At 36.7% G+C, this 122,453-nt stretch overlaps 1 protein-coding gene across 50 annotated transcripts; it reads right to left on the bottom strand.

The window, feature by feature from the left end:
- Positions 1 to 20,135: 20,135 nt before the first annotated feature.
- On the bottom strand, positions 20,136 to 121,754 carry PCM1 (pericentriolar material 1). Of its 50 annotated transcripts, none has more exons than XM_054561237.2 (44): positions 121,572 to 121,754; positions 119,987 to 120,053; positions 109,902 to 110,050; positions 109,055 to 109,172; positions 107,380 to 107,625; positions 105,748 to 106,017; positions 104,883 to 105,053; positions 104,581 to 104,697; positions 102,916 to 103,104; positions 97,402 to 97,579; positions 97,150 to 97,239; positions 94,063 to 94,172; positions 91,616 to 91,832; positions 89,158 to 89,341; positions 88,034 to 88,207; positions 87,382 to 87,539; positions 87,025 to 87,266; positions 84,626 to 84,777; positions 84,347 to 84,476; positions 82,920 to 83,060; positions 81,795 to 81,985; positions 80,320 to 80,520; positions 78,873 to 79,092; positions 78,618 to 78,763; positions 77,926 to 78,116; positions 75,332 to 75,503; positions 72,369 to 72,727; positions 64,300 to 64,464; positions 61,782 to 61,838; positions 59,446 to 59,618; positions 58,979 to 59,107; positions 55,103 to 55,223; positions 53,391 to 53,549; positions 51,477 to 51,613; positions 39,695 to 39,841; positions 38,096 to 38,293; positions 37,168 to 37,227; positions 36,465 to 36,594; positions 36,003 to 36,163; positions 33,868 to 33,940; positions 33,081 to 33,337; positions 22,424 to 22,516; positions 22,219 to 22,333; positions 20,136 to 20,257 (listed from the first exon to the last, which is right to left on the bottom strand). In XM_054561237.2, exons 4-44 carry the CDS (start codon positions 109,148 to 109,150, stop codon positions 20,232 to 20,234), a joined length of 6,546 nt encoding a protein of 2,181 aa, XP_054417212.2. In that variant the 5' UTR covers positions 109,151 to 109,172; positions 109,902 to 110,050; positions 119,987 to 120,053; positions 121,572 to 121,754; the 3' UTR covers positions 20,136 to 20,231. The 50 variants fall into 50 exon arrangements, with proteins under 50 accessions (XP_054417212.2, XP_054417216.2, XP_054417215.2 ...); XM_054561241.2 differs by having other exon boundaries at positions 39,695 to 39,829; XM_054561240.2 differs by having other exon boundaries at positions 87,025 to 87,263.
- Positions 121,755 to 122,453: the final 699 nt, after the last annotated feature.

Here is a 122,453-nt window from a genome sequence, read left to right as displayed (position 1 = left end):
GTAGGTGCACATTTATTTTGTAAGATACTACTGAAGTGCTTTCCAAAGTGTCTGAATCACTGCACACTCCCAGCAGTGGGGAGAATGCCTTTTTCCCCAGACACTCAGAAACAGTAATTACCATAGCTAATGAATCCATGACATCAGTGCACACACTTGGAAGAGTGAGAGGATTACTCTATTCCCATCACCGCGTTCATTTTCACAGATTCCTAGGGCACCCTGCAAAGATATTCCTGGGGAGATGGGGCCGACAGGGCTCCAACCCTAATCTGACAAAGGGTCCATTGTGACTACTGATGCACAGGTGCCTGTGTCAGGGCACGTGAAAGGAGAAAGGACATCAGAACAGAGAACCCTCTAACCTGGGAAATCTGATCTGAAAGAGTAGCGAAAAAGAATGTGATTGTGACTCCCACATTAAATACAAAAGACTCTTAGCAGTTGCCCTATGTTCCAAGCCACTATTTTTGACCAAGATCAAATCAATAGCCTGTAACCCATATACTTCATGTTGAGTTCAACCAGCTCACCACTGAGTGAAAACCATGGCAGGCACTCTACTGGGCTGGCTAAGAAACAGCCCCTTCCCTGAAGGCTCATACAGCCCAAGACGGTAGTTAGGAGAGTAAATCACTCAGTGGGATTGGCCATGATGGGAGTTGGCACAGGGTAAACACAGAAATGAGAAACTGCAGCCCAAAAGGGAGGGCTGGAGAAGAACAAGGCCTTGAAGAATGAGCAGGAGTTCAATGGATAAAGAAGGAAAAAAGTGGTTTGACAGAGAAAAAGAGTGTATATGAAGCATGGAAGCATGAAACAGTACGACCAGTTTGGAGAACTACAAGTTGTCAAGTGCTTGCAGCAACACAAGGTTAGAGAGGTCAACAGATGGGTCCAGGGATCTATAATTGCCATTTTGTAAATCAAATCATGTTGGAAAAATAAATTTACTTAACATTCACACTACCCTCTTGGTTGCTGAGTCACTGAATTCCAGAAGCCTCTGGGGACAACAACTCATTGTAGCAGAGGAACAGGAAAAAGATGCTACTCTGTCCTCATAGTTACTGGTTAGAGACAGAACCAGGCTGAAGCTACCCACTGGTCTTATTCATAAGAGCAAGATGAGGTTCTGTGAACAGTTCTCCATGTAGTGGTCTTTGAATGCCATCCTAACTGCGTATCCAGGGGACTGCTTTTAACATGATTGCAATCTTATAAGTACAAATGGGCCAGCACCCTTCTCCATATCCTTTCTAACCACCTGCAACTCAGTAAAGAAACGAACTCTGCAACTCCCATTTATTCATTCAACAAAGTATATAGGCAGAAAAATGTCATCACAACGTATGCTTCCAGGCAGGATGAAGTAACAGGAGTCAAATTCACCTTCTACCTGATACCACAGAAAAACCAGACAAAATATATGAAATGAAGGTTTTTAAGACATTGGACATGAGATATCTGAAAGGTGGGAAATGAGGAGAGCCCTGCTTGCCCCAGCCTACTGCCTGGAGAGTTTGCATGCCATGGAGCAGAAAGAGGGAGCAACGGCAGAGCCTGGGGTATCTCTGAAGTGTGATGGAGCTGGGTGGTAAGTAGCAAAGGCAGCTAAAGATTACAGGGCAGGGGCTGAGAGTGGAGAATAGCTATAGGAATACAAAAATATCCACACCCAATAATGTAAAATATACAATATCTGGCATCCAATCAAAAGTTGCCAGGCATACAAAGAAGCAGAAAAAGATGGTTCCTGATGAGGGAAAAAATAAATTCATGAAAATCAGCCAGAAATAACACAGATGATAGAATTAGCAGACAAAGATGTTATAACATTTACTCTAATTGTACTCCAGTGCTCAAGAAGCTAGAGGAAAGATTAAGTTATAGAAACATGGTAGATATGGAAAATACTCAAACCTGATAAGGGACAAATATGAAAGCCATACAGCTAATATCATACTTAATGGTGAAATACATTTCTCCTAAGATTGAGAACAAGGGATTGTTGCCCACTCTTACTACTTCTATCAACATTGTACTGGTTGTTTCAGCCAGTGCAACCAGGCAAGATAAAGAAGTAAAAGGCATCCAGATTGAAAAGGAAGATGTAAAATTGTTTTTTTTTTTTTTTTTTTTTGAAGATGACATGATCATCTATGTAGGAAACCTTTGGAATCTACAAAAAATTTTCAAAATTACTAGAATCAGTAAGTGAGTTTAACAAGGTTGCATGATGCAAGATCTCTGTATAAAATCAATTATATTTCTATCTTCTAGCAATGAATAACCAGAAATTGAAATTCAAAACAATACCATCAGCGATGCAGGAAACTCTTGTGAGTTTGCAATAGGCAGAATAATGACCCCCAAATATGTCCATGTCCTAATCCCAAGAACTTGAGCATATGTTACCCTACATGGCAAATGGAACTTTGCAGATGTGATTAAGGACCTGCAATGAAGGAGATTTATCCAAGTGGACCTAATCTAATCACATGGATAGCAGATAATTTTTTTCTGCTCTGTCAGAGGTGTGACTACTGAAGAAGGGTTGCAGTGAGACGCAATTCTGCTGACTTTGAAGATGGAAAAAGGAAGCCATGAGCCCAGGAATGTGTGTGGCCTCCAGAAGCTGGAATGTGCAAGGAAATGAGTTGTCTCCTTGGGTCCCTAGAAAGGAAGGCAGACCTGCTAACACCTTGATGTCAGCCCATGTGAGCCATGCTGTAATTCTAATCTGTAGAGAACTGTAGGATAATACATTTGCTGTTTTAAACCACTAAGCCTGTGGTGATTTTTTATGGCAGCAATAGCAATCCGTATAGGATAAATCTGCAAATTATCTGTAAATCCTACACACTGAATACTATAAAACATAGCTGAGAGGAATTAGACAAAACTTAGAGCTATCATGTTCATGGAAGACTTGATGTTGTTAAGATGAAAATTCTCAAATTGACCTATAGACTCAAACCAATCCCAAACAAAATTCCAGCAGATTTTCTAGTAGAAATTGCTGGTTCTAAGGTTCATACAGAAATGCAAAGGACCTAGAATAGTTGAAGAAATCTTGAAAGTTGAAAAGTTGGAGGACTTATACTACCTGATTTATTATAATAAAGTTATAGTGAGGAAAACAGTGTGCTAATGGTATAAAGACAGACAAATGTATCAGAATTGAAAAGAGTCCAAAAGTAGATCTGCATACATAATATAGTCAATTGATTTTCAACAAAGGTGCAAATGCAATTCAGTAGAGAAAGGATAAGCGTTTTCAACCGTGATGCTGGGGCAACTGGATATTCAAATGCAAATAAATGAACATTAATGAAAACCTCACACATATACAAAAACTAATTCATAATTGATCAGGCTGGGCACTGTGGCCCACACTTGTAATCCCAGCACTTTGGGAAGCCAAGGCAGGCAGCTTGCTTGAGCCCAGGAGTTCAAGACCAGCCTGGGCAACATGGCAAGACCCTGCCCTACAAAAAATTAGCCAGGCATGGTGGTGGCATGCTTATGGTCCCAACTACTTGGGAAGCTGAGGTGGGAGGATCACTTGAGTCCAGGGAGGTTGATATGGTTTTGCTCTGTGTCCCTACCCAAATCTCATCTTGAATTGTACTCTTATAATTCCCACATGTTGTGGGAGGGATCCAGTAGGAGATAATTGGAATCATCGGGGCGGTTTCCCCCATACTGTTCTCATGGTAGTGAATAAGTCTCATGAAATCTGATTATTTTATCGGGGGTTTCCGCTTTTGCATCTTCCTCATTTTCTCTTGATGCCGCTATGTAAGAAGTGCCTTTTGCCTTCCGCCATGATTCTGAGGCCTCCCCAGCCATGTGGAACTGTAAGTCCAATTAAACCTCTTTGTCTTCCCAGTCTCAGGTATGTCTTTATCAGCAGCGTGAAAATGGAGTAATACAGAGGTCGAGACTTCAGTGAGCCATGATCGTGCCAGTGCACTCCAGCCTGGGTGACACAGCAAGACCCTGCTACAAAAATTAAAAACTTTTTTTAATTGATCAATGAACTATAAAGCCTCTAGAAGAACACAGGGGAACATCTTTGTGACCCTGGGTTAAGGAAAATTTTCTTAGATATAATGCTAAAAGCATGATGCTTAAGAGGAAAAAATTAATACATTGGACTTCATCAAAATCAAGAGCTTAAGCTCTTCAACAGGCACCAAAAAGAAAATGAAAAAACAAGCCTCAGAGAGAAAATATCTGCAAAACACTTTATCAGATAAAGAACTTGTATCTATAATACATATAAAACTCACAACTCAAAAATAAGAAACTCAACAACCATGTTTTTAAAATGGACAAAGTATTTGGACACTTCACCAAAAAGATATATGGGTACCAAAAAATAAGAAAACAACTGGCAGGGTGAGATGGCTCATGACTGTAATCCCAGCACTTTGGGATACAAGGCGGGTGGATCATGAAGTCAAGACCATCCTGAGTAACATGGTGAAATCCCATTTCTACTAAAAATACAAAAAATTAGCTGAGCATAGTGGCATGCCCCTGTAGTCCCCGCTACTCGGGAGGCTGAGGCAGAAGAATCGCTTGGACCCTGGAGGCAGATGTTGCAGTGAGTCCAGATTGTGCCACTGCACTCCAGCCTGGGTGACTGAGTGAGACTCCGTCTCAATTAAAAAAAAAAAAAAAACTATTTTTTTAATGCGCAAAATATTTGACTACTTCAAAGACAATATATAGTTGGTAAATAAGCACATGAAAAGAAGTTCAATATCATTAGTTATTAGGGAAACACAAGTCAAAACCATAATGGGATACCACTACACATGTACTAGAATGTCTAAAAATTGCAAAGACTGATAATACAAAGCACTGGCAGGGATGTGGAGCACTGGGATTTTCCAAGTGTAAAGGTGGAATAATGTAAAATGGTACTTTGGAAACAGATTAAGCAGTTTCTTTTAAAGTTAAATACACACACTTAGCATATGATAAAGCCATTCCAATCCTGGGTGTCTACTCACGGGAAATGAAAGTATGTCTATTCAAAAAAGTGTACAAAATTTTTCAATAACAGCTTTACTTGTAGTAGCCCCAAACCAGAAACAACCTAAATATGCATCAAGCGATTAAAGAATAAACAAATTAGTATATCCATACTATGGAATATTATTCAGCAATACAAGGTAATGAAGTATCAGTACTTGCTACAACATGAGTGAATGTCAAAATATAAGGCTGAGTGAAGAAAGCAAGACCAAAAAACATGTATACTGTATGGTTACATTTAGATAAATTTCTAGCAAATGCGAACTAATCTGTGGTGACAGTCAGGGGTTGTCTGGAGATGGGGTTAGGTGGGGGAAAGGTGAGAGGGAGGGATTACAAAAGGGCATCAGGAAACTTTTGGGGACGATAGGTATGTTTATTATCTTGATTGTAGTGACAGTGTTACATGTGTCAAACAGCAAATTGTACATTTTAAAGTATATTTGATTATATGTCAATTATCCCTCAATAAAAGTGTGAAAAACGTATTGAGAATACATTCAACAATACAGATGTTTGGCTAGGTATTGGAGATACCACGTTGAACAAAAAAGACAAGGCAAGGTCTCTGTCTTCATGAATTTTAAGATATTAAGCAAAGAATCTTCCCTTCCATTTCTTTCATCAGTTTCCACTTCTGCCCACATACTTGTTTTCTCTGGTGATTTTTTATTGTGTGACAGAAGCAAACTTTTATCACCAACAGGATTTCTTAAATCATCGCCTCAGGTAAGGGTTGCTAGAGTTGGTTGATCTAACAGTGTGAAACTAGAGTTTGCAGCTATTTGGAATAGGATGTAATTTTCCTATTTCTGTTTACAGAGAAAGTTATAATCATTTTTGTGCTTAGAAAAAGCCCATTCATTTTCCTCAGAAGAGCCAGCACTGGGTTATAACAAAGGCTCAATTCAGAGACATCTAAGAAGACATTAAGAAGAGTATAAATGTGTTCTTTGGCTACAGGTGAAGAGGCTGGATATTCTATTTCTAGTTGTGGTTTCCTCTTTTCCCTGTGAACCTTGGGGTTGGGTGTGAGGGGATGTGAGTGGTAACTAATGGCAGGTCTGGGGCAAGAGTAATGAGTATCTATAGGATTGACTCAGGTGCTAAGGCAAATTCCTTAAACATACTGGGGTGCAGAATGATTTGTATCAGTATGGATATGCACACAATCCACCAAAAAGTGGCTGATTACAAGATCGCTGAGGCATTCATAGGCTTTATGTTTTTCTTTTCTTTTTGAGACGGCGTCTCCTTCTCTCGCCCAGGCTGGAGTGCAGTGGCATCATCTCAGCTCACTGCAACCGCCGCCTCCCAGGTTCAAGCGATTCTCCTGCCTCAGCCTCCCCAGTAGCTGGGATTACAGGTGCCTGCTACCACACCCGGCTAATTTTTGAATTTTTAGTAGAGATGGGGTTTCACCATGCTGGCCAGGCTGGTCCTGAACTCCTGGACTTCAGGTGATCCACCCACCTCAGCCTCCCAAAGTGCTGGGTTTACAGGCATGTGCCACCATGCCCAGCCCACAGGCTTTGAGTCCTGGCAACAGCTACTCTGGACTTGTTGGCAGCATCACCGTGAGCACTATGAGCAGGTAGGCAACCCACTGACTGGAGTGGAAGAGTTGGCGGACTGTGCCAATACTTATTCCTTTTCTTAAAATTTTTGTGTAGTATTTGACACATCCAAAAGCATATAAGTAAGTTATAGCTAAACCATGAAGCACAATAATGAAACAACAGTATCAAACCCACTATCAACTCACTCACACTGAAATTACCATGTTTCTTCTCATGCCTTTCTCATTATTCTCAGAGGGAATCACTGTCTTAAATTTCATCTTTAGCCCTTCCATGCTTAAAAAAAAATCAGTGCATATGTATATATTCCTTATCCATGTATTAGTTTTTTTTTTAGCAATATGAAGATAGAATCATACATACATAATCTTCTGTGACTGCTCCTTTCTTCAACATTGTTTTTAAGATCTGTCCATATTCTTACTATAGCAAAATTTATCAATCTTTCATGGATTGTTTTTGTGTCTAAGAAATCTTTTCTTACCTCAAAAGTAAAAAATCTTCTCATGTATTTTCTTAATCAAGTTTTCTCTTTCACATTTGTCTTTAATTCACATGGAGTTGGGTTTTTATGTATGATGAGAGACAAGGGAGATAATTTTATTCTTTTCTACATGGATCATCACTGAACGGCATGTAGTGATTAGTTCCTCCTTTACTGCTCTGTAACATCCTCTGTCAAGTATAAGACCTTATATATGCTTGAGTTCCTTCCATTATTCAGTTTTTCCATCCCTGGACCTAGGTATACTCTCTTTAAGCACTATAGGTTTATGATAAGATTTTATATTTAGTACGGCAACCACTGCCCCTTCGTTGAGTTCTTTTGCTTCCAAAGTATCTTGGCTATTTGGGGGCATTTGATACTCCCTATTACTTTTAAAATTAATCAGTTCCTTGAAAAACTATGTTGGAATTTTGATTTTTTTCCCCCAAGCTTTATTTTAGAATTGGAGGGTACATGTGCAGATTTGTTAAAAAGGTATACTGTGTGGTGCTGAGGTCTGGGGTATGAAGGAATCCATCACCCACATTGGGTGAGCCGAGAACCCAATAGGTAGATTTATAGCCCTTGATTCCTCCTGCTCTGTCCCTTCTAGTAGTCCCCAGTGTCTTTTTTTCCCATCTTTATGTCCATGTGTGCCCAGTGTTTGGCTCCCACTTAGAAGTGAGAACATAAAGTATTTGATTTTGTTTCTGCATTAGTTCACTTAGGATAACAGCCTCCAGCTGCATCCATGTTGCTGTACAGGACATGATTTTTGTTCTTTTTTTTATGGCTTCATAGTATTCCCTGTTGTATATATACCATATTTTCTTTGTCCAATCCACTGTTAATGGTCATTTGGGTTGATTTCATGTCTTTGCTATTGTGAATAGTGCTGCAATGAACATACAGGCACATGGGCCTTTTTGGTAGAATATTTTATTTTCCTTTGGGTATGTATCCCATAATGGGATTGCTGGGTTGAATGGCAGTTCAACTGTCAGTTCTTTGAGAAATCTCCAAAATGTTCTCTACCATAGCTGGACTAATTTACATGGACTTTTGATTTTGATTGCATTCAATCTTTAGGTCAATTTGGGGAAAACTGAAATCTACACATTATTGAGTTGTATTCTCAAAATATATTGTACATCTCTCCATTTATTGAGATCTTCCTTAATGACTCAGAAAACTTTATTTGTCCATCTTTTGTGACATTTATTTTTATCTTGTATTTGTAAGTTTCAATTTTAAATAACTTTCAAAACATTGCTTATTAATTGCTGATGTATAAAAATGATTTTTAAATTATCACCTTATATAACACAATTTTGCTAAACACACTTTTTCAAATGATTTGTCTGTAGATTTGGATTTTCTTTGTTGACAACAAATCATCTGTGAATAATGGCAGTTTTTTTCTTTCCAAATTCTTACACATTTTTTCTGCCTGACAATGTTGGGTAAAACCTGTAGTACAGTGTGGAACGTAAGTTATACTTAGGGGCATTCATTTCTTTTTCATGGTTTTAAAAGAGATTGTGTCTAATTTTTTAAACTGCAGTTAAAGAAGTTCTCAAATCAATGAGGGGCATAGAGTCTAGCAACGGAATAGAGTTCCACATATATGCTCTTTCCTTCATCCTTTCTCTTTTAATTAAAGTGCCAGGGAAGAATGATGGTAAGGGTGGGGAAGTAGACTAGTGTGTGAGTTGATATACTATTGACCACTTTCATTGCATTTCTTCTCAATAGTGGCCTGATTACTTTTTTCTCTGTTACCACCCTTTTGAACTTACCCTTATTTTACAATTAAACTAGTTGCCATGACATTTCCCAGTGGAAGTAGAATGTAGAATTTTTTTAATTCCATTGAAGAGCCACTATCAGAGTTATTGCCAGCTATTATAATATTAAAGACCTTCAGTAATTATAATGTAAGTTCAGAAAGATTTCAAATTAACCTTTTCCTCTACCCGAACTTCTTTGTATAATTTTTCCTTGATAAGTCTGCTGCTTTGCTGATTTGATACTGCATTCCACATAAAAAGGATCTTCTTACTTGGCATACAGACAGCCTTCAAAGGGCTTGACCAATCACTGATGTCCTACTTAAACCTTGTTGGAAATAGTGTCATTGGAAAGTTTACAAAAATTTATATGCCCCCCACCCCTACCCCAGCCTATCTATCTATCTGTCTATCTATCTATCTATATATATACACACACACACACACACACACACACACACACACACACACACATATATATGAAGAAACTAACCCTCTAAAAAATAGCAAATAGGAAACAGCACTGTTTTAGGTGGAAATGTAGGCAGACGATGGTGGCTGAACATTTTGATAATATTGTAGGCTATTCTCTGAGCTCCCATTTGATCAGCAAATTGTATACGGTCAAAAATTACAGACACTTATACTGTTCTTTCTCCTCTGCCCTACTCAACCAAACTCTGCAGTTACAGAGAAATACTGAGGGCAAGGTTCCATTCATCTTTGAGGCCAAAGTGTTGATAAGGTTGGCTCTGCCCTATACCCCTCTCACATCTAGGATCCTCAATAACAATAAATATTTTGTGAACACTTGGGATATGTGGCTATTTGGAGAGGTAGACAGAGTAGAAACCATTTGCTTTGAAGAGTTGACATCAAGTTGTTTTTGTTTCCCTTAAGCTAGAGGTTCATTGAACCACCAGGCAGTAATAATGGTGGTGATTTAATAACAGTTACCCTTTTCTAGAACAACAGTGTATTTGGAAAAATCTACCTAATCCTTTCCCTTTTAACATATCAGTATCTGACACTGAAATAAGCAATGCTAGAATACTGTGGATAGCTAATGTACAGCAAATATTAGGACGACTGAGTTATTATCCTAGTGGTAAATGTTGTAGGCAATAATACACAAAGCTAACAAATACTGACCACCAACTCTGTACCAGGCCCTGTTTCGTTGCTGGGGATACAGTGTTGAACAAGTTTGACTCCTTAACAAGGAGAGACAGATGTGAATATACTAATCATGATAGTTTCAGATGGTGACAAGTATAGGAAGAAAAAAAAAAGACAATGATGGGATAGAGAATAACTGGAGGGTGTGAGGCAAATTTGATGGAAACTACAAACTCACATAGGCTCAATGAACCCCAAGCATGACACACACATCCACATATACACAGGCATATCATATTCAAATTGCTGAAAAGTACACATTACACAGAGAAGAAAAATAACAGCAGACTTCTTTCCAAAAAACTATATAATGTTCATGGATTGGAAAACTCAATATTGTTTACATTTCCATTTCCTCCAAATTAATCTATAAGATCAATGTAATTCTAATAAAACTCCCAGCAGGTTTTTGGTTTGTGAAAACTGAAATTGAAAATGCAAAACATGAAAATGAAAAGAACATAGCCAAAAATGTCTGTGAAAGAACAAAGTTAGAGGACTTATGTTTCTTTCTCTTTCTTTTCTTTTCTTTTTTTTTTTTTTTTTTTGGTGAGCAAGATGAAGACAAACTTTATTGAGTGTTAGAACAGCTCAGAGGAGATTTTTTTTTCTGTATCCCAAGTCATCAAGCAAGGACTTACGTTTCTTAATTTCAAGACTTACTATAAAGCTATAGTAGTCAAGACAGTGTAATACTGATGTAAGAATAGACATATAAATCAACAGAACATCACAGAAATTCCAGACATAGAGCCACACATATATGGTCAATTGATTTCCACAAAGGTAACAAGACAATAGGAAAAGTCCTTTGAACAAATGAAGGCACTGGATTTCTATATAGGAGAAAAATAAAACCTGATCCTTACCTCACACCATACCAAAAAAAATTACTTAAAATAGATGATAGAGCTTAAATATGTAGGACAAAGAATTATTATCCATATATTTTATATATATAAAGATTCTTAGAGCTTAAGATATTTATTGTTAGGATTTCTAGCAATTAAATTGCTATGCCAAAGACTGTATCTTGAACTTTTTAGTGCACGTTGCCAAACTATACAGGTGGCATCAATTTTTCTGGATCTTTTAGTGGGAAATTAGGGCACGGGTCTCTTTCCAGAAACCCTTAGGAGATATTCTTAAATTTGACTAACAGCCCAGTTTTTCTGAAGGTTTTCCAATGATTACTTTAAAATCTATTGTTGTATGTTATCATTAGATTCACTGCATTTTAAACTTAAATTTCATGTTAATTTCAAATTATATCAATCAACTAATATGACTTACCTATTAGCAGACTTGGAATAGATAAGCATATATTTGCATTTTCTTCAGCTGAAACTTTTCTCTCGGAAAAGTACTATTACAGGAATATTCCACTGTTTTTGTTAAAACTGTTGAAGCAGAGAAGAATCCATTTGCCATAGTTAAATAAGATGTCCAATCCTTCTAGTAAAACATACTGATGACCTTGAATCTCTCTTCGAAATACTCAAATTTACTTGTTTATGTAACAGATATTGAAAAATTTCTACATTCCAGGATCTGCTTAAAGACAAGAAATATTGCAGTGAACAAAGCAGAGAAAAATTCCTACCCTTAAAGAGCTTACATTCTAACTGAGGGGGTGGAGAAAGACATAAAATGAGTAAAATATTGTTAACTGTGGATAAGTAATATGGAGAAAAATAAGCCGAAGGCAAGAAGATAAAAATAAATTGTGGGGAGATGCAATTTTAGGTTGGATACATAAAGAAGATTCACTAAATGTCTGCCATAAAAATATCTGAGGAAAGAACATTCTAAGTAGAGGTAACAGTAAATGCAAAATGCCCTGCATGCGTTGATGCCTGGCAGGTCTGAACAACAAAGAGGTCAGTGTGACTGAAGCACAGGGAAAATAAGAAAGGAAGAGGTAGAGAATTGTCCTGTAGGGCCTTCTGAAGTAATTTTTGCTTTTACTTGGAATAAAATAGGAAGCTACTGGTATCATCTGAACAGTATCACTTTGGTTGCTGTGCTGAGACTAGATTATAGAAAGTCTGGGAGGTGAGGGGTCTGGCCATTAGGAGGCTATTACAGGAGTCGAGGCAAGAGGTAAGAGTGACTTGAATAAAGATGGCAGTGGAAGAGGTAGTGAAAACCAGTTGGATTCTACTTACTTTTTAAAGGTGTAGCTGACCATATTTACTGAAGGGTTGGATGAACGGTTTGGGAGAAAGAGTTAAGCCGCAGACAACGCCAAGGGGTTTGTCCTAAGACAGTAGAAGGATGGAATTGGCACTTACTAAGATGAGAAGACTAGAACAATCAGATGTGGGGCAACCAACAACTCCGTTTTAACACGTCAATATCTAATATCTATGTGAACCTTAACATAAACCTTAACATACTTCCATATGAATTTTTTGAATCTTACCATACAGAAATACTCTAATGCCAAGGGTGGCAAACTAACTTAAAATATCATTTAGTTGCTTATTTTAAGGTTGGAGAATGGACTACAATAACTGACTAGTTTTTCAAAGCCTAGGAGTGGGAAGAAAAACAGTTTATAGTATCCTTCTTCTGTGTTGTCGACTAAGTAACATGCCCCAAGAAGACTTGAGGAACAACAAGAAGTCCCTGGTTTTTTTTTTTTTTTTTTCAGGCAGTGCCACCATGCCAAGAGAAGTCCAGAAACCTCCCAAGTCATAGAAAATGGACAAAAGTTGGGGTCACCTGAATCCTTGTAATTTAATCCCAATTTTGTTACAAAATAAAGAGTTACTATGGTTTTTCACTTTCTTATTCGCTGGGACTTCAGTAGACACCAATAATTATTTGTAGAATTGCTCATTCACTACTTTCCATTTTTAATTCTTTTCATAAGTCTTCCTTTGAAAATGCTAAAAGCATCCTTGGATCTAGGATAATTCTTCCTGCATTTCACAGATAGGAAAATGAAGAACAGCAGGGTTTTTGGTTTTTTGCATTGTGCATTTCCAAATGTCATAGAAACCCTATCTCTATGTTGCTTTATTATAATACTGTCCAAATATTGCCTGGTAAGGAATTGTAGGTTAAAACCAAAAGCATTCTAACATATATCTAATGTATATATGACTGCTAATATTGATAGAAGAAAAAAAATGAACTATATAATGTTACATAAATTGAACTTTTGAATCCTGATAAGCCCTGGAATAGTATAGAACTTTTCTACATAAAAATTGAGACTGACCACTGAAACTACCAGATAACAGGTTTCAGAATTACATGAAATACAAAATACATATATTCATTTGGCTAGAAAACACCACCTGAAATATGCCTTTTTTTTTTTTTTTTTTAGCTATTATATACTCAAATTCAATGGAATTCGATGGGCCACAAAAATAAGTTATTAGTGATTTCTCTATTGAATACTTGTGTAATATAAATTTGACAACTGGTGGTGGGGGAATATAGAGAAAGGTAAGGAAGGGCAGAAAAAAAAGGCATAATTACATAATCCAAGGTAAATTTGAAAATCACAATACAAAAAGCTATTTGAAATACTGATTTTATAACTTAAAATTCATTATCTGTGTCTTAAATATTTTGGGGGGTAGAGGGAAGAGTGAGGGAATAGAAAGATTGGAAATGGCAAAGCTGACACTGGGGGGAAGCTGCACATCTAAGATCCATTATAATGAAGGCCCTTTAGTCTCTGTCACCTAAGAAAAGGAAAATCTACAAAAAAAAGTATATAGCCAGAACATGTTCACAAAGGACACATAGAAGCAACTGTGTGTTCTGGTGGTCAATCAGTGTTTAAAACTCTGCCCTGGAAATTGATTTACTGATATGTTGGTTAGAACATTGAAAAGAAAGCAAAACCACTCCACGTTGAGCGTCCCAAACCCAAAGATCTGAAATGGTCCAAAATGCAAAACCTTTTCAGTGCTGACCTGATGCTCAAAGGAAATGCTTACTGAAGTATTTCGAACTTTAGATTTGAGATGCTCAACCAGTATAATGTAAATATTCCAAAATCTGAAAGAAAAAAAAAATCCCAAATCCAGAACCTAATCCATACTGAGTTGTCTTTTTTCTCCAACATAGGTAATTTGTATAGCACTTATACTCAAAACATTCTTATAAGCATTATTTCATTGAATAGAATAACCTATACCTATTCCCAGTCTAGGGCAATTCTGAATAGAACTGTGAGACAATAGCTGATGGTCACACTAGTAAGTGAAATTTTTATAAATAGCAATGGAGATGGGATAACTCTAAATTTGTATCCATAGTCTCACTAAAAGTGAGGTTTAACACAAATGTTAACAACTGCTAGTGTGAAATGACATAGCTCTTTGCATCTTTCAAAGTATTTTGTGATCTGATCCACAGAAAAGCTCTAGGCAGGAAGCTATTTATTAAAGGTGAGGATTCCTAGCAAAATATTGTTTGCAACTATATGATTCGTTTTAAAATTAATCATGTGATTTGTTACACCTACATATGGGGGACAGACAACTGACTACACTTTGGAAAAGTCTTAAGGCAAGAAATACATTTAATATGTAAAAGAGATATAATAGAACTCTGTGGCATAGAAACTTTATACTGTGATTAGTTTTTAAAACAAGGACATCAAGAGCTCTTTAAATTGCTGCTCCAAAATTTATTTTGTAACAGATTTTTCTAAGCCTATAAAGGAGAAATGAACTGGTAAAATACTTAGAAGTGTACATATATATATGTATATACACACACATACACATACACAGGCTGAATATTGTTCATCCGAAATGCTTGGAAATAAGTCTTTTGGATTTTGGATTTTTTGAATTTTTGACTATTTATATTTACTGGTTGAGCATCCCAGATATGAAAATCCAAAATCCCAAATGACCCAACAAACATTTCTTTTGAGGGTCATGTCAGCACTTAAAGTTGTGGATTTTGGAGCATTTCCAACTATGGATACTGAATCTGTTTGTGTATACGTGTGTGTGTGCGTGCTTGCGTGCATCAAAGTCTTTTGTAGGCACAGAGCTCCCTTCTGTTTCTTAATTTTCAGAAAATGATACCAGTGAATCTGAGGAAGAAACCAGACATGTAAAGACAGGGACTGGAAGAGTAACAATTAGAGTTGTGCAACAGGAAATGCTGGCTCTTCCAGTCAAGGTGACTTGGAAACTTTGTTTGTATAGTGAAATAAGGGAAATCTAGAGTCAATCTCTTTTTGACAAACAAGGACTTCATGTCTAAAACACCAAAAGCAATGGCAACAAAAGCCAAAATTGACAAATGGGATCTAATTAAACTAAACAGCTTCTGCACAGCAAAGGAAACTACCATCAGAGTGAACAGGCAACCTACAAAATGGGAGAAAATTTTCGCAACCTACTCATCTGACAAAGGGCTAATATCCAGAATCTACAATGAACTCAAACAAATTTACAAGAAAAAAACAACCCCATCATAAAGTGGGCGAAGGACATGAACAGACACTTCTCAAAAGAAGACATTTATGCAGCCAAAAAACACATGAAAAAATGCTCACCATCACTGGCCATCAGAGAAATGCAAATCAAAACCGCAATGAGATACCATCTCACACCAGTTAGAATGGCAATCATTAAAAAGTCAGGAAACAACAGGTGCTGGAGAGGATGTGGAGAAATAGGAACACTTTTACACTGTTGGTGGGACTGTAAACTAGTTCAACCCTTGTGGAAGTCAGTGTGGCGATTCCTCAGGGATCTAGAACTAGAAATTCCATTTGACCCAGCCATCCCATTACTGGGTATATACCCAAAGGACTATAAATCATGCTGCTATAAAGACACATGCACACGTATGTTTATTGCGGCATTATTCACAATAGCAAAGACTTGGAACCAACCCAAATGTCCAACAATGATAGACTGGATTAAGAAAATGTGGCACATATACACCATGGAATACTATGCAGCCATAAAAAATGATGAGTTCACGTCCTTTGTAGGGACATGGATGAAATTGGAAATCATCATTCTCAGTAAACTATCGCAAGAACAAAAAACCAAACACCGCATATTCTCACTCATAGGTGGGAATTGAACAATGAGAACACATGGACACAGGAAGGGGAACATCACACTTCAGGGACTGTTGTGGGGTGGGGGGGAGGGGGGAGGGATAGCATTGGGAGATATACCTAATGCTAGATGACGAGTTGGTGGGTGCAGCGCACCAGCATGGCACATGTATACATATGTAACTTACCTGCACGTTGCGCACATGTACCATAGAGCCTAAAGTATAATAATAATAATAATAATAATAAAAGAAAGTTGGACAGGCCTGGTGCGGTGGCTCACACCTGTAATCCCAGCACTTTGGGAGGCAGAGGCGGGTGGCTCATGAGGTCAGGAGTTTGAGACCAGCCTGGCCAACATGGTGAAACCCAATCTCTACTAAAAATACAAAAAAAATTAGCCAGGCACGGTGGCAGGCATCTGTAGTCCCAGCTACTTGGGAGGCTGAGGCAGGAGAATAGCTTGAACCTGGGAGGTGGAAGTTACTGTGAGCCGAGATTGCACCACTGCACTCACGCCTTGGCAATGCAGCAAGACTGTCTTTTAAAAAAAAGAAAAAAAGAAAAAAGTCAGACAAGAAACGAATCAGTCTATTTTTGAGTAAATGTAAGAATGTTCTCTCTAGAGTATACATGTTATTCATGCCTTTTATTTGCTGTATTTTATGATGCTTTGACATCTTTAAATGCTTGCTGATCAAAGAGGAACCACCCCATTCAGGGTCTCTCAGCGATAGCAAAGGGCTCAGCCAGGAGCAGGTCTTTCATACACATACCTATCAATCCCAAGTCTACAGCCCCAACCACACTCCTTATCTAATACTTGCACACCAAGCCACTATTTATCCATCCTAAATCATCCTAGGACAAGGTCCCAGAGAATCAGACACCATCCCTATGGCCCACCGGTATTACTCAAACTAGCCAATCTTAAACCATTTACGCTACCCCGCCTGGCATTTCCTAAGGAAATCTCAATAAAGCATCTAGCTAGTCTTCCCCCTTGCTCCTGTCTTATGCCACGTGACCGAAACTTGGTGCTTTGCCGATGACCCTATATAGCATGTGGTAACCCAAGCTCTTTTTTCCTTTGAGACAGAGTGTCGCTGTATCACTGAGGCTGGAGTGCAGTGGCATGATCTTGGCTCACTGCAACCTCCACCTCCCGGGTTCAAGCGATTTTCCTGCCTCATCCTCCTCAGTAGCTGGGATTACAGGCATGTGCCACTACACCTGGCTAATTTTTGTATTTTTTCGTAGAGACAGGGGTTTGCCATGTTGGCCACACTAGTCTTGAACTCCTGACCTCAGGTGATCCACCTGCCTTGGCCTCACAAAGTACTGGGATTACAGGTGTGAGCCATGGCACCGGCGGTAACCCACTCTGAAGCCTTTGAGTATAATAAACTTACTTCTTTCAAGCTTATTCTTCCTGTGGCCAGTGACTTCTATCATACCATTATTCAACATATACTTTTTTTTTTTTTTTTTTTTTTGAGACGGAGTCTCGCTCTGTCACCTAGGCTGGAGTGCAGTAGCACCATCTCGGCCCACTGCAAGCTCCGCCTCCCAGGTTCACGCCATTCTCCTGCCTCATCCTCCCGAGTAGCTGGGACTACAGACACCCACCACCACGCCCGGCTAATTTTTTGTAATTTTAGTAGAGACGGGGTTTCACCGTGTTAGCCAGGATAGTCTCGATCTCCTGACCTTGTGATCCACCCGCCTCGGCCTCCCAAAGTGACATTTAAAGCTGTCAAGCCACCATTGTGGAATAAATTCTAAAACATAAATGAGTATGTGAATTTAAAAGAAAATACAATTCAGGGTTGTATACAGGATATATATTTATTAACAGTGAAAAAGCATTTACCCAAAGTCAACGTTACAAAATACAAAGAGTACCTCCACACTCTGGCCAGCTCATTATTTTAGGCATTATCTCAACCTGCATAAAGTTCTCTCTCACTCATTTTGACCTTTTCTCCCTCTCTCTGTAACCAAAATTTTTAACTTCAAAATTAGGACAAATAGGAATACTGAATGCCTAACCCTTCAGCAACAGTTACTAGAGAAAACAGATTAAATAAATATATCTGCTCTCAAACTCTAGATATTTTAAAACTAAATTATCTACTAAAATAGAAAAACAATAGACTTAGATTAATAGCAGCTGTAACACAAGTCAAATAAGCAATTTTGATAAGGTTCGTAGGTACTATGGTAATAACTAAGATATAAATACAATTTTTCCACTTTAATATGCATGCAGAGAGAGAGAGACAGTATGTAAGGCTTGGCTTGAGTACCAAAACAGTTTTTACCCTTTCCTGCTTAAAGTCGAGAAAATAAAGAATTTGAGTGTGCATGTAACATAACTTATTGTTCCAATTTCCCTGAAGTTAGAGCACCTGGATAAGAACTCCGAATTCTGAATTGGTAGTTTTCTGAATAGGTTTTATTAAAGTTGAAGATACACTGTCTTCCATAATTTAAGTAGCAATACAGTAAATGTCCTCGTAGGGAAATCCTCATTTAATACTCCTTGAATGGACATTACACTGAGGTATACAGCAAGTTAACATTTTTTTTTTTTTTGAGACAGAGTCTCACTCTGTAGCCAGGCTGGAGTGCAGTGGCATGATCTCGGCTCACTGCAACCTGCAACCTCCACCTCCCGGGTTCAGGCTATTCTCCTGCCTCAGCCTCCCAAGTAGCTAGGACTAGAGGCACGTGCCGCCTCTCCCAGCTAATTTTTTATTTTTAGTAGAGACGGGGTTTCACCATGTTGGGCAGGATAGTCTCGATCTTTTGACCTCATGATCTGCCCGCCTCGGCCTCCCAAGATGCTGGGATTACAGGAGTGAGCCATGGCACCTGGGCAGCAAGTAACAATTTTAAAGGAATACTCTCAACAAGTTCTTTTTTTATGGGGTATTTCAGTTGTTAACAAAGTTAAAATACTTATTGGAACTAATTCTTCGTATTTTATTTGAGGAAGAATCTATAAGGTTGACTTACTCATTGTTGACTGGTTTTCTGAAGGCTTACTGGGTATATGGACAGTTTGGGATAAAAAGTAAATCACTTTTCAAAAGCTGACTTAAAGTCACATAAACTTTCAATACTTCACCTGCAAATCTGCTTCAACCTCACTACACACAAAAGAAACTGCTATGCTTTGGCTTTAAATTACCATCTCAATAGGCAGGTTTTATCTGAAGGCATATAGAATCTTACTATTTTATTACAGAAATTTAGTTGTATTTATCCCCACTTGAAAAAGTTAAGTTTTTCATTTAAAATTAACCACAATGTTACTTCTCTGTGCAGAAATCTCCCTAATTATATAAAGCTTCTTTTTTTTACTTTTAGTCTGAGGCGATGTAGATAAATATTTTCCAGAATTTCAAATCCTAACAGATAATGATGTAAGTTAAGTTCTAGATACTGAGAACCTATGTTCTAAACTTATTATCCAATTTCAATGGATTAATAAATATTCTATAATAACTTCATAGGTATCCTGGATACCTTGATAATCTGCCCTATTCTTGCACAGGAATAGGACCTGCAGGTATCTAAAAGAACATCAGACCCAACAGCAGCAACACTGGCATTATTTGGAAGACTGGCCTAATGGATGGGCTTTATAACAAATAATATATTTCTCTAACTCTTAACCATTGCTCTTCTCTGAGCAGCCTAAAGTTACACAAAACATTGACTTGCTGTATAGAATTCAACATAATTTCCAAAAAAGATACTTTATAGATAAGTCCAAACTTTATTTAAAACTACATTTTAAATTCGTTACCAAACATCACAATGGGGAAAAAAATCAAGACCCAAAAAAAGAAGGGGAAAAAAAAAACCCAAAAAAAACACAGTGTGTCAAGGCTTAAATCTGTCCAGAATTCAGTTTCTGATGTTTTAAACTACCATGGGGAGAAATGACCACACCTATCAATAAAGCAGTGTCAAACTAATTTACATTTTTATACAGATCAGATGTTTATTTAGTATTGTTTTCATATATGCATTGAGTATGTAAGGACAGAGTTAGATGAGCCTCTGAAGACATCTCATACACTCTGGGCTCCCACCGTTTCTGAAAAACAGAATAATAATGCTTTATAAATTACTTATCGAATTACTAGAATTTAACATTGTTCTCTGTCATTAAAGCTTTTACTTTTAATAGAAGGTTATTATAAAAGAAATCCTAAGTTAGCTTGCTAATACAATTCCCTAATAGCACACAGTAAAAAAAGAATAGGTGAGGTTTCTGATTCAACAAGGCAGACTGAGCAGATACTTCGTGTCTCTCTAAAAACACTCCACTAGGAGAAGAAAACAACTATAGAAAAGAATAAATCTAGACCAACAAAAGAAGACTGGTTGTGAGAAAACAGAACAGGGGATATCCACAAATTACCAGAATGCTCAATGCATATGGAAGCATACGCAATGACAGTGGAGGAAGCTGCAGCTCAAACACTTGCAAGAGGCTGCAGCTGAGAAGGGTACCATATTCTAACAGGTAGAAGTGGGCTGAAAACTGAGAAATTAACTGAAGGTCTGATATCTGAAGGGTCTTTCCTTCTCCTCACTCCATTTCCAGGAAAAACAAAAACAACGAGATATCATGTGATTTTCATCAACTGATGAACTGATGGAGAACAACAAAAAGAAAACCCTTTGATCCCGATGCAAGAAATATTGAGTGGCTCCAGAGTTGTGTTATCAGACTCATACAGAAAATCTGAGACTATTGCTTGGCTCTACAATGAATGATATTTATATAGAAGCATCCTCAGAGAAAGTATAGAACCATTTAATTATATTACAAAAACAAAATATAAGTGTATATAATAGCCTTAGTAACGTAAGAATATGGGTAAAACTGAACAGAGAACCAGGAAGAAAGCAGAGGAGCAGCAGCAAGGGATAATGACCAAAGTTGATGAACAAAATGCACATATACTTAACCAAAATAGAAAGTAAAAAATAGAACAAAGAAAAATAATATGAACACTGAGAGGAGGAGGAGAGAGAGGTAGGGCTAGATACACACTTGTCATCGGGTAGAAAAGAGGTATTATCTGCATCTTAAAAACTAAGAATCATAATATTTATAGTCTCCTAAAGAACTAAAAATCAATAATAAAAAGTAGGTTTTTGGGTTGGGCACAGTGGCTCACGCCTGTAATCCCAGCACTCTGGGAGGCCGAGGCAGGCGGATCACGAAGTCAGGAGATAGAGACCATCTGGCTAACTTGGTGAAACCCCGTCTCTACTTAAAAAATACAAAAAAATTATCCAGGGGTGGTGGTGGGTGCCTGTAGTCCCAGCTACTTGGGAGGGTGAGGCAGAAGAATGGCGTGAACCCAGGAGGCGGAGGAGCTTGCAGTGAGCCGAGATCACACCACTGCACTCCAGCCTCGGTGGCAGAGTGAGACTCTGTCTCAAAAAAAAAAAAAGGTGGGTTTTTGCTATTTATAATATTTTTGTACCTTTCTTAAACCATGGGCATGTCCACATTTTTTTTTTTTTTTTTTTTTTTGAGACGGAGTCTTGCTCTTTCACCCAGGTCGGAGTGCAGTGGTGCTATCTCAGCTCACTGCAAGCTCCACCTCCTGGGTTCACGCCATTCTCCTGCCTCAGCCTCCCGAGTAGCTGGGACTACAGGCACCCGCCACCGCGCCCGGCTACTTTTTTGTATTTTTAGTAGAGATGGGGTTTCACCGTGTTAGCTAGGATGGTCTTGATCTCCTGACCTCGTGATCTGCCCGCCTCGGCCTCCCAAAGTGCTGGGATTACAGGTGTGAGCCACCGTGCCTGGCCAGCATGTCTACATTTTTTAAAACTAAAGATTTTAATAGAAAAAAAATTATCTGACACTGTTTTATAAACAGTTGAACTAAAATTCTTACAGAATTATACTTTCTTTCCAGTATTTGGCTTAAATCTCCCAGGTTACTAGTAGCATATTTAAAAAATAAAACACAACAGTAGTATGAAGATTCAATGATTTTTCAATATGGTAAGATTTAAATTGATAACTCTTACCAGGTTCTTTTAGTATCTCAGAATTTCCAGCTAATTCTTCAGTCTGCATTTCACATATTTCACCAGATAAATGGTTTTTCTGTTCTTCTTCTACCATTTTCTTCCTTAGATCTGCCTTTGGAATGAAAATTAAAAATACAAATCATTTTTCATTTTAACAATATTTGTTATGTAAAGACAAGTTTAATTAAAGACAGCCAAATACCTCTGAATATATTGTCAGTTTCAGTGGTAAATCTTCAACTTTTACAAAATCTTCTTCATCAGACTTTTGACTTATATTACCAGATTCTGCTTCCTGTAATGTAATGGAAAAAAAAAACACATACTCTAGATCCAAACCACAGTCATCCATGTGAAGAAATAGTGAATTATTTTCTCAGTAATTCTATCATATTTCGTTTTCTTCTACATTCAGCTCTATGAATAATTTAGAAATATGCAGTTCATAGGACAAGCTACATATCACAGCTGTGAAACATACTGTCAAGCTGTTACCATTTTGTCAAAAAAAAAAAAAAAAAAAAAGGCGGGGCAGCAGTTCATACATGCTGAAGAAATAGTTACAACCAAGACTGAAAACAGAAAGACAACTCTTGTTTTTTCATATGTTTACTGAACACATGAGAGCTGTACCCAGCAGAATGTAGGTAACCACTTACAAACTTTTCAATATATCAACTCTGATGGGGCTCAGTTAGAAAGCTGACGTATGAATTTAGTAACTATCTTTTGTGATCACCTCAAACTGTTTTTCCTAAACTTGAATTCTTTTTTTTTTTCCCCTCCTAGTTCTCCCTTCTGATTTTTAATAGTATCACAATTCTACCAATTATCCAAGTAGAAATCTTAGGTTTTTCTTCTTCTTGCAGTATTTCTCACCCTGCTCCTGTTCAGCTCATATTTCATACTTATATAATAGTAGATCCCCCAATCTAGCTTGATAGTATATGCTATAGTCATCAGATTAATCTTCACAGCCCATAAATTTGACCATTTCACTTCCTTGCACAAAAACATTCAGTAGGATCCCTGACTAAAATTCAAATTCAAGAGCTTTTATAATCTACCTTTGACTTAATTTCAATTAAATGTCTTCTATGGCAACTCTAGACAATGATCAGGTAAGAATAAATCTAACCGGTAATTTTCGGAGTTTTAAATGTATAATTGTACTCGTAGTGAGGCAAACAAAAGAGTTAAAAGAGTTACTGTTTGTACTAATGTTTTTCAAAGATTATAAGCCCCCTTTCTAAGAAATTATGGAATCGTAACTGTAAATGTATATTTAAGAAGAATTTTTTTTTTTTTTTTTTTTTTTTTTAAGACACAGGGCGGGCCTCACTCTGTTGCCCAGACTGGAATGCAGTGGGGGCAATCATAGTTCGCCATAGTCTAGAACTCCTGGGCTCAAGTGATCCTCCCACCTCAGCCTCCTGAGTAGCTAGGACCACAGGCATGCACTATCACGCCTGGCTAATTTTTAATTTTTTGTAGAGACAGGGTAATCTTACTATGTTGCCCAGGTTGGTCTCAAACTCCTTTTAGTTCTTTCCAACAAAAGCATTGACTGGAAATGACCCAAGTTAACTTTCACTTATGTTTGCAATTCAAGGAAGATTAAGGCTGTTTTAAAGGCCTTTGTTTTATGGGGGTTTTGGTCAGGTATTTTCAGGCCTGATCTCCATTTTAATTTTGCTTTAACAATTCCCTTCTTTTGGCTGCCCTCTCAGCTTGAGGGTGGCCAAATGGAGTAGCATTATCCTGTTAACCACTACTGACGCAGAAGTTGGGATGAAAAGTCAGGTAAAGTTGTTATCATCAAAAGTTATGTTGGGATTTAGTCATGCAGCCTCCATCAAGTTTACACAGTGTTAGCTTCCCTGATGGCAGTCATCTGACATGTGAGTGGCTGCTGGAAAGCATTTAAACCCCTTGTGGGGATATAAAGCACAAGGGAAGAAAACACAGTAACTGTAGCAAGAACTTAAAGATCCCTCTAAGCAAAGATTCCCAGGGGCCTAAAATTTAACCAACTGAATAAATAAATGGAGGAGGCCTTGCTTATCTGATAAAAAAAATTCTGATTTATTAAGATCTTTTGAATTTGGGGCAACAATATCTAACTAACATAAAAACAATACGTTTCACCCAAAGCTCATCCCTGTGAGCAGCTAAACTTCTACTGGAGTTCCAGTGAGGCCAAATGACTCATCTCAGATTGTATTGCTTGAAGAGTATCGAAAGTATCATTAAAACTTTTTTTCAAGGGTTGCTGAAATATCCATAAGTGATTTTTCCAATTCAGAGACTGCCAGCTAAAGAAAAAGCGATCTTACGCCGAGAACAAAATCTAGAACCCCTTCATATATTCGAGTTTGGGAGATCACAGGGAGTTCTTTTTTAAGGGGTCACTTCATGTACAAACAACCCCAGATTAAGAATTTCACTACCATTTAAAGAGTCCTATCTGGTCATTTTAGGTAGGAAATAGCCCAAACCACAGTGTCCAGACCGTGTAGGTGAAAACATCTATATATTTTGTTGCCATACAAGATGAATAATCCAGTATTACTGAGAGAAAGGGGCAAAGGAGATCCTTTTACCCACCAACTGGGAATGATGTGATTGTCACGGTTATTCTCTGTCATATCTGCATCTGCATACTGCCAGGTAGAATGGTTATGATTTAAATAGAAAGAGGAATAAAAAACACTTCTATGTATTACATATGGTACCATCGCCAAGTAAGGATGACATGTTTCCTTTTCAAATATGCCCTGAATATTGACCTTAAAAATACTATTGTATATAGTGAAACTACAGGGGTATTCCATTTGCCTCTAGAGTTTCCTTTGAACCAATGTCACTTTCAGTCAGTTCTCTACTAATAATAGTCAAGGGTATTATGGTGAAGTTCTGATTTTAAATATGTGTCATTATATAGGACAGCAGTCTCCCTAATTTGTGTTAAACCAAAAAGTCTGACTGCATATAGGGAGACTGGAACCCTGGCTAGATTAGGCCCAGTTCCATTAAGGTTTTCTGTCCATTGTGATAAAATTACCAGCAATAAAATCAATAGTAGTTACAGGACATACCTTTGCTTCTATAACTTCTTCCCAGTGCCAAGTCAGTCAACTATAAATATCAACCAACCTGCTCGGGGAAGGATACCAAACCTTTTCATAAAACCAACTGCTCACCCAAGTGTGTGTGGGAGTAGATTTCGGTATTAATTGTGATTCCATTCATCTATGAGTACATGGCCAGCAATTGCTTTGGTTGAGTGAGAGTGGCTATTCTTTGAACATCAGACCTTAGAGGATATTCTGTTTGAGTAGGAAAAGTTTCTAATAAAAGTTTGAACATTTTGTGTTAATGCAAAACCAAATGAAATCTTTATGAGAAAAGTTAAATGTAGTCTTGTTTCGTTGTGGTGGGAAGTTGTTTACTTCGTGATGCCACCTGCTCCTAGGGAAGGCTTTCCCTTATATATCTTTAAGTCACCTATAGGTTGTCAAGTCCAAGAGTCTAAGGAAGCTCTCTCTACTTGAGAGAGATGGACCCAAGGCTCAAAACCCTGAAGCTTTGCTGCATTGTAAGCAGTAAGAGCTGTCTGCTATAGTCCTTTCCAATGAGGCTCAAGGGCAATTTTTCTCTGCTGTTGTTTCCAAAAGATCCAATCTCCACGTTCTAAGTTATGGAAGCCAGTCATAGATCAACATTGGTAGGCAGTTCACAAAAAGCCTTCTTCAGCTGGTAGAAATAGACTTTTGCATAATCCATTAAGGTCTTAGAGTATAGAGTCATTTCAGAGCTAACAAATACCGGTGATACATGGGGTTCTAGTATTAAAGGCATAGGTCTTACAGTTATTTCATAAGGGGTCAAATTTGTGTTCTTCTGTAGGGGTTGATGTAATTGCCATTAGGGCCAGTGGTAAAATTTTTGGCCAAGGTAATCCAGCTGACAATTTAGCTAACTTTAGTTTCAATATACCATTTGTCCATTCAAGCTTTCCAGAAGACCGAGGATGACAAGGCCAATGGTAGTGCCACCGAGTTTGAAAATCCTGTTTATTTGATAACCTGTTCAGGAAAATGAGTTCCCTTATTACTGGAGATCTCTCCAGAAAAGCCCCATAAAGGAAATACATTTCCTAAGAATTTTTTGCTACTGTTGTGGCATCAGCCTTTCTATAAGGGTAAGTCCCAGTCTATCCTGTAAACAGGTACACTACCACACGAATGTACTGATACCTCAATGAGTGTGGCAACTGAATGAAATCCATCTGCAGACCTACATATGGTCTAGCAGGTGGTAGAAATCTTAAGGGTCTTTCTGGCTTTATGAGTTTGACAAGCCACACTGTTGTAAGCCATTTCTGCTTTCATAATCTGAAACGTTTTTCTTCACCATGATGGTTTGTAGAGTGCAGGGCCTTTAATAATAATGGCAGTTTGAAGGACTCAGAAAGGACCAGCTGGCTGTCTGGGCCTTCAGTGAGTCCTTGTTGAGCATGAAATTTGCAACCTTTAAGATTTCATTTTCGTTGTTTCAACTCAAGTGCACAGCATTGTTTAATGAACAAATTATCCTGAGTGATTTGATCTTGGTCAATTCTGTGGAGTTCATTCAGAATGCATATTTTGTCAATTTCAGACTTGGCCATAAAAGTCCACACATGCATTTCCTTGATACTCGGGTTCAGTCCTATGAGCATGAGCATCATTTTTATTAAGAGCTACTTGTGAGGGCAGCAGAATAGCTGAAAGAAGCTCATCTGGCAGAGGTCCAGTACTGATGGGGGTTCCACTACAAGTGAGAAACCCTTTGTTTCCACAACATTCCAAAATCATCACTCACTCCAAAGGCATACCTATTATCTGTATAAATGGAAACTGACTGGCATTTTGCTATATGGTAAGTCTTAGATCACGTAATTCTTCGGGTTGTCCTGACTTAAATTGAGGAAGAGTTCCCTTTTCTATTAGTTCATACTGAGTTGTTACAGCATGTCCTGCTCAGTACTTCTCCTCTACAATTTTTTCATAGGATCCATCGATAAAATGTATTTATTCAGAATTATTTAATGAAGTTTTCCATATTTCAATGTGAGGAGTCAATAGTTATGATACCACACACACACAGTTTTGGTCTTCCTATTGTTTGGACAGAGGGAGCAAAGTGGTAGGGTTAAGCAGACTGACATCTGAGATAGAGATTAGAAGGTGACAGGAGAAGGATTATCACAAAATGTTAGTCTACTTATTAAGACATGTTGGATCTGGAAGGTAATGAGTGGAAGGTAACGAGCTTTCAACTCATTTCAACTCATGACTGGAAGGTAATGAGCTTTCAACTGCATGTGAAACTTGTAGGTAACATTTAATTCCCTAATACTAGGTCAGATAAAGTTTCTACCAATTTAGCTGCTGCTGTCACTGCTTTTAGATGGTTTGGATATGCTCTGACAACTTGATTAACTGTAACCTATAATAAGCAATGGGTCAGTAGCTTCCTCCACGTTTCTGAGTAAGGACTCCTAAGGATGGATTATCACATTTGATAATCACAAAGTGAAAGGTTTTAAATAATTTGGGTATCCTGAACCTGGAGGGGGTTATAAGGCCAGTTTTATTTTATTGAAAGCTTGTTCATAATTATCTTCCCATGGCAAAGCTCTGGGACAGAGATTTTTCTAAGTTCAGGCAAGGGGGAAGCCAGCAGAGAAATCTGGGATTCAAGATCTACAGTATCCCATAAGACCAATCAACTCCCTTAACTGCCTTAGTTGTGGGCCTAGGGAACCCTTGGATTGTTTTTATTATTTCAGTTAAGAGGAAAATTCCCTCTGCAGTCAGATCATGTCCTATGTAATGGACCTTTACTCTACAGCAGGGATCTACAACCCCCAATACCAGTCCAGGGCCTGTTAAGAACCAGGCTAAACAGCAGGAGGTGAGTGGTGGTGGGAGCCAGCGAGCCAAGCTTCACCTTTATTTAAACCTACTCCCATCACTCACATTGTCACCTGAGTTCTGCCTCCTGTCAGATCACTGGCGGCAACAGATTCTCGTAGGAGCCTGAACCCTATGGTGAACTGCTCATGCCAGAGATCTAGGTCGTGTGCTCCTCATGAGACTCTAATGCCTGATGCTGTGTCATTATCTCCCATCATCCCCAGATGTGACCATCTAGTTTCAGGAAAGACAAGCTCAGGGCTCCCACTGATTCTACATTGTGGGGAGTTGTATACCAATTTCATTATATAACGTAATAATAATAGAAATAAAATGTACAAAAATGTAATGCATTTCAATTATCCTGAAACCATCCCCCTTACCCCAGTCCATGGAAAAATTGTCTTCCATGAAACCAGTCCCTGGTGCCAAAAAGGCTGAGGACAGCAGCTCTACAGAACTAAAGTTTTGCCATTGAGGCCTTATGTCCCTTGTAAGCTAAAAGTATAAGATTATCTACATATAGACAGAATACAATTTCTACGGAATTGTAAGGTTGACAGGTCTTGGTATAATGTCTGAGAAAAACAAGATAGAGCTTCAGCGAACCCCTGTGGCACTGCAGTCCAAGTATATTGCTGGTTCTTCCAGGTACAAGCAGAGAACTACTGGCTTACTAGAATAATGAAAAAGGCAGAGCAAAGATCGATCACACTGTGAACCATTTAGAATCTGTAGGCACATTAGATAACAAAGGGTTAGGATTTGGAATAGCAGGAAATCTTGGATTGACAATTTTATTTATTGCACGTAAGTCTTGAACAAATCTCCAACTTTGTCATATATATATACATTTTTTTTTTTTTCTTTTTTTTTTTTTTTTTTTTTGAGATGGAATTTGGCTCTGTGGCCAGGCTGGAGTGCAGTGGCGCGATCTCAGCTCAATGCAACCTCCACCTCCTGAGTTCAAGCGATTCTCCTGCCTCAGTCTCCTGAGTAGCTGGGACTACAGGTGTGCATCAGCACGCCCAGCTAATTTTTATATTTTTAGTAGAGATGGGGTTTCACCATATTGGCCAGGATGGTCTCAATCTCTTGACCTCATGATCCGCCCACCCCGGCCTCCCAAAGTGCTGGGATTAAAGGTGTGATGGATTTTTTAACTGTAGGATTAGAGTATTATAGAGACAAGTACAAGGAATTGTTTTATTAAATCCTCTATAATTGGGTAAAGCCCTTGGATTGCCTCTGACTCTAGGGGGCATTAGGGCAATTTAGGCAATGGCTTGGAATAATATATTTGGATTTTTATAGGCTTACCACTTTTAATCTTCCCTTTGTCAGTTGAGAAGCCCACAAACATGTGGGTACTTCAGAAAGGTCTAGGTTGGTATGAGTGAGTTTCAGTATCATCAATTCCTGCTTGTAGGAAACAGAGCAGTTCAGGTTTAGAAGGGTCAGGAAGCTCTAAAATTAACTTTCCTTCCAGAGAGAACTTTATGTGCCCTCTCAATTTAGTGTCATATTGTAGGAAGGTATGCTTTTCTGAGACTAGTCCAAGTGTCATTTGGACTGGTTCACAGAGGATTCTCTGAACTTGATTGGAAACGTGAAATATTTTCTTTCCTCCAAGGGACTGGCTGATTTATTAGGATGGGGTTGAAAGCGGATAAGGTATCCACCAACACTGTACATGACTCCCACTGATGCTGATCTTAGTTTCCCCATGTTTATTTAAGGGCCTTATGGAGAGTAACATACCAGAGAATCCCTTGATGTCCCATTGGTGTTGATTATTGTCTTCAGAGTCAAACCCTTGGGAACTTTTTTTTTTTTTTTTTGAGATGGAGTTTTGCTCTTGTTGTCCAGGCTGGAGTGCAATGGCACCATCTTGGCTCACGACAACCTCTGCCCACGGGGTTCAAGCGATTCTCCTGCCTCAGCCTCCTGTGTAGCTGGGATTATAGGCATGTGCCACCACGCCTGGCTTATTCTGTATTTTTAATAGAGACAGGGTTTCTTCATGCTGGTCTTGAACTCCCGACCTCAGGTGATCCACCGGCCTTGGCCTCCCAAAGGGCTGGGATTACAGACGTGAACCACTGTGCCCGGCCCAGCCTCGGGAACTTCATCTAATGAGGAAATAGTCTGGCCCAACACGGGTAGGTCCATTAGAGGACTGGTCAAGCATGGACAATCTTTTCTTCAATGGCCTGTTTACAGACACTGGTTTTTTTTTTAGTTCTAACGTTCTCTCAAAATGTCCAGCTATGGTGACTAATTTAGCCGTATCAGTGACTTGCCATCCAATCTTGTGTTTTTTAATCAAGTCACCAGACTCTAGTCAAGAGACTATTAATGAATAAAACCATAAAAACCATTTCAGTTCCCGCAGGAAATACTCCCTGCTGTATTTTAAGACCAGAATGTTTAACGAATGAGATTTCCAATCTAGCCGTGTGATCAGAAATAGATTCAACTTTTTGGACTAGTCAATCTTGTGGAAAGACCATGGGATAGCTTCTAGATGTTTTCCAGTTGTTTTTGTAGCATCTTTTGGGCTATCCACAGAAGTAGCTCTTAAAGGGATGGCAATACTCTTCTGAGGCTTATGCCATCCTGCCGTAGTCATCCATTAACATGCTTCCCCAGTGGCTAATATCATGCGTAGAAACTGACAAAAATCAGGAAGCCCGGGATCATTCTAAATCTAAATTCCTCAGCAAACTGTTTGTTTTGGATTTTCCTTGGGATTTGGAAAATCTTTTGGTATGGCTCTGAGTTCAGCTTTTGACCCAAAAGTAATAGTAGTTACAGTAGCCAGACCTCGGTGTCCTGGCTGAGAGTCTAACTAAGCAAAGCATTAGCCTAACTTCCTTTCTGTCACGTCATCCACAGTGAAAGGGTAATTGTGCAAAAGGATTAAGATGACTGAACAAATGGGTTAGTGGACTCAGAATAATTAGAGGAGGATAAGCAGAGTAAGAGGTCAGAGTGAAATCACTCCCTACATATAATTCATTTTATTTTTGTTATCAATTCATTGCTTAAGCTTTTCATCTGTCTTATTTGCCTTTAGCAAGGAATCTTTTAGAGAGGCAATTTTGGAATTATGTCTTTTAGAAGCCTGTATACAACAATCAAAAACTGCTTCCCATTGTTTCTGAGGCGTTTAGGATCCCTTCTTTTCTAATGTCCCCATAAACAATTTTATCTAGATTAAAACTTCTCCACTGTAACTTTAACTCTTCTCTGGTAAAGTGTAACCATTTCTCTAGAAAGGCATAGTTTCATGTTCATAATTTCTAAACATAAGATTTGCTAGAGTTCTAGAAATGTTCATAATTTCTAAACATAAGATTTGCTAGAGTTCTAGAAAGGGGGGTCCCAGAGTCTTTAGGTGTTAATGAACCCATAATACCCTATCTTTCTAAACTTCACCTACCTGAGGCTGCCAACTGGACCCAGTCTAGTTACTGTCAAACATCTAGTTCGACCTCTGGATCCAGTAAAAAATAAACTTACTCGGCTGGGCGTGGTGGCTCACGCCTGTAATCCCAGCACTTTGGGAGGCCAAGGCAGGCGGATCACAAGGTCAGGAGATCGAGACCATTCTGGCTAACACGGTGAAACCCTGTCTCTGCTAAAAATACAAAAAATTAGCTGGGCGTGGTGACAAGCGTCTGTAATCCCAGCTACTCGGGAGGCTGAGGCAGAGGAATCACTTGAACCCAGGAGGCAGAGGTTGCAGTGAGCCGAGATCGCACCACTGCACTACAGCCTGGACGACAGAGCGAGACTCCGTCTCAAAAAAAAATAAAATAAAATTACTCAAATAAACTCAGAGAGCTCAGGACACAAACTGTGGAGCCTGAAATCCGAGAGGGACTTACCCAGGACCTCCAGATGCAGCGAGAAAGCAGTGAGCACAATGGACACCTTTTGCCTGGTTCCTCGATGCTTCCAGAGGCCACAGGGGGTCTCTTTCAAATCCTACTCTGACACCAAACTGTAAAAGACAAATCTGAGGCACAATAAAATTTTAGAGTTTATTTGAGTAAGAAGCAATTCAGGAACTGGGAACACCAGACCAAAAGAGATTTAGTGTTCCACTGACAAAATATCAGAGGCAAGTATTTATTTGGAAAAATGTGGAAGTAAAATAAATTATTTGCTTGGTTTGCAATTACAAAATTGTCTTTTGTCAGGTACCTTCTCAGAAAGTCCCTAGTCACATATCCATATGTTAGGGGGCTACTTATGACAGGCTGGGGTTAAGCTTTGGTTCTAACATAAGCATTTATCAGAAACGACCCAAGTGAAGTTTCATTTATGTTTGCAGCTTAAGCAAGATTAATTACTTTAAAGGTTTTTGCTTTCCTCTGCTCAAGTATTTTTCAGACCTGGGCTTCACTTGAATTTTCATTTAGTACTATCATGAGTACAGATTTCCTAGTTTTTTCTTAATTTTTTATTTATCATTCACTGTATAAAGATTCTGTTGTCAAACTGTTTTTATTTCCTATCCCAAGTGTAAACCTTTAAGTTTATTGAAAATTTGCAATATATTCTAAACAGATGAGAAGAATAGGTAGTGTAAAGGATAAACGACGATTCATGTATCATTACCACTTCAGATCCGAATTTAAGATGAACTCTTTTTATCTCTTTGGTTCTCAAAATTATAAAACATAAAACAGCATGTGGGTTTTGAGATGGTCATCTTAATTCACTATTACCCTTCTGCTAAAGTTTAAGTGTGAATTAGAAAAATGTTCCAACATGTTCTAAACCTAAACACGAAATGCTTTACATGTCGAGAATGTTAATCTGAAAATGAAGAAATATGTACAGAAATGAAAAGTAAACATATTTGGAAATGTAAATGATACATACATAGTCATTCACTAACACTGGAGATTCAGTATCAGGACTTCCAGCCAGAGAGCTTTCAGGAGTTTCCTGAGCAGATTTAACTTCTTTGACTCTAGGCACTAACGGTTCCATTTCAGGTAAACGTAACGGCAAAGGGTTAGGCTGTTGAGTTGAATCAACAGTAGCAGGTGAGTCCTTATGGGCAGCACTATTTAAAGGTTGCTCATCTTCCAAGATATTGAGGTAACAGGGTTTCACAGGAGAGTTATCTTGGTCATCTGTCATCAAAAGAAAGTCTTAACATTAGTGTAATGCAAAAAATGTTAAATTTTACTCTCTATTATACTAATGAAGACAATATGCCTGAATAAGAGCAATCAAGATATTTAAGACCAAAAAGAAAAGGCAACTACAAATTTTCCTTATCAATGGTTCCCAAATTTAGTTGATGAAAATCACCTGGGAGCATTTTAAGACTCAATTTCTAACAAATTAGGACTTTCAGGAGTAAGGCCTACAAATGAGTATTTTTTTTAAATCTCCCATATTTGTATCTAAAGATGCTCTTGACAGAATTTTTGTCTGTGCAGGTAAATATTTGTCACCTTTTCTTTATTGTTTATAGAAACAGATTCTTATGTTTTCTACAAAGGATTTATAGGGAGAAGAAAAATATACATCAGGTCCAAAGTACTTTCAAACTAAGAATTTTAGTGTTTTCTGTGTGTGTGTGTGTTTTTTTTTTTTTTAGCTTTTAAGCAAACAAAGGAAATTATCTTAAAATCAAAGACTTATTTAGATTTCTTACTTTTACTAGTGGCTTCTTGTTCCAATGGGACATTTTTGCTTTCTGCTGTCTTTTTAAAGTCACGTTGTAGGACCTAGAAGGGAAAATGTTTTAATAGCAGGGCCTGAAATATATGGTCACTATAAAAGAGATGATTACTAGTGTGTAGTTTTTGTTCAACCCAAGACCTTCACACAAAGAAATTTAAAAGTATCTTCTAAAACTATTTCAAGGAGGCAGCTTTGGTTGTGAATTCCAGATGGCTAAGTTAAAGGATTTCCTTGTTGCCTTAAAAACACACAAAATAATACAACTGGAATACACAGACTGCACTGTTCATTTTTTTTCAGACTCTAAAAGACACTTAATGCAGACAAGAAGGGAATGAAGGAAGAAGTGACGGGAGGAAGATGAACAAAGCTAAATGCCTTCAGCAGGGAGAGGGAACAAAACCTGAGATTCACCTCATAAACTGTAAGTAACAGATCTGGAAAGGAAGACATATGATGTTGAGGCAGGAGCTGAAGATGAAACGGTGGTGGTAGTGTTTAAGGAAAATGTGCCTACGTAGGTTCTCTCCTCCAACCTCAACAGAAAATGGCAGATTATATTTTAGAGAAATTAAACTAGTGAGCCCCAGACCTGGGGCCACTGGGAGTAGAGGTGGAGACACAAATGACACAGTAAAGTATCAGATTGGTGTAGAAGTAATTGTGGGTTTTGCTATTGAAAAATTACTTTTGCACCAACCTAAACAGAATACTGAAAACAGAATAATCTAGTGCATGCCTGTATAACGGTGGGACCTCAGCCCCATTCCCAATCTAGCTTCAGAATACCAGCAGCCAAGCTCCTATACTCCAGGCAGGAGGACACTGAAGGACCCTAATTTGAAGAATCTAAACCATCTCAAAGAAAAGACCAATAGATACTGACATTGAGAAGTTTCTAGGAACATGCTGGCTGTCTCCCCAAATGCCCTACCTGCAGTGAAGCCCAAAAGAACCTTAACTTGCTTTTTGATGTATCATTGTTCAATATAAACAACCAAGGTTCAGCAGACATTTGAAAACAGAAGATAATGCTTCTGTGAAATAACAGGGCACTATAAAAAAGTAACAATCAGAAAAAAAGAAAAAGTGTTCACAAGTTAAAAATATGACAGCTGAAATAAAAATAATTTCATACAAGTGTTAAAGTCAAAGCAAACCAAAAGATAAGGAAAAGAGGAGAAAATCAGAAGATCAATTCATGAGTACTAATAATATCTGATAATATTAATTACAGAAGGAGAGAAAAGAGAAAATGGTGTGGCAGTAATAAAGAGAATTTAAAAATTTACCAACTTGAAAACAATCACTGAGTATCCACTGCAGATAATGAAAAAAGACCCCAACAAGGCACATCACAGTAAAATATCAAACTCCAGAGGAAAAGATCTAGACTAGGTAGGAAAATAACATATAAAAAAGTACCCCCTCATCCATAGAGTGTATGTTCCACAACTGTGGATAGCACCAAACCCCATTTATACTGTTTTTCCCCATACATACTTATCTATGATAAAGTTTAATTTATAAATTGAGCACAGTGAGAGATTAACAATAACTAATAATAGAACAATTCTTTTGTGCTTTGGGACCATTAAATCAAATAAGGGTTGTTTGAACACTGTGATACTGCAAGTCTATCTGCTACCCCAGATGGCTATCAAGTGATTAACAAGCAGGTAGTGTATACAGTGTAGACATGCAGGACAATGGAATGATTCACAACCCAAATAGGAAGGAGCGGGCCGGTGTGAAATTTAATCACATCACTAAAATCAGTGTATAATTTAAAACGTATAAATTATTGGATGGGTGTGGTGGCTCATGTCTGTAATCCCAGAACTTTGGGGGGCTGAGGTGGGAGGATCGCTTGAGCTCAGGAGTTTGAGGCTACGAGCAGTGAGCTACAATTACACCACTGCACTCCAGCCCAGAAGACTGAGCAAGACCCTGTCTCTAAAACAATCATAAAAAATAAACTGGTATTTCAGATTTTAATAAGCGTATTAATGAGGCTTGCATTCATGAAAGCTGAAAATTTAGAAGGATCTACTTTGATTAGTTAAAATAAGGCTGATAGAAGTGTGTCAATCAATACGGAAATACCTGTTCATCATGTTCATTTTCTTCGGTAGCTTCAGTGTTAGCCTGGAGGGAAGTCTGGACATCCACAGGGCCTTCTTCAAATTCTTCCATTTCTTCATCCTCATTTTCATCTTCTCCACTTCCATAATTAGTTAAAGCCTGAGTTTCAGCTTTAGACAAATCTAAGTTGATTAATACACAATTTTTAGTAAATTTCAGCACATAATCTTAACAATAGCTACCACTTATTGCATTCCCGCATGGCACAGATGTTTTATATACAATATCTGAAATCCTCAAACAGTATGTATTAAAAACTTACAGTGCAGAAAGTCCAGATAATTTAGTAAGGGTCACAGTGAAATTCAAAATCAGAGTTATTTGACACTTAATTCTACACTTGTTACACTCCACCGAACTGTTCCAATAAATGACCTACAAAAAAACTAAAGTATAAAGATAGTACAGAGCCTTTAAACTTACTAATAGACACTGGACATCCTTCACTTTCTTCATCTTCCTCTTGATCAGAAATATCAGATCTTACATTTTTGGGACCATCATACACCTCAGATGTTTGAGTCTGCTTAACTGTTTCAGTTTCATCCTTGTCCTAGACACAAAAATATTTGAGTAATTAATTCCTTAAAGTACATGTGTAAAGGTATATAGTAAGTCTATCTTATTAATAATGATCATTATCTAATAAAAAATACAAAGAACCATTTTTGATAATCTAGTTTTATTTTTAAAAGAAAAAAGTCTCAGAAAAAAGGTCATTTTGATGATACAGTCTGCTTTCAAACATTAAGGTAAAAGCTGTTAAAATGATTTTTTATTGTTTCAAAAGCATTATTTTTAGGCTTTTTTTTTTTTTTTTTTGAGGCAGAGTCTTGCTCTGTTGCCCAGGCTGGAATGCAGTGGCATGATCTTGGCTCAATACCACCTCTGCCTCCCAGGTTCAAGCAATTCTCCCGCCTCAGCCTCCTGAATAGCTGGGACTACAGGCACACGCCTGGCTAATTTTTGTATTTTTAGTAGGGACGGGGTTTCACCATGTTGGCCAGGCTGGTCTGGAACTCCTGACCTCGTGATCCACCCGCCTTGGCCTCCCAAAGTGCTGCGATTACAGGCGTGAGCTACCGCGCCCGGCCATATTTTTAGGCAAAAATTAATTAGCACATACTTTGTCTTCATCATCAATTTCTCCAGCAGGTGAGCCATGATCTTCAAGAATCCTTTTAGCCTTTAAAACAAATCAATTACACAGAATTTAGCAATATACTTAGATACATAATTTAGCAATTCTCACGTCTCAGCCTCCCGAAGTACTGGGATTATAGACCTGAGCCTGGCCTGTATTACTTTCTAATCATTTATTATAGTATCATGCTGTTTTATTTTCATCAAGCTCTTAGCAATGTCTGAAATTTATTTATATCCAGAAAATAAATATCATGAAAAGTGTGAAATGGACAGCCTGACTTCGTCTACTTTAGATTCTAAGAAAGAAGAGCCATCTTTTTCTGTTTGGGTCTTGGCTTGTTTCCTTCTCATAAAAGAGGGTCAGGAAAAGGGTACACATCTAGGGAAAAGGCTTCCTAGTATGCCTCAACTTGAGGCAGAACAGTCATCCAATCTCACATGTGATCAAAATTAATTTGACAAGGTAGAACAAACTACAGGGATGTAAAACCAAAGCCCTAACTAATAAGCATTTGTGTTGACTGGGAGTGACCTCTGGGTAATGCATATTCTCGAAGAATCTATAGGGATCCATAATAGACATGGCAGGCAGCTGGCACTGGCCCAGGACCAGATCCCAAGTCCTTCTCTCATCTTTCAACACCTGAATACAGGACAATAATGTGAACTGGTTATCTGACAATGTACATTTAACATCAATTCCTGTCTGCATTCCTGATCTTTAGCAACTGCTGTTAGTCCTCAAATTCCACAAGTGACTAGCATATGTAATGACTTATAACGTGATTAACCGGTATTACTAAAAACAACGACTTTTGCTGAGGTAAAATGTGATTTCAGTTAATAATAATGATCAAGAACTGTATTTATGTGCCAATTATCCTAAAATCAAAATGAACGTTATTTACCTCTTTGGCATAAGACTGTATCACTCCAGCTGCTTCTATTTTCCTTTTGCATCTCTGTTTAACAGTTATACTATTATTATCCAAATCTTGCATAAGCTTAAAGAAAGCCAATTCATTGAACAACACTTCAGATATCTCTACAAGAAGATCTTCTCCACAGTCTTTCAGTTTTCTGCCAGCAAATTTTGCCAGTGAATCCTTTTCAAAGATAAACCAAATAATTTTTAAAGATAGTAAACTTCAATTATAGAATACTATTACTTTTAAGTACTGAAAAACTTAAAACTAATGTTTATGATTACTAAGGAAAGACAGGTTAGTGTTATTAAAGAATACTGCTATATTACTAAGTAGGAATGTTGCTAGTCCTGCTTAAAGAGTATATAGAAGGGAAGGACATATATGGTCATCTATATTTAGTCCCTATTTGATGTAACTGCTGGGCACGAATGAATTCAGACAGGGATTTCTAATACCAGAAAGTTCCCTGACAGTACAGGAGATACAATATATACTACAGTAATAAATAGTAAGTGCTATGAAAGGAAAAGACAAAATCTTCCACCTCTAAATGTACCATTAGAATACTTTTAAAGCTTCCTCCTTTACTTAAGACAACCATACTAATTTAAATTTTTCTTCAAAAGTAAACTTTAGCTCTAGTCAAGTTGATATATAGGATCATGTAAAAGAAAATAGGATTTCAAGACCCTCTACATTTATTATGTCAAGGAGGAAGTTAAGCCCTGGCAACTTGAACGTTGGTGATTTCTCCTTCTTAGACAATACATTAACTCTCTTCCTCATTGTTCTTGTTCTGTAAATGACTAGGAAAGATCAGAGACCAGACCTCCTGCCTTCCAACCACTGATGTTTGTTACAGATTAACTGCCTCCTTTACTGTCCTGTACCTAAGTCAATCAGGGGGCAGAAAAGACTCATCTTCTACCTTTTCTGAAACAAAAACATCACCTCAACTAATCAGACTGTTGTAACTATGCATTAAAGCCTTATATAGAAAGATGCTGAAATTCTGTTAAGCTTCCCTAAACTCTGTCCACATAAATTAGCAGTCCCCAACCTTTCTGGCACCAGGACCTGGTTTCACAGAAGACAACCTATGGTTGGGGGAAGGTTTCGGAATGATTCAAGCACGTTACATTGACTGACTGTGCCCTTTATTACATTGTAACATATAGTGAAATAATTATACAACTCACCATAATGTAGAATCAATGGGAGCCCTGAGCTTATTTTCCTGCAACTAGATGGTCTCATCTGGGGGTGATGGGAGACAGTGACAGGTCAGGAATTAGATTCTCATAAGGAGCATGTAACCTAGATCCCTCACACATGCAGTTCACAGTAGGGTTCACACTCCTACGAGAATCTAATGCTGCTGCTGATCTGACAGGAGGTGGAGCTCAGGTGGTAATGAGAGCCATGGGGAGGGACTGTAAATACAGATGAAGCTTTGCTCACTCTCCTGCTGCTCACCAGCCTGGGGGTTGGGGACCCCTGATATAAATGATCCCAAACTTCTGATGTCTATTCTTTGGAATCTGTAAACTTGTAAATCATACAAGTATAAACTCTTACCTGTAATATACTTCCAAGTTGTTTATGAAAGAACTTTACAAACTCTTTGCTCTCATCATTTTGCTGGGTAAGGGTCAAAACCATGCGCCTTACTGACGTCAGAAGCTGCGAGGAGCATACTTCATCCATGTGCTCCTGAGAAAAATCCTAGTTGGTTAGAATATAAACTTACCTATTGTTTAAAAAAAGAAAATCAATCCATATAATATAAAATGTTAATTTTTAATTTTCTTGCATAGATGCTCCTCAATTTTCAGATGTTTGTTTAGAAATATCCATTCATAAGAAAAGCCAAACTCCTACTTTATTCACACATATTGAGAGGTTTGGCAATTTTGACCCACGAAAGCAGATGATGGCCAGTAAAAGAACTGGCTGATCCAGTACTTTTCAGCACTTTCTTTCTGTACCTTTCTGTACCTTAAGGAGAACTATTCATACTAGTTTCCATTTTGCCAATCTTTCTGTTTTCAGTTCAGTTAATTTCAAATACTCTTACAAGCATACTCACCTTGTACCCAATTCCCTATTATTTTCTAACTCAGGGTTTCTCAACCTTCGCATTATTGACATCCTGTGCATTGTAGGATATTTAGCGTCATCCTGGCCTCTACCCACTAGATGCCAGTAACACCTCCTCCCTACACCACCTCGACAACTAAAAATATCTTTAGACACTTTGAAATGTCTTGAGGGTTAACATCACCCCCAACTTTCTTAACAAATCACTTCAGTCAAGTGTCTCTTCTTAAACTTCCTTAAGAAGCATGTGTGAGCTACAAAATAATATGAATCATGGTTAACTTTCTGAGGTTGAGTCCATAAATCATCGATATCAAGTAATCTCAAGGTTCTAATCCTTCTTATTCTACTAAATCCATTTAAGCAAATCCTATAACCTTTTCTCAGTTCAGTTTTCTCCCCCACCATACATATCTATAAAATGAGGGCGCCAAACTAGATGTTCAAGGTCCCATCTCAGTCTTAAGCTCATTTAAAATAACGTATGTGTCAAGACAGGTGATTTAAAAAAACAAACAAAAAAAACTGTCCCTGTCTGCAGAGAGTCAAATACTAGTGCAGGAGTCAGATATGTATATAAATAATCACTATAAGCTCCGTGCTGTCTGGTAGATAACACTTTTTTAACTGTAGGTATTCTTATTTATCACAAAATACAGTGGCTCACAGGAGACATTACTTACTGAATAAATAAATATTTTTAAAAAGCACCCACTAGGTGCTCTAAGGAGCTGTAGGAGCATACTGGAGGCAACAACAAATATTTCTGAACAAATATTTCTGAAGAAATATTTCAGCCAGGCAGAAAAGAGTGAAAGTATTTTACATCTTGGATAGACAAGACAACTTGTACAAACAGCTAATATGTGAAAAAGTAACAATAGATACAGAAAATGTTGAATAATGTGAAGTGAATGTACCTAGATGGAGAGCAGCTAGAGTGGGAAAGCACAACAGACCCAGCAGTGAAGTCGCTTGAAGACTAAGGAGTTTGGGTAGGATACGGCTTAGTAAAAATGCACTTCATGCCTATTACGACAGGTAGTCTAAGCAAAAGGTAAGAATATGAATTAAGGTTATGCTACCAGAAAGAAGAAAGTGAAGTGAAATTGATGACTCTGAGGAGGAGAATACATTTTTGACTCACTAGTGATGCCATAAAGAGAGTCAAGAAGTCTAACTCAGGTGACTGGGTGTAATGCTGCCTGGGTATAATTAACAAAGAAGTTCTACAGTCCTACAAAAAAAGTCAAGATCTGAAGTGAAATGAGACATCATAAATAATTAAAATCAGATTATTAGTTCTACTCTGTTTACTGTCCTCAGACACTTTTTGAAATGCTAAATTAGTATTTATTATTTCATTTCCTCATGAAATGAAATCACTTAAATCAGGGCTATACAGGTAAAGTGAGGAGGAACAATTTAGATTTTACACAAGGTGACAAGATAAGTGTTGTGATTTAGGTAACTCTAGATATGCTAGTAGTGCTTAAAAGGTCAAATGGAAAACCTATTAAATGAGTGTCACTAGCCACTTTAGCCAACTAAAATACCATTAATATTTCCTAATATCTTAGACATTTAAGAAAAATCACTTTTAAAAAATGTAATTCTTTTAAATTCAAGACTTTTTAAACATATCACAAACTCAAGATGATTTCTATTTCGCTCAAGTATTAAATATTTTATTGTATAACGGTTTCTGAGCAGATAGCATGTAACTTACGTAACTCTTCCATCAAATCAGACACAAAAAAGTAAAAACAATCAATTTCCTAACTGAAGGCTGCACTCCCTAAGCATAAAGATAAATCATTTAGGCTTTTTTTTTTTTTTAACCCTTATAAAGTAACTGTACATATCAAATAAATATTACTACAAGTATACCTATTCGTTTTTAAAAGACATGTTTACAAGTATTTATTGTACTATTAATGCTAAAATAAAAGTATAAAAGCAAAAAGGTAACACTTTAGGCCTAAGATGAAAGCAAGCAGTAACTAAGAAAATTTAAACCAATTCACTTGAGGCAATGGTTTCAAACTCTGAGATAAATATCTATATAAAAAATCTATATTCTTAAAATTTATAAGTATATTCTTTTATGGAAGGTAAATATATACATATATTTATAAGTAACAGGAAATAAATTCACAGAACACTTGGTAAAACTGATGTGTTTATGCCTTATCCCTCAAATTCTTTTTATCCAGTATCTTAAGTACTTCTTGGCTGTAGGTACTATGAGATACTACTCTAGGGGGGAGATACAAATAATTATGATCCTTTGTCATAAGTCTATAATGAAGGCATGAATCCAGTATCTCAGGAACAGTGAAGAGAGGAAGGAATTCTGCCTGTAAACACATGCAATAACACTTGGGCTGGCTCCTGAAAAACAGGAGAAACTGACAGAGAAAGAGGAGAAGGTCATTCTAGGTAAAGGACATAATGTGGGCGATGTGCCTTTTTCAATAATGTCAAGTAGGACACAAGGCTTAAGAAGCCAGACCAAGCTGTAAAAGGTTTTGTGAGTGATATTGAACCTGGTCTTTATCCTATGGGCCAGTTGTTTTCACACTTATAGCGTCTAAAGAGCTCAACTACAGTTGAGGGTTGAAGAGTCCAGTCATTTATTAATTCATTAATGTTTACTGAGTGTCTACAATATGCAAGTACTATTTTTGGACAGTGACCAAAAGAGATTAACATCTCAGACATCATGGATCTTGTATTTTAGCATGGAGAGGCAGACAAATATTACATAGGTTAAAGGTGGCATGCAAGCACTAAGCAGGTAAAGGATAAGGCAGAGGTTTACTCAGCAAAAGTTAACATTTGACCAAACAGCTGAGTTCAAGAAAACAAGCCACGCAGGTAGGTATCTGAAGGAAGAGCATTCTAGGCAGAAGTATTAGCAAGTGCCAAGGCCTGAGAAGTGCTAACAACTCTAGTAGGAGAGTTGAAAATTTAGAAGCAGCAGCAAAAGGACAGTAAGGCCATTTAGGAACTGTTGCAATTGCCCAGAACAAGGCTAAGTGTTTCTGTTTTTACATGGAATAATCTGGACACTATCAGCTGACTTTTTCCTCTCAGCTGCAAAGTCAGATACAGAGAAAGCAGTTTCTACAGGTACTTTCTCAAAGATCTCTCTTCTCTCAAAACATTCCTAAAAAAAGCAATTACTTCTGCTGAGGGAAGAAATATATTGGAAGCAATTCTCTGTGGTACATGTCTTACAAAGAAAAGTATGAGTACATTATAAGAAACTAGCCCAGTGACAACGTATTTTGTAGTTTACCATATCTGGATGAAAAGAAAACGATTACTTTCCACTTCTAATTGTTGAAATTTCCATTTTAAATTAGAATGTAATGAGTGCCATCTCAGAAAGAAGTCCTGTCTTCCTATTCCATTTGTTGTACATGTCTCCATCTGCCCTGATCAATGTTATTAAATAAAATTAATAGTACTGCTTACCAGTCTGATACTATCAATGTTGATGGGAATATAAACTGGTTAGTTTCTCTGAAGAAAAATTAGCTTGTCTCAAAAGCTTTAAAAATGTTTATGACCTTTGAACTAAAAATTTTATGTCTAAAAATTGTTTCTAGAGAAACAGATTATCTTCAATCACTGAAGAAGTGTTTGTAATAGTGGAAAAGAAACCAGAATAAACACAAATATTTAACAACAGGCACTGAAAAAATAATTAATAGAAAATTGTATTTTATGACTACTTGACCTCATAGCAGCCATCAACATAACTAACTCCTTGCAGTCCTTCTTGGTCAACTCTGGCTCTGCTTTTGTACAACTTACAAATGCTGAATCACCTGGTCCCACATCCCAGTTGAAGGCCCCTTTCTATTCTCAAATCAAATGCCCTGGCTTCAGGCAGCAGCTATATGCTATAATCTACCTTATGTCTATCTCCAGCTGTGCCTGGAATTAGCTGAGTAACCAAATGACTACTTGACCTCTCTACGATTGTCTAAAAGACAGTTCAATTTTAAAGTCCAAAATAAAACTCTTGGCTGGCACGGTGGCTCGAGCCTACAATCCCAGCACTTTGGGAGGCCCAGGTGGGTGCATCACTTGAGGCCAGTGTGGTCAACATAGGGAAACACCATCTCTACTAAAAATACAAAAAACAAGCCGGGCATGGTGACAGGCACCTGTAGTCCCAGATACTTGGGAGGCTGAGGTGGGAGAATCGCTTGAACCCAGAAGGCAGAGGTTGCAGTGAGCTGAGATCGCGCCACTGCATTCCCGCCAGGGTGATAAGAGTGAGCCTCTGTCTCAAAAAAAAAAAAAAACCCCCAAAAAACAGAGCTCTTCACCTCCTTCTCCCAAGCCTTCTTCATTTCAGTAAATCGTATTTCCTCCCAGCCAGTTTTCTCTTTCCCTCGACACTCTAACCATTAGTAGGACCTACTGATTTCCTAACTATATCCCAATTATGTATTTCTTTATCACCACCCTTATCTAAGCCGCTATCATTTCTCTTCTGGTCTCACTGCACTCCTGATCCCCTTATAATCAATTTTCTAAAAACAAGCCAGACTTTGTTTCTCTGCTTAAAACCTTCTAGGAGTTTCCCTTCAAACTCTGAGCAAAGTCCAAACTTCTAATCATGGCCTGTAATATTTTATACAATTAGCCCTTGCCTCCCTTTCAACTTAGTCTCATACAAATATCCTCCAACCATATAGGCTTTCCCTCTAGTTCCTTCAACATGCAAAGCTAATTCCTACCTTAAGGCCAGTGCACTGTCTGGAATGATCCTGGTTTACACTGGCTCCTTAGTCACGTCTCTACTTAAATGTTCCCTCATTAGAAGCTTTCCCTGATCATCCAATATAAAACAGACACCACCATATGGCCAAATTTTAATTCTGTGCATGGCCTGTATCATTAACTGATAAACAGTTACTTATATGTCTTTTATTTACTTATGTTATTTCAGAGTGTATTCCCACTCTAGCATGCAAGCTCCATGAGAGCAAAGGCCTTGTTCACTGCTAGGTCTGCCAAACCTGGCATTAAGTAGGCATTTTATAAATATTTTGGAATGAATGTTGTGGATCCATTACAAAAAAAGGCAGGGGTGGAGCAAGATGGCAGAACAGAAGCCTCCACCAATCATCTTCCCCTTCTGGAACACCAAATTTTAACAACTACACACAAAAAAAGCACCATTATAAGAATAAAAACCAGGTGAGCAATCATGGTACCTGCTTTTAACTTTGTATTGCTGAAAGGGACACTGAAGAGGGTAGGAAAGACCTTCTTGAATTGCTGACGCCACCCCTCCCCCAACCCCAGGCAGCAGGGACTGCAGCAATGCAAGTGACTCCTTCTGCTTGAGGAGACGAGAGCAAGGAGTAAAAAGGACTTTGTGTTGCATCTTGGATACCAGCTCAGCCACAGCTACAACAGGGCACAGGCAGAGTCGTGAGGTCCCCATTCCAGGCCCCAGCTCCAAGATGACATTTTTAGACACACTCTGGCCCAGAAGGAAACCCACTGCCTTAAATGGAAGGACCCAGTCCTGGAAGGATTAATCTTGGCTTAATCTTAACCTGCTGACTAAAGAGCCCTTGAACCTTGAATAACTGACAGTGATACCCATGTAGTATGCCATGGGCCTTGGGTGAGACTCAGAGATGTTCTGGCTTCAGGTGAGATCCAATGTATACTGAGCTGTGATGGCTATGGTGAAAGATTCCTTCTCCGTGAGAAAAGGAGAGGAAAAAGGGGACTTTGTCTTGCGCCTTAAGTACCAGTGCGATCACAGTGGGGTAGAGCACCAAGCAGGCTCCTGGGATCCGCAATTCAAGAACTTGGCTCCTGGACAGCATTTCTGGACCTGCCCTGGGCCAGAGGAGAGCCCACTACCCTGAAGGGTGAGTCCCAGGTCTGGCAGCATTCACCATAAGCTGACTAAAAAGCCCTTGGGCTTTAAATGAATATTAGCAGAACTCATGGGCCAGTGGTCGTGGTGGTAGCCACCAGGAGAGACTCCTCTGCCTATGGAAAGCAGAGGTAAGAGTGGGAAGGACTTTGTCTTGTGGTTTAAAGGCCAGCTTAGCCACAGTAGGACAGAATACCAGGTAGTTTTCTAAGCTCAAGGACAGTATCTGTGGACCCATTAGGGACCTGGGGGAACTCACTGCCCTGAAGGGAAAGACACAAACCTGGCTGGCTTCCCCACCTGCTAATGGTAGGAGCCCTAGGGCCTTGAGTGAATTTAGGCAAATTTAGGTGGTAGCCAGGTAGTGGTTACAGAGGGTCTTGGGCAAGCCCCAGTGCTGTGCTGTGCTGGCTTTAGGTATGACCCAGCACAGTCACAGTGGTAGTCACCAAAGCGGTGCCTCCATCACCCCATCTCCATCCAGCTCCAGGCATTTCAACACAGAGATTCCATTTATTTGAGAGAAAGTAAAGGAAGAGAACAGAAGTCTCCGCCTGGTAATTCAGAGAATTCTTCTGGCTCTTATCCAAAATCACCAAAGTGGTATACCTCTATGAGTCTGCAAAAAGCACAGTGTTTTTGGGCTTGGGACCCAAGTCCCTTTGAATACCTGAAAAGCTTTCCCAAGAAGAATGGGCACAAACAAGCCCAGACTGTGAGGCCTACAAGAAATATGTAACTCTTCAATGCCCAGACACCGACAAACATCCACAAGCATGAAGACCATACAGAAAATCACCACCTCAACAAAGGGACCAAATAAGACACCAGTGGGCCAATCCTGGAGAAAGAGAGATATGTGACCTTTCAGACAGAGAATTCAAAATAGCTGTCTTGAGGAAACTCAAAGAAATTCAAGATAACACAGGAAGGGAATTCAGAATTTTTTTTTTTTTTTTCAGACAGAGTCTTGGTCTGTCACCCAGGCTAGAGTGCGGTGACACAATCTCGGCTCACTGCAACCTCCACCTCCCGGGTTCAAGCGATTCACCTGCCTCGGCCTCCCAAGCAGCTGTCATTATAGGTGCGTACCACCATGTCCAGCTATTTTTTTTTTTTTGTATGTTGTAGTAGAGGCGGGGTTTCACCGTGTTGGCCAGGCTGGTCTCAAACTCCTGACCTCAAGTGATCACCCCCCTCAGCCTCCCAAAGTGCTGGGATCACAGGTATGAGCCATAGCGCCTGGCTGAGAATTCAGAATTCTATATTCATAGATAAATTTAATAAACAGATTGAAATAATTTAAAAGAATCAAGCAGAAATTCTAGAGCTGAAAAACACAACTGACATACTAAAGAATGCATCAATCTCTTAATAGAATTGATCAAGCTAAAGAATTAGCTTGAAGACAGGCTCTTTGAAAACACACAACTTGAGGAGACAAAAGAAAAAAAAGTAAAACACAATAAAGCGCACCTACAGGATCTGGAAAATAACCTCAACAGGACAAATCTAAGTTATTGACCTTAAAGAGGGGGTAGACAGAGACAGAGGTAGAAAGCTTAACAACATTCAAGTACAAGAAGGTTACAGAAAACCAGGATAGTTTAATCCAAATAAGACTATCTCAAGGCATTTAATAATCAAACTCCGAAACATCAAGGATAAAGAAAGGACCCTAAAAGCAGCAAGAGAAAAGAAACAAATAACATACAATGGGGTTCCAATATATCTGGCAGTAGACTTGTCACTAGAATCCTTACAGGTCAGGAGAGAGTGTCATGACATGTTTCAAGTGCTGAAGGAAGAAAACTTTTACCCTAGAATAGTATATCCAGCAAAAATATCCTTCAAACATGAAGGAGAAATACCTTCCCAGACAAAAGCTGAGGGATTTCATCAACACCAGACCTGTCTGACAAGAAATACTAAATACTTTATTTCCATCTAAAAGAAGACATTAATGAGCAGTAAGCTATCGTCTGAAGGTACAAAATTCACCAGTAATAGAAAGTACACAGAATATTATAACACTGTAATTGTGGTGTGTAAACTACTCTTAAGTGGAAAGACAAAATGATAAACCAATCAAAAATAGTAACTACAACAACTTTTCAAGACATGGTACAATAAGATATAAAGAGAAACAACAAAAAGTTAAAAAGCAGGGGAACAAAGTTAACATTTACATAAGTTTTCATTTTGTTTGTTTGTTTATGCAATCAGTGTTATCAGTTTAAAATACTGAGTTATAAGACAGCATTTACAATCCTCATGGTAACCTGAAATCCAAAAACATACACATAACAGATACGAAAACAGTGCATGTTAAAAAACAAGAAAAGCATGAGCAAACCAAACCCAAAATAGAAGAAATAATAAAGATCAAAGCAGAAATACATGAAAGTGAAATAAAATACAAAAGAGCAACGAAACAAAAAGTTGCTATTTTAAAAGATATATAAAATTGGCAAACCATTAACCAGACTAAGAAAAAAAGATAAAAAACCCAAATAATATCAGAGATGAAAAAGGAGACATTACAACCAATACCTCCGAATTCAACAATACATTAAAAAGATGATCCATCATGACCAAGTGGGATTTATCCCAGGGATGCAAGGATGGTTCAACATAGGTAAATCAATCAATGTAATACATCATATCAACAGAATGAAGGACAAAACCCATAGGATCATTTTAACTGATGCTGAAAAACCATTTGATAAAATTCAACATCCTTTCGTGATAAAAGCCCTCAAAAAACTGGGTATAGAAGAAACATACCTCAACATACTAGAAGCCATATACAACAGACCCATAGCTAGCATCATACTAAATGGGGAAACACTGAAAGCCATTCCTTTATGATCTGAAACACAACAAGGATGTCCACTTTCACCACTGTTATTCAACATAGTACTGGAAGTCCTAGCTAGAGTAATCAGACAAGAGAAAGAAATAAAGGGAATCCAAATTGGAAAGGAAGAATCAAATTATCCTTGTTTGTATATGATATATATATAATCTTATACTTGGAAAAGCCTAAAGACTCCACAAGAATACTATGAGAACTGATCAACAAATTCAGTAAAGTTGCAGGATACAAAGTCAACACACAAAAATCAGTAGCATTTCTATATGCCACCAGTAATCTCATTTACAACAGACACAAGTAAAATTAAATACCTAAGAATTAACCAAATAAGTGAAAGATCTCTACAATGAAAACTATAAAACACTGATTAAAGAAATTTAAAAAGACACAAAAATGGAAAGATATTCCATGTTCATGGATTGGAAAAATCAATATTGTTAAAATGTCTGTACCCCCCAAAGCAATCTACAGATTCAATGCAATTGTGATCAAAATACCAATGACATTCTTCACAGAGAAAAAAGAATCCTAAAATTTATATGGAACCACAAAAAAAGCTCAGAATAGCCAATGCTATCTTGAGCAAAAAGAACAAAGCTGGAAGAATCACATTAACCTGCCTTCAAATTATACCACAGAGCTATAGTAACCAAAACAGCGTGGTACTGGCATACAAACAACAGAAACACAGACTGATAGAACAGAACAGAGAACCCAGAAACAAATCCACATAGCTACAATAAACTCATTTTCAACAAAGGTGCCAAGAACATACATTGGGGAAAAGACAGTCTCTTCACAATAAATGGTGCTGGGATAACTGGATATACATATGCAGAAGAATGAAACTAGACCTCTATCTCTCACCATATACAAAAGTCAAATCAAAATGGATTAAAGACATAAATCTAAGACCTCATACTATGAAACTATTACATGAAAACAGTGGGGAAACTCTGCAGGACATTGGTCTGGGCAAAAATTTCTTAGTAATACCCCACAAGCGCTGGCAACCAAAGCAAAAGTAGACAAATGGGATCACATCAAGTTAAAAAGCTTCTGCATAAGAAAAGAAACAAACAACAAAGTGAAGAGACAACCCACAGAATGAGAGAAAATATGTGCAAACCATCCATCTAACAAGGGATTAATAACCAGCATATATAAAGAGTTCAAACAACTCTATAGGAAAAAAATCTAATAATCTAATTTAAAAATGTGCAGAAGATCTGAATACACATTTCTCAAAATATGACATACAAATGGCAAACAGGCATATAAAAGGTGCTCAACATGATCACAGAAATGAAAATCAAAACTACAACAAGAAATCATCTCACCTCTGTTAAAATGGCACTTATCCCAAAGACAGGCAATAATAAATGCTGGCAAGGATGTGGAGAAAAGGGAACTCTCATACACTGCTGGTGGGAATGTAAATTAGTACAACCCCTCTGGAGAACAGTTTGGAAGTTGCTCAAAAAATCGAAAATACAGCAAGAGCTACCATATGATCCAGCAATCCCACTGCTGGGTATATACAGAAAAGAAAGGACATCAGTGTATTAAAGGGGTATCTGCACACTCATGTTTGTTGCAGTACTGTTCACAACAACCAAGATTTGGAAGCAACCTAAGTGTCCATCAACAGATGAACAGATAAAGAAAATGTGGTACAGACACACAATGGAGTACTATTTAGCCATAAAAAATAATGAGACCTTGTCATCTGCAACAACGTGGATGGAACTGGAGGTCATTATGTTAAGTGAAGTTAGCCAGGCACAGAAAGACAAACTTCATATGTTCTCACTTACTTGTGGGAGCTAAAAATTAAAACAATTTAACTCATGGAGATAAAGTGTACAAGGAAGGTTACCAGAGGCTATGAAAGGTAGTAGGGAATAGGGAAGATAGTTAATGGATACAAAAAGTAGTTGGAACGAATGAATAAGATCTATTATTTAACAGCACAACAGGGTGACTACAGTCAATAATTTAATTATATATTTTAAAATAACTAAAAGAGTATAACTGGATTGTTTGTAACACAAAGGTTAAATGCTTGAGGGGACGGATACCCCATTTACCATGATGTGATTATTACATATTGCATGCCTATATCAAACTATTTCATGTACCCCATAAATATACACACCTACTATATACTCACAAAAACTAAAAATAAAATAAAGGTGATAAATCCTGAAAAAATGCAGTAGAAAAATAATGATCTAGAAAGAAGTTTATGATATAGTAAATGAAAAAGGCGGAATATGCACATGTGTACAAAATATTACTGAAAGGTTCACAGAATGTTGGTAGGGTGAAAAAATTATGGGTGACAGCTTTTTTTGTTGTTGTTTACCTATACCATTGAACTTTATCACAATAAGGTCTTTTGTATGAATTAAAAAACAAAACACAGAAAGTTTTGTTTATTTTTTAAAATAATTGCTTACCTTCAAAAAAGGAATGACTTCTTTCATAATTGCTTTAATTTGCCGGTCCAGCTGCTGAGTATCAATTCTAGGACATGGGATGGTAGAAACTTCACTTACAGGTTGTTGTGAACTATGATTTTCAATAACGGGAGTTTCTAATTTTTAAAAAGAAAATACATTAGCATAACAAAGCCTATTATATATACATATACGCCTTTATGTTGAAATTTGAAAAATATTAAGTTTGATGATTTTATGCTAACATAAATAATAAAAAGAAACATGTTTGTAGTTTTAGCACCCCATCAATTAAAATAAAGTAGTAATAAAACCACTATTAGATATCACATATTTAAATTTTTTGCATAGAATTATTATTACTTCTAATCAATAAAAAATATACCTTCAAAATCTAATACCTGAAACCAAAAAATTCTAGAAGATAACACTGGAAAAACCCTTACAGACACTGGCTTAGGCAAAGACTTCATGACCAAGAACCCAAAAGCAAATGCAACAAAAACAAAGATAAACAGATGGAACTTAAACTAAAAAGTTTCTGCACAGCAAAAGAAATAATCATCTGAGTAAACAGACAACCCACAGAGTGTGAGAAAGTCTTTGTAAACTATGCATCTGACAAAGGACTAATACCCAGAATCTGCAAAGAACTCAAACAAATCAGAAAAAAAAAAAAAAAATCCCATCAAAAAGTGGGCTAAGGCCAGGTGTGATGTCTCACAGTTGTAATCCCAGCACACTGGGAGGCTGAGGTGGGCAGATCACTTGAGACCAGGAGTTCAAGACCAGCCTGGACAATATGCTGAAATCCCATCTCTACTAAAAATACAAAACTTAGCTGGGCATGGTGGCACATGCCTATAATCCCTGCTACTCGGGAGGCTGAGGCATGAGAATCACTTGAGCCTGGTAGGCAGAGGATGCAGTGAGCTGAGATTGTGCCACTGCATTGCAGCCTGGGCAACAGAGCAAGACTGTGCTCAAATTAAAAAAAAAAAAAAAAAAAAAAAAAAAAAGTAGTCGTAGTAGGCTAAGGAATATAGACAATTCTCAAAAGAAGATACACAAATGGCCAAAAAACTTTTTGGTGATGTTGAGTGAAAAAATGCTCAACATCACTAATTATCAGGAAAATGCAAATCAAAGCACAAACTACAATGTGATACCATACTACTCCTGCAAGAATAGCCGTAATTTAAAAATAAAAAAATAATAGATGTTAGTGTGGATGTGGTAAAAAGGGAACACTTTCACACTGCTGGTGGGCATGTAAACCAGTACAACCACTATGGAAAACAGTATGAAGATTCCTTAAACAACTGAAAGTAGATCTACCATTTGATCCAGCAATCTCACTACTAGGTATCTGCCCAGAAGAAAAGAAGTCATTATATGAAAAAGATACTTGCACGTGCATGTTTATAGGAGCACAATCTGTAGTTGCAAAATATGGAACCAGTCCAAATGTCCATCAATCAACGAGTAGACAAAGAAAATGTGGTATATGTATATTTGTGTAGATAGACAGATATATTTATTTATACACCACAGCATACTACTTAGCCATAAAAAGGAACAAAGTAATGGCATTTGCAGCCATCTGGGTAGAGTTGGAGACCATTAATCTAAGTGATGTAACTCAGGAATGGAAAACCAAACATTGCATGTTCTCACTCATAAGTGGTAGCTAAGCTATGAGTATGCAAAGGCATAAGCAGGATACAGTGGACTTTGGGGTTTCAGGGGAAAGGGTGGGAAGGGGATGAGGGATAAAACAATACACACTGGGTACAATGTATACTTCTCAGGTGATGGGTGCACCAAAATCTCAGAAATTACCACTAAAGAACTTATTCATGTAACCAAACACCACCTATTCTCCAAAAACCTACTGAAAACAAAAATATATACCTTCTAAATCATTAACTGTAGTACTTGCACCAGCACCATCTCCAGCCTCAATAATCCTGCAGGTGCATCTCATATTTGAGTTACTTTCAGCCTCAGTCTTCATACGCTCATATTCCCTCATTCTGGCTAATGCTTGATCTAAGTGAATCACAGTGTTACCTACATTTGGAACAAAAATATTTTTTGAGTATGTAAAAGTGAACTTTTTCATATATTCCTCAAATGCACTAATAAAATGTCCAAACAAAAGGAAGGAAAATTAGCTTTAACAAGTTCTACACACTATACTACTTGAGCACTTTATTTACATTATCACACTTATTTAATCCTTAAAATAATCCTGTATAGTAGATGACATTACTTTCATTTGCAGAAAACTTAAGTAACTTGCTCAAGGCTTCACAGACAGTTCAATGTAGGAACAAGGATTTAAACTTAGTTATCAAACTCCGAAGCCCATATTTATTTCATTACATTTTGTTGTTTCATTTAAACAATACAAGTAAATTCCAAAATGTCATGCAAATTCCGATGAAAACAATGCAACCTAAAACAAGCAAATTAGGTAAGAAAAAGGCCTATCAATGAAATTTCCCAATTCTATGTCTACTTCAGACACAGCTACTGGTGCAGGGTTGTAAGAAAAAAAAAATACCAGTAAATGAGAGAAAATACGAAGGAGTCAAAGTATTCTGGCAACTCAGAAAGGGAGGGACAACCTAAGGGGAGAGGGTTAGCAGGCCACACGGTAATTTTTCTCTGTAATGGGATGAACTCAATGTAGACCCAAATAAGCATTTACTTAGAGGTCAGCTAAGGCTCAGAGTCCTCAATAATTACAATAAGCAAAAGGAAGACTTTTGTTCTGGCGAACAGTAGAAATGTAATGATAGGGCAGGGCTAAGTCCTTTTCTTTATAGTGGAAAAATACCTTTGAAATAATCTAAGTCTTCTCTTCATCACGTGAACAAACACTAGAGTAACAGGACATTACATTATTTTATCAACTAAGCACCTTGGATGGCAGAATGACTGAATTCTCAAGTTATCTCTGATTGGCCACAGTCTAGAAACGTATAAAGTATCTATATATTTTTCTTTTCCTTAAATTTCCTTTCCAAGTCTAGGACTCGAGTTTTTTCTCCATTGCAGCCAGGCAACCCTCTAAACCTTTGTTTTACAGCTGATGGGAGAGGGGGAAAAAAAAAAACCCAAACAAAAAAAAAAAAACCAACCAAAACCATGTGCTATGCCTGAGAATTACTTGAGGTTTTCACTACAGGTTATTTAAGAAATCTGACTGCTTAACTCAAATTACAAAGTTAACATTTTTATTAAAAATATGATTAGATGAGGCCTGAATTGTTCCCATGAATTAACTAAATGACCTTAAAAGGTGACCTTTCCTTTAAGGAAAAGGAAATTAACATTTTCTGAACTCAAGCAAGTAAGTTACATTATATTTTCACAAGAACATAGCAAGATAGGTTAAGATTCCCATTTCCTTAGTATATGCAGAGTCAAAAATGTTGGATGATTTGCCCACAGGGTTAAGAGTCAGAAGATCCTTGATTTTAGACTGATAGATAATTAAGTCCACATTCTTTCAACCACACACACTTCGCTAGGCTTGTTTCCTTATCAACGCCAGTTCAAAGACTGGACCAGATCAACTTAAAGTTGTTTCTAAGATTATAAAAAATTCTGCTTACCTAGATCATCTGTTGCAAAAGGCTCAAAATTTGATGATACAGACAGGACACTAACATTATCAGCATCATTTTGCTCACTTATTTTATGTGTTTCTCTTTCAAAGTTCTTCTCAAAAGTTTCCTAAGTTACAGTAAAACAAACAAAAATCACTAATACTTCTTTTAAGAATTTCATATTAATAATCTAACAGAGATAACTATTTACATAAAACTGTACACTTAAAAGATATTCGTAAGTTTCCTCAGTATTCTGTCCAAACAAGATAATATAACCAAAGTTATTAAACGCTGAATACAGAGTCACAGAGAACAGTAATATAAGTAGCCTTGCAGAATACTTATTATGTAGATAAACATACACAAAGACAGCTACTGATTAAATTCTAATTTGGCAAAGTTAACATTTTAAATTATTTCTATACTCTCAGGGACATTCTCCTATCTCCAAATGCTAACAATGTCTAGTAGCTTACTCTACCTGGTTGTCTCACATCAGAAAAAAAAAAAAATCACAACATAATTTGCATTTTTTAAAAATAAACTTTATTGAACTATAATTTATATACAATGCACTCAACTTTAAATGTACAGTTTGATGAGTTTTGACAAATGTATACACTCATGTAACCAGATTCCCTAAAGATAAAGACCATTTCCACTGCCCCAGGACGCTTCTTCACAACCCTCTACAGTCATTCTCCACCACACCCTACTCCTGATTTCTATCACTGTAGATCAGTTCTGCTGGTTGTAGAACTTCATACAAATGGAACTAGCCAATATACACTCTTCATTGTCTGACTTCTTTCACTTAGTATGTTTCTGAAATGAATCCATGTTGTGTGTTTCAGAAGTTCATTATTTTTTAATGGCTGCATAGTATTCCACTGTATAGATATACCACAGTTTGTTTATCCATTTATCTCTTGATGCTTCAGTTTGAGGCTATCATGACTAAAGATGCTATGAACATTAATGTGCAAGTGTTTTTGTGATGCATATTTTCATTTCTCTTGGATGAATACCTAGAAGAGAAATTGCTGGGTCACATGCCACATTTATGTTTATAAGCAACTGCCAAACTGCTTTCCAAGTGGTTGTGCAATTTTACATTCTCATAAGGACTGTGAGAGTTCCAACTGTTCCACATTCTCACCAACACTTCTTATTGTCAATCTTTTCATTTTAGCCATTCTTGATGTGAAGTGGTATTTTCTGTGGCTTTAATTTGCATATTAGCCATTCATGTATCTTCTTTCATTAAGTGCCTGTTCAAATCTCTTGCCCAGTTTTTACTGAGTTGTCCTACAACTGAGTTGTAAGCTTTACACAGTCTATATATCAGACAGTTGTCAGATATATATACTGGGATTATTTTCCCATAACAGTATCTTTTGAAAAGCAGAAAATTCCTATTTTTGTCAAGTCTAATTTATTAATTTTTTCTTTTATAGTTAGTGCTTTCTCTGTCCTAAGGAAACTTGGCCTATGTCAAGGTCATAATTTTCTCCCATTTTCTTTTAAAAGTTTTAATAGTGTTGGCTTTTACAAGACTTTAGGTCATTTCAAATTAATTTTGTGTATAGTGTGATGGTGGTAGGGTGTCTCACTTATATTTTGATTATGACATTTTACAGTTGTGTTCTTTCCCTTAACTATTGATCTTTTTAAAGTTTCCTATCTTCAATTATGAAATCAAAGATTTGTCCCTGATTAAAGGAAATTTAGATATTAAGGAACATATTTTAGATATAGGAAAACCATTTTTTTCCTCTTTCAAGTAAGACTTGATGTGCTTCAAGTCTTTAAGACAGATGTGCTTTTACCATTTTATTATCATCAGGAGCAGGAGACACAAAGTGTGTTTTCTCCTTCCTAAACCTCAATGTCTCCACTCCATCCTCCTTGACTTACAACTCCCAGATACCCAGTTTCACTTTCATTTGTCTCTTCCCTGGGCAAGAGAGGTATCTCTTACACATCTTAATATACGTTTGTAAAACCTCCAAAAATGAAGCTCAAGAAGCATAGAAGCATCTAGAGAATGAGGCTCTAAATCTGTCCAATACAAAAAACACCACATGGCTATTTAAATAAAATTTAAAATTTAGTTCCTCAGTCACAACAGCTATACTTCAAGTACTTGCTAGCCACATGTAGCTAATGGCTACAGCATTAGACAATGCAGACATAAAACAATTCCATCACTATAGAAAGTTCTACTGGACACTGCTGCTTCAGATCTGTGAGTATCAACACTGGATATTGTGGTTGATATCTGCTGACTAAATGGCATTAGTAAAGGGAAGATGTTGACCTTAATGCTGAATTTAAGTTTTGGAAGAAATATCAAAGAACTGATTTAGTTACTTAATTAAAAGTAATACTAAATACAATTACTATCCCAAGTCCTTACTTATCAAGTAGTACAGCACCTTTAAATTTCATTTAACTTTAAAACCTTCTTAGGTTAACTTTATCCTAAACTGTAGCTCAACTTTCAAAATGTGCTATCGATGGTGCAAACCAATGTGCTCCAATCTCTTAAAATAAATGGAAGTAATGCTGCCTGTATGAAACTTGGATAAAAGTGAAAGCACTGGAATTAAGGATATAAAATTATTGAAAAATACGTCTAGGAATGGAGACTGTTCATTCTCTCTCAAGCGATTTCAATGCCCAATAAACGTTAATATAATTTAACATCTATTTTTAATGTATTCAAGCAGATCGCATTTCATTTCCCACAAAAAGGAATACACAATTTTCAATTAGTTATAACAATCCAAAGGAGCAAACACTGACACTAATTTACATTTCACATTGCAAAGTTAATGTAGTTTTTAGACACAGGTTTATGTTATAGTACTAAAGGAGTCAGAGTCCAGTGGGAAAACATTTTAAACAGAAAAGATGAGCTGGGGAAGTATTATTTTAAACACGAGTAGAAGTCAAAGAGCAAAAATTCAGAAATTACTGTATCTGAAGAGGCAAGACAATCCTTTGAGAAAACACTGGCTTCAGAAAAAACTTAGTATTAACACTTCAACAAAAGGCAGAAACAGTAACTTCCAACTCTCTACCTATAGCTGATATTTGCTAAATCAACTATGGAACTCTCACCCACGTATCTCTAGGTGCTAGAGCTGTCATAAAAAAGGAATGTATTTGCTATCCCATGACCACATGTAATATTTTACAATAAAATCAAGGCCTGAACCTTGAAATAGGTGATTCCGAAACACCTAGCACATTATCTCCTCAGTATACTAGCAGTTTTATCACTGTTATTCAATCAACGATGTGCTAAGTGCTATTTGGAGGACACAGCTTACTGAATTTATACCATTCTCCTTAGCACTCTTCTCCATTTCCAGGTCCTTTTTACTCTATTCAAAATTTTCTCCATCAATTAGAATACATTAAATTACAATTTTTTTCCTAGAAGACTTTCTTTTGTCTAGGCTTTTTTTTTTTTTTTAACCCAAAGACCTGATTTATCCTGTATTTATTCATTCAAGCGTTTTTACTATAATCTGATTGCTGTCTGTTTTACTGAATGTCTTAAATAAATACAACATACATTTGCAAATGTCTTTTAAGAGTCAGCCCCTATATTGGGTAATAACAACATAAATATGGCTATCTCAGACCTCATAATCTATCATACATACATAATTTTTGGTGTTTGCTACCATATTTTGATTGCATATTATATCTCGCCCTCAAAATAAAATAACACATTATACCCAAGTTTTAAAAAAAGCTGAAAATCAAATATATTAGGTCTACCTACAATTTGACAATGACCTATTTAACTTTTATTTACTGCATACTAAAATTATATCTACAATTCACTAATCATTATCAGCTTACATCATCAGTAGTAGCAAGGCTTTCACTAGGAGTAAGTTCTGAGTTTGATGCTATCCAAGTACCAGAGTTTACTGACTTTACATTTTCTCCTTTTTCATGGCTCTCAGAAATATGTCTGGATACTATGTCCTAAATAAGAAAATAAGATCATCATTTATATAAAACATACATGCTTAATCATTCATTTATATTACAGATTCAAAAATAAAAGCAGATGGAAGGAAAAATGTACTCTTTCTACCCTCACAGGTTAAGTGTGAGGAAGTAGACAAAACACTGAAAAAGTACTCAAAAAAATACTTTAATGCTACTTAAGCTATACAAAAATTTTAAATAAAATGTCAAGAAAGCACATAGAGAACAGATGAAAATTCACATGGTACATGCTTCAGTCTAAGACAGCAACCAGAGATAATCATGAAGAAGGTGTTAATAGGGTAGGAAAAATTATGTTAGGTACCAGATACCTGCAATGCATATAAAGCCCTCTGTCTCAAGTAGTCTGTGTTTAGTAGCTGAAGCTCATGGAAGAGTTCAATAAGAAAATGTGGACGAGATTCATTTTGAGAAATTAATGTAGCTACTTCAGAATAAATAGTATCTCGCAAAGCTTCAAACATGGAAAAATCACTCCCAGTTTCTGGAATACATAAAAGACCAGAAAGTTAATATTGATGAAGTACCTTCATGACAACTTTTATTAGCTAGTATCATTACTCTCAGCTTTAAATTATCTAAAAATTTTATTTTAGACAATTCTATTTCAGAGCTTTTAAAGTAGAAAAGACGTTTAATATTACCAAGATAAATAAAATCTTCAGATATCAAGATATGCATTTTATACTAAAAATAAAATTTTAATGAATAACACTACCTAGCGTTACTAAGAACCATGTTTATTTCTGATCATATAAAATATACAGAAAATATTATACATTTTATGGGAAAAATCAGTGAAAATCTTTCAACACTTAGAAATAAGCTAAGTGCTAATTTCTTTTTTTGCTTTTGCTAATATGAACTTCATTACAGAAAAGGAAGTTTGTATATTCTGTTAATGTTAAAAAGAATAAACTGAATGCTGCCAATGAAAGCTACTAGATTAAGGTCTATCCAGTATAGTCTACTAATTATCAAATCTCATACATCACACAGAAAAGTGCTGTGATGATGAGTAACCAAATCTGTAACCTAACATAATAGGTCAATTTCACCACTGTGTCTTATCTACATACTCAGTGTATATTGGAGCAGGCAAGTGACCCGACTGAAGTTTTCAGTTTCACAGAATCTAGGCATCACTCTATTATTTAGCTACAATTCGGCTATATTTACTTGTTGATAACACAAAATTATTATACTCAAAGGTATCCATTTAAAATGTTGAGTATCTTAATATATTGCGCTTTCAAATAATTACACAAGATCATAAAAACTCATTTTTGTGAGAGGGATAAGAAAATGCAAAAAGAATGTGCTCTAATAGAAAAATTTTCCACTACTTGGCTAATAATTTAGTATCTTCAGGTCTCAATTTCCACAAGCATGAAATAATAACATTACTAATATAAGATATTAATAGAAAAATATATTAATTATATATAACAATAAATATGCAACTTCCCTATTTTGCCTCAGTTACAGGTATAAAATCAAGTGATACACTAAAGTTCTAGTAGTTTTAAAGTATGAACTATTACAAAAATGACACTTATTATAACAAGCAGGAACCAAAACTATCTCTGTAAGCAATCTCTTCTAATGGGAAAAATCCAGGTAAAAAGAATTTTGATATGCAAACTTTCATCTTATATACTATATTGCAGTTTAATCATACTTAATTTAAAAAATTCATTTCAAAGCTATAACTGTTTAATGACATATTTAATACCTCTGTATGTGATAAAATTATCAATCTAAATTGCGTATCATTAAAAATTGAATTATTCTCAAATAATGAATATGCCGTTTAAACACAAGCTTCATTCCCCCACCACTTCTGCAGTCAAGAGGTGGAAAGTTTATGCCAGTTTCTCCTCCTGAACTGAAATTGATTAGCTTTGGCTGGAAAAATCCCTAATCTTAATCAAGTTTCTCTAATTCCATCTTGTTTTTATATCCTATTTTCAGAGTTCTTTCTTTTCAAAGTGCCACTGATATATTCAGCTTTGTCAGTTCTGGGTCCTTGTTTTGTATCTTTAGATTCCCCTAAAGGTTCCACTCAAACTGGCTTTTACTTTTCATTCATGTAAAGCTGCAAGAGGAGTTAAAAAAAATATTTACAACTCTAAATCATAAAGAACCACATTTAATGAGAATACTTATATTAGAGACTAAAATAGTATTTGGGAATCTTTGTAATTTCCATGATCTTTATTTATCACGTCTTTGCATGTAATCGTTGTTTTGTTTGATGACTTATTTTTCTAAGATGTTGACTGAAAAGGAAAGATAAACTATAAAAGTAACTATATTTCTAGGTCTAAGAAATATTAATGCTTTGAAGAAGTACAAAATAACCTCAAATCAAGTACTAAACCGTAAAAAAGGTTTCTATTACCCTTATGAATGTGTTAGGTTACATACACTAACAGAATATGAAAACAAAAGCAGCCAATTTTACCAAGAATTATAAATGAATGGGTTCAGAATTTTATGAATATAAATTATCTCTTACAATAGTCACATAACACATATACTCTAAGCTAAATTTAAAAAAGAAAAAAATCAGAACAATAAAACCTTTAGGACCAATGGGAAAAAATTAACAAAAAGTGGACACCAAAACTACGCAGATTGTTACCTGGCGCTTCATTGCATGCATTTCTGTTAGACTGCTGTAGTATTCTCCTAGCATGTGCTGTAGGAAAGGGCAGACATAAGGATGAACATAAAATGTGTATGAGTAGTAAAGACAGGGTCTATAACATGAATAAGTGAATGAAAAAAAGAAATAAACAAATTTCTTTAAAATTGTTTGCCTGAACTAAGGCTTATGCTCTACTTAAAAATAATCTCAAGAAAAAAAATCTCAAAAGGTTTGCTATAAACGTATATTAAGGCGACCGATGATGACTATCATAATAAACTTCTATCATTCATTTTTAGAAGCATACACATCAAGGTGAACCTCCCACAACACCCACGGGAGAAGAGGACTGCGTAATTTAATACTAGCAGTCATATTATGCTATACTCTAATAATCATATGTTATGAGTACAGTTACAAAAAGTAACATGCCTTACATGCTATAAAGAATTTTAGGGTAATGATTAAAACTAAAAATAAATCTTTTCAGGGCTGGGCGTGGTGGATCATGCCTGCAATTCCAGCACTTTGGGAGGCCGAGGCGGGCGGATCACGAGGTCGGGAGATTGAGACCATCCTGGCTAACACAGTGAAACCCTGTCTGTACTAAAAATACAAAAAATTAACCGGGCGTGGTGGCACGCACTTGTAGTCCCAGCTACTCAGTGGGCTGAGGTAGGAGAATCGCTTGAACCCGGGAGGCAGAGGTTGCAGTGGGCCAAGGTCGCACCACTGCACTCCAGCCTGGGTGACAGAGCGAGACTCCGTCTCAAAAAAAATTTTTTTTTAAATCTTTTCAGAATGTAAATATGTAAACTTGTGTGTATTTATATATGCAAACATTTTTTAATTCACCAAAATTCAATCATTATATTTCACTAAGTAACAGTAACAGGGACTGAAGTACTATGTCCAATTATTATTTAAGTAATTGATACTCAGTTTATTAAGACTTTCAGTTTAGTGTCCTTTTTTGACCTCTACCCGACTGTTTGTTTTTTGAAGATACCACTATTTGGTAGAGAGTAAAAGGAGATGAAAATTATAAAATTTTAGTACAATTCTGGGTTCAGGAGAATAGGACTGATATTTTTGCAGAAAGGAACACAGACTTAACAGAAGCCCAGCTTCTAAGTTCAGCTTTACCATTTCCTAGCAATGTGAGCTTGAGAAATTCATTTCAAAATGCAAACAAATGTGATGTTTCTTTTCTGATTACAAAATGATAAATGTTCATTATGAGTTTAAAGATGATAAAACCACTATTAACATTTTGGTGCATTTTCTTCCAGCCTTTTTGCATTCAAATTTTTCTTTACACATAGTTGAAATCATACTGTTGAGACAACACTAAATCTTAATTTCTTTTTTTTTTTCCCCTTTGGTTTTCTTAGGATGGATTACTACAAGTACAATTACTGGATTAAGGGCATGACTTCTGAAGCTTTCCAGAAAAGTTGTACCCATTTACATTACTGAGCCTTTATGAGTACTGAAAAACAAAACAAAAGTTCCCTCTTTGACCATGTTTCCTCTGAAAAATGGAAATAAAACCAACTCAGCATTATGAGGCTCAAATAATGGAGCATGGTACAAAAGATAGCTGCTATTATCATTTTTAAGCAAAAAACGCATGCATTTTATACTAATGTCAATGAAAGCTACTAGATTAAGGTCTATCCACTATAGTCTAATGTCATGTTATTGCTTCTCTCTCTCCATATTTCTTTGAGTTACTCTTTACAAATTAGGAAACTACTGGTGCTTATTTAAGTATTATCTGCTGCCAAGGGACTCAAAAAAGTGACAAACAGGGAAATACTATAATAATGTGATTAAGGCAACAAAATAGGTTTACACAAGCTACAAGGAAAACAGGAGAAAGGGGAAACTATCCTAGCTTGGATCAGAATGGAGTTCCAGAATTAAAATTGTATTAAGAATCCAGCAGAGAAATGAACTTATAAAAAAGGCAGAAAGGACTTGAGATAGAAAAACAGCTACCAAGAAAAGAAAGAATGTGATAGCTATACAAAAACTTCAGTTCAGTGCCACAGAAAGAAAAAAGTTCAAGGCAGAGTGTGTTGAGAAATGAGTCTGGAGAGGCAGGAAGGAACCAAATCCCTGATGGCCATGTACGTTCCATGAAGGCATTCAGACTTTATCCTGCAGGCACAGTGAGCCAAAGGATTGAAGCAGGGGATGACTTGATTTCATATCTCATTCGTAATCAGGTAAGATTTTCAGAATTTGAAATGAGGAGTTCCACAATTGTAACTATCCTTTGTTTAGAATTTTATTAAAATGTGTCCAAAACTATTAAATAGCATAACGAAAAATATTTTCAGTTTTTATTTTTCAGTATCAAGGAATGTGTACTATAATTTCCACTATAAAACCTTCCACATGATAGATATGTGTGAAACACCAATTTTAAAACCTGCTTTATTATAGCTTTTCAAATCTAAGCTGAAAACCTCCTTATATTAATGCAAACCAAAAAAGAACATACCTGAAGATATTTCTGTAGACCTATTACATTTTATTATTTTTTCCAGTTGCTCATGATTCTTTCTGCTGAATACTTTTGCTTGAACAGGCTCTTCAGTCTGGGCTGAATGTCTGTTCCTACTTTTGCAAGGTTCACATGTGCTAGACATACTGGCACTTTCATACCCTTGAGTAAAAAAAGTGACAACTGTTATCAGTTGCAACTAACTCAAACTAAAAGGGAAATTGGTTTCCATTGTGTAACAGTACAGGTAACTCAATTTAGAATGCTAGGAAGGCCTGGTATAAATAGAATACAAAACAGTAAATATGTCTTGGAGGTATCTTTGCAATACCCTTTGGAAGCATGAGCTAACAGTAATAAATCTAACCTTCACTGTTCTTTGATACTCATCTTAATGAGTATATTCCAATTCGAAGTATATGGCAGACCTTACATGACCCCAAATCTCTACTAGAATTCCAAGTTAGCAATTTTTAATATTAGGAGACATAAGAATCACATCTGATATATACAAATATCAATTACAGAGGGAGAGTAGTCAAATACGTTTGCCTTTCTTATTATCTTTTATGTGACATGACTTGGTTTAAAAGGTCTTACCCACTGATAGGTTATACATATATTCTATAAAATTTTCAAGTTTTTAAAATATTTTGGTATATATACAAGGTAGAAATTCCTTTTTTTTTTTTTTTTTTTTTGTTCCACATGGATAGATGGCTATACCTACCCTCTTTCCACTGAATTAAAATATACATTGGTCAATACATTAAATTCCAATATTTCGGTTTTATTTTTGGACATTTTATGTGTTCAACTTAGCTATTCCAATGCCATTTTTATTCATTTAGAAACACAAGTTATACAGTATGATCAAATATCTGCTAAGGCAAGTCCCACTAGCTTCACTTTTTTCTTGACTATTCTTGGCCATCTGTCCTTCCACATAAGCTTTGTTGTTGTTGTTGTTTCAATTTTAAAAACAATCTCTGGGGACTCAAAATGGAATCAAATTAAAAGTATGTATTAATCTGAGGAGAAATAGTATTTAATAATCTTACACATTTCCATCTTAAGAACATGGTTATGTTTTTATATTTGTTCAATCTTTCTGATGTTCTTCAAAAATACTTTATAGCTTTTTATAGACCTAGTACTTTCCTTGTTAAATTTGTTCCTTACGTTTCACACCCCCCACTCAAACATTTTGAGTACTACTATGAGAAAAGCATTCCTCTCCACTTTCATGCTACTGGATATTACAATAGAGAAAAATATTCACACACTTATTCCATAACCAGCCACTTTAACAGTTTACCTTGTAATTCTAGGAGCTACTTTCCAGTATCTCTTGGGCTTTCTTAGTATACAAAAATGCCACTAGAAAAAAACACATAAAACTTGCTTCCTTCCTTTTCCAATATTTATTACCATTATAATTCCAATTATTTGACATAATGCTTCCCAAATAATGGTAAATAATGATGGTGGGACAGAAGGAATCCCTGTTTAGTTCCTAATTGAGATAGAAATATCTCTGGAGTACTTTCATTTACAATGGTGTACACTGGCTAACAGTCTTTATTACACTTAAATAACTGCTTTTTTTTTTTTTTCTTCTCTTTTCTGTTGAGACTGAGTCTCATTCTGCTGCCCAGGCTCAAGTACAGTGACACAGTCTTGGCTCATTGCAACCTCCACCTACCAGGCTCAAGCAATCCACCTGCCTCACCCTCCCAAAGTGCTGGGATTACGGGCATACCTGCCTTCTTATACCCATTTTACTTCAAATTCTCATGAGACTAGCTTCTATGATTATTTGTCCCTTTGATAGAATAAATTATGTTGACAGATTTCCTGGTAACAAATCATCTTTACATGTCTGAAATAAACTCTAGTGTTGATAGTCTAGAAATCTTTTGATACAATGGCAGATTCAATTTGCTAATATTTTATTTTTACTTTTGAATTTATATTAGTGAGACTGATCTACTGTTTTCTTTATTAAACTGTTCTCTCTCTTCATCTTCCCCTGTATAAAGGTCTCTATTGTGATTCATAGGTTGTTTCTTTAGTTTTCCTCAGATAGGATAAACTAGTATCTCCTTTTCATTCTGACATGTGGAGGGTCCTTTGGCTAAGTACAAGGTTCCTGAGTTGCAGTTCTTTGTCAACTGTGTAGCATCATTCCACTTTTTTCTACTTCTGCTTGTGTGGTAAGGAAGATTGCCTGGTGTCGGTTTGGTTCTTTTTCTTTGTATGCAACTTGGTCTTTCATGTGGAAGCTTAGAGGATTTTTACTTTTTCCTTGGAATTCAGGGATTTTGCCAGACTCTGCATAGGTGTTTGTGTGTTTCCCTCACTTCTCTCCTGGCTAGACAACAGTCAGCTGTTCTGATCTGCAGTCTCAAGTCTTTCTTCATCCTATCTATTATTTAGTTATTGCTTGTCCACCTGTTTTGTTTTTTTTTCTCCTTTAGAACTTCTTGTAAGCCTCTAATTGTCTTCTCTTGATTTTATCTGTTAGTACTTTCATTCCATTTAATGACATAATTCTTCCCCTTGATTTTCTAGGCCAGTAATTTGGAACTTAATAGCACGTGTCCTCTTTTTCAAATAATCTAAACATTAAAACTTAAAGTCATTTTTTTCTAGCTCTAAAGAATTTGTTATAATTCAGTCTGCTTATGTGCCCTTATTATTTTGTTCAAGTGTATTTGTTCAATATTTTGTTCAATAATTCTATTTTCACTAGGTTTTGCCTCTTCCAGTGGTCTACTTCTGTTTTCTCCCTGGTAACTAGGTCCCTTTTATAAGCACTGTTATATTCACTGGCCTAGTCATGACTCTCACCTTCTCTTAAGGCTGGACCGAAATGCTGGATAGCTTTAATGATGGCAAGATGAGGGTGCGTGGAAGTCTCATTCCTGTAGTCAAGCAACATTTTCGCTAGCAAGTTGTCAGTCCCTCATCAAGACAATGAGAGGAATCTTCTCTACTGCTTAGTCTCTTCAGCTGCAAAGACTAATGCTCTCCCATGTACAGGGTTAAGGAGGACTGCCACCTACTTACTCAATAACCTTTCTGCCAACTAGTAGCTTGCAGTAGCAAAACATTGCTACTCTTGGGGGTAAGGGGAAGGGTCAATAGTAGGAGGAATTGCAAGGATCTCCTCCAACATAGCTTTCTGCAAGAATCATGGAGATCTGACCATGCTCCTGACACTCGAGGAAAAAGCCAGCAGACCCTAAAGCCCTGCTTCCATCTTCCAGATCACCGCAGGTCTACTAATAACAAATAATTTCCCCAAATATTGTCAATTTATTATCTGTGATATCCCATCTAGATTCAACCCTCCCTCTCTATTTCCAAGGCCATCATGTAAGACTTCATCATCTCAACGTTAGGTTCCAGGTTTTTTCACTGGTCTCTCAAACTAAAGTTTAGCCTCTGCCACCCAGTCTGCATGAAATTTACTGAAAAGAGAGACCTCTTGATTATTACTGATCTTAATATAAAACCAGCAATAAAGGATATGAGTGCCAAAAGTAATACGTAAAATGACATGACTGGTAGTACTATTGCTCATTTAATAACATACAATGATCTAAAGAAAAAGATTTTAAGTATGTTATTCTAACATGAACATTTATATAAGTGAAATTAAACATTTAAAGGCTGTTACTATATCACATGAAAAGTGCTGAATAAATTTTAATCAAAATTAAAATACAGGTAATGTGGCATATACAAAATTCTCAGTGGGGAGTCCCAATAGGTACTTTAAAAAGGAATACATACAGTCATCCTCCAAAATAGCTGAAACTGTGAAGAGAAGTAGGCTGTAATTATTAAGATGCTATGAAAAGAGAAAAAAAAAAACTATGGTTTTATATACGAGTCCCAAATTAAAAACATCAAAGGCTAGATTTCCAAAGTTAAGGTACTAATGTGTGACTGATGAGAGATAAGGATGTTATCTCCTATGCCACTTCACCACTCTTTCCCTTTCTCATTGTGTTTTTCCTCAGCATGAGGGGGTGACATTAGTAGAAGAAACAGTACTTCTACTTGGGCCTCCACTGAAGGGAAACAGATCAGCCATGGCACTCTGGAGACCTTGCACGTGTCCAAAGAGCGCAGAGAGGTTAAGGTCTGAATCACAGTGCAAGCTGTCTTGGCAGAAGGCCATGGAATCATCCTGGAACATGGACAAGAGAGGCTTGTGAGAAGTTGCTACATGGATGGACATTTTCCACTCACCTCTCTCTCGCCCCAGGATGCTTCTGTCAGCAGAGTTTCCCATCTCCTCTCAGGTTCTAATGAAACATGAGATCTTTCTTCCTCACCCTTGTAGGGTACATTCACAGACTAAACAGGCTTAGCTGCAGTATAACAATGATTCCTCAGCAACAGGGTGTCCCACCATTCAAGGGACAATCGTTAGCCAGTCCCTTTTATTTCGGTGTCACTCTTTTCAAGTGTGAGACAAGGGGCACAGAGAAATGGCACCTTGGACTACTTTTTTCTCTGCCTAAGTAATTAATAACTGTCTAAATTCAAAAAGTTTACTGGTTGTTTACCAGCCAAATCTGTCAGGCTTTGCCTTGCCTAATGTTTCACATCCATTTCATGTCCATCTTCATTAGTGAGCAACAGGAAAGGGAGGAAGGAAGAAATGAAAAGATTCAAGGACAGTAAGAACCCAGAAGGCAGTACCTTAACAGTTCTATCCAATTTTCCAAGAAAAGAGTGAAGAAAATCTTGGCTCCTACTCTCTGATAATATCAGAAGAGTATAGTGTAACCAAATTATAGGTCTGATAACAGAAAAACTCAGTAAGGCAGAAAATCACCTTCAACTCATAAGGTCTAAGTCTGAACTCAAGTTTAAAAGATGATTATTACATAATTTATATATTCTTACCTCGTACACAATATCTATTTTCACATATAAAGACCTTCTAAGGATTAAAACACGTTACCATCATGGGAAACAAAGTTATATGAGATTTATCAAGCTCCTTCTGAAAGAATGTCAACATGCACAAAAAAACACATATATATTTGGATCAGTCTAGTAAGTATGGGACAGTATAACTGGCTGTACCGTATCTCTCAAGACAGCAATGTAATTCCCACTATGCTGAAATATCTGTCATATCCGTTCCCAATTCCTCTCATCCTGCTTGTTCCCCACTCTATACTTTTCTTATTGTAGTAACAATTTGAAAGGCTTTCTAAACTTTTCCCCACCCACCTCTATTTACCACTTCCTTTAAGATACAATAAAAATCGGCCAGGCGCGGTGGCTCACACCTGTAATCCCAGCACTTCGGGAAGCCAAGGGGGGTGGATCACCTGAGACTGGGAGTTCAAGACCAGCCTGACCAACATGGAGAAACCCCGTCTCTACTAAAAATACAAATTTAGCCGGGTGTTGTGGCGCATGCCTGTAATCCCAGCTACTCAGGAGGATGAGGCAGGAGAATTGCTTGAACCCAGGAGGTGGAGGTTATAAAGACACAGTAAAAATCCTTTTTTCTAACAAATCTTGACCATTCCTATAGCACAAAAGGAACAAAAACCACATAAACCAGTGGTCTAGTTCAGTACTTTTCAGACTTTCACGTACATATCTTCATATCAAAAATCTTGCTAAAATGCATACTGAAGAAAAATACATACTGATTTAGTTGGCATAAGGTGAGGCCCAAAAGCACGCATTTCTAATAATCTCCCAGATGATGTAATGCTGCTTGTCCACAGTTCAGAGTTTGAATAGCAAGGATTGAGCTAATTTGATTTTACCCCGTATTACTTTGGCTCTGCTATGTATAGTTTGATTCTGCTATCAAGCCTTTTATTTGTGTGTGTGTGTGTGCCTTAAAGTGCGGCACTCACTGACAGGTGGTCTTGAATGCTTGTTGAGCAAATGTGACTGTACGTTTCCAGCAGGTATTTTTATACTTCAATATGAAGGAAAAGAGCACAAAGATCAGAATGTCAATCTTTGTCTTGAAGTTAAAAGGTTGAATTATACATTTGGAAAAGTAATTCCCCAGAATAAAGGGGTTTCAGAAAAATTAAAACATACCAATATTTCTAGGGTTAGGTGGTCATAGCCATAAATTAGCTAAGGTTCCTGTAAAATCTGCTACTTGAAGCGTAGTCCACAGACCAATATTGGCAACACAAGAGAGTCTGCGGGGAAGGCAGACTCTCAAGTCCCTTCCAAGCCAAATGAATCAGAATCTGCACTTAAACTGTATTCCTAACGAGATTCGTGTGAAACTCAAATTTATGAAGTATTGCCCTATCAGATTCAAATTAACTATTTGAATGAGACAATGCTGAAATTTAAAATGTCAGCTTTTCTTCATTTGTTTATATGACAAAGAGCATCTTTGTGAGGGCAAAGCACTAGGAAATAGAAAGTTCTGAGTTGCCTAACGGCCCTGTCTCAAAATGGCCATTATCTACTTAAATCTTCTCTGGTAGCACCAATAGTAATCTTGGAAAAGCACAGTAACTTTCTGAATAGCTTCAGATTACCAATTAATTTACCAAATAAACCAGCTTCTCCCAAACCTTTACAACCAGAAAATTACTTCAAGGCTGATAATGTGTATGCTAAGAAAAATGTCACCCCTTTCACTCCTGTTCAAATTTGCTTTTTAAACCGTCAGATTCTTCACATGGGGTTCAGGGTAGGAGCCAAGGACTTCAAGGATAGATGAATTACAGAAATTTTTTTAAATGGGCCAATATTCTCTTGTATCTGTGGTTTTCATTATCCAAACCTTTTTCTAAGGTTTCATTATCCAAAAGTGATTAAGATGAAGGTTGCCAAAGTTTACAAGTGTATCTTCTTACTACAGGATTTCTCAGAGCCTTTACTATACTTGTATGTGTTGTGAACTTCCAAGAAAGGGAGTTAGCAATGTGCAATGCATTTCAAACTTTCCTGATTATAAGCCTAGAATACTTTGTTCTTAAACACCAATTTTTTTTTTTTTTTTTTTTTTTTTCAGACAGAGACTTGCTCTGTCACCCAGGCTGGGAGTACAGTGGCATGATGTTGGCTCATTGCAACCTCTGCCTCCCAGGTTCAAGCGATTCTTGTGTCTCAGCCTCCTTAGTAGCTGGATTACAGGCACGCCCACCACGCCTGGCTAATTTTTGTATTTTTAGTAGAGATGGGGTTTCACCATGTTGGCCAGGCTGGTCTCAAACTCCTGCTCTCAGGTGATCCACCTGCCTCAGCCTCCCAAAGTGCTGGGATTACAGGCATAAGCCACCGCACCTAGCCTTAAGCACCAAATACTATCTCCTTAAACTCAGAACAACCTTTCAAGGCCATAGCCCATCCTTTGCAAACATAAAAAGAATATTCTTCAGCTGTAACACTGCAGATCTTAGCTAATGAAACTATTTTTAACCTAGTACTACACTTCAGTAAATAATTCAAAAATCACAGAAAACCTATTTTTGTAAGAGGTATGACTAACACCATGAAGAAAACTTAAAAAAGTTTTTTTAAAGAACTTTAATATGACACTCAATGGCAAGACTAAGTAAAATATTGAGTTTACTTCCAGAAGGACTTAAGCCAGCCTGTTTTAAAACTGGTTTTATCTATATGATATTCAAAAACTGCAATGTATTTAGAAGCCCACTATTCTTTAAACGAATCAATCAAGAATCCATCTAAAAGTCACGACCAAAGAGTTGGATGCAGGATCCGATACAATAGCAAAAGAAAAAAAACAGTAAACGTGGGCATTTTGGCAATTTTTCATTAATCTACAAAATCGAAGCTTTAAGAAGTACAAAAAATAAATGCCATGTTTTACATTAATCCAGAAAATTAAACTCTATTTCAAATGTTATTTTGTAAAAAAAAAAATTATATATATATATAAAGGTAACTAAAAATGACTGTTCAACTAAGTCTAGAACAGCACCTGCACATCTAGCCTTACTGAAACTATATATATGTCAACATGTCAAAGTAAGATTACCAACATTTACACTGATCAACATTCAACAAATTTCAACACTTACTGATGTTTTTAACTCTGCTTTTCAGCTGAGTAGAATTCCTCTTCTTACTTTTTGACTTGGGAGTTTTATCTTTAGATGCCAGGCTGGCCTGTGCAGATGCTTTTCTTGTCTTGAATGTTTTAGTCACTGTTGTTGGATCTACTGGATCAGGCATACTGCTAAAGCTTTCCAGTGATTCTTCATCAAACTGGCGTCTTCTTCCGTTTGTATCTAATTGATTTTTGCGGTTACTATTTGTAGATTTTTCTACAGACACTGCAAATCCAGTCTTGATAAATGGTTTCTCTACTTCACCTTCTTGTTCATATAACCATGGTGTCCTACTGCTTTCCACCTCCTCTTCAGGCAGTTTTTTATTCCTTACCAATGAAAACAAGTTTTTATAAGTTAATAATTACAGTTTACAAAAACTCCAAATACACTGAATTTATAGTCTACTCCTGAGTAGATTTAGGTGAATAAAATTGTCAACAGGCTATAAAAATGTTTTCACAAAAATACACATTAAATATGCAAATATCACATAAGCTAAGGTACTAAATTAGTTTTAATTCTGGACCCATCTCACTAAACCACTTTTACTGGCAAAAGTTCCTTATCAAAGATCTAGCATTTGCAATGGAAAACAGTGGGAAAGAAAAATCAGGCTAGCTGCAGTGGCTCATGCCTGTAACCCCAGCACTTTGGAAGGCCGAGGCAGGAGGATTGCTTAAGCCCAGGAGTTCAAGACCAGCCTGGACAAGATGGTGAGACCCCGTCTCTACAAAAAATTTTAAAAATGAGCCAGGCACAGTGGCATGTGCCTCCAGTCCTAGACACTCAGGGGGCTGAGGCAGGAGGATCCCTTGAGCCCAGGAATTCAAGAAGGCAGTGAGCTATGATCGTATCAACTGCACTCCTGCCTGGGTAACAAAGTGAGACCCTGTCTCTAGAAAAAACAACAAAAAGAAAAATCAAGGGAGGATGGGATATACAAGAACAAAAAATTGGAAGAATGGCTCAGAAAGAGCTATAGCAGAGGGCTTGGGAACATACATGGACTTGTGTTCACCTAAAGCAGTTCAAGTAGAACCAGAACTTGGTGAAAACAATTGGTCATTCAATTAGCAATTTATTTCTCCACTCCTTAAGTCCGTAGTTCTATTAGTCTACTGTCATTTCCCAAATTTTATCTGCTGAACACTAGCATCCCTTAATATTTAATAGGCACTCATCGGTCATCTAGGTTGGGGAGAAAAACACATAAAACAAAGTTAAACAGGTCTGTAAAATATCTCCGAACTTTTAATATGCCAACGTGCTTTATAAATCTCTTAAGAGTGGTAGTGAGCAACAAGTCCAAAACTTTATCACAGAACCTAGCGCAAACAACAACACTGCTCCTAAGAATAGTCTGGGAGACAGTGACCTATAGGATTTAACTCAAGACAAGGGTTAGAAACCTGTAACTTACAGGCCAAATTCAGCCTGCTGCCTGTTTCCATATGACCTGAGAGCTAAGAATGGCTTTTATATTCTTAAATAGTTGGAAGAAAAAAATTAAAAGAAAAAAGTTTGTGACAAATGAAAATTGTATGAAAATAAAATTTCAGTGCCCATAAATAAAGTGTTATTGGAGAACACAGCCATACTCATGTTTACATATTGTCTACGGTTGCTATTGTGCAAAACTGTCACAGATGAAAGGCTACGATAAACACTGTATGGCCAGCAAGGCCTAAAATACTATCTAGTCTTTTATAGGAAAAGTTTTCTGACCCCTGAATAAGACTACAGGATTTTATCTGACTTTTTATCTCTAGTCATTTAATTCCATGAAATTACAATAGTTGAGATTTTGGGAAATGAGGTCTAATCTGAAGTAGGCCAAATATCTAAAATAATATTAGACATTCAGATCCATCCTAAAAATGATATAAATAATTTAAAACCAGAGTAACTTTTTACTATCAATTATATAAAAAACATGGAAAATAATGAAGTAGGAACATTCTAGTAGGAAGGTCTATTCACCGAAGCTTTGAATAAATGTTTACTGCTCGTGATGGATATTCATTCAACAATCATTTCTGAATGGCAACTGTGAACTAACACTGTGTTAGGCTTCTGACAATAGAATACCTTTATAGAGCAACATGAGATTTAACAGGAAAAAAACAGAACAACTAAAGAAAAGGAGTCAACAAAGTAATGGATGTTAATCATAGGATTCCTAGTGGTGAATACAAAGTTGGAATTCTCAGTTATTGGTTAATCAAGTAAAAAAAAAAAAAAATCCCAGTTAATGACTCAGTAATTAAACAGTGTCAAAATGCTAATATAAGAGCCTGAGACCTTCCTAATCACATAGCTAAAGAGAACTATAATGTGAATTATATATATTTTTACGGAGTAGGAAAGACAATCAGAGAGAGACATCTGACAGACTAGGTTCAACGGAGCCAACCTTTCACACTGAGTCAAAAATTGTGTTTCAGAAGAAATCCTAAATATGATTAATACCATGCATCCTGAAAACTTATGAGACAAAAGTTGTTTTTATAATCTAATAGTACTCAACATTATATTTGAACAGGCTTTAGGAAGTGATTCTAATCAAGAGCTAGGAATCAAAAAAAGGGATCATCATTTAACAACTATCTTCTAGCAGTTAATATCAGTTTCTAGCCCTAAGTCATTGAACAGCAAACTGCTTTAACCTTAAAGACAGGTATCAAATCAGAGACAAAATAAATCCTATGAGTTATGCCACATCCTTCCAAACTGAACTTTTCGTTTACCAGGGTTACCAGGAAGTATCTGGCATCTCATCTACTGATACGTCAAAGTTTCATATTTCCAACATCATTAAGCCAAATCATCACAAACGTCCTCCCTAGTTGTGTTTTCGAATTACACATCATTAGATGTAATCACAAAAGTGAATGTTTAAGCAATAAAAGACTATGTTTACAATCAGGTACCTTGGTTTCTCTGCTCCAATAGAGGAACTGCTTTCAAAAGGTTTTGGAAAAGCCATATATTCTGTTTTTCCTGAAGAATTCTGGGTTAAGGGTTGCTGCTGTTCACTGGGTGTAGAGATATTCTGAGAAAAATCTCCGAAATTAGAAGGAAATAAAGGGCTGAAATTCATACCTAATCAGTAAAAGCAATGGGTAAGAGAAAAATAAATAAATGTCTTAAGCTTTAAAATGAAATTAAAAGACAGTTTTAATTAAATATGTCATTCAAATCCACCAAAACAAAAAACTGTTAATTAAAAAAAAAAAGCTAATATTTATCCAATCACTGTTCACAGCTCAGGCCACTATGTTTTAGGCACTGGTCAAAGACAACTAATAATCCCCACTACCTTAAGAGCTAAAAGTTAGAAATAATAGTACCTGACATTTATCAATTACTGGGTGACACACTCTACTGCAGGCACTTTACATGTTATTTGGTTTAATACTTAAAACATTATAAAATAGATACTGCATTCATTTTACCAGTGAGAAAATACGGGTTAGAAATCAAATGTCTCATAAATGAAAAAGATGGCTAGATCTCAGGTCTGTATGACTCCTACGCTTATGTTGTTCCTACTCTATTTTTATTGGGAAAGTAGAATACAATTAAATACTTACCAAATACTGTTATGTATCAGAGGTATTTGCAAGAGGCTACTAACAACGTGGGGGGAAAGAGACTGGGAAGGTTTCACAAATATTGTACTGTTAAGAAGAATGAAGAGCCTTTATATAGAGTTGGTGTGGGTATGAGGTATATTTTAGTAAAAAGAGCATTTGCAATTTCTTATTACTTAAAAGTCTACTCATGTGATGTTTGCTGCCAATATTAATTGACACCCAAGAACTAAAAAGCCTGTTAAATTTTTTATGCCACTGTCTTGAAAATCCTATTAAGAAAAAACACTGTGGTGTGTATGTGTATATATATATATATATACACACACACACACACACATACATATACACACATATATATACGTGCACACACATATACATCCATATATATACACATTGCTGGGCATAACACTGTAATATATATATATAAGAAGTATTGAGTACATATATATTGTGATTATATATACATATTCACAAAGCCTTCTCAACCTTTTTTCTCCTCCTATATTCCCTTCCAACACCTTTAACTCCTCCTCATGATTCACCTCATATAATCGGTCACTTAACTTATTCACTCTATCTCTATAACGTCTTTCAGTCACTCCTTTTTCTTGATCCCTACTGACAAGGCCTAAGGCCAGGCTATCATTCTTTCCATATTATTATGACAGCCTTCTGTTCACCAGCTAAATCTTCCACTCCTTTCCTCCAACTTCTCCTGAACACTTTCACCAGTGTAATCTTTCTAAAATATAAATTTCATGTTATCCCTTGCTCAAAGTCCTTCAATGGCACCCTCGTCTGCAATATAAAACCTAAGCTTGTTTGCACATCATAAAATCTCTCTGCCACTCTTCAACCACATCAATTACTCTTCCCCTAAATACTAGCCACACTTAAATACCTCTAAATTCCCTGAGTGATGTACTATTTCATTGCTTTATAACTCTAAGTGGTTCTATTTATTAGAAAGTCCATTCATTTCTAATCTCTCTGGAAATAAATTCTATTCATTCTTTAGCTTAAATATCACCTCTTTTTTTTTTTTTTTTTTTGGTGGGGGAACTGATTTGCTGACACTTCCCAGCATTTGCACTACTGTTATGGCACCCGTGGCACTGTACTAATAGCACCCTCACTAGACCCTGAATTCCTTAAAGGATCAGTGTTACTCATCTTTAGATCCCAGTAACTTACATAGTGTCTGGTACATAATGAGTGCAGAAAAAAACATCCAAAGAAAAGCTTAAGCTAAATGTGCTCTCCTTTAGTCTGTTAGTATCCCCCTAACAAGACATGGTACTCCTCTAGAAGAGCACTGTCTTATTCATCTCTACTCTCCCAGCGTTTTACACAGTGCCTAGTATACAGCAGCCATTGAACAGGTTAATTCTCTTTCCTCTTAATAAATAGTTGAAGCAATCATTCCTAAGTAGTTTACTTAATTTCATTAGCAACCATATTATTAAAGTTTGGTTTAAAAGAAACAACGTAGGCTGGGCGCGGTGGCTCATGCCTGTAATCCCAGCACCATGGGAGGCCAAGGCGGGTGGATCTCCTGAGGTCGGGAGTTCGAGACCAGCCTGACCAACATGGAGAAACCCTGTCTCTACTAAAAATACAAAATTAGCTGGGCATGGTGGCACATGCCTGTAATCCCAGCTATTTAGGAAACTGGGGCAGGAGAATCCCTTGAACCTGGGAGGTGGAGGTTGCCGTGACCCAAGATCATGTCATTGCACTCCAGCCTGGGCAAGAGTGAAACTCCACCTCAAAAAAAAAAAAAGAATATAGAAAAGAGTTTGTAACTTTCTTTGCAAACATTTCCTACCCCATTCCAAAAGAAAATGTTAAAACATCTAGGCAACAGACAAATTATGTTCTCAAACACTTTGCTTTTATTTATTTTCCCTTTAGGTTAAGTTACCTACCTGGTGCAAATGATGAAAAGTTAGTAAATCCAGGTATATTGAAGAGATTTACAGGCTGTGTTGGAAAGCTGAAAGGACAAAATAAACTGGGAGAAGGAGGGTGCGACGCACTACTGCCTCTTTCCTTGCCTCCAGGTTTTTCTGGATGCTGATTTTGCTGGCGCATAAGTTCATTTAGCATTTGTTTCAACCTACAAAAATTTAAGTCAGTAATCTAAGAATCAGTTATATTACCATATATATAAAGTACATTCAGGAAGAATACATGTAAAAAATGATTCAAAAGCATGCAGACAAACTGCTCTGTAACAAATACGTGCTTGCTCTATAAGGCTTAATTCAATAACTTTCCCTCTGGAACAAGAAATGAACTTAGTACTTCTGTCCGACAGTCGGTAAAACTGTAAGAAACTCACTTTTTTGTTTGTTTATAGCTTCACTGTAGTACAATTTACACACCATAAAATTTGCCAAAATGTAAGTGTAAAATTCAATAACATAAATTTATAAAAACAGAAATCCATGGTATTAAAAGGAAACATTAAGTAAATCACCACTTCTAAAATTCTCAAGGGAAAGAGAATGTCCAAATATGCAATTTGGTCTTGCTCTTTTCTCCCAGAAGCTAACGGTAAAACCTCTGCTCAGTGTTAGCTCTTATACAGTCTCAATACTTCTAAGAAACAGATTACCTCTGAACATTATTCTGTTGCCATGTTAGCTGAGTATAGCACTGGTTCAACTGGTGCATTATGAAGTGTACTTGAGGAGATGCAACATTGCTGGGCATAACACTGTAAGGACCCGTGAGAAGAGTTTGTAGCAGACAAGACAGAGTCTATTGAAAGAAAATGTTTGTTAATAGTTACTGATGACTTGAGAAAAATTTGTATTGTTTCAAAAGTTATAAAAATAGAAGAAAAATATACTTTCATAGCAAATTTTACCTGCTGGTCTTGCATCAAAGTCTGACAAATACTGACACTAAAATCAAGCTGTTTCTTTAGCTGATTGATTTGTTCTTGCCATTGTTCTTTCTCTTCTACGTAAGAGAGCTCTGACACCCAACGAAGGTTTTCTTGCCGTTGCATGCTGATATTCTGTTGCCTTGTCTTGGCTAAAGGACGATAATTTTCATCTGCCGAAAAAGGGCAATTGTTCTTCCACCTAACACAAGATTGAAAGCATTAAGTCATACATAATAATTTGGTTTTTAAAATATAGCAATAAACTCTGATACTGAGGCCTATGGGCCAATATTCTCTTTTAAATTCAAAGAACATACAAAGTATTAAAAAATATACAGGGGGGAGAAAGTCCAGATCTTTAGCTTTGTACAATTATTAGTTTTCATTAGTCTCCAGTCTTTTTCATGTATGTTTTTACACAGAAGTGTCCATATAATTAAGTATTCTGCAAAATAAAAATATTTATTATGTCACAAGTACTTTTCCATTCTTCATGCTTTAAGTTCAACCACACAGTACTTCACCAAGTGGAACTACTATATCTACTTCACCATCTGTTATTCGTGAAGAAATTTTGTTATAATTATTAGTAACAATGTAATAATATCTTTGTTGGCAGACCCTTTTCACTATCTACAATTTGTTACTTTTGGTTAATTCTCAACAGCAGGAGTGAAGACTGATCCAGTTTACCTGGATCTACTGGAACAACATTCTTGTGGTATAATAAAATATCTATCTGTTCTTTGTGCCTGGTTCCTAGCACAGAGTTCCTAAAACCCTTGGGATCTCCCAAGTGATAGTGTCTTTTTTTATCCATAACAAGCCCCTTTCAACCAGATCTGAATTTTTGCTAATAAGACCAATCACCAACAGTCAACAATTTTATCAATTGCGCCTAAGCAATGAAATCTCCTAAAAAACCCTAAACAGAATTCAGGCAGCTTCTGGGTCACTGAACACATCAAAGTGCTGGGGAGGGTGGGACACACAGAGGAAACCATGGAGGCTCTGCACACCTCCCCAACCCATACATTGTCCTAACACACCTCTTCCATTTGGCAGTTCAGAATCCTTTATAAGAAATGAATAAACATTAAGTAAGTGTTTTCCTGTATTTCGTGAGTTGTTCTAGCAAATAAACCTGAAGGGGATTGTAGGAACTCCCAAATTTCTAGCCATGTTGCACAAAAGTGTGGGTAACGTGGGGACCAAGCACTTGAAATTGAAGTCTGAGGTGAGGGCAGTCTTACCGAACTGAGCCCCTTAACTTGTGGGGTCTGCACTAACTCTGAGTAGTTAGTGTAAAAATTGAATTGAATTGTAGGACACTCAGTTGGCTTGGAGAACTGCAGAAGTGCTTGCTGTCAGTCAAAAAGACCTGAGCCTCTTAAATTAAGCACAAAATTAAAATACTGAAACTAACCTATTTTTAGTTTCCTTTCCATTGTAGGAGTTATGATTCACACTGTTAGAAGGATACACAGAAAAGTCATCATTGGAACTGGCATCTTGCTCTTCTTCCTCCTCTTCATCTGTCCGAACAATTCCTTCAGAAAGGTAACCGTCTTCATCTCCTTCTTCATCTAGTGCACACTGGGTAGACCCTCCCCAAGTTGCCATCGTTCTAGTGATTAAGAGACATAAAAAAGATGTCATTCTGGAGATAAGCTAAATACTCCGCCACCTACTATGCACCAGACATTGTTTCAAACATAAATATACACGTCTGTATATAAAATTTCATTTAATCACAATAACTATGCTATGGGTGGCACTATCCCTATTGCTGTTATACATAGAATATGTTTAATTTGCCTTCCTCAAAACAATTCTTCAAATAAATTTAAATAATCATCATATCCCCTGGGACTACTTCCCAAAGCTAAACTACCCTTAACATTTCCTTGAGGGAGTTTTCAAGATCAGTGCCGTTCAGCAGAACTTTCTATAATTATGGCAATCATCTATATCTGTGCTATCCAATATGGTAGACGCTAGGTACACATGGCTACTGAGCACTTAAAATGTAGCTAATATGACTGAGAAAATAAATTTTTAATTTCATTTGATTTAAATTTAAATAACCACCTATATCTAGTGGCTGCCATACTGGACAGCAAAAATCCAGACCAATGATTCTGAAACCAGATGCTCATCAAAACTATCTGAAGAACTCTGTAGAAGAACAGATGTGTAGTACCCAGAAGAGAATAAAATATAGTAAATATAGTCTGATCAGTAAAATGCATATTGGGACTCCAAGAATAGAAGAAGTTCATCTGAGAAGAGAGTAGGGCTTGGTGCAAAATTCCAGAAATGCCATCTGAGGATATCAAAAAGGAAGGTCATAAACCTAAATTTCAAAATTTTAGATACGGATATTACTATATAGCTAAATAATTCACTGATCTTATAGACGACCAACTCTTTTAGAAATATTCTAAATATGGACATTTTTAAACTGAAATCCTAAAAACTAAATTATTATTATAATAAAATGTTTTAAGATCCTTAAGAACCTTACAAACAGCAGATAGTCAATTTAAGCAAAAAAGGGCTTATATCTGGCCTGACAGAAAAGCACTACAAAATATCAAGCATTTTCTTTTTATAAACTTAACTAAGAAAATAAGGCTTATACATATAAGAAAATCTGTATCACCATTTGATCAAGTGCCATAGTAATTTAAGACAAAAGAGAAAGCTGATGCTACGAGAAGTCAGAACAGAAAGTGGCTGGATTCAGTTAAACTGGGTCACAAAGGTGGTAGTTAAACAGTAGCCTCACTGAAATAGCAGGTTTGTGCTGTGGTGTAGAGGAGAAATGGGGCTGCCTAGCCTACAGGTCAATCTTTGGCAGGTGACATTTTTAGATAGTGATTTACGCAGCTCTCTTACTTTTCTGTTCTACTTTGCTGAGGAGTACATAGGTTCTCAGATCCATCACTTCTCAATGACACAGCCACTGGAGATGCAGTTTCAGCTAGACCTTGCCTCCTCTGATGTTCAGCCATCAGAGCTTCAAGCTGCTTTCTTCTCTGTCGCAGCTCTTCCCTCAACATTTCATGTCTTCTCATTTCTGACCACAACTATTTTTTTTAAGAAACCAGAGTTAAGTAAATATTTGGATTTGCTGTAGCCTAAAAGAGTAAAAAGACTACTAGTATCGTCAGTATCAACAAAGCTTTCTATTCTCATTCTCTCCTTTTCACACTAACATGTCCACGAAGGTTAAAATAATAATATAGTTATGATTACAAAAAAAGTAGCCGATTTTTTTTTTTTTTTGAGACAGAGTCTCACTCTGTCGCCTGGGCTGGAGTGCAGTGGTGTGATCTCGGCTCACTACAACCTCTGCCTCTCAGGTTCAAGTGATTATCCTGCCTCAGCCTCCTGAGTAGCTGGGATTACAGGCGCCCACCACTATGCGCAGCTAATTTTTTTGTATTTTTTAGTAGAGATAGGGTTTCACCATGTTGGCCAGGCTGGTCTTGAATTCCTGACCTCATGATCTGCCCACCTCAGCCTCCCAAAGTGCTGGGATTATAGGTGTGAGTCACCGCACCTGGCCTATTAATAGAAACAAGTAGAACTTAAATATACTTCAGAAATTATTTAGGAAACATTATATTTTCTACAAACTACATATAAATAAAATGTCAAAGGATAGGTCTTTCTAACTGAAATGATTACTATTTGCTGCAACTACCCCCTATATATTTCTGCCAAATATTTACTAACAAAGACAGAGTGAGGCTCTGTCTCAAAAAAAAATCATTTTTAAAAGGTAATTACTTTTTAGAAAAAATTATTTAAAACTTTTCAATTAAAGTTTAAAAATTAAAATGTTTTGTCTTTTTTATATTATAATCTATTACATTTTTGTGTCTACTAAAAAAGGCACAAAGCAGACTACCATTTACAAACATGTTTCAAGGATATTCAGTTTCCTTTCTTAAGATGTGCCTACTGAAGAACAAAAAAAAGACTAACTCAGGAACAAGAGAGTACAATTTACAATACCTCATTATCTACTATTGAAGAATCTTCAGGCTCAAAAACAGATTTGCTTGTACTGGTCTCGTGTTGATTAACAGTTGGGGTTGAAGTAACAGCTGGCATATATTTTTTGGTTGGACAGTTACCCACACTAGCAGCTGACAGCTAAAAAGGAATTCACAAAAAAAGTTATGAGGAATTAAAGCAATTATATTAATTTCATAAAAGCAGTTACTTTAAATATGGCACTAAGGCTCTAGTGCCATATTTAATCTGCTATCAGACCCTGATTGCCATCATCATCCGAAGGTAACTTGAAATAAGAAAACAAAGATGAAAACACGAGCTGAGGTTGACAAACACAAGCCCTCAGGAACAACAGAAACAACAGGGATAAAACGTAATGGAAAATTTTGTATACTTAACCCAACTTTGCAACATATTTCTCTAGAGATTATTTAGATTGGAGATAAGGAGAGAAAAAGGATTAGATACAGTAGGAAAGGCAAGGGTTTAGAAAATAAACACAGTTGACATGTTTTCCTTTCTTTGAAAACACAACCTAACTGAAGATAAAGCTAGCCAATAAACTCTGGGAAGATATCAGAAGGAATTATTATCCCCTTCCCATATTATTAACTGATTATTTGATATCATCAAAGATATCTTATTTTCTGTTCAATCTCAAGACCCATGTATAGGATACTAGTTAATAAGCAAAAGTATATACAACTTACTCTTTAAACCACATACAGTTATTTTCCTTAGATATCTTACGGTGGCTTAAAGATTTTATTATATTATTTCAGGCCAGTAAAAGATGGAAATGCTGGTCCATAACTGCAAAAGTCAAACCAGAATATTTTAACATAATAAACAGTTATGAGTACACATGTTCTGAATCTATGGCCAGCCAGTCCCATAAGAATGAAAATAATCAGAGTCAATTCCTATGTGCTGTCTTTTACACTGTAAATGTATAACCCCAACTCTTCATTAGTTCATCCACTTCATTATCACAAAATTACTAGATATAATTCTCTCACCTTAATACTAGAAAAAAAGAGTAGTTTCTCGCGCCTGTAATCCCAGCACTTTGGTAGGCTGAGGCGGGGGAATCACAAGGTCAGGAGATCGAGACCATCCTGGCTAACACTGTGAAACCCTGCCTCTACTAAAAATACAAAAAATTAGCCAGGCATGGTGGCGGGTGCCTGAAGTCCCAGCTACTCGGGAGGCTGAGGCAGAAGAATGGCGTGAACCTGAGAGGCAGAGCTTGCAGTGAGCCGAGATCACGCCACTGCACTTCAGCCTGGGCAAAAGAGCAAGACTCTGTCTCAAAAAAAAAAAAAAAAAAAAAAAGAAAAAGAAAAAGAAAGAAGAGTACTTTCAGTTGACATCAAGTTTTAAACATCTTTTTTCAGACAACTAGAAATAAATTTCATAATTACCTGTAAGTCAGGGCATGCCGTTTGCAATGCTTGAATTTTCTCCTGAATGTCAATCAGTTTCTTTCTTTCTTCCTGCAATTGTTTTAGCTCTCTCTGTTGCTGCTGTAGTTTAGCCTCATAAAATTTCTCTCTACAATTAAATTGACATTATATTTATGGACTCCAATAAAATGTGATGAAGCATTAGGCACAACGTAACACAGTACCTAGCTGAGTACCTTCTCCAAAACAGGCACTAAATTTTTATTATATTAAATGAAGGCCAAAAGCTTAACATACCTTGCCTTTTCATTTACTCCAGTATCTTTCTGTGTTTTATTGGCATTTCCTCTAGTGTTATTTGAATTTTGCTTGGTGTCTTCTTCGGCTGGGTAGAAATCATCCAAATTTGATGTATTGGCAGAGATAACTCCTTGAGCTGCATCATCATCCTGAAAGAGCATCATTACATTAAAACAATCTTGATACCTAAAGACATTATCCAATTCACACCTTAGTAAATACCACTAGTCTGTAAAATTTACATAAAAAGATTAAAGCAGTAAAGAAAGCATGTTTGTAGACATGTTTATACGTGTTCAATATACATTTGTTTACACACGTTTGTATTTGCATACATGTTTATCTCACCTCAATAACTCTTCTTATAATTGGGAAATTTGGAAAAGGCCAATTCCAGTAATGGTTAAACAAGCTATAGTATATCAATAAAATAAAACGTAATCAAGGGTGTGGAGAAATGAACTCTCATATACCACTGCTTAAAATATAAAAAATACATATAGAAAAATATGAATACATACCAAAAATTCTGTACATATAGAAATATATATACATACGGAAATACATATAGAAAATTGCTCTCTAGAGACCAATTAAGTTGTGTCCTTTAAAATGTACACAAACTCTGACATAGTAGTTCCACTTCTCCAAATCTTTCTTAAAAAACACAAATGCACAGAAGCTTGTGCAAGTATATTCTTTGGTGTATTGTTTCTAAATAGCGGAAGACTGAAAACAAGCATATAGTAACTGGATGCTATTATACATTAACTAAATTAAAGTCCATCGATATACTGAAAACTATACTGCAGCTAAAAATAACTATATGTATTGTGTATATATACATGCAGTATTATTTATATTTTATAATTATATTTGTGTTTCTTAATTACTTATAATTATATAGAACTATACTGACATGAAAGTTCTCTGAGACAATGTGGAGTGGGGAAAAAAGGAAAGCTATAAAATAATACTTAGTGTATTATATATACAGTTTGTAAAAACAAAGAAACATACCATAAAATGTCATGTATTTTTTAAAAAATAGGTGCATAGTGATGTACCTAACTGCCCAGAAAAGGCCTAGCAACTTCAGCGAAGAAGAATAGGATTATTAATGGAGGTGAAGAGGGAGTTTACTAGTAATATGCACTTTTTTTGCCTGCAATCTGGGCACTTTGGGAAGCCAAGGTGGGTGAACTGCCTGAGGCCAGGAGTTCAAGACCAGCCTGGCCAATATGGTGAAACCCCATCTATACTAAAAATACAAACATTAGCCAGGTGTGGTGGTACACATCTGTAATTCCAGCTACTCGGGAGGCTGAGGCACAAGAATCGCTTGAACCCGGGACATGGAGCTTGCAGTGAGCCAAAATCATGCCACTGCACTCCAACCTGGGTGACAGAGCAAGACCTTGTCCCCAAAAAATAAATAAATACAAATACGTACTTTTTTTGAACCGAGAGAGCACACTCAACCTTTTACTTGAGTAATTCAAAGTACATAGCATTTCAAAAGAAACTGTTAATAAAACTTGAGTTTTTCACTCACAAAAACCATTTTATATGATTTAAATATATATACACAACACCTTTATAAATGTGTTAATAGTTATACGGTAATACAATTATAGTTAATTACATATTTATACAATTATAAGTGTATGCATATTTTGTGTTAATAGTTATGTAATTAACTATAATTGTATATTTTTACATTTGTATATACAATTATACATTTATTAAATTACAGTTAATTGTGTAACTATTAACACAAAATATGTATAAACTGCTTTTTAAAATTTATGATTAATAGTTCTAACTTTAACCTTACTGAATAAGATAATATATGGTTTTTCTTTTACATACAGTAGGTTAAGATCGCAGGCTCTGTTATCAGGAAGTCTGAATTCTGGCTTGGACAGTCATATAAACTTTGGCAATGAAGATCTCTTTAATCTATTTAATATCTACCTCATTGAGATGCTGCAATTGTACATAATATAAGGCCAGAGTTGTCAGCAAAACAACAAAAACAACAAAGCCTCTTCTGTTTTTGTAAATAAAAACAGCTATATTGTTTATAATAAAATAAAGCTATACTGGCAAACAATCATTCTCATTTATGTATTTTGTATGGCTGCTTTTGCATTGTGAAATTGTGACAGAGACTATATCGCCACAAAACCACAACTATTTAACCAACTCACTCTTAATTTAAAAAGGTTGCTGACCTCTGACGTACAGCATGTAAAGTGCTAAAAATTTAAACCTCACATATGATACATAAATGTGTATTAGTATAATTAAACCACAGTAATTATCATACACAAATTTTACTTAAGACTGTACTATTTGACAAATAGGTTTTTAAAAGACCAAGCAATATTTACCTGTACCATAGCAACAAGATCTTGTAACTGTCTAAGTTTCTGTTTTGCAGCCATAAGTCGGTTGATCTTCTGTTCAAATTCAGCATCTTCTGGATGCTCATCAACCAGACTGCTCCTGTGACTAGATAATGAAGCTCCACTGACTCCCTCCTCTTCTGCTTCTTCTTCCTCCGCCTCCTCATCATCTTCACCTTGTGCAACATGAATCTCCTGTTCCCCTTCTCTATTATATCGACAATCTGCTGAAAACATGTATAATTAAGATCGGTAACTTTTAAAATAAAGAGCACACATGAACGAAAACCCACTTTGTAAGAATAACACAGCAAAATTATATGTAAATACAGTCAGTCATACCTAAAGAAGGAGGCACATTTAGAGCCCTTATGTTGGCAACAGATCTGTTGTTAATTTCACAATTAGAATTAACTGTTCGCCCGTCTCTATTATTAGAAACACATTGTGCATTACTATGACTATTTACTTCATTCCAAGTGGAAGCTACTTGTGGATTTCTAGAAGAAAGAAAACAGCCTAAAGTTATTTAAGGCACAAAAAGAGAAAGAAATCAAAGTTTAGAACTGCTAATAAAATAACACCAAACCAAGAACATTGTTGGCTATTCCATTTAAATTCAAATTGAATAATCGACTCCTGCTTTTCATTAACTTCTGCATATGTGCTATTTAAGTAGGAAAACATCTGAAAAAATGAAAATTACACCTAAAAATAAAGAGACAGCAAAATGCTAAGTTAGATACATCTCATGATTTACTCGAATTCAATCTAACAAAGGGCAAATTTACTGAACTATTGTACTCCATACTTCCCTATTCATCTTTCTTCACAGGGCAGAGATGATTACACTGACCAAAATAGTAGACTTACAAGAGAAAAGCTTAAATAAAAGGCAAATAGTAAACAGTATAATGAAGTATTTTTGTTCCCACATTAGAAGTATCAACACAGAATGAATATGCTGGAAAAACATCCCCAAAAAAGTTCTTACCGAATGTTAGTAACAGGCTCGGAATTTTCATGCTCAGAATCATATTCTGACTCTTCAGTTTCTTCATCTTTCCTGTTTTCATTCACAGCATCTGTCATCATGTCTGATGTTTGTTCATAATAATGAACTAATTCTCTTAGTTCATTTAATCTCTTTCGAACTTCATTTAACTTCCTGATCAACAAAAAATTTGTGTATAAGATTTACACCCATTTTAGCAAAATAATAGAGACATTATTTTCATATAATAGCAGCTAACACAAAAAAAATTTAGACCTAATGAAATATCCACCTAGTGAACTATCCAGGCGGTATGACTGTAAAATAATGAGTTTAATGCCAAGTACGGCTTACTCAAAATCTCACATTATTTTCTTATGCTGCGTTAGGGACAAAAGTGTAAAAAAACCAATTTCAATTTAATTGTTCATTTTAAGCAGGTGTAAATGTTAATAGCAGAAAACGTGATGTCAAAAATATTTCTAGTTTCTCAAGTATCAAAAGTGTGAAGTACTACTAAATACTACCTCTCAGGCAAATCAGGTATACAGACATTACTGAGCATGTATGGAAGGTTCTTGATTTGTCTGCACATATGAGATCTATACACTACATACTATGTTTACAAAAAATAAAAATTAAGTTTCCTGAGTTCCTACTGTAAGTGCCAGGAACTGTGCCAACATTTTTTAATGAAAACATATTTATGAACAGGTATATTATTATCCCTATTTTGCAGATGAGGAAATACAGGCTTAGTAAGGCTAAGTTATGTACAGGGTAACACAGCCTTGTGTGATACAATTTCAGGGCTGTCTGATTCTACAGCCTGGTCTCTAAACCACCTGAATATAGAAATATTTTAACTGTAATCTTATTTTTGATCCTTTATTTGAAAAACAAGAAAGTAACATCAGTTCACAGAAACTGTTACATCACATCTCTTAGACAACTCAAATTATGCCCACACAACACACACGCCTCTTCTACCTATCACTTAAGAATGTTTACAACAATATTAAATAAATCTCATTTTGCCAGAATTTTCAACACAAAGGAAAAAAAAAAACAGAATTTATCCCTATTATTTAACTTCATGTAAACAATGATTATAAATGTTTTACTGGAGTTTTTCAGATGGATTGAGATGGACTTCGTTTTCACTCTCATTCTGAGAGACTAGAGAAGCAGTAGGATAAGGAACAGATGATGTGAGGCTATTGGATTCTCCATTGACAACCGGTGCCAAGCCTACAGGAGCAGAGGGAGCTGAAGTACTTCTCTGATCGACACTCCTTTGTGGAGAGGCTGAAGAAGGCACAACAAAAAAAAATTTTTTTAAATCACTAGTTACCATAAACAAACACAGTTGGCTTGGATATTGAAAACTAAAAAGTAAAAATCATTAACAACTTAATTTCTGCAGATTTAAATTTCAGAAACTTGTTTATTAACTTACTCCACAATTAAACACATCAAAATGCACACAGAGACACGTTTACCTCTTTCTTCCACAGATTCTATCATCTTTACAATATAACCACTGGGTTAAAACAGAAAGGAAAGAAAAAAGATGGAAATTGACAAGAATAATGATATTCTACCTTGGAAAACTAACTAGAGAAGTACTCTAGTTAGTTTTAACTAACGAGTAAACTTGGTAACTAACTTGATAAACTTGGTTCTAGGTTAAGTTAAACAGGGCCACTATGAATCATGTGCAGTACTCAATCTGTAATCTTTATAGGGTAGCTCTAGCTGATTAGGTCTTCATGAGTTTTTCACACCCACAGATCAGGGGGAAGTTACATCTGGACACCAAGAAGGAACTTTTCTTGCTCCAAGAGAGAAAGAAAAGTGTTACAGTGACTGTGGTACCTCAAACCATGAAATATTAAACAGCAATAAAAACCTGCTATTTAGATAATGGCTAATCCTCTATGGTCCTTGAACTAAATTTAATTACTTTCTATTTAACTTCTTTTACTATCAAATATAAATCATGCTTTCAAGAGGAATTAAAGATTAAGAATCTTTGCACTTCTCTACCTCCTAGCATTTCAAAGGTGCTGTCATTTACCAGTATCTTTCTCAAAGGAGCCATCATTATTTGTTGCTCACTTTAGTACCACAATTCCTGTAGGTGGCTTCCAGCAGTTTCCTCATTCTATTCCTTGACCATTCTACCTTTTGCTGCTGCTCTCACACTGCTTCCCAGGGAGGAAAAAAACAGGCTTTAAGAGTCATCAGTATACGGAGCGCTACTTTATGCATACAAAACTGACCACAAGGACTTAAGTGCAACTTTCACAAGTTTTTTTTTTTTTTTTTTGAGATGGAGTTTCACTTTTGTTGCCCAGGCTGGAGTGCAATGGCACGATCTCGGCTCACCACAACCTCCGCCAGATTCAAGCGATTCACCTACCCCAGCCTCCAGAGTAGCTGGGATTACAGGCATGTGCCACCATGCCCGGCTAATTTTGTATTTTTAGTAGAGATGGGGTTTCTCCATGTTGGTCAGGCTGGTCTCGAACTCCCGACCTCGGGTGATCCACCCGCCTCGGCCTCCCAAAGTGCTGGGATTACAGGCATGAGCCACCACGCCCGGCCCACATGTTAAGTTTTTCTTAGTTGTGTTCATGTGTTTGTAAAGGATAAAAACTGGGATTATACTCTACAGGAGAAAGAGACTAGCAGAAGTCAGAGAAAAGAAAGGAGTATGTTTTAGGACAGGAATATTAAGGTTCTCTTGCGGGTGGAAAAGAAAAAGGAGATATGTGGAGAATAAGGACCAGAGGCTCCAGAGACAATGGTTTTGTTGTTTTTAAATCCCTCGTCTTTTCTTTAATTAGACAGTAGCTAGAATGTTTAAAGCCTAGTTGGAAGTTGTCCCTACTGACTTCAATTTCTAATGCTTGAGCCTCTAATTACTATTTGGATAAGAGATAGGGGCCATGTTTGAAAAGGTATTAGGATAGAACTGAAGACTAGATCTGATTTAGACAAAGAAGGTTAAATACATGTGGAGCAGAAAATTTAACTCCTGCAGTTATAGCTGCTTGAGATGATTATTTATATATTTTTAAAAAACGAATATAAGTCCAGCAGTTAGAAGTTCTAGACTCTCTAGACTAAACCATATATAAAAGTTTTTCATAGTTTTTTTTTTTTTTTTTAATAAACACTCTCTATGTTTCACAGTCTTGGGTATTTAAATCAAAGTACTAACTGGATTAACTTTTCTTTAAGGGAAAATTTTGAATATGTTAAAAAACATACTATTAATATGTCCACGTATCAAACAGTTGCCTTCTCTTCTACCTTTCCCTTATTAAAATCCTACTAATTTTTCAAGGTCCAACTTTATTCTTTCCCTTTTCTGAATTATAAAACTGATTTATCACCTATTTGGCTTTCGTATATATTGGCTTGTAACTTAAAAACTTTTCATATGCAAGTCTTAAGTCCCTACAAATATTTTTGAGGAGCTATGTGTTCATTCACCAAATACTAAATTTATTATGTGACAGTATATATACTTGTGTGTCTTATACCCAATACTGCTGAACCAGATTTACTCACATGATGAATTGTTAAGATGCTGATCTCGAAGTGTATGAAGTTCTCCAAGCAATTTGTCCATTTTTTGTTTCTTTTCCTGTAGCACTCTCATTTTGCTAAAAAGTTGGACTTTCTCATCAGGTAAACGTTCTGAAGCTGATGGATTCCTGCTCTGGGAAACCTCCCTAGTTAATGAAAGACTTTCTGCCTGTCTTCTATTGTCTGGAACAGCTGGAGCCTTATTAAAAAAATTAAAAAAAAAAGAAGAATTAAGACTAACACAATTAAATGCATTCTCATTTTTTAAATCCATAAATATTCTTTATAAAGAGAAATAAATATTTGCTAGGTTGTGCTGGTAGGTAAGTATATACCCTTACTATTCCCAAATTAAATACGGTTTCCTGATATGCCACTATTAACATATGAAGTCATCCCTCAGTATCCGTGAGGGATTGGTTCAATGACCCCTGGGGACACCAAAAACAAGAGATACCCAAATCCCTTATATAAAATGGTGTAGTATTTGCACATAATCTACACACATCCTCCTATATACTTCACATCAGCTCTAGACTACTTATAATACCTAATACAATATAAACACTATGTAAATAGTTGTTATATTTTTAAATTTGCATTTTAAAAATTGTTATTTTTCCCCCCAAAATATTGCTGATCCATGGTTGGTTGAATCCGTGGATGTGGAACCCACAGATACCGAGAGCTGACTCTACATGGTTTTACAGACACATGACCACACAGAGGTCTTGGATTCACTAGACATCATTACTTGAATCAAAAGTAATAACAATGCCACGTTATATAAAATAAACCTTCAAAAATCTCATTCTCTCTCTTACCTTCTTTCTAGAACTACCACTGTAAACTTTAACTTCTTAATCTATCAATTTTTCCCATCACTTCTCTCTCATGTTCCTTTTTTTTAATTTTTTTTATTTTTTGAGACAGAGTCTCACTCTGTGGCCCAGGCTAGAGTGCAGTGGCGTGATCTCAACTCACTGAAACCTCTGCCTCCTGGGTTCAAGCGATTCTCCTGCCTCAGCCTCTCGAGTAGCTGAGATTACAGGTGCATGCCCCCACACCTGGCTAATTTTTGCATTTTTAGTTGAGACGAGGTTTCACCATGTTGGCCAGGCTGGTCTCAAACACCTGACCTCAAGTGATCCACCCGCCTTGGCCTCCCAAAGTGCTGGGATTACAGGCATAAGCCACCGCACCCGACCTTTTTTTTTTTTAATTTTCTTTTTTTTAATTATGAAGCTTTGCAATAATCCACTAGGGCTTAGGAAATCATATAATGAATACCTCCCATTACGCTTTGTCAAATTTTAAGATTTTCCCATATTTGCATCAATTATTTTAAGAAAAATATTACAGATTTAACTAAAGCTCTGTTTGTACCCTTTCCAATGTCATTACCGACTCCAAAGGTAACCCCAACCTGGAATCAGGTATCTACCATTCTCTACATGTTTTTATTTTCTAATGCCTATGTATACATACATTAAAAATGCAGACTTTTTTAAAAATAAGGTAAGTGGGATCCTTCTTAAACTTGAATTTTGTATTCATTAGCAATGGCTTATTTACTGTAACTGCTGTAAAGAATTTCACTCTATATAAGAATTCATTAGCCCATTTCTGTTGATGGACATTTGGGCTGTTTCTGGTTATTCGCTATTAACACAGAGTTGCCATGAATATTCTTCCATCTACCTCCTTCTGACCATGTGAGAGTTTCTCTAAAGTAGGCCCCAGGTCCACCAGAAGAAATTTACTAGGTACTGCTATATAATTCTCCAAAAGTGGTTGGGCCATATTCTTTCATTTTCACTTGGTCAGCAAGAAGACAAGAGACACTGCATCTTCAATCGTATTCACTTCCAATGGAGAGGCATTAATTCATCCTTTCTTACCCAAGGCCCGTGTATTGAAAACCTGCATTTATATCACTTACAAAGTGCATCAAATTACAATACTTATTAACTCTCAAATTAAGAACTTTCTTAAAATTGTTAGTAAAATATTCCTTCAAATGAGAATTCCAAGGCTGTATGGAATCCCATGTATCTAGTCGAAGGACACAGATTTAAAGCAAAGTCTTACTGGTTGTGACCATTAAGTCTTTTAGAGGAAAAAATAATACGTCATCCAGTAGCATACGAAGAAAAACTTCATTAATCACTTCCTTCAAAGTAAACTCTCCTCTAATTTAGTGAGTCTTAAATTATAGTCCCCAGGCCACCAGCACTGGACTGAGACGTGGAGAAGCCCACCCCAAATCCATGAATCATAATTTTGGAGGTGGGGGGGACCCCACCAATCAGAAACCTACACTGCTCAACAATCATGCCAGGTGATATGTATGCTCACTGAAGTTTCTGAATCACTGTTCTAATTAATGTGATTTTTTAAACTCAACTACACTAAAACATCTAGGTTACCTGAGAATCACGAAGCTGATTATGAAAACGCTGAATTAAGTCATTCAATTCTTCATTTAGTTCAGATGTGATACTGACGCCAGATAAGCTACCTGCAGTTTCTGCAACAACTGGAAAGAAATTAATAACTATTGATTAATATAAATAAATCAAACACCTTTTTTAATCTCTGAGAAGCTAAAAATAAATTTAAAAAAAGAATTTAAAAAGCTCACACAGGTAACTTGAAACTAGTTAACAATCCTACCTATCTGCCAACAATCACTTTATTAGAAGTTACCATCTAACTTAAAAATAAAGGGATGGTCACAACACTCTAGTAAAGTGGTTCATCTTTTCCTGTCCCAACATACAAGGAGGGTTACTATTACATTCCAATTAATAGTAGTGACCCAGTGGAGCAGGTCTAAGATCAGTGGGGAGTGAAAGGGAAAGTGATAGTGTAAAAAAGCACAGCTGATTCTGACAGGTTTCAATCTCCACGTTCTTGAATAGAATCAATTCTCTGGTAGAGGGGCTGGCAAACTTTGCTTAAAGGTTCAAACAGTAAATATGTTAAGCTTTGTGGGAAATACAGTTTTTGTCTCGACCACCCAACTCTGCTTTTACAGGGTAAAAGCAACCATAGACAATGTAAACAAATGGGCATGGCTGTGTTCCCTAAAACTTTATTTCAGGCAATGAGCCAAACTCAGCTGACCATAGTTTGCTGACCCCTGCAGTAAAATGGATAATTTATTGAAGTGGCTGTTTGTGATACAAGTCATACTAAAAGACTGTGGTTTTTATCTTCTTAATATAAAAAAAAGCCCCCATATTCATAAAGCAGTTTTGTGACAACAATTATCATAATAGTTACTGTTCTACTAACAAGTAACTTCATCCTTAACCTCACTTCTAACTCTCCAACTCTAAAACAGACATTGGTGGCCAGGTACAGTGTCTCACACCTGTAATTCCAACACTTTGGAAGGCCAAGGTGGGCAGATCACTTGAGCGCAGGAGTTCAAGACCAGCCTGGGCACCACAGTGAGATCCCATCTCTACAAAACTACAAAAATTAGCCCGGCATGGTACAGCAGGCCTGTAGTCCTAGCTATTCGGGAGGCTTGAGTGAAAGGATGGCTTGAACCTGGGAGGCAGAGGCTGCAGTGAGCCAAGATCACGCCACTGTATTCCAGCCTGGGCGACAGAGCAAGATCCTGTCTCAAAAAAAAAAAAAAAAAGATGAAAGAAAAAAGACAACTGGTTATAAATTGCTTCTGTTTTAAAGGAAAACCCTACCTTTTTTCCACTGAGAACTGAGAATTTCAAGGCTACATGGAATCCTATATATCTAGTCAAAACTCTATGCTCAGAAGAAAGAAATCACAGTACTGATAACATATGTAACTTGCTAGTTAAATGGTGAAAGGGACACTCTTTGAGGTAACATAATTATCCCAAGATAATGTCTCATATACCAGATTAAATACTGTAATTGTAGCTTTTCATTAGTATGCCCCTGCAAAATCTCATAAATACAAGACTAAATTTGTTTTAAAATTACTAAGCTAAAATTCTTCTTGAAATAGTATGAAGTTCAAATTCACGTGCATTCTACTCCTATTCTCTGACTCATAATAGTATTTTTTAAAAAGAAATTATCTGCTTACTTTCAAAAGTTCATATTCAGAAAAAGAAACAAGACGCCTGACCTAGAATTCAAGAAATGTAATTCTGCTAAAATTCTATATAAATCTAGGCAAGTCACAAACTCTATAGAGTTCCTTCTCTATAAAACAGAAATAAGAATTAAAGCTCTAACCTAGAAACCTCTGACGATCAAAGGAGATTATGCAAGTTTAGAGATTAATATTAACTATCAAAGGAAAGCTTTTAAATCTGATATTCCAAATTCGAAAAATATTTAAAAAGTTAGTCATTAACCAAACTAGTATTAGTCATTATGTTAAAGTATTTTCATTATCTTTTCCTAAATTATCTGTTTCCTAAATATAAAAGCTAATGGTACTTTAAATTTTACAATGGAGAAATGGGGACAAAAATCTTTGTAATCATTACTATATACAGTACTATATACAGCTATATCATTATTACAAAAGAGTAAGTTATTGACCAGGCACAGCAGCTCACGCCTGTAATCCCAGCACTTTGGGAGGCCTAGGCGGGCAGATCACAAGGTCAGGAGTTCAAGACCAGCCTAACCAATATGGTGAAACCCCGACTCTACTAAAAATACAAAAATTAGCCAGGCGAGGTGGTGCGCGCCTGTAATCTCAGCTACTCAGGAGGCTGAGGCAGGAGAATCGCTTGAATCTGGGAGGCAGAGGTTGCAGTGAGCCGAGATCATGCCATTACACTCCAGCCTGGGCAACAGAGCAAGACTCTGTCTCCAAAAAAAAAAAGAGTTAAGTTATTTGAAAGTCATAACGTTCCTTGTGAAAATGCAAACTTAAATTAGGTATAACAGGGATTAGACAGGTGAGCCAGTAGGCTAGGTTTGGACAGCAGAATAAACTGATTCATAACAGGGTAGCCTCAGTGAGAACCTAACTCACTCGCAAAAACAGAGCACTCAAAGAAGAGAAATTATTATTAAAAGCGGATGGTGGGGGACAGACTACTAGAAAACATAACTTAGTTTTGTAGAGTTTTAATAACTAATCATCTTCTTTTTCAATTTAACGAGAAACTAAAATAAGTTTGAAGGTGATGATAAACTTACAAAATTAGACTCAATACTAAGAAATTCAACACAACTTTCATCTAATTCACACATGGCTATGAGGAAAGGAGGAAAAAAATTTCTGAGTCCTACGAAGAATGTATACACTACAAATACAGTTCTAAGAAGCTAGCATATACAAAAGGATACCTAATTAAAATAACAGCTACTACTAACCTTGAAGGCTAAAGATACTTTATAAATTTACTCACTGCCTCACTTGAAGTTTTAACCCTTTCTTGGGAGGCAAGCAAAGAATGACAATCCTAGCTGAATAAAATAGAAAAAAAGGAAATAAACGCATCACGAGCCTTATCAGTATGAGGTACAAAAACAGAACTACAGCCTGTCTCTTTTACCTCTTAAGGGTACTCTCTGATGAAAAGGAGAGCGATCTGGCTGTCTGCATGGTATAGTATGATGGCCAGGAGTTGTCCCTGCAACCTTTTCTGCATAACCAGAGAAAAGCACAGTAAAGTATAAGCCTCATATGAAGTTTTCTAAACTAGACAACAATCAAGATATGATTATGTAATAATCAGCATCCACCCTGCAATACAATTATGTATGAGTCTTCCTTACAAAAAGAATATTCTCAGACTGTGACATACCAGAATCATCCATCACTGCAATAGCTTGCTCTGCTTTATGTTGCAGAGCTAGAAGCGCAGCCTGCCGTCCCTGTAGAGCTCTTAGTTGCTCCTGTTGTTGTAACATTCTTTTTAATAAATCATGTTGTTTCTTCAAATTTTCTATCTCTTCCATAGGCTCCTGCTGAGGATCTCTGGCCTGGAAAATAAGACCAACAATACGTGTATCTGACTATTAAAATCCATGTTGCTGTTTCAACTATCAATGGCAAAGTATACACATTGATAACAAATTACTAAATATACAACCCTAAATATAGTTTTAGTAGACATCAAGAAAAAAGAGTTAAGAATAGAATGATGACAAAGAGATATATATAGCCTGCCACTTAAGAGTTAGGTAATTTCACAGTAAAAAGCTATACAATCAATGGCTTAGCAGGAATAGGAATGAACAAAAGGAAAAGAAAAAGATATACAAAACACAAAATAAAAGGCCGAGAGGGAGAGACGGACAGACACACAGACACACAGACACACACATATACACACACACTGAAGAATCTAGGCCCCTACAGAAAAGGAGCACATTATACTGGGTTAATGACCTGGAAGTCTTGTAATCCCAGCACTTTGGGAGGCCGAGGCGGGCAGATCACAAGGTCAGGAGTTTGAGACCAGCCTGACCAACATATGAAACCCCATCTCTACTAAAAATACAAAAATTAGCCGGGTGTGGTGGTGCGCACCTGTTATCCCAGCTACTCAGGAGGCTGAGGCAAGAGAATCGCTTGAACCCGGGAGGTAGAGATTGCAGTGAGCTGAGACTGCGCCACTGCACTCCAGCCTGGGCAACAGAGCGAGACCCCATCTCAAAGAAAAAAGAAAAAAGAAAAAAAAAAAAGACTAGAAGTAATATTTAAAAACAACAACAAAACCTAGAAAGCAGGCACACCTACTATTTCTAACAAAGGACTGAAATTTTAAAAATACATTTTTTATTTGATAATCTTATGTAAAAAGATTTTAATTTAATCACATCACATTATCAGACATCTAAGAAAATAACGAATTTTATATTCTGTATCAAAGGCATCATTATTTTCCTCTTAAATTATGCTCATTCATCTGAGTCTGATGACATAAAATGGAAGTAACTACTTCCAAATTCCCCGAAAATGCTAGGAGGTTATCATTTAGTCTAAAAGTAGAGGGATGGATTAAATAAGTGGCACTTACAAAAAATGATGAAATTTTAAGTGTTAATCTTAAAATTATTCAAAATGTAACCCAACAAGAAAATCGAAAAGCAAAGCAGAGACAAATTTAAATACAACCTGGAAACAATATATTACAAGCTAAATTATACATCGAAACGTATTACCATAATTGTATTTTTCATCACCGATTTACCTTTTAAAAAGTCCTTTATTTTAAAAGTTGAACGATTTTACCTAATATTTACATAAAATATTTCACTTTTGTTTCACTTAGTCAATTTTAAATTTGTACTGCTAACAAATTTTTGTTGGGTTATGTAAATTTTAAATAAATAAAGAGAGCAAAGAAGTTCAAAGATTTCTTTTGAAAGTAAAAATGCACTGATCTACATTTGCTATGCACATTTGATTCCCAGAGAAATTATGAAGCATGCAGATGGGCTCAAGAGAAACTCCCTTCTGGGTGACATCCTTTACAATACTATATAAAAATTTCTTTATCTCCCCAAGTAGAACTCATCAGTATTGTGAATAAGCATGAGTAACTGTGGTAATATTTTACACTGTGACTTGGAAATCCATAAAATTAATAAGTAAACAAATAAGTACATGGCAAAGAGTTAAATATTGAAGAAAGGTATGATCAAATAGGAAGTTGGCTATAATTAGATTATTTCATGTAAACATCAGAGGTGCCTAGTCAGTGCCTCTATCCTAGACTATCTCTAGACTTCATGAGCATGAGAAACAAATACCCTACCTGGATGTTGGTAAGCCAATATTTATTAGAGGTTTTTCTGTTGTCTTGAACCTCTAATAAACTGAAACTTTTAACAAATTAAGTACTGTTTACTCAGTTCTCTCCTATCCTATATAAGGGGAGTTACCTTGTAAATATTTATATCCATTTCCGTGGAAATTCATCCTAGTCTGGCTTATTTCCAGACAGTTTACATCTTCAGGAAAAAAAAAACTGTGAAGGGTAGGGATAATTATCAACAGCTAGCCCTCTCAGAATGCAGCAAAAATAATTTTCTAATGATTTCATCAAAGTCAACGGTAAAATGTAAAACCAAATCAAATAGGTACAGATATCAATGGAAGGAGTAAAACAAAATCTCTCCAGGTTGATCAAATATTCCTCTAGCAAAGCATAAATTATAAATAGGACAAAAAAATTATGCAAATGAGAAAAAAGCATACTTTTTAAAAAGTTCTTTAATCCTTATTAGTCACAAAACTGTGATAACCTAATCATAAAGAATTCTAAGCTATTAAACACAATTATCTTCAGATTTCTCACTAATCCAAAAATGAATTCTCAACAATTTTCAAAATTAGTGAAATATTACTACTTAGTAACTTTCACATTCATATAAACAACATTTCAGACTGATGCTCAGAAAAACCGAGCCAATAGATGGGAGTACAGCCTATGATGAAATATACAGAAGAGGAGAAAATAAAAATATCTAGGTAGGAGTAAGAACATACCAGGAAGATGGCACCTGGAATAGAAATCCAAAAAGGATGCTAGGTGTATATTAATTCTTCAAACACATATTTTTCTTTAAACTTTTTTTGAAAAAGTCACTTTCACCAACTACATTTTTAGTTTACAGATTAAAAAAATAACTTAGGCAACAAACCCTGAGTTTTAAATATGCAGTAGTCCAATTTCACAGAACCCTCAATCTTCCTTTCCTCTACTCAACTGAGGTTCTCCTAGTAATTATTAATGGATCCAAATGTATTTTTACAGCTTCAGATAATTATGTACTTCAATTTCTTCATGTGAAGGGTGAGGAACTGTAAGCCTAGAGAAGATAAAGCTGTGACTTATCCAGTGTCACAGTTAAAGGGAATCAGGTTTTTAGGCTCTAGTCTTCTTTATGTCATACTATCTGCTCCAAACTATTTGCTGGGTCCTAAATACAGAAGTATAAGACACCATGTCTGAAGAACCATAGCTGGTTTAGAAGACAGGGCAAGCTCACACGAAATAACTAGCAATGATGAAAATAATGGCAAAACACAGGTACAAGGTACAAAGAAAGCTTATAAATTTTAAGAGGTGAGATTAAGTTGGGGGCCATGAGTATAGGAAAACAATGAACGCATGGCTACTCGTAGAAGGCTTTCTTTTGTAAAATTATGCAAGATGTCATCGTGTCTTAAAATATTTCATAAAGTGGAATGTGCCCTTGGTAGGAGCTCTAGAATATCAATCATTTCATATCATACATAAGTCTCAAGGTTGCTTTCAACCTTGAATCTCATGTAAGACCCTCAACTGTGTTTTCCACTATTCTAACAGAATACTACATTTTGAAAAGATTCTAAGGAGGAAACAGGGGTGGGGTGGTAAGAATGACAGTTCCTGCAGAGTAGAGAAAAATAAACACAGGTGGTGGGAATTAAGATTTTTTTCCCGGAAGAAATTAAAATGATTTTACAAATAGAATACTAACAGAACAACGAGACAGCCTTAAGAATCAAGAAAATCAAAATGAAATAAACGCCAAGAAGAGAATTCAAAAAAGAATAATAATCACTTATAAGGATATTATTCAAAGAAACCTAAAAACAGAAAAGTAGTTTTTAAATTATATGTAATGCCTTAAGAAAAAAAGAACTGGCAGATACTGTATTTACTGTTAACTCTCAAATTTTGCTTGTCACTATTCAGAAGGATTAAAGAGAATAAAATTCCAAAGGTTACCTATTATGCTTCATGTTTATTTGCTCTTCTCCAACGCCACTAGTTTTTAAAATAATCAGCTACTTTATTTACTCTACTGTTGAACTGGGGCACATTTTACTTGATACTTGATATAGTAAGATTCCCATAACTAATTTCAAACTGTGCTCTCAAATTCTTGTAGGAACCAGAAAAAATAAACAAAAAAAAAAACTGCCAAAATATCTAGAGGTGAAGTTTTATCATTTGTAAATAGCCACACACACCAAAAAAAACCCCCATAAAACAGCTACAAAATGGGAAAGTGTAGTCCTAGGTAATAAACCAGTAATAAAACATATGAAATTAGTCTCACCTATACTATACTCAATTACTAAAACAGTACTTTGCTCCTGCCAACAGATACGTGTACTTTTATAAATGGTATTTTTATTCAAACTCCTTTTTTTTTTTGAGACAGAGTCTCGTTCTGTCACCCAAGCTGGAGTACAGTGGCAGGATCTCGGCTCACTGCAACCTCCGCCTCCAGGGTTCACGCAATTCTCCTGCCTCAGCCTCCTGAGTAGCTGAGATTACAGGCGCATACTACCACACCCGGCTAATTTTTCGTGTATTTTTAGTAAAGACAGGGTTTCACTAAGTTGGCCAGACTGGTCTCAATGTCCTGACCTCGTGATCCGCCTGCCTTGGCCTCCCAAAGTGCTGGGATTACAAGCGTGAGCCACTGTGCCCGGCCTATTCTAACTCTTTTATGTGGAACTACAAATAGTTGTCTTTAACGCTATCTGGAATGCCATCACACAAATCATGGAAAATTTAAAAACCAATTAAACACTGCAGAAAAAACCAGCAAAAACAGAGGCAACCAAGTCAACTGGATAATTTTTCTAAAAAAGCAAATGAAAGGGGTTTCCAAAAATAAAAATATAAACCAAAAAATCTGACAAAGTACCATCTAAATTTATTTATTTTTATTTTATTTATTTATTTTTTGAGACGCAGTCTCACTCTGTCACCCATGCTGGAGTACAGTGGCTCACGGCAATCTCCACCTCCTAGGTTGAAGCGATTCTCCTGCCTCAGCCTCCTGAGTAGCTGGGATTACAGGCGTGCACCAACATGCCCAGCTAATTTTTGTATTTTTAGTAGAGACAGGGTTTCGCCATGTTGGCCAGGCTGGTCCCAAATCCCTGACCTCAGGTGATCCACCCACCTCAGCCTCCCAAAGTGCTAGGATTACCACGCCTGGCCCCAACTAAATTTATAAACACAAATATCAGAAACAAAGGGCAACTGACTGATGGTCGAGGTTTAAGAACGTGTTATAAATTATACTCGCAATTTATAAAAAAGGGAATAAATTACATTTCAAAACCTTTGTTAATGGAAATTAAAAACAGCTGTCAGATATAATCCATGGAGAGGTATATAAGAAAGTAGAAAGAAAAACACTAAGGGTCAGAATTTTACTAAAGCAAATTACAGTATGACAACTATATTAACAATTAATATGTAAGAGTAATAGCAACAACAGAAAAGCAAATAAAGAAGAGGAAATATGAACAAAAGAAGTGCTCATTTAGAGACTTCCCAAGTTAATATTGTAAAGTATACCTTTGAGGGAAATCCACGTTTTCGGCTATATTTCCTATTAGGCCTCAGTTCCCTGTCATTCTGAGGTCTGTCACCTTTCCCTTTTGGACTTGTAGTAACGTCAATGTCTGAAACCTGTTCTTGTGAAGCTGAATTCCCTAGTTTGTCTTCAATGCACGGCCAAATTCTCAGACTAAAAGATGCCTCCTCCTTTATTAAATAGTGTAGCATATTAATTTCTTAACACAAACTCCTGTTTAACATATAAGCCAGCCTTGTAAAACAATTTAAAAAGTACCAGTCCACCTTTTTTTTTTACAAAAAAAAAATCAATCCGCATCCCCCTCCAAGCAGCAGTAAACTTAGTCTTTTAAGTTTTCTGTAGACTAGACTGTTGCTTACTTTAATTAAGCAAGTACCACATCCTGGGGAATTTCCATACCACACAATTGTTAAAGCACATTTTTAACATTTATTCTGCTACATGTTATTAGTCAACTTTCATACCATGATTTTATATTATGAAAGAAATTGTCATCACAATGAATACTTTATATAAATTACAATAAATCTATACAAGTTCCCACTCCTCCCCAACAGAATTCCTTTACCCACATTGTCCTAACCCTTCCATTTCTGCTGGAACCTAAGGAAGAAATTATGCCTAGCACCACTGTAAATAGAAAAAGAATTTCCCCACAGTAAAATCCGTTCTTCAACAACTGTTTGGATCAGGCTCTCTAAGCATCTCCTGTTGAAAATAATGTAGAGAAAAGAAATCCAAATCACCTCTTCAAATTAGGAAGGCCCGGGAAGAGAAAGGAGGCAGGTAAGAATTACGCAGGTCAATACTAATAGGAAACGAACCTTCAAATTCCTAATGCTGAATGGCATTTTGAACACCCCAAAACCCGAAGAGATACACGCTTATCCTCTCAAAACAAAAGCTTTACTAGTCTGTAATAGGTGTTAAAAGTTTAATAATGCACGGTTATAGGCACACCTGTTTAAAATGCCTAAAAACACCCTAGCACTGAACCACACTAAGTTTTAGAAATCTTTCCTCAAAGTTTTGTAAATTACTATTTTTCAGAAAAACAGTACTTCAACAAATTTCATTTTGCCAAGTCAGCAATTACAGCATTTTTCTCATTGTGAATAAATCACAATGTAAATGCTATCCCGTCCCATTTACTAGTCTTTCTCTCGATTTTTCAGTCATCTGGTTTTGCTCCAGTACTAGGATAGAGCCCAAGAAATGAAAAATTCTAATACCCTTAAGGTGTCCTCAGTGACAAACGAACTTGGTTATTTCCAAAAGACTACATGCTAGGTAATCACTAATGTTGCCTATTGCCGTTAATTCCACCATCAATTTTAACTTGCTCGATGCTTCTTAAAATTAGTGAAGCTTTGCTTAACAAAACAAACTACAAAAACAATGTTTCTATAAACTGAACATCAAAAATTACATTTTCAAATCAACCATTAAAACTATTTTTAGCATTAATAAAACTTAACTTCCGTGTTTAAATACAGAAGAATACATACAGCATTAACAATTTGAGGGGTTCTTCCCTGGAATACACTTTTCATTAAGGAACGCCTATAAAATAACATCTTGAAAACTGGGAGAAAAATTTAAACCTTCATTTCCAGCACTTTAATTACCAAAAAGCCGCTTACCGTGGTATCTGAAGCCTCAGACTGCACATCTATGTTTAGCGATGTGCTCTCAGCTACAGAACCAGATCCCACAGCTGAATCTATAGTCCGAACATCCTCCTCCTCATTTTCTCTAGCCTGAAATATTTTAGTGGTATAAATCATACAACTATTAAAATGGGCAATAAATTGTTATAATGGATGGCATGATTTTTTGAAAATATGTTAACTCCTCTGGGGTGGCATCAGAATGTCACCAGTAAATATACACTGAGATACTACAAAAATAACTCAATATGTTATTTAAAAAGTCTAATACTTACAAGAATTTTTTTAAGAAATTTCATATATGACTTCTCTTGTTCTTTAAGGTGATCTATTAGATGAGTAAGGCGCTCAACATTAGCAGATCTCTCATTTTTCTCTACAAGATCTTCCCGCATGGAACTAGCTTTAGTAATATAATCGCGAATTTGAACAAGCCTGCTTACAATCTGCAGGGGAAATATTTTTTTAAAAAAAAGCATGAAAGTACACAATATATAAAACTGAGGATAATTAGTTCAATAGCAACAGTTTTACAAATTTTTATTTCGAAGATAACCAAAAACACTTGGATTATTATGTGAATTAACATATGCAAAAAATCTGAATCCAGCTTAGATTTTAATCAAAACATAATTGGTAATACTTAGAACTCCAATCACTGTCAATTCAAAAATATATTTCAAAATTTTAATCTACAGTATCTGAAAAATTTTGCTTCTACTACTGAATACTATTTTTTATATAAATTTTCCTAACGTCTACATAATGTTATAAATTAATTAAATATATTATAGTTTTACAACTACTTTTCAAAAGAATATTTGCCATTTTAAAAAATTCCTACAAAAATCTATTAATCACTTTGCTTCCAATCCCCCTTTACTAAAAACTGGCAATATGCTATTTTGTAAATAAACAGAAGCCTTTAATTAACCTGAATATGCCATTTCTAAAATATTTTTGGATAAACAGAAATTTACTCTATTTTAAGTAAATCTGGCAGATTAACGAAGGGGATCAATGAAGCACTTTAATTCCACCTAACTAAAATTCCTGTGTGCATAACCTAATTTTCTAAATCTTAATGTTCGTATTTTGAGGTTTGTGTAAAGAATGAGCAAAAGAAACAAATGTTATCACCTGGCTGCTCTCCATTGCAGGTTCTCCCCTCCCATCTTCTTCAGACACCTGACAGTTTTGCAAGAGGTCATTACTTAAAGCAGAAGCAAACAACTCTTTACACTGTGCTGATCCAATCGTTTCTCTGTTTGGGGGACTTGTAGATGCATCTTTGCTCTTGTTAGTATTAATCTGCATAGGCAAAAAGTTGAAGGGCTTTCGGTTTTCACTAAGCTGACGTTTGTTGTTAGCAGCTGTTGCTCTACCTTGGGAATCACTTCCAATGCTTCTCTATATATGAAAAAGAAATCAAATCACACAAACATTAACCTTATGACAAAATTTTGTTTTAACCCCAATGTTCTTGGTTTTGCCATCAGATATTGATTCAGAAGGTGCACACAAACAGCTTTGCGGTAAGACCTGAAAGAGCTTTGGCTCTGTAACAGTCTTTCACTACAATATGAAAATTTGATTAGCATTTTCTAGACTTCACTTTGCTGAGACAACTCAACCGACGAATATGAACAAGATTAGTCTAAATGAAATACAGCTTGAGTACCCCTTATCCAAAATATTTCGGACAAGAATTGTTAGGAATTTCACTTTTTTTCAAATTTTGGAATATATGCATAAACATGAGATGTATCCTAGGAAAGAGACCTGAGTCTAAACATAAAATTCATTTATGTTTCATGTGCACCTTATACACATAATCTGAAGGTAATCTTATACAATATTTTTAATAATTTTGTGCACGAAACAAAGTTTTGACTGTGTTTTCACCGTAGACCATCACACAAGGTCAGGTGTTAAATTTTCCACTCATGTTGGCACTTAAAAAGTTTTGGATTTTGGAGAATTTCAGATTTTCATATTAGGGATGCTCAACGTGTCCTAGGACCATGGATCACACTTTAACTCATATTGCTTTTTATTACTTGCTTATAGTATTTTTATAGGCTTTGGATCCAATGAATCAATGTAATTAAAGTTGTGTCTATATGAAGAACTGTCTGAAAAAGTATTCAGCTCAGTGCCTGACATACAGTTAAGTGTTCAATAATTGATAAACAGATATAAATAAATGATACATGATCACTACCAACATCATTATCAGACTTGAATCTACCTTTCTACATTTTTGGAAATGTGTGTGTCTCTATGACATATAGATCTAACAGTAAAATATTTGTCAAGAATTTATTATGATTTCTACTTGCTTTTAAATCTAAACTTTATTTTGGTGATTATAAATAGAAAATAGTTTCATTCTAAACTTGAGGTAACCCAGCACATCCCACACTTAGCCAATGATATATATACTAAACTGGAACTTTCCATTACTTAATACCAATTTTATTCAGTTACCAAAATGCAAAATTTAGTTTTATAGTAAAATCACTTGAGTTAGTTATATAACATAGTATAAAGTCCGGAAATGCATGTCTTTAGCAAGTTTAGAAATGAGACTTCATATCCCTCTAAAGAACACAGGACCACCCCCAGTAATTAAAATTCTTTCCATAGGCACTGAAACTTTTTTTAAAAATTACATAAACAGCTCAATTTTTTATTCCTAAGACAAATTATTTAATCCATTTCAAGTATTTCTCACAGTAATAACTTGATTTTGAAAAATAATTCACAAACCTGATCTAAATCACTGAAGTTTATCCGCTGTTTCAGTTTCTCTAATTCTGCCTGCTCTGGGACAGACATCTGACTCATGTACCTACTGTGTGGAAACGTATGTGGAGTCTTTGTTCTTCGCCTTCCAACTCCTGGTGACGACTCCGGAGAAATATCATTAGTTACTCTTTTATCACTTTCTACACTAAACTTTTTCTTATTCTTTTCTGATGATCTATTTGCTTTCTTCTGTTGGGCACCCCAATCCTTTAAGAAAGTAAAAGCAAAAATTAACATGGCCTCTATCAAACCAGGAAAATAGTTTGGTAAAATTAAAAAGTTATGGTCAGTTTTAAAATTAAAAAAGACAAAACATTTTTGACAGACTTATACTCCTAGAGACAAATATTTACTTCTATTAACCCATTTTCCCCTCATTACATCTACCCTAATTTTATAGCCCATCCTTCTGAAAATAGATTATTTTCTTATCAAGATCACTAATACAAATCCTCAAATGCCAACCCTAAAATCAATCTGAATATTTCCAAGAGGATTTTTTTACGTTGTGATTTTCTATTATAAATAGTGAAGTAAATTACAGATACCTTTACTGACCTCCTATAAAGTCAGTATGTATCAAAAAGAGATCTGAAATCAAATCAACCTAGGTTCTAAAACTAATTACTGTTTTCTGAAAAAACAATCCACTGTGTGACCCTAGGCTATTTATTTTACTTCCTATAGTTTCAGTTTCCTAATCTCCAAAATAGTGTCACCTTCAAAACAGGATTAAAAATAATTAGTACCTAGCATTTAGTAAGCAATAAATACAGCTATTATTTTTATAGGTAAAAATGTACATGATAATAGCTAATATGGAATTACAAAAAGTGCTTATAGTTTTAACTAGAAAACATTTTTATTTACTTAGTTATACCCACATAACCTAATTCACTCAACAAAAAGGTCTGTAAATTCTCACTTTATCCAACTGGAAAATTCTTTTAGTTACTAGTATAGTAAACCGCTTGGGATATTTTCCTTATTTTAACAAAACCCCCTTCTTTATGAACTGTCCTTCCACCCAATCTATGAGTGAATATTCCTGCCAACCTGTCACACTACTTACCTCACCCCACCCTCGCCACAGAAGACTGAAAAAAGAAACACATATCTAATCCAAATTAGGATAATCATACTATAAAATTTCAAATTGGAACTAAGAGGTAAATAGTCAGTACATAACCGCACCTATAACTAAAAACCTTAGAACAATGGGACAGCCACAGTACATCATATGGACCAGAGGAGAGAAAACTGGTCTGTAAAGAGAAAGTTGTGTTAGGCAGATGCACTCAGAAGCAGAGTTAGGGTGGTGAAAACGTAATTCTTGATAATTTCCCAATTCCTTCTCCCAGTCCCTTCCTAAAACCCAGCTGCATGTCTTAAACATGGTTTCCATTAAAAAAACACTTTTACATCTTTATACAACAGTAAATCTGCTTTGGGGCTTAAAAGCTAACTCAATTTGATTTCTGTGTCTTCAATTAATATAATAAACGGCCCAGGGTCCCTTAATATCTTGGCCAGCAAGTGTTTACAAAGAGCATCAGTGAGTTAAATCTGGTCAGGGGGAAAACTGCATTTTAACATTAATAGCCAACGACACACCATGAAGAGTAAGGTATCATACCATATTGTTGAGCCTGTCATCAACATTCTCATTACTCCAGTTTGGTAAATCCTGATCATTCATGCCATCTTCAAAGGGACCTCCTCCTGTGGCCATACTGGATTTAACAATTAACTCTCTGCGAAACAAGTTAAGAACTGAGCTTTATAACACATAAAAACAAATTCAATTTTTAAATCATTCCATGAAGTTTAGCAATACAATCTTTGAAGCACTGATTTTTATGAACTAAAACGAGGCACTGTCAACCACATCACAGACAAATTGATTTAGCTGTGACAGGCATATTATGATTAAAATGAGTTAGGTAGTTGGAATGAGAGAGAAGGAAAGGAAAACCCTGAATATACCTTATGCGCGCTAGTCTGCATGCTTGAAGATTACTTACTTAATTCAACACAGTTCCAAAAGGTAGAACAATAAAGTAGGAAAAATATCATAAAAAGCTAGACCCAGAACTTCTCTCAGGAAAGAAAGTATCTTTGTTCTGACAATGGACTTGGGATGAAGATGATACCCTGAAAACACAGGCATTAGGTGTATGCCAAAGATTCAAAGAGGGGAGAACTGCTCTGCAAGAAACAAGAAGAAAATTTTGGTTTTAATAGGGAGGTAAAATAGCAAGATGATAAGAAGGTGGGGAAAGAGAAGCAGGACTAGGGCCAAAAAATCCAAAAGTGCAGTGGCTAGAAGACATTTTAAGAATAGTGATGCTTACTACCCTAGTTTAATTTGTATTAGTGCTTTCTCTAAATCTTGGTAAAGACTACCAAACTCTAATCCTCCACATAAAAATGGGGTTTTTGCTTGTACATGTGAAAATCAAGAAAGGGATTGAATTTCATACCTGGGTCAAACAGATGAGAAAAAGCAGCAGCAATGGTGGAAGTAGAGGTTCAAAGGCAGAGATGATCATCAGAAAATAAGATTTCTGCAAAATCTTGTGGAAGACTTTGGATTTCCACTAGCTGTGGAATTGTACAGGTTCAAAGGGTGCTAGTTGAAAGAGAAGAGGTTGAGATAATTTTATTTAAAATTCAAGGGACATGAAAAGTCATTAAACTACACACAAAAGCACTGACATTCAAAAGAGACAGTCTGGCCAAGGTCATTCAGCTAAAAATGGCAATAAAAAAATATTAATAGGTTGGGTGCAGTGGCTCATGCCTGTAATCCCAGCACTTTGAGAGGCTGAGGTGAGCAGATCACTTGAGGTCAGGAGTTCAAGACCAGCCTGGCCAACATGGTAAAACCCCATCTCTACTAAAAATACAAAATTAGCTGGGTATGGTGGCAGGTGCCTGTAATACCAGCTACTCGGGAGGCTGAGGCAAGAGAATGGCTTCAACAGAGGAAGCCAAGGTTGCAGTAAGCCGAGATTGCACCACTGCACTCCAGCCTGGGCGACCAGCGAAAAACCATCTCAAAAAAAAAAAAAAGATTAAAAATTAAATAAACAGTAATAATGATAAAAATCCAAGTTGCTTTAATTCTAAGATCCTAACTCATCCCATTCACCACACAAAAAATATCAAAAGGATTATCAGCTCTGAGAAAGTAGAATTTGTCCCACAGATGTTTTGATGCTAGAATATCTATTAGAATAACATATTACATTAACAAATTATATAGCAAATTAAATTTGATCTCAAAATAAAAATGATAAAATTCAACAAAGTATTAATTTAAAAAATCTTAAAAATCACAAACACAGTGACCCTTCCTGTTATATTTTACTCTGTTTTTTTAATGAGCATATATTACTTTAATAATTCTCTAAAGAGTTGAAAATAAGTATGAACAAATAGTCAACATTATGCTTAAAATAAGACATGAAGGACATCTCCAAAAAAGACCAAAATAAGAATGCTACATATCAGTTACTTGGCATTCTTTCAGAAATTCTATCAAGCAGACAAATATGAAACAGAAATATTAACATTGAAAAGAGAAAAGGTGGTATTCTTAGAGTATGTATTTTTTAAAAATCTAGAGAACGTCAAAATAACACCAATACCACTTAGAAAACATAATGGGGAAAAACGATGCTACTTATAATAGTGACAAATATATAAAATATCTAGGAATAATAATTTGGCTCCATGTCAAGAAGCACTATTAAACTCTGTAAAACAATATGGGAGAAAAAACGTGAATAAGTAAAAAAACTATCTTCCATGATGGGAAACTAAATACTACAACCAACCACTTTTTCTAAATGTATATTGGCTTAACGTAATTCCAATTAAGATCCCACTGGGATTCTCCTTACAACTTGACAAAATAATTCTCAAATTTATCTGGAAGAATAAACATTTCAGAAAAAAAAGTTACCATCTGTAAAATAAAAGCAAGAATATCAACAGAGGTCAGGAGGTTAGAACGCCAAGTTAGCTGTCTGTATGGTTTCAACAATGCTGTCTATATGGTTAAATTAGTACTAGCTCAGGAACAAAAATCCTCAAATACATGTAATCAGAAAAATTAGTAACAGCTAACATATTTTATTTTGCTTACTATATGCCAAACACCATGCTAAAATATTTTATGTCCATTATGTCACTTAAGCCTCACAACAATTCTATGATGTAGGAGTGAGCAACTGATACAACAATTTGCTAACAGATTTGAAAAAGATACATTTAGAGCTTTAACAGTCTTTCTTAAGTGGTATTCTTCACCTCAGTCACAGAAGAGAGAAAAAATGGTTTGAGTCACTACTTTCTCAATTCTCCCAAGGATGGTACATATCCAGTACCATCCATCACAGACACACAGAAAAAAAGTTAATTCACAGTAAACAACAGATGCCCTAGGGTACTGGAGCTTAATTCTCTCCCAACTGAGAAAGGCTGTCTTATATCATACTATCAAAATAGTCAAAGATTAAAACAGAATTTTAAACATCAATTAAGATTTTTAAAAGACAAGAAAATTGAATGGTTTTTAAAAACAGAGAACTTACTAAATTTAGAACACAAAGAAATAAAAAATAAAAAGTTCAACAGATTTTATTCACATAAAAGTAAATTCCTAAGTGTGCTGAGAATAGCAAATCAGAGCTTGGGAGAAAAAAAAATCTCAAAGAAATACTAAGTATAGTTAATACCTTTGTTATACAGAGAATTTGTTTTAAAAAAATAAAACTGGAGAAATATAAGCAAAACAAGTAGTTTGCAAAAAAAAACATAAAATAATACGAATATATAAAGTCCAGCTGCAAATTAAAATAAGAAACTATTAAATCTGCTAAGTTTCATATAAATTACATATTATCTAATCCTGATGACAGTAAAAGGAAAATGGAATTCTCAGACACTATATTGAGAATATAAACCATATAACATTTCTGGAAAGCATTTTGGCAATACTGTATCAAGAACTAAAACTGAATTTCTGACGCAGTAATTCTACCTCTCCATATGTAATCTAAGAAAACCACCTTAAATATGGTGGAAAGAACTATAATGAAGTTGTTTATTACGCTATAATTGTGACAAATTAAAAAACACTAAATGTCAAATGACAAAATCAATGCTATTGGGCAAACTGTACTACACCTGCTGGGGAGAATACTAAGTACCCTTCAAAATATGTAATTGTGAAGCCTGGACAATACAACCTGTCGTTGTATCATGGAAAAAGTAATATAAAAAAGTAAAAAAGCAGTATGAAAAATTATATATAAATTTTTTTAAACAAAAGCTAAGAAACTTTATTAAAGTGCTTTCACAAAAGCAATTATTGGTTACAGGGTAGGCACTGGTGATTTTTCTTCTTTTTTTCCTGTCTCATATTTTCAGGAATAGTTTACATAATTATTTATACTAGAAATATATTTTAAAACTTTAAAAAAAATACCCAAAGAAGTATATCCAGTGAATCAAAAAGACTCATTTAAATAAAACATTTTGCAACTACTGTTTTCTACATACACTGACATAATTTGTAATACTGAAGAATAAAGCAGGCATGCAACAGAAGTGATGCCATATTTAAAAGTACTAAAAGCAATTGTTTTGAAACGTAAATTGGAAGGGAAAATTAAGATATTTAAGTCAAAATTATTACATATCATTTTTATCTTAAAGGAGTATGTTAGCTATACTTTCTATCAATAGAATAATGAAGTAATAGTAAAGTAAGATAAATGTATTAAGAATATATCTGGGCCAAGGTCGGCGTTATCACAAGGTCAGGAATTCACGACCAGCCTGGCCAACATAACGAAATCCTATCTCTACTAAAAATACAAAAACTAGCCAGGCATGGTGGCACACACCTGTAGTCCTAGCTACTCAGGAGGCTGAGGCAGAAGAATCAATTGAACCCGGGAGGCAGAGTTTGCAGTGTGCTGAGATCACGCCACTGCACTCCAGCCTGGGCAAGAGCAAGACACCATCTCAAAAAAAAAGAATATACCTGGAGAAAGAATGTTTTACACATTCTATTTTCCTATTAGAATCAATTCCCCCTAAAATGCAGAGCTTGTTCCAAAGACCTATTTCTGGCTAACGACTTTGAACACTACTAAGTTTCTAAAACAATTTTAAAACTGTACACTCTAATTAGTTTGGGAAAAACAGATGATTTTTTTTCCAGTATTTTTTAAAAGAAAATTTACTAAAGTCTAATCTATTAGGTTGGTAAAATGAACAATTTCATCCACTGTTACACTGTGATTGCCATAGGGGGTAGAATACTTCATAACTTAATAATGATGACACCAAATGTGTTTAAAAGGCACAGTATTAGTACGCCTTTAAAAAGTAAAACTATTAGTGTGAAGCTAAAGAAATAATTGCATATGGATGAATTCTTTTTTTTCTTTTTTTTGAGACAGTGTCTTGCTCTGTCACCCAGGCTGGAGTGCAGTGGCGCCATCTGGGCTCACTACAAGCTCCGCCTCCCAGGTTCACGCCATTCTCCTGCCTCAGCCTCCCCAGTAGCTGGGACTACAGGCGCCTGCCACCACGCCCGGCTAATTTTTGTTGTATCTTTAGTAGAGACAGGGTTTCACCATGTTAGCCAGGATGGTCTCGATCTCCTGACCTCGTGATCCGCCCGCCTGGGCCTCCCAAAGTGCTGGGATTATAGGTGTGAGCCACGGCACCCAGCCACATTCACAACATTTCCCAAAAATACTAAGTATCTCCCTCATAAGAGTAATGGCATGTTATTTCTCTCTTCTTTATGTCAACCTCTTTAACCACCTAAATGTCACCATTAAAAATACGGGACCTCTGCCTTCTAAATTTTATTCTGTAAACACATTAATATACACTAGTACTTGCAAGTACAGAAAGTATTCCAGTAACTGTCAGGCACAGTGGCTCACGCCTGTAATCCCAGCACTTTGGGAGGCCAAGGCGGGCGGATCACGAGGTCAGGAGATAGAGACCATCCTGGCTAACACGGTGAAACCCTGTCTCTACTAAAAATACAAAAAATTAGCCAGGCATGGTGGCGGGCACCTGTAGTCCCAGCTACTCGGGAGGCTAAGGCAGGAGAATGTTGTGAACCCAGGAGGCGGAGCTTGCAGTGAGCCAAGATAACACCACTGCACTCCAGCCTGGGCGGAAGAGCGAGACTCTGTCTCAAAAAAAAAAAAAAAAAAGAAGAAAGTATTCCAATAACAAAAACACTAAGGATGTACAGAATACCAATATACCAATTCAAGCAAAATTTCTGTGCAGGATCAATAGAAGTTGGTGACTATAGTCCCCCCCTTATCTGCAGTTTTGTGTTGCAGGATTATAGTTCCCCATAGTCAACCATGGTCAGGAAACTGGTGAGTAACGTACGTTATTTTGAGCGACAGAGACCACATTCTTGTACCTTTTATTACAGTATATTGTTGTGACTATTCTATCTTATTAGTTATTGTTAATCTCTTACTGAGCCTAATTTATAAATTAAACTTTATCACAGTTACATACATACAGGAAATAACATACACATAGAGTTTGGTACTACCCACAGTTTCAGGCATGCACTGGGGGTCTCTGGAAGGTATCCCACACAGAAAAGGGCAGACTACTGTATTGCAAGGCGGGCGATAAGGAAGCAGAAGAGTTAAAGGATAAACCCTAGGTTGCTAGAAACTGGGTATGTGACACACAGTTAAACTGATTAGAAAAGAAACAAGTTTTCTTTGTTGAGAGAGGATGATAATGAGTTCAAGTTTTAGAAATGGAGAGTTTGAGGTGCCTATAGTACACCCAATTAAATTGTCCGGTTGACAAATAGCAATCTATCTCTCAAGAGAGAAATCTGGGCTGGAGAGTCATCCACTCAAAAAGTGGGACAGAGGACTCAGGGAGACGATAAAGAGTAAGAAAAGACCAGATCTTAAATACACTGGTATTAAACAGAGAGGCAGAGGAAAAGGACACAGTAAAATACTAATAAGGTACAGAAAGATACAAGAGCCTGTCAAAAGGGGAAAAGTGTATCAATGAGAATGTGATAAGAAACCAAACAGTTACCTTGACAGATAAGAGAAGTACTGAGAAGTATCCTCCTGGATTTAGCAACAAGGTTACTGTTGACTTTGGTGAGAAATTTCAGCAGGGGTAGTGAGGGTCAATTCCATAATTGGAATGTATTATTCGAAAGAAGAGGGAAAAAATAAAGGAAGTCATTAGCTAATATTTTTAAGGAATCAGCCTATGATAAGAAGCAAGCAGAGATGGTCATAAAGAAAGTTTTATTAAAATAGAAGTACCTTGAGTACGTTTACAATTTGTTGGTAAGGAGGGAGATACTGGTCGGGTGCGGTGGCTCACGCCTGTAATCCCAGCACTTCGGGAGGCTGAGGCAGGTGGGTCACCTGAGGTCAGGAGTTTGAGACCAGCCTGTCCAAAACTGCAAAACCCTGTTTCCACTAAAAATACAAAAATTAGCCAGGTATGGTGGCACATGCCTGTAATCCCAGCTACTCAAGAGGCTGAGGCAGGAGAATCGTTTGAACCCGGGAGGCGGAGGTTACAGTGAGCTGAGATCGTGCCATTGCACTCAGCCTGGGCAACAAGAGAGAAACTCCGCCTCACTAAAAAAAAAAAAAAAAAAAAGAGAGAGATACTAAAAATGCAGAAGAGAAAGCAACTAGCATGTGGGGTCTGAGAAAGCGGGGGCCATTGGGATCCAGAGCAAAAGACAAATGATTAGCTTTAGACAGGAGGAAGAACACCTCTTTAATTGGAAAAAAAACAAGAAAGGATGGAATTGGTTGGAGGCTGGTTAGCAGATGTGGTGGTAGGAAACCAAGGGTGTTCCTAAGTGTTGTGAAGTAGGAAGGACTGTACATTAAATGTGAGGGTGAGACAGCAGTGTCTGAGAGATCGTAGAAAAGTAGGGAATGGAGAACGACCGTGGGCAGCACTACGGACTCAGGGAAACGAGAGACTATTCACTGATATAACACGTACTACAGATATTTTTTCCAGCAGTGCTCATAACCCTCAATATAAACACTCCACTGAATCCATCCAAGGTTCAAATTTTGCCACGCAAGTTTAACAGACAGTAAGATAAGAAAGTTGAAGCTGTAAGAAAACAATTGGTAGAAGTGATTGATGACAGTACTATGGGCAGCTGAACGGGGATAAAAATAAAATCCTTCTACTTTAAACACGCACTTCTACTCATGCTATGCCTTACTAAACAAAGTTGAAACTGTTACTTTCAAGTTTCATTTAGGTATTTTTGACAGCCTTAGTGGTTTTTTTTTTTTTTTTTTACAAAGACAGAAAAATGAAAATATACTATGGCAATTTTAACCTACTTTCAATGACTAATTTTGTTTTTTTTTTGTTTTTTTTTTTAAGAAAATCCTGTTAGGCTGGGTGCAGTGGCTCACACCTGTAATCCCAGCACTTTGGGAAGCCGAGGCGGGCGGATCACGAGGTCAGGAGTTGAAGACTAGCCTGACCAACATGGTAAGACCCCATCTATATTAAAAATACAAAAATTAGTCAGACGTGGTGGCACGCATCTGTAATCCCAGCTACTTGGGAGGCTGAGGCAGGAGAATCACTTGAACTTGGGAGGCAGAGGTTGCGGTAAGCCAAGACTGTGCTGCTGCATTCCAGTCTGGGTGCCAGAGCAAGACTCCATCGCCAAAAAAAAGAATATCCCCTTGCAGGATTCTAACTACAGAGACTTATTACGGTAGAATATCACAGTATCAATTACCATGAAAATACCTATGACTACAGTTTACTTTTGAAATAATACAAGGTAAAGAAGAAATTCAAAGTAATCAAGTAATCAGGCCAGGTGAAGTGGCTCATGCTTGTGATCCCACCACTTTGGGAAGCTGAGGCGGGCGGATCACTTGATTCGCCTGGTCAACATGGCAAAACTCTGCCTCTACTAAAAATGCAAATATTAGCCACGCGTGCTGGGGCATGCCTGTAATCCCAGCTGTTTGGTAGGCTGAGTAAGGAGAAGCAATTGCTTGAACTCGGGAGGAGAGGGATGCAGTGAGTCAAGATAGCGCCACTGCACTCCAGCCTGGACAACAGAGCAAGACTCTGTCTCCAAAAAAAAAAAAAAAAAAAAAACAAAGTACTCAGCAAAGAAAAAAATTATTTTTTTCTCAAACGGCATTAAATTACTCATAATCACCCCTGAAAATATCCAAGATACTCTTATACTTTTCCTGATAGTAACTGGCACATGGTTTCACTTTCTACTTCATTCCCTGCTTTCATGAACTAAACACTTGCAATGACTTTTCTAGGACTCTGGCCTCAATTCCAATATCCATCTCATCTTCTCTATTCCAATACTGAACTGATAATTTGTTCAGGATCCTGAACTTCTGAAGTTCCTCTTTCTGATCATAAGTTTTTGCATTCTACTTCTCTCACTTTATTCCTGCTGAAACTGCTCTTAGCCTTCCTGAATACTACCAGCCCCTTGATCGTTTCTCTCTCCCTAAATCCATCAATCCCTTGATTCTTTACTCAAACCCAAACCCAAGTAAGTCATTGCAAAAATGCCTTGCTAGCTAGCATCCTTCACTTCTCACCTACTTGCCTACTGTGTCAACTCAATTCTGGCTAAAGTCCACTATCTGTTTTCCCTGCTACTATTCTCAAGCTGTCAAGAAGCGGGGAAATCATCATAAAATGGCATTGACTGTGATCACTATTAAGGTATACTACACTCTACATACACATAGATACTTTTAAAATGTAAGTTTACTCCATGAAGAAAAGCACCCTGTCTGTTTTGCACACCGTTGTATCTCTAGTACTTTAGTCATTACATAGCACGTTGTAGGGCACTCAAATCTGTAAAAATGAAAGTACTGCTATGTATCTCTGGTTGTCTTCTTAGCTCTGTATTGTGAATCTCACAGCCTTACTAGTTTCTCCAAGTCTCAAATCCACTTTCCTCCTTCAGAAAAAAATTGCCAAATCTCCTACTGAAAAAACCCAGGTCTTCCAATTGAAGTTAACTCAATTACCCTTTATTTTTATTCGTCTTATCCATCATGTTCCCCAATGTGCTAAAACGAAAATTTTATAAATAATTTTGTAATTATTGTTTATTTTACTAAAGCCTACCATACAGCAATCACTCTAGGATTAACAACTCTAATACACACACTCACATGTGACCTTTCCCTTGAGTTCCATTTTTCTTGCCCTGTTTTGTTAGTCTTCCAGTTTAAAAAAAAAAAAAAAAAAAAAAACCCCACTGAGAACGATAATTAAGATATACATCAACTACCTATTTGTAATTTCTCATGACAGTCTCATTTCAGGTCCTCATACGAGAGCTATAAAATAAAAATCTGTCTGCTTTTGTAGAAAGCAAGAATATATATTGATTTCTACAAAAGTTTCTTTCTTTTTTTTTTTTTTTGAGACTGAGTCTCACTCTGTCGCACAGGCTGGGGTGCAGTGGCACAATCTCGGCTCACTGCAATCTCCTGCTCCCAGGTTCACGCCATTCTCCTGCCTCTGCCTCCAGAGTAGCTGGGACTACAGGTGCCCGACACCACGCCTGGCTAATCTTTTTTGTATTTTTAATAGAGATGGGGTTTCACCATGTTAGCCGGATGGTCTCGATCTCCTGACCTCGTCATCCGCCCACCTCGGCCTCCCGAAGTGCTGGGATTACAGGCGTGAGCCACTGCGCCCAGCCAATTTCTACAAAACTTTCAAAATGAACTTTCTTAAAATGTTAAGAGTAGAATTAAATTTAGGTTATTTATTTCTGAGGTTTTTTCTGAAGAGCAATTATTTCCAAAAAGCTTTTAACAAACTTCTAATTATCTTTTAGCCATTTTTCCAAACTGCCCTTTGCAAACAATTATTGAACTTCTCCTAGCGAACTTACATTCTACAACACTGACTTTATTCTGCTGGACAGAGAATACCTTTATGTCACTTGCATGTGGCAATGCACCATGCGCTAAAAGTAATGTTTAAAGTAACTTTATACCAGGAAAGGGAGATCGAAGTACAAAAAATAATAATAAAATAATTTTAGACAACTAAACTTCGGTCAAGGCATAACAAGTTCAAAAAGTAGAGTTCATGAACAGCCAATTAATAGGAATGTTGTAGAAGAGAACTTGAGATTAAATGGATTTGGAAAGAGAGGCTATCCAGTTATAGGACAAATTCAAACAGGTTGAAAAAATTCTGTGAAGACAAATAAATTTCAAACCGTACTGCATAAACCATTCTAGTACTTAATAATAAGGAATGACAGGGCCTTTCCTAACAAAGATACACGGGCAGGCCAAAGCAGCACGCGGAAAAGCAGAGCAAACAGGGCAGTGAACCCAGAAAGTGTGTTTACTAAGCAGAGAGGGTCCTCAGTCATGCACTGTAATTGTGACAGCAGTGTCCACCATAAAGTCTTCTCCAACTCTAATACAAAGGATAATAGATAATAATGTCAAATTACCTGTTTAGAAACTAATTTTTGCAGCTCAGAACTGCTCTTTTCCCGCTTCACACTTCAAAGCTGTTTCCTGCTTAGGATTAAAAATACGTATCACTTAAGTAAATTACTGACACTATGAAATACAGAATAACAAATACTATAGTTCTGGTCTAAAATATGTTTAGAAGGATCAAAAGAAGGGGAAAAATATAACATCCATATTTTAAATTTAAGTTACCTCAATTCTTTTGGAAAATAGTGTGATATGCATAAATGCTTAAATGCTCTAAACTTCTGAAATCCTACCAAACAGCAAAGTGATATCTATTTCAGAACAGTATAACAAAGATAGTTAGCCCTAACTATCCTTTAATAGTCTATGCCAAAGTTTACTCCTCTGATTGATCGAGCTTCCTGTTACTCAAACTATTTAACAACCTCGTATATCCGATGATTTAAAAAATGTTTGCTCATTTAAAAGCTACTGTACTTCATAATAAACTCGTCACTACATAAATACCAGGTTTACCTTCAATTCAAAAATTCTATTATATTGGTGTTCAGTGGTCCTCACCAGGAAGGTGCCAGGAAAAGAAAGGAGCAGGTGCACCCGAGGCTCTGCAACACCCACTCCGGTAACCAAAGAACACCAGCAGGCGGAGTCTGGAAAGCGATTATGGGGCGGGGGTGGTAGGGGCGCCCAGAAAGCCCGCTTCTTCCAGCTCCCAAACACGAACCGTCACCCGTAAGACACACGATACAGACCTCAACTCGGTCAAAAAAAAAAAAAAAAAAATTAAACCAGGCTAGTTCCTGGGGAGTAGGCTGAGGGATGCAAAGTTGGCGCGCCCAGCCTCCCTGGCGGGGCCTAATCCCCAAACGCCAGTTTCTGCAAACCAAACAACGTTTCCCCCAGTCCCACTTGGCATTTAGTCTTTCCCGGTTCTAGGCCCAATTCTAACTAGATCTGCAGGAGGGGAGAAAGAAGGGGCAATAATTACTCCATTAACATTCCCAGGAACGCCTCCCCCGGCCCGTCGGCTCCCACAGCACCAGAGACGGCGGAAATCCTGCAGCTCACAGCCCAAATGCAACTCTTCAGAGTCGCGTCGCTCCTCATCCGCCCTTCTGCACCCCAAACTCTGGACACCGAGAGCTCCACAGAATAAAATCGGAGGGAACGCGGGGAAGAACTATGGCCACCAAGGCCTGTTTCTCTGAGAACTCGACCCAGTGCCCCGGCACCCAAACCAGAGCCCCCGCTCCGCTTCCTCTGCCCGCAAGGGGCATTCCCGGAGCCACCGGGACGCAGGACAGCCTCCCCGACAGGGCCAGCAGGAGGGACGAGAAGGCAAGAAGGGGGTCCGGCAATCACCAACGCGTCCCGAGGTGCTCACCCGGGGATCCCGGCGGTCGGTCCTGAGGGAGGAGGCGGACTGACCGCCTAGGGCACGGGAAGCCCGGGGCAGGAAGACTCGGGAGCCTACCGAGGAGGCGTGGGCCCATGGCCAGACCCAACAGGCCCAAGTGTCCCGGAGCCGTTACTCTCCCGCCCCTGGGGCGCGCCGCCCTCGGTTGCCAAGGGCTGGGGACGCGCAGGCATTACCTCTACAAGAAGGAGCCTCTCCTGTGAAAGGCAGAGCGGCAGTCAGCCCCCACGACCCGCCGCCAGCAGCGGTCGGCCCTCGGAGACCGCAGCAGAGAGGCCCACACGTTTCCTGGCTGCCTTGGCCCCAGTGGCCGCCTTTTCGACCTCAGCTACGCAGCACCAACCGCCGCAGCCACCGCCATCTTAGGATCTCATTGTGGTGGGAGAAGAGGGGCGGGGGGACTGCAGAGTGGGCAACGCGCGGCGGGACATGCGCCGTCTCCTCGGCAACGGCCGCGCGGGGGCGAGAACTCGCCCGGGCGGGAGCCGCAGTGCGATCTAGACTGGAGTCATGTGACCCTCCGGAGTCTGTGGTGTCGCTTCTGGCTCTTTAAGCCGAAAACAGATTACACGAACGAATCCGCCCCCACCCGCCCAGGAACTATGTATCCCAGAATGCCAACTACACTTCGCGTTCTAAACGCCCGCCGGCCGCAAGTGGAGGACTACAAATCCCAGCATGGTGTGCGCTTCCGGCGCTGATCGCGGAACGTGGGGCCCTAGGCCTATGCGGAAGTGCATTGATCCCTCAGCCCTTGGAGAAAGAGTTGAGGCGCTGTGCGGTTTTCCGTGGGGGTGTCAGCTCCGGCCCATTCCTGAAGAAGAAGCCAAGACCGGGATCGCTTTTTTGCCCCTTCCTCACCCACATCCCGGTCACGAAGAGGTGGAAACAAAAGGACACTTACAATGTAGTCCAACCTCCTGATTTTACATATGAGGGGATTGTTCCACGGAAGTTAAACAATTTGCCAAACGTCATTATGTATCTACTGAGTGAGAGAATCATAAATATTGTTGATATTTAACGCCACTTTTGGTTAAATGTCCTTTTTCCTTAAA

This window comes from Pongo abelii, chromosome 7, assembly GCF_028885655.2.
Source record: "Pongo abelii isolate AG06213 chromosome 7, NHGRI_mPonAbe1-v2.0_pri, whole genome shotgun sequence".
NCBI lineage: Eukaryota > Metazoa > Chordata > Mammalia > Primates > Hominidae > Pongo > Pongo abelii.
This window is presented reverse-complemented; position numbering and strand designations above follow the sequence as displayed.

What these genes read in the sequence shown, in the direction of transcription:
- PCM1 (XM_054561237.2), bottom strand. Translation starts at nt 109,150, where the DNA reads ATGGCCACAGGAGGAGGTCCCTTTGAAGATGGCATGAATGATCAGGAT. An exon ending in GTCTACAGAAATATCTTCAG is followed by an intron (nt 61,839 to 64,299) that starts GTATGTTCTTTT and finishes CCTTTCCTACAG; the next exon opens with CACATGCTAGGAGAATACTA. An exon ending in AGGATGTCCAGTGTCTATTA is followed by an intron (nt 36,164 to 36,464) that starts GTAAGTTTAAAG and finishes TAATCAACTTAG; the next exon opens with ATTTGTCTAAAGCTGAAACT.